Source organism: Panthera pardus, unplaced genomic scaffold, assembly GCF_024362965.1.
Source record: "Panthera pardus isolate Hobbes unplaced genomic scaffold, ASM2436296v1 HiC_scaffold_1, whole genome shotgun sequence".
NCBI lineage: Eukaryota > Metazoa > Chordata > Mammalia > Carnivora > Felidae > Panthera > Panthera pardus.
The window spans coordinates 31,841,312-31,985,490 of record NW_026526654.1 but is presented as its reverse complement, the minus strand read 5'-3'; positions in this window follow the sequence as shown (position 1 = coordinate 31,985,490).

Sequence of the window (144,179 nt, the reverse complement as noted above, 5' to 3'; positions counted from 1 at the left end):
CTATTTTTAATTTTTTGAAGAACCTCCACACTGTTTTCCAGAGCAGCTGCACAACTTTGCATTCCCACCAACAGTGCAAGAGTGTCCCCGCTTGTCCACATCCTCTCCAGCATGTATAGTCTCCTGATTCGTTCATTTTAGCCACTCTGACTGGCATGAGGAGGTATCTGAGTGTGGTTTTGATTTGTATTTCCCTGATGAGGAGTGACGTTGAGCATCTTTGCATGTGCCTGTTGGCCATCTGGATGTCTTCTTTAGAAAACTGTCTATGCATGTCTTCTGCCCATTTCTTTACGGGATTATTTGTTTTTCGGGTGTGAAGTTTGGTGAGTTCTTTATAGTTTTGGATACTAGCCCTTTCTCCGATATGTCATTTGCAAATATCTTTTCCCATTCCATCAGTTGCCTTTTAGTTGTGTTGTTTCCTTTGCAGTGCAGAAGCTTTTTATCTTCATCAGGTCCCAATAGTTCATGTTTGCTTTTAATTCCCTTGCCTTTGGAGATCTGTCTAGTAAGAAATTGCTGTGGCTGAGGTCAGAGAGGTTTTTTCCTGCTTTCTCCTCTAGGGGTTTGATGGTTTCCTGTCTCACATTCAGGTCGTTTATCCATTTTGAGTTTATTTTTGTGAATGGTGTAAGAAAGCGGTCCAGTTTCATTCTTCTGCATGTTGCTGTCCAGTTCTCCCAGCACCATTTGTTAAAGAGACTGTCTTTTTTCCATTGGATATTCTTTCCTGCTTTGTCAAAGATTAGCGGGCCATACTTTTGTGGGTCCAATTCTGGAGTCTCTATTCTATTCCATTGGTCTATGTGTCTGTTTTTATGCCAATACCATGCTGTCTTGATGATGCCAGCTTTGTAGTAGAGGCTAAAGTCTGGGATTGTGATGCCTCCCGCTTTGTTCTTCTTCAAAATTACTTTGGCTATTCGGGGTCTTTTGTGGTTCCATACAAATTTTAGGATTGCTTGTTCTAGCTTCGAGAAGAATGCTGGTGCAATTTTGATTGGTATTGCATTGTATGTGTAGATTGCTTTGGGTAGTATTGACATTTTAACAATATTTATTCTTCCAATCCATGAGCATGGAATGTTTTTCCATTCTTTGTATCTTCTTCAATTTACTCCATAAGATTTCTATAGTTTTCAACCTACAGATCTTTTACATCTTTGGTTAGATGTATTCCTAGGTATTTTATGATTCTTGGTGCAGTTGTGAATGGGACCAGTTTCTTTATTTGTCTTTATGTTGCTTCATTATTAGTATATAAGAATGCAACTGATTTCTGTACATTAATTTTTGTATCCTGCAACTTTGCTGAATTCACGTATCAGTTCTAGCCGACTTTTGGTGGAGTCTGTCGGGTTTTCCATGTATAATACCATGTCATCTGCAAAAAGTGAAAGCGTGACTTTATCTTTGCCAAGTTTGAGGCCTTTGATTTCCTTTTGTTGTCTTATTGGTGCTGCTAGCACTTCCAACGCTATGTTAAACAACAGAGGTGAGAGTGGACATCCCTGTCGTGTTCCTGATCTCAGGGGGAAAGCTCTCAATTTTTTCCCATTGAGAATGATATTAGCTGTGGGCTTTTCATAAATGGCTTTTATGATGTTTAAGTATGTTCAATCTATCCTGACTTTCTTGAGGTTTTTATTAAGAAAGGATGCTGAATTTTGTCAAATGCTTTTTCTGCATCGATTGACAGGATCATAAGGTTCTTATCTTTTCTTTTATTAATGTGATGTATCACATTGATTGATTTGTGAATATTGACCAGCCCTGCAGCCCAGGGATGAATCCCACTTGATCATGGTGAATATTCTTTTTATATGCTGCTGGATTCGATTTGCTAGTATCTTGGTGAAAATTTTTGCATCCATATCCATTAGGGTATTGGCCTGTAGTTCTCTTTTTTTGCTGGGTCTCTGTTTGGTTTGGGAATCAAAGTATTTCTGGCTTCATAGAATGACTCTGGAAGTTTTCCTTCCCTTTCTATTTTTTGGAACAGCTTGAGAAGGATAGGTATTATCTCTGCTTTATGTCTGGTAGAATTCCCCAGGGATGACATCTGGTCCTAGACTCTTATTTGTTGGGAGATTTTTGATAACTAATTCAATTTCCTCACTGGTTATGGGTCTCTTCAGTTTTTCTATTTCTTCCTGTTTGAGTTTTGGAAGTGTGTGGGTGCTTAGTAATTTGTCCATTTCGTCCAGGTTGTCTAGTTTGTTGGCATATAATTTTTCATAGTATTCCCTGATAATTGCTTGTATTTCTGAGGGATTGGTTGTAATATTTCCATTTTCATTCATGATTTTATCTATTTGGGTCCTCTCCCTTTTCTTTTTTGAGAAGCCTGGCTAGAGGTTTATCAATTTTGTTTATCTTTTTTAAAAAAAAACAACTCTTGGTTTCATTGATCTGCTCTACAGTTTTTTTTAGATTCTATATTGTGTATTTCTGCTCCGATCTTTATTATTTCTCTTCTTCTGATGGGTTTGGGGTGTCTTTGCTGTTCTGTTTCTATTTCCTTTTAGGTGTGCTGTTAGATTTTGTATTTGGGATTTTTCTTGTTTCTTGAAATAGGCTTGGATTGCAATGTATTTTCCTCTCAGGACTGCCTTTGTTGCATCCCAAAGTGTTTGGATTGTTGTATTTTCATTTTCATTTGTTTCCATATATTTTTTAATTTCTTCTCTAATTGTCTGGTTGACCTATTCATTCTTTAGTAGGGTGTTCTTTATCCTCCATGCTTTTGGAGATTTTCCAGACTTTCCTGTGGTTGATTTCAAGTCATAGCATTGTGGTCTGAAAGTGTACATGGTACGATCTCAATTCTTATATACTTATGAAGGGCTGTTTTGTGACCTAGTATGTGATCTATCTTGGAGAATGTTCCATGTGCACTTGAGAAGAAAGTATGTTCTGTTGCTTTGGGATGCAGAGTTCTAAATATATCTGTCAAGTCCATCCGATCCAATGTATCATTCAGGGCCCTTGTTTCCTTATTGATCCTGTGTCTAGATGATCTATCTATTGTTGTTATTGGGTATTAAAGTCCCCTGCAATTACCACATTCTTGTCAATAAGGTTGCTTATGTTTGTGAGTAATTGTTTTATATATTTGGGGGCTCTCATATTCAGCGCATAGACATTTATAATTGTTAGCTCTTCCTGATGGATAGACCCTGTAATTATATAATGCCCTTCATTTCTTGTTATAGCCTTTAATTTAAAGTCTAGTTTTTCTGATTTAGGTATAGCTACTCCAGCCTTCTTTTGACTTCCAGTAGCATGATAGATAATTCTCCATCCCCTCACTTTCGTTTTTTCTTTCTTTCTTTCTTTCTTTCTTTCTTTCTTTCTTTCTTTTTTCTTTTATTTTTTTAATATATGAAATTTATTGTCAAATTGGTTTGCATACAACACCCAGTGCTCATCCCAAAAGATGCCCTCTTCAATACCCATCAACCACCCTCCCCTCCCTCCCACCCCCCATCAACCCTCAGTTTGTTCTCAGTTTTTAAGAGTCTCTAATGCTTTGGCTCTCTCCCACTCTAACTTTTTTTTCCTTCCCCTCCCCCATGGGTTTCTGTTAAGTTTCTCAGGATCCACCTAAGAGTGAACACATGTGGTATCTGTCTTTCTCTGTATGACTTATTTCACTTAGCATAACACTCTGCAGTTCCATCCATGTTGCTACAAAGGGCCATATTTCATTCTTTCTCATTGCCACGTAGTACTCCATTGTGTATATAAACCACAATTTCTTTATCCATTCTTCAGCTGATGGACATTTAGGCTCTTTCCATAATTTGGCTATTGTTGAGAGTGCTGCTATAAACATTGGGGTACAAGTGCCCCTATGCATCAGCACTCCTGTATCCCTTGGGTAAATTCCTAGCAGTGCTACTGCTGGGTCATAGGGTAGGTCTATTTTTAATTTTTTGAAGAACCTCCACACTGTTTTCCAGAGTGGCTGCACCAATTTGCATTCCCACCAACAGTGCAAGAGGGTTCCTGTTTCTCCACATCCTGTCCAGCATCTATAGTCTCCTGATTTGTTCATTTTGGCCACTCTGACTGGCATGAGGTGATATCTGAGTGTGGTTTTGATTTGTAGTTCCCTGATGAGGAGCGACATTGAGCATCTTTTCATATGCCTGTTGGCTGTCCGGATGTCTTCTTTAGAGAAGTGTCTATTCATGTTTTCTGCCCATTTCTTCACTGGATTATTTGTTTTTCAGGTGTCCATCCCCTCACTTTGAATCTCAAGGTGTCCTCTGGTCCAAAATGAGTTTCTGTAGACAGCAAATATATGGGTCTTGTTTTTTGATCCATTCTGATCCCCTATGTCTTTTGGTTGGAGCATTTTGTCCATGTACATTCAGTGTTATTATTGAAAGATACAGGTTTAGAGTCATTGTGATGTGTGTAGGCTTCATGCTTGTAGTGGTGTCTCTGGTACTTTGTGGTCCTTGCACCATTTCACTCAAAGAATCCCCCTTCGGATCTCTTGTAGGGCTGGTTTAGTGGTGATGAATTCCTTCAGTTTTCGTTTGTTTGGGAAAATCTTTATGTCTCCTTCTATTCTGAATGACAGACTTGCTGGATAAAGGATTCTTGGCTGCATATTTTTTCTGTTCATCACATTGAAGACTTTCTGCCATTCCTTTCTGGCCTGCCAAGTTTCAGTAGATAGGTCTGCCACTAGTCTTATGGGTCTCCCTTTGTAAGTTAGGGCCTGTTTATCCCTAGCTGCTTTCAGAATTCTCTTTATCCATGTATTTTGCCAGTTTCACTATGATATGTCTATGATATGTCACGATGATATCACATGCAGAAGTTTGATTCAAGTTACGTTTAAAGGGAGTTCTCTGTGCCTCTTGGATTTTAATGCCTATTTCCTTCCCCAGTTCGGGGATGTTCTCAGCTATGATTTGTTCAAGTACACCTTCAGCCTATTTCTCTCTCTCTTCTTCTTCTGCTGGAATTCCTGTGATACGGATATTTTTCTGTTTCATTGTATCACTTAGTTCTCTAATTCTCCCCTCATAGTCCTGGCTTTTTTTTTCTTTTTCTTTTTCTCAGCTTCCTCTTTTTCCATAATTTTACCTTCTAATTCATCTATTCTCTCCTCTGCCTCTTCAGTCCGTGCTATGGCCACCTCCTTTTTATTTTACACCCCATTTATAGCATTTTTACATCCTCATTACTATTTTTTAGTCCCTCGATCTCTGTAGTAGTAGATTCTCTGCTGTCCCCTATGCTTTTTTCAAGCCCAGCAATTAATTTTATGACTATTATTCTAAATTCTCGTTCCATAATATTGCTTATATCATTTTCAATCAATTTGTTAGCTTCACTACTTCCTGGAGTTTCTTTTCAGAATTCTTCCGTTTCGTTGTTTTGGTTATTCCCTGCGGTAGCTCCGAACTGCAGGGCACTCCCCTGTGCTTTCCGGAGAAACTTGTGTTGGAGGCAGGGCCACAGGCAGACCCAATGTCTGCCCTCAGCTCACCTCTGGGGCCACAGTCAGACTGGTGTGTACCTTATCTTCCCCTCTCCCAGGGGCAGGACTCACTGTGGAGTGGTGTGGCCCCTGTCTGGGCTGCTTGCACACTGCCAGAATTGTGGTGCTGCTTCGATTGGATCTGGCCAAGTGCGTATTAGACGGGGTGGATCTGCAAGGTGCATGGGCACAGGAGGTGCAGTCTTAGGTAGCTTTGCAATCTGCGGTTCCCTGACGTAGGGACCTTACAGCACCGGGAGGGAGGCAGGCCCATTCCAGGGATGGATCCACAGAAGCACAGCATTGGGCGTTTGCGTGGTACAAGGAAGTTCAGTGATGGGAACAGCTTCCCTTTGGAATTTCATCAGGGGGATGGGAAAGGGAAATGAAGATTGCCAGTGCCTTTGTTCCCCCACCGAAGTCTGTCCTTCTGGGGCTCAACAACTCTCCTTCCCACTGTCCTCTCTCTCTCTCTCTGCTGTCTGAGAGCAGAGGTGTTGACTTTTAACATTCCAGATATTAAGTCCCTCTGGCCGTCAGAACTCACACAGTCTGGCCCCTCAGCTTTTGCAATCCAGACTTCGGGGGCTCTGCCTTGCCGGGTGGGCTGCCCCTCCATGGCCCCGGCTCCCTCCCGCCAGTCCATATAGCATGCACTGCCTCTCCACGCTTCCTACCCTCTTCCGTGGGCCTCTTGTCTATGCTTGGCTCCAGAGAGTCTGTTCTGCTAGTCTTCTGGCAGTTTTCTGGGTTATTTAGGCAGATGTGGGTGGAATCTAAGTGATCAGCAGGACAAGGTGAGTCCAGCGTCCTCCTATGCCGCCATCTTCCTCCTATCTCCTGTTTCTATCATTGACTTCTTTAGTTTATCATTAGTTGTGTGGATTCATACACTACTGTGCTTTGTTTTTATGCTAAGAGACTTATTTGATGTTCTTTCCTATTACTAATTTGTTTCTTCATATTTTAATCCCCACCTTTATAATATTTCAATTAGTCCTCATTTTATGCTAGTATATATTAAAATGTAATAAATCATTTATACTCACATTGACAAACACCTTGGAAATCTTGATCAGAAAGTAGACATTAAACATTCAACATTCAGTAAATTGTAAAAAAAATCTTATTTCAGGTATAAATCTAATCATGGGATCACCATGGCTAAATAATTACTAAGTACTCTGTTAACTTTGGAAAACATCAAATGTGTTCTGGTTTCTATTTCTTTCCAATTTTATCATGGGCTATTTCATGATAGGGATCATTACTTCTTTTATATTTTTTATTCAGTTACGTTTTATCAGTACCAAGTACATGAGACATATAAAATAATCTATAACATTTAAAAAATACTTTATATTAGGGGCAGCTAGGTAGCTCAGTTGGTTGAGCATCTGACTTTTGATTTTGGCTCGGATCCCAGGATTGAGGATTGAGCCTTGTGTTGGGCTCTATGCTGAGTGTGGAGCCTGCTTAAGATTTTCTCTCTCTCTCTCTCCTTCTGCCCCTCTCCCCTGCTTGCTCTCTATCTCTCTCTCTCTCAAAATAATTAAAAATACTTTATATTATACATGGGTTTATGTAAGTGTATATATACATATGTCACATAAATACTTTTAGTTATATAATGTACAAACGTAAGAGGGAGTGTTCAGCATAAAGCAAAATCCATTGTTTACTTCTTTAATGAACAGTGATCACAGCATAAGATTGTTTTGTGAGATACATTCAATGAATTTGATTCATGAGGTGCGAAAAAATGTTGATTGTGAATCAAAATAAAATACAGATGATATATTTTCAAATGCCTTTATTAGATTTGAAATAACATATTGTCTCCTAATAGTCTAGCAGTTAAAGGAATAAATTGTTAATAATGCCTTATGAAACTTCTTATAATCCAGAATACAGCTATATGTTCAAATGCTTTATTTCAGTTATTATTAAAGCATAAGTAATGTAACATCTGTTGCATTTCTCAATGTAGTATTTTTGTAAATACTTTTTTTGAAAAAAGAGACATTCTTTACTGAATAGTTTTCTATTTTAGTGTCTTTTATTCTGTAGTATATTTATGATTTAATTAAGTGAAAAGCAATTGGTTGGCTAACAGGAAAAAAATGAATTTTTATGGCTGATTATGCTTGGAAAATTTTCATTAAAATAAATATCTTTCTATTAGAGGAAGCATTATTAAATGTACATATTAGAAAATTTCATATGCACTAATATGCTAGTCATGCACTATACTTTTTCATGATTTAAGACATCAATGTCAATTGGACTCTTCCTTTCTCAAGCCCAACATCTATTCCTTCTGTAAATACTTATTAACATCTATGAATGAAGGTCTGTTCTAGGTAAAGCCTTAGTGTTAGAAAACACCAGATTTGATGATTAGAAACCTAGATGCATATTGAAAAACAGTTTGTGTGTGGTGGGGGAGTTTGAGAAAATAGAAAGGCAAATTGAATTTTACGTGGTTATAATGTATTTTTGGAAGAACATGGTACTTATTGAAACCACTTTTTTATATTTCTCAGCTGTTTGAAGCATAAACCAGTCTACAAAACAGGAGGAAGTCCAGATAGGTAGATTTTGTTTATATGTGTGTGTGTGCGCATGCATGTGTTATTGTTACTATTGTTCTTTGGGGTTCCTTTCAATTATTTGGAAAGAACTCTTGGTACATTTGCAACCATTTTATCTTTATTATTTATTTTTAATTATTTTAATGTTTATTTTATTTTTGAGAGAGACAGAGTGTGAGCAGGGGAGGGACAGAGAGGAAGGGAGACACAGAATCTGAAGCAGGCTCCAGGCTCTGAGCTGTCAGCACAGAGCCTGAAGTGGAGCTGGAACCTCCTGAACCTCAATATCATGACCTGAGCCAAAGTCAGTCGCTTAATGACTGAACCATCCAACTGCCTCACAACCATTTTATCTTTAAAGTGTACAGTTTACAGAGGGTGAGTACAGTTCAGAAAAAATATATTCCCTCATTCTGAGACATTAAGATACAAAATTGTTTGATGTAAAAAGATCGTTGATTGTGGTTGGAGCAAGGAATTCAATTTTACTGGAGTCACTGGAACTACTAACTTACGAATTTCAAATGCATGCATATTTTATTCTCATTCAGTATTTCTGTTTTAAACACTCCCATACATTTTTATGAGTTATACTTTCATGTTGGCTTATTATACTTTTTGTAAATTTTTCTGATTGCTAGTGATATTTATGAAAATATAAGATTCTTGCAAAGGTAATTCACCTTTTAAGGAAATTAAAATTAATAGCAAAGGAGAGTGATGACAGTAGGTCCTATTTTAAGAAGTATTTCATTTAACATTGTTATTCTTGGCAGGCATCTACATTTAGCATAGACTATAGAAACTATTTTTAGTTCGTAGCCTATTTTCATTTTGTCAGGAAGTGATCTTAGGCATAGCCAAGAAATTAATTTAAATTCTGACATTCCCTCTCTCCTCACCTCAAATTCAAAACTGAGAATTAAACTTAACTACAAACTTATGCTTTAGTTTTTGTTTCATTTTTAATCATTGATTTTATATTTTCAGTCATTCTCAGGTGTTTTTAAATATTTTAATTGATTCACAAATCTGGTTTATGATAAAAGTGTATCTCATAGACAAAGGGTGGCAATTCATATGCTGGTAATAAAATATAATATTAATTGTATAATTATAATTATTATAATTATTATATTTTCCTATTAATAATAATTTCCATAATAATTTTCCTAAATACAGTCTTTATCTTTTTGCCCAATATGCAAGGTTGTTAGAAATAATATTGTGAATTTTAATTTTCATACTTTGTCCATCTATAAACATACATCTCCTCATTAGGTCATTCATTTCACTATTTTTTAAATTTTATTCATCATGGAATATATATTTGCTAGCTCCTTCACTCTCAATCAGAAATTATGTTGATGGTGGTGAGCATAACTTAAGATAAAGAGAAGTTGAATCACTGTTGTACACATGAAACTAATGTGACATTGTGGGTCAACTTATTTCAGTTAGCATAATAGACTCCATCTCCATCCATGTTGTTCCAAATGGCGAAGTTTTATTCTTTTTAACAGCTGAATAGTTTTCCATTGTATGTGTGTATGTATGTGTATGTATATATATATGTGTGTGTGTGTGTGTGTAGTGTGTATATGTGTGTATATATATATATATATATATATATATATATATATATATATATACATACCTCTTCATTATCCATTCATCAGTTGGTAGACATTTGGATTCTTTCCATAATTTGGCTATTGTTGATAGTGCTACTATAAACCTTGGGGTGCATGTGCCCTTTCAAATCAGTATTTTTGTATCCTTTGGATAAATACCTAGTAGTGCAATTGCTGGGTCATAAGGGAGTTTTACCTTTAACTTTCTGAGGAACCTCCACACTGTTTTCCAAAGTGGCTACACCAGTTTGTATTCCTGCCAATTGTGTAAGAGGGTTCCAATTTCTCTGCATCCAGCCAACATCTATCTGTTGCTTCCTGAGTTGCTAATTTTAGCCAAATACTTTTTTTAGAGTTGTTTTTAATTATGTCAGCCAAAAGTATATGAATATAAGATCACCAGGAAGTCATATGCTTTAGTGTCTAAACCACACATAAAAATTGCTTACTTTGTGATATTACTGTAAAAGTAAAAATAGAAATAACAATTATGAATAGAAACCTACTGTATCCCTAACTCTTTTGACAATACTTTTCAAATGTTAGCTCATTTAATTCTCATAGATATTATAAAGTAAATAATATTGTAATTTCTATTTTGAATATAGAGACATTCAGAAATAGAAGTCAAGTGTGTTTCCAAAAGTCACACAATCAATATCAGAATTAAAAGTGGAATCATGAAAATCTGACAAAAGAATTTCTGCCATCAAGCACTAAGCTATGGAGTTAGCCAGCCTCCATGGTGGTCCCAATAATGATTGCCTCATGATAATGCCATTGTGTGGTCTCCTACACTGCACCAGGGCTGGTTGTCCTGTGTGACTGATGTAATATGAAAGAGATTTGGTTGCTGGAATCCCTTGCTCTGGTGGGGGCTTGCTTCCATGCTTAGGTGACACTCAAGTAGCCCATAAAGACGTTCACACTGAGAGGAAATAAATCTCCTGGCAAACTGCCAGCACCACCTTGCCAAGTAGGTGAAGTTATTTCTGGGTGACTTCTGTGAATTAATTCTTCAGATGCATATATTCCTTAAAAAGAATGCAATCCAACCGATATCTACTGTAATTCCATGGAGACCTCTAACCAGAACTTTCTAGTCAACCAACACTAAAGTACTCAACCCACAGAAACTATATAAGACAATCAGCAATTCTTGGTATTTCAAGCCAGCGTGGTTTTTTTTTTTTTTTTAAATGTTTTTATTTATCTTTGAGACAGAGAGAGACAGAGCATGAGCAGAGAAGGGCAGAGAGAGGGGGAGACACAGAATCCGAAGCAGGCTCCAAGCTCTGAGCTGTCAGCACAGAGCCCGACATGGGGCTCGAACTCACACACTGCGAGATCATGACCTGAGCCGAAGTCGGACGCTCAACCGACTGAGCCACCCAGGCGCCCCAGCGTGGTTTTTTTAAATTAATGTTTATTTATTTTGTGGAAGAGAGTTGGGGAGGGGCAGAGAGAGAGGGAGAGAGAATCCCAAGCAGGCTTCATGCTGTCAGCACAGAGCCCAACACGGGGATTGATCTCAGAAACCATGAGATCATGATCTGAGCTGAAATCAAGAGTTGGATGTTTAACCAACTGAGCCACCCAAGCACCCCGCACCAAATGTGTTTAAAAAGTCATTTCATTATTCATCAGCAATACTTAATTACTAAGAATTATTGAGATAAATTTCATGAATCAATGAATGTTCAAACCCCTTCAATAATCTCCATGATTATTGAATCTATCAATATGTCCACGAAGAGTCTGAATGTCTTATCCAAATAAGATGGTTCTCCAACAGATTTTTTAAAAAGATTTGGCTCACATTATGGACTTCTTTTTTTCTTTTCTCCTTTTTTCTTTCTTGTTTTTTTAATATGAAATTTATTGTCAACTTGGTTTCCATACAACACCTAGTTCTCATCCCAACAGGTGCCCTCCTCAATGCCCATCACCCACTTTCCCCTTCCCCCCACTCCCCATCAACCCTCAGTTTGTTCTCAATATTTAGGAGTCTCTTATGGTTTGCCTCCTTCCCTCTCTGTAACTTCTTTTTTCCCCCTTCTGCTCCCCCATGGTCTTCTGTTAAGTTTCTCAGGATCCACATATGAGTGAAAACATATGGTATCTGTCTTTCTCTGCCTGACTTATTTCACTTAGCATAACACTCTCCAGTTCCATCCACATTGCTACAAATGGCCAGATTTCATTCTTTCTCATTGCCAAATAGTATTCCATCGTATATATAAACCACATCTTCTTTATCCATTCGTCTGTTGATTGACATTTAGGCTCTTTCCATAATTTGGCTATTGCTGAAAGTGCTATAACCATTGGGGTACAAGTGCCCCTATGCATCAGCCCTCCCATATCCCTTGGGTCAATTCCAAGCAGTGCTATTGCTGGGTCGTAGGGCAGATCTATTTTTAATTTTTTGAGGAACCTCCACACTATTTTCCAGAGCAGCTGCACCACTTTGCATTCCCACCAACAGTGCAAGAGGGTTCCCGCTTGTCCACATCCTCTCCAGCATCTATTGTCGCCTGTAAGCCAGCATGTTTTAAAGAGGTTTGTTATGCAGCAATAATATGTAATATATTTATATTCATTTCTTCTGAACCTTTCTTCTAAAACTCATTAAATTAAAAAAATCATTCTGTAAGTATATTTCTCTTCATAGAATATGGGTTAGAAGCCTAGAGATAAGTCTTCATATAATTTCATTTCCTCCTAATGACACATCTCACTCTAGTTAGCAGTGCACGCACGTTTGAATAATTGGAGCTGTAGAGATTTCAGTTTCAAAGTCACAGTTCTACCAATTTATCTAATGAGTTCTAATTAAGTTGTAAATTATAACAGGAGTGAAACATGTGCTAGATGAATGATATTACATTAGCTTCATAGAAATCACACAAAATATAATGAAAATCTATGATTTTTAGGAGTTTTGAATGTAAATGCAAATTAAAGTGTGGTATGGAAAGTCCAAAATAAGCAAAACAAAAAAAAAATATTAGGAAATGGAGTCTTACATATACTGCTTATAGCTTACTTGTAAGAGAGAAGAACTTTGCCATATTTGAACCATTTCTGACAAGTGTCATTTTTTCCTTTTACTGTTGCAAGATATTTATCATAAAAACATTGCATAACTACTTAAATGGAAATACATAGATAAAGGTATCTAGATCGATAATATATGGGTATGTAATAGATAATAGATGTGTATGTAATGGATAAAATGTTATTGAACTAGGACAGAAAAGTATATTTTTGGAGTAATCAGTCTATTCTACATAAAGCATGCTTAATTAGGGAGTCCTTTTAATTGGGACTTTCCCATCTTATCAAATTGAACCTGATAACACTCAACTGTAAAGACAGGTGCCTAATTGGGATAGTAATTCTAGGTAATTGGTGTGCCTGCGGGTGATCAAGAGTAGCTGACATCAGTCTGATTTCAAGATATTATGTCTTCGTAGGTATCTCCTGCTGTGCCTGTTTATTTGTTATCTAAGAATGACCTTGCCAGTGTTAAAAGAACAAATGTCGTTTTAGCACTAACCTCTCCAACTTTGGTTCCTATCTCAGTTTTTAATTACATTATAATTTTAAAATTTTCTTTCCACTACAAAATACTACATTTTATTTTATATAGGATGACTTTATCACTATTTAGCATTTCCAATTGAATATCAAGACAAATAACTAACTAACAAAACATGAAATTACTTATCATAAATCAAATATGCTCTAACACAGTGAACTATATTGTAATAATTCATCATGTGTAAATAAATTAATTACCTTGAAAACTTTTCTTTCTTTTTTCTTTTTTTCTTAAAGAAACACTTAGAGGGGTTCCTGGGTAGCTCAGTTGGTTCAGCGCTCTGACTTAGGTCATGATTTCTCAGTTTGTGAGTTCGAGCCCTGTGTCGGGCTCTGTGTTGACAGCCCGGGGTCTGGAGCCTGATTCTGATTCTGTGTCTCCCTATCTCTATACTCCTCCCTTGTTCATGCTCTCTCTCTCTCTCTCTCTCTCTCTCTCTCTCAAAAATAAATAAACATTAAAAAAAGAGGAAGTTGTCTAAATTTGAAAATATACATTTTTATTATATTTAATTATTTGAGCAATGAAACATGTAGAATTGCATTTTGTTCAGACATAGTGTAGAAGCCTGCAAAGTTACAGGATGAGAGAGAATTTTCTATAAGTGAATTGCTACTTAGAGAAAATTTATTCCCTTACATCTTAGATTTTGAAATATAGCTTTTCAGTGTGAGTAATTGTGATATCCATGCTTTTCCTGTTAATCAAGAAATATATTTTACAACTAAACTTAAAAAAATTAAGTCATAGAAAATATATATTAATTAATAGTAAATAAAAATTCTGCACAGTTAAAGTCCCTGGAATATTTGTAGGTAAATCTTTATTATTTGGCAATGTTTAAAGTAGAAATGAAAAAAAAAATTTCCAAAGGAAAGTCTTAGCCCATTTTACTAAGCAAGAACCAAAATTGAAATAATAATAATTCCAGCAGCAGGCTGTAGAACATGGCACCAAGCCTGTGTACCAGGAGACCCAGAACCATGTCATCTGTCAGCAGACCCAGGAAACAAACTTCTCCAGAGTCTCTAACCAGATTGGTGAAAAGCTTTCTTTGATGAAGTCAGTCTGTAAAGACTAGAAGAGGCAACTACTTCAAGTCCAGGATCACAATGCAGGACCACGAGGAACATGAAGAATCAGGGAAACATGAAATCATGACAGCAACAAAATAAGCTCCAGTAACTATTCATAAAGAAATGGAGAGCTATGAACTTCTCAGCAAATACTTCAAAATAATCACATGAAATCCAGTGAGGTACCAAAAAAAAACCACATTTAGGCATCTAAACAAAATCAGGAGAACAATACATAGATAAAATGAAAAGTTTAACAAAGAGAACTAAACAAATTCTAGAGCTGAAATACAAGGACTGAAATTTTTTTAAAAAATCACTAAAAAGTTTCAACAGCAAACTTTTGATAAAGCTGAGGGATCAGCAAACTCAAAGAGTAGTTGTCTGAAATTATCCAGTTGGAGAAACAGAAAAAGAAAAAAAAAACTTGAAAAAAGAGGGAAGAAGGCTACAGAACTTTTAGGTAGTCATTGAATGGACCAACGCATTCATTACAAGAGTCCAAGAAGGAAAAGAGGAAGAGATAGGCACAGAAAGCTTATTTAAAGAAAATGACCAAAAACTTCACAAATTAGGGGACAGAAATGGACAACCAGATTCATGAGCCCAAATTAATAAAAATATGATAAATCTGGAGCACCTTGGCTGCTCAGTCGGTTAAATGTCCGAATCTTGGTTTCAGCTCAGGTCATGATCTCACAGTTCGTGAGTTCAAGCCCTGCATTGGGCTCTGCGCTGACAGCACAGACCTGCTTGGGATTCTGTCTCCCTCTATCTCTGCCCCTCCCCTGCTTGCTCTCTCTTCCTCTCAAAAATAAATAAATAAACATTACAAAAATAAAAATAAATATATTATAAATAAGTGAAGTCTACACTAAGACACATTATAATCAAATTGGTTATTTCAAAATATAATCAAAATTAATAAACATTTAGCTAGACTAAGACAAATACTCAGAATAAAATTTAAAAATGGAAGAAGAGACATTACAAACAATGTTACAAAAAATTTAAAAATTATAAAAGATTATTATGAACAGTTGTATGCCAGTAACTTGAACAGCCTAGAATAAATAAGTTCCTAAAAATGTTCAACTAACCAACACTGATTGAAGAGAAAGTAGAACACTGGAACAGACCAATAATGAGTGATGATATTGAATCAGTCATCAAATAATTCCCAAAAAAGAAAAATTCATGGATTAGATGGATTTAGAAGTAAATTTCACTGAGCATTGAATGAGAAATTAATACCAATTCTTTTTAAACTCTTCTAAACATAGAAAGAACACTTCTTAACTTATTTTATAAGGCCAGCATCACCTTGATATCAAAGCCATACTGTGCCAACAAATTAAAACTATAAATCAATATCCCTGGTTAACATGGATAAAAGTCAATAAAATATTAGCAAAATGAATTCCTTAGCACATTAAAAGTTTCATGACCAATCATCCCTTGGATGCAATGATGGTTGAATACATGCAAATCAAACAATATGACATACTACATTAATAGAGCTAAGTATAAAAATCACATGCTCATCTCAATGGATATAAAAATGCATTTGAAATCAGCATCCTTTCATAATAAAATTATTTACAAACTAGGTATAGAAAGAATCTATCTCAACATAATAAAGGCCAGGTTCACTCATGCTTAGTTAACCTCATGCTTAGTGGTGAAAATCTAAAAGCTTTATGTTTAAGATTAGGAACAAGCGAAAGATACCCACTCTTATGGCTTCTATTCAAGGTAATAGTGGAAGTGCTAAGTAGAGCAATTATGTAAGAAAGATAAATAAAAGGCATCTAAGCCAGTAAGGAGGAAGTACAATTATCTCTGTTTGCAGATGGTATGATCTTATATGCAGAAAATCCTAAAAACTCCACACTCATGTGCATGTGCACACATGCACACACACACCTATTATAATTAATAAACTAATTCAATAAAGTTGTAGGACATATAAATATATAAAGATCAGGTGTATTTCTATGCACTAACGACAAACCATCCTAAAAGGAAATTAAGAAAAAAAAAAAACAGTTTAAAAATAGCATCAAAAACAATAAAATACTTAGGAATAAATTTAACCAAGGAGGTGAAAGACTTATACATTGAAAACTATGAAACACTGATAAAGGAAACTGAAGCAGATGCAAATAAATGGAAAAAGTCCCACGTTCATGTATTGGGAAATTAATATTGTTACAATGTCCACACCATGCAAAGTGATCTACAGATTCACTACAGTCTCTACTATCCCAGTGGTACTTTTGTTTTTTTACAGAAATAGGAAAAAAAATCCTAAAATTCATACAGAAATGCAAGAAACCCAGAATAGCCAAAGCAACTTTTTAATTTTTATTTTTTAAATGTTTATTTATTTATTTTGAGAGAGAGAGGGAGAGCATACATGTATGTGAGTGGGAGAGGGGCAGAAAGAGAATCCCAAGCAGGCTCTGCACTGTCAGCACAGAGCCCGACATGGGACCCAGTTTCACAAACCCTAAGATCATGACCTGAGCTCAAATCAAGAGTCAGATACTTAACCAACTGAGCCACCCGGGCTCCCGGTCAAAGAAATTTTAAGCAAGAAAAGCAAAGCTGGAATCCTCATAGCTCTTGATTTTAAAATATATTACAAAGCTAGAGAAACCAGAAGAGTATGGGATTGTCATAAAAAACAGATATATTGACCAGTGGAACAAAATAAAGATCCCAGAAATAAACCCATAATAAATTGATTTTTGAAAGGGGTGTCAATAATACACAATGGGATTGTCTCTTTAATAAATAGAAGCTGGGAAAACTGAGTATTTATAGGCAGAAGAATGGAGTTAGGCTTTATCTTACACCATTCACAAGACAACCAAGATATTAATCCATAAAAATCCTAGACAAAAATCTAGGGAAAAATTTCTTGACATTGTCTTGGACTATGTTTTCGTTGATATGACATCAAAATCACAAGTAACATAGGTAAAAATAGACAAGTAGAATTACATCAAACCAAAAAGCTTTTGCACAGCAAAAGAAACAATCAAGAAATTAGAAAGGCAACCTATGGAATAGTAGAAAACACTTGAAATCTGTATATCTGATAAGGGTTTAATATTAAAAATATAAAAAGAATTCCTACAACTCAATAAAAAAGTTGAAAATGGGTATAGGAACTAAATAAACATTCCTCCATAGAAGACATAAAAATGGTCAACAAGTTTATGTAAAGGTGCTTAAAATAACTAATTATTAGGGAAAAGTAAAAACCACAATGAGATATCACCTCACACATATTAGGATGGCTATCAAAAAATAACACAATGATGGTGAGGATGTAGAAAAGTATCTTTGTGCATACCTTGTTGGTGCAAATATAAATTAGTACAGCCATTATAGAAAACAGTATGGAGGATTCTCAAAAAATTAGAACTTCCATGTTATCCAGCAATCCAACTTCTGAGTGTATCTGAAGGAACAAAATCACTATCTGGAAGAGACATCTGCACCCCATGTTCATCGCAGCATTATAAACAATAGCCAAGAAATGGAAGCAACATAAATGTCCATTGACAGATGATAGAGTGTGGTATATACATACAATGGAATATTACAGTCTTTAAAAAGAAGAAAATCCTGCCATTTATAATGACATGGATAAACTTGAAAGACATTATACTAACTGAAACAGGCCAGACATAGAAGGACAAACACTACATGGTACCACTCATAGGAAGAATCTAAATAATCAGAAGCAAACAGTGGGATTGTGTTTGCTAGGGACTGGAGAAAGAGAGAAACAAGGGAGGTATTAGCAAAGGGTCTAAAGTTCTGGTTACAAAATTAATAAATCTTAAAAATCTACTGTCCAACATAGTGCCTATAATTAAAAATACTATATCCTATCCTGAAATATTTTCCAAGAAGGTGGATTTTGTATTAAATGTTCTTATCACAGAGGTGCCTGGTGGCTCAGTCTTGCTTAAGTGTCTTACTCTTGATTTCTGCTCATGTCATGATTTCATAGTTCATGAGTTTGAGCCCTGCATTGGGCTCCGTGCTGACAGTGCAGAGCCTGCTTGGGATTCTCTCTCTCCCTCTGTCTTCCCTTCCTCCACTTGTGCTCTCTGTTTCTCAAAATAAATAAACTTTAAAAAATGTTCTTGTCACAAAAGTAATAATGAAGAGTGATGGAGGAAACTTTTGGAAATGATGGATATTTTTATGACATGGATTGTAGTGATGGTTTCACAGGTGCACACTTAATCTTCCAATCCATCAACTTGTACACGTTAAATATGAACAGCTTTTTATATGCCAATAATAGCTGAATAAAGTGTTTTCAAAATTATGCCTTATATATTGATGAAAGTCATTTAATAATACAGCATTCTAGATGAAAACAATCCTCTACTGAGCCTAACTTATAATTTAAATATTATTCCAGGAGCCACTGCGTGGCCCAGTTGGTTAAGCATCTGACTCTTGATTTTGGTTCAGGTCATGGTCTCGTGGTTTGTGAGATCAAGCCCTGTGTTGGGCTCTATGCTGACAGCATGCAGTCTGCTTGGGTTTCTCTCTCTCCCTCTCTCTATGCCTCTCCCCTGCTTGTGCTCTCTCTCTCTCTCTCTCTCAAAATAAACTTAAAAAATTCCAATTTTAATATTTGGGGATTTTGCTTTTTGTTTTTAAATTTCAAAACTGAAGGTATGATTCCAGTGATCATGAATTGGACAACAATATCAAATTCTGGCAAGGATGTGAAGAAATTGGAACCTTCATTTATTGCTGGTAGAAGTGCAAAATGGTACAATCCACATTGAAAGACAGTTTGGCAGTTTCTTAGAAAGTTAGTCTTAAGATTCATCTATCATATACAAAGTGTATACCCCAATTGAATTGAAACCTTATGTTTATAGAAAACACACACATAAATGTTCATAGCCATTTTAATTGCAAAATACATGGGAGGAGCTAAAATGCTATTCTTACAAGTACATGTATAAACAAATAGTTTATAATTTTACAATAAAAAGGTATTCAGTAATAAAAGAGATATTAAGTAATGAAGATACATATTAAAGAAATCTCTGTTGCAGAAATCTTTAAGCCACTTAAATAAATCCACTTCTTGTGTCATTACATTAGCAAGGACTTTGCAGTACAATGTGGAAAATGAGTGGTGAGAGGGACATCCTTCCTTTGTACCAGATATTAAAGGGAAAGCTTTGAATGTTTCAACACATATTTAGTTTTTTTTTTTTTAATTTTTTTTTCAACGTTTTTTTAATTTATTTTTGGGACAGAGAGAGACAGAGCATGAACGGGGAGGGGCAAAGAGAGAGGGAGGCACAGAATCGGAAACAGGCTCCAGGCTCTGAGCCATCAGCCCAGAGCCTGACGCGGGGCTCGAACTCACGGACTGCGAGATCGTGACCTGGCTGAAGTCGGACGGTTAACCGACTATGCCACCCAGGCGCCCAGAACTCACTAATAAAAATATTGACTAAGATTTTTTAAAATTCCAATATAATAAAGTGGCTTTTTTTTTTTAATTTTCAGGTGTACATGAGTGATTCAATATTCTATGCATTACTCAGTGCTCATGATCATAGGTGTACTTTCAATCCCTTTTCCTATTTCATCTATTCCCAAACTCACTTGCCTTCTGGTAGCCATCAGTTTGTTCTCTATAGTTAAACCTGTATTCTTTTTTTGTATGTCTCTTTTTTCTTTCTTTGTTTTGTTTCTAAATTCCACAGATGAATGGTATTTGTCTTTCTCTGACCTGACTTATTTCACTTTAGATCCATCCTTGTTGTTGCAAACGGCAAAACTTTATTCTAAATAATGGTTGAGTAATATTCCACACACACACATATTTATCACATCTTCCTTATCCATTCAGTCTGCTGATGGACACTTCAGCTTCTTCCATAATTTGCCTGTTGTAATTAATGCTACAGTAAACATAGAGGTGAATATATTTTTTTGGATTAGTATTTGCATATTCTTTGGGAAACTACTCAGTAGTGAAAATACTAGATCATATGGTAATTCTATTTTTAATTTTTTGAGGAATCTGCATTCTATTTTCCACAGTGGCTACACCAGTTTGCATTCCCAGCAACAGTGCCAGGGAGTTCCTTTTTCTCCACATCCTTAACAACACTTGCTATTTCTTGTTTTTATTTTAGCCATTCTGACAGGTGTGAGGTATCTCAGTGTGGTTTTGATTCACATTTCTTTGATGATGATGAATGATGTTGAGCATCTTTTCATGTGTCTATTGGTCATCAGTATGTCTTCTTTGGAGAAATGTCTGTTCATGTCTTCTTCCCATTTTTTAATTGGGCTATTTGTGTGTGTGTGTGTGTGTGTGTGTGTGTGTGCGTGTGTGTAGTTGTATCAGCTTTTTTGTATATTTTGGATATTGACTCTATATTGAATATGCCATTTGCAAATGTCTTCTCCCATTCAGGAAGTTGTCTTTTACTTTTGTTGATTGTTTCCTTTGGCTATGCAGAAGATTGCTATTTTTATGTAGTCCCAATAGTTTGTTTTTGTTTTTGTTTTTGTTTCCCTTGCCTCAGGAGAAATATCTAGAAGAATGTTGTTATGGCCAATTTCAGAGAAATTTCTGCTTGTGCTGTCTTCTTGGATTTTATGATTTCAGGTCTCATATTTAGGTTTTTAATCCATTGTGTGTGTGTGTGTGTGTGTGTGTGTGTGTGTACGTGCGTGTGTGTGTGTGTGTGTATGGTATGGGAAAGTAGTCCAGTTTTATTCTTTTGCATGTAGTTGTCTAGGTTTTTCCAAAATCATTTGTTGAAGAGACTTTTTTCCATTGCATATTTTTTCCTCCTTTGTCATAGATTTACTGAGTGTATAATCATGGGTTTATTTCTGGGTTCTCTTTTTCTGTTCCATTGATCTGTGTCTGTTTTTTTGCCAGTACCATACTGTTTTGAATACCACAAATTTGTAGTATATCTTGAAATACAGGATTGTGATATCTCCAGTTTTATGTTTCTCTTTCAGTATTGCTTTATTTTGGGTATTGTGTGGTACCATACAAATTTTAGGATTATTTATTCTAAGTCTTAAATTGTTGGTATTTTGAGAGGGATTGCATTAAATCTGTAGAATGTTTTGCATAGTATGGTCATTTTGTGAAAGTTTGTTCTCCCACTCTATGGTCATGGACTATCTTGCTATTTGTTTATGTCATCTTCAGTTTCTTTCGTCAGTGTATAATAGTGTTCAGAGTACAGGTCTTTTATGTCTTTGGTTAATTAAGTGTATTCCTAGGTATTTTATTATTTTGGTGAGATTGAAATGGACTTGTTGATTTCTCTTTCTGCTGTTGCATTATTAGTGCATAGAAATGCAACAAATTTCTGTATATTGATTTTGTATCCTAAAACTTTACTGAATTTATTTATGAACTTTGGTACATTTTTGGTGGAGTCTATAGGGTTTTCTATATATAGTATCATGTCATCTGCAAATAGTGAAAGTTTTACTTATTCCTTACCAATTTAGATGACTTATTTCTTTTTCTTGTCTGGTTACTGTGGCTAGGACTTCTGGTACTATAGTAAATGAAAGTGGTAAGAGTGGATATTCTTGTCTTGGTCCTCATCTTAGGGAAAAAGCTCTCAGTTTTTCACCATGGAGTATGATGCTAGCTGTAGGTTTTTTCATATAGGGCCTTTCTTATGTTGAGGTATGTTCCCTCTAACCTACCGTGTTTAGGTTTTCAACATGAATGGATATTATACTTTGTGAAATGCTTCTTATGCATCTATTGAAATGATCATGTGTTTTTTATCCTTTCCTTATTGATGTAATATATCACATTGATTTGTTAATATTAAAAAAAATTAACATTTATTCATCTTTGACAGACAGAGAGAGAGAGAGAGAGAATCTGAAGCAGGCTCCAGGCTCTGAGTTGTCAGCACAGAGCCTGATGTGGGACCCGAACCCCCCACTGGCTGCCAGATCATGGCCTGAGCCTAAGTTGGATGCTCAACCAACTGAGCCACCCAGTCGCCCCTGATTTGTGAATATTTAACCACCTTTGCATTCTCGATAAATCCCAGTTGATCATAGTGAATGATTTTTTTAAATGTATTGTTGATTTGGTTTGCTAAATTTTGTTGAGGATTTTGCATCTATGTCCATCAAAGATACTGGCCTCTATCTCTTTTTGTTGTGTCTTTATCTAGTTTTAGTATCTGAGTACTGCTGGTCTCATAGAATGACTTTTCTATTTTTTGGAATAGTTTGGGAAGAATCAGTATTAAAGCTTCAGATGTTTGGTAGAATTCACCTGTGAGGCCATGTGGTCCTAGACTTTTGTGAGTCAGGAATTTTTTTATTACTTATTCAGTTTCACCACTGGTAATCAGTCTATTTTAATTTTATGTTTTTTCTTGGTTCAGTTTGGGGAGGTTATATGTTTCTAGGAATTGTCCTATTTCTTCTAGGTTGTCCAGTTTCTCGAAATGTAATTTTTCATAATATTCTCTATAACCCTTTTATTTCTGTGTTGTTGGTTCTTATTTCTTCTCATTAAAAAAATTGTTTATTTTTATTTATTTTTAGAGACAGAGCAGAGGAGAGGCAGAGCAAGAAGAGAGAGAATCCCAAGAAGGCTCTATGCTGTCAGCATGGATTTCGATGTGGGGTTTGAACTCACAAACCATGAGCTTATCACCTAAGCCAAAACCAAGAGTCAGACGCTTAACTGACTGACCCACTCAGGTGCCCCTATTTCTTTTCTTTTATCTCTGATTTTCTGTATTCAGCTCTCTCCTCTCTCTCTCTCCACACTCCTGTTCCTCCCACCCCATTCCTCTCTCTTGATGAGTCTTCCTAAAATTTATCAATTTTGTTGATCTTTCAAAGGACAAGCTCCTTGTTTCATTGTCCTATTCAATTGATTTTTTAGTTTCTATTTTGTTTATTTCTACTCTAACATTTGTTATTTCCTTCCTTCTACTGTTTTTGAGTTTTGTTTGTTGTTCATTTTGTAGCTCCTTTAGATGCTGTTAGATTTATTTGTTTGTTTGTTTGTTTGTTTGTTTATGCTTCTGGAGTAAACCTCTATTGCCATCAACTTCCCTCTTCAAAAAACTTTTGTTGCATCCCAAAGATGTTGGACTATTGTGCTTTCATTTCACTTTGTCTCTGTGTGTTTTCTGATTACTTTGATTTCTTGGGTGACCCATTTATTGCTTAATAGTATTTTATTTAACCTCCATGTATTTGTATTCTTTCTAGATTTGTCTCTTATGGTTGATTTCTAGTTTCAGAGCATTGTGGTCAGAAAAGTTGCATGGTATGACTTTGATAATTTTTAATTTGTTAAGACTTGTTTGTCTAACATGTGATTTATTCTGGAGAATATTCCATGTGCACTTGGAAGGAATGTGTATTCTGCTGTTTTAGGATGGAATGTTCTCAATATACCTGTTAGATCCATCTGGTCCAATGTGTCTTTCAAGCCACTCTTTTCTTGTTTATTTTCTGTTTGGATGATTTATCCATTGTGATAAGTGGGTGTTACTGCTATTACTAGTGGGGTGCTCTTACTACTATTACCATATTACAATAAATTATTTCCTTTATGTTTTTAGTTGCTTTTGTATTTGGGTACTTATGTGCTATGTGCATAAATATTTACAATTACTGTATCTTCTTGTTGGATTGTTCCCTTTATGATTATATAGTGCCTTGTTTTTCTCTTGTTATAATCTTTGTTTTAAACTGTATTTTATCTGATATATGTATTAGTACCTCAGCTTTCTTTTCACTTCCATTTGCATGAATAGGTGCCTTTCATTCCTTTGTATTCAATCTGCATGTGAAATGAGTCTTTTGTAGGCAGCATATAGATGGGTCTTGTTTTTTTATCCATTGCATCACCCTATGAGTTTTGATTATAGCATTTAGCCCAATTACATTCAGTGTAATTATTGATAGATACGTACTTATTGTCATTTTGTTACTTGTTTTATGGTTGTTTTTGTAGTTCTTCTCTGTTTCTTTTTTCTCATGCTCTCTTCTGTACTGGTTTGCTGGGCTTTGTTTAGTGATATACTTGGATTCCTTTTTCTTTGTATTTTTGTGTATCTATCACTGGTTTTGATTTGTGGTTACCATTAAGTTTATATATAACATTCTATGCCTACAGCAGTTTATTTTATGTTGATGGTTGCTTAAGTTAGAACCCATTCAATTTATTCGTCCCTGGCTCCTCCACGTTTTAGGGGTATGGTATTATACATTCTTTTATTTTGTAAGTCTCTTGACTGATTTTTTATAGATATACCTAATTTTACTCCTTTTTTGTTTTCTACTTTTCTTCCTTGTATGGTCTTTCTAATCAAAGAACCCCCTTTAACAATTCTTGTAGGGCTTTTTTAGTGGTCGTGAATTCCTTTAACTTTTGTTTGTCTGGGAAGCTCTTTATCTCTCATTCTATTGTGAATGATAACCTTTTTGGATAGAGTATTCTTGGTTGCAGAGTTGTGTGTGTGTATGTGTGTGTGAATGTGTGTGTGTGTGTGTTTTCAGCATTTTGAATATATCATGCCACTTTCTTATGGCCTGCAAAGTTTTTACTGAAAATCGGTTATGGGTTTTCTTAACTGCCTTACGGGTTTCTCCCTATATGTAATAATTTTCTTTTCTCTTGCTGCTTTTAAAATTCTCTCTTTATCACTACCTTTTGCCGTTTTACTTACAATGTGTCTTGGTGTAGACCTCCTTGGGTTGATTTTGATGAGGGCTCTCTGTGCCTCCTGGATCTGGATTTCTGTTTCCTTCCCCAGAATTAGGAAGTTTTCATCTATTATTTCTTCAAATAAATTTTCTGCCCCCCCTTTCTCTTTCTTCTTCTTTTGGGATCACTATATGTAAATGTTATTATGCTTAATGGTTTTCTTGAGCTCCATAAATGTATTCTCATTTTTTATTAGTCTTTTTTTCTTTCTCCTCTTCAGCTTGATACCTTTCCAGTACTCTGTCCTGCCAGTCACCAATCTGTTTTTCTGCTTCTTCTAGTCTACTATTTACTCTCTCTAATGTACCTTTAATTTTACTTATTGAGTTCTTCATCTCTGATTGGTTCTTTTTTTATGTTTTCTATCTCTTCATCAACGGTCTCACTGAGCTCCTCCACTCTGTTCTCAAGTCCATTTAGTTCTTTATGGTCATTCCTTTAAATTCTCTATCCAACATATTATTTATTTCCATTGCATTTAGGTCTCTGACTGTGATTTATCCTGTTCTTTCATTTTGGAAAATTCCACTGTCTCCTCATTTTGTCTGTCTATTTTTATATGTTAGGAAAGTTAGTTATGTCTCCTGTTCATGAAAGTAGTGGCTTTATGTGGAAGAGTTGCTATAGTGCCCTGCAGTGCAATTTCCCCTGTTTAACGCTTCAGAGCTATCTCCTATGTGTATTGCATGGGCCCTATTTTTGTGAATGAGTCACATTTACCTTCAATCCAGTTGTCTACAATGCATCTCTTTTCCTGTTGTGTTCCGAATCTGTTCCTGTGTTGTTAACGGGCCCATCTGTGGCTGCCTTGGGTTTCAGTTGGGTCAGCTTTTGCTAGAGCTGTGGCTATACTCAACTACAGTTTGCTCTCCCTGTGCTGTTCTCTGGGAAGCTTTTGTGGATGTGCAGGACCTACAGTGAGAACAAATGTCTGCCCCCAGCCCACTGCTTTGACTGCAGTCAAACTGGTGTGTGTGGTTTTCTTCTTTTCTCCCTGGGGCAGGAGTCGCTTTAGAGCCTTGTTGGGGCTGCTTACCCACTGCTAAGCTATGGAGCTGCTTTGGTTGAACTCCTGCTAAAACCCCGTTTCATGGGGAACATCCACAGGAGAACATGGGTAGTTGGGCATGCTGTTAGCAAGCAAATGGAGTGTTCAAGCTTTGCTCGTTCCTGTGTATTTAGGCTGTGCATCTGGGGAGAAAAATGGTGCCTGCCAGCCCTTTTGTTCTTGAATAAGTCTCCTAAAGATCCTTCCCCTTCCAGTACATGTTCTCAGATTAGTAAATAAATCTCCTTTCCATATATCCCAGGCATTTTTCAAACTTCTGCTTCTGTGCTGTATCTCAGAGGGACTATTTGTTATGATGCTTCTTTAGGCACAGGCACTCAGTCCTATTATCCTCCAGCTCTCCCAGAGCTGAGCTCACTGATTTTGAAAGTTCCAAATGTTAACTCTCACTGATGGTAACAACTCATGAAGTTAAGCCCGTCTTGTTTTCAAAGCCAAGGTTTTTGGGGATCTGTCTTCCCAGTGCAGAGCTCCCATTCCCTAGGTGCCTGGTGTGCTGTGTGTTCCTCTTGCTTTCCTGTGCCAGTGGTGTCCTTTTCCTATAGACAGCCTTGTGGATCATTTTGGCTCCTGACTATATCTCCACCCTTTCTTTCCTTTTCAGTATGTCCTCTTTTCTCCATTTAGTTGTGGAGAGTCTGTTCTGCCAGTCTTTTGGTAATTTTCTCAGTTATTGACATGGATATGGGTGTTACCTAGGTATATCTGTGGGACAGGGTGTGCTCAGGATCCCCCTATTCTGACATCTTCCTGGGAAACCTTAATTAAGATTGTCTTTTTTGAAAAGGATTTTTCTGCATATATAAGTAATCCATTTTAGTAAAAATTAAGTCAAAAACACATTCCTTCATTCAATTAAAAGTTATACAAACTAAGGGTACCTGGGTGGCTCAGTCAGTTAAGTGTCCAACTTCAGCTCAGGTCATGATTTCATGGTTCGTGGGTTCAAGCCCCACATTGGACTGTCAGCACAGAGCCTGCTTCCAATCCTCTGTCTCCCTCTGTCTCTGCTCCTACCCTGCTGGTTCTCTCTCTCTCTCTCTCTCTCTCTCTCTCTCATAAATAAATAAATAAATAAATAAATAAATAATTTTTTAGAAATAGAAAGAAAAAAAGTTGGGACCCCTGGGGTGGCTCAGTCAGTTAAACGTCTGACTTTGGATCAAGTCGTGATCTCATGGTCCGTGAGTTCAAGCCCCGCAACGGGCTCTGTGTTGACAGCTCAGAGCCTGGAGCCTAATTCAGATTCTGTGTCTCCCTCTGTCTCTGCCCCTACCCTCTCTCAAAAATGAATAAACATTAAAAAATTAAAAATAGAAAGAAAAGTTATACAAAATGTTAGTAATCCACAGTCAGTAAACATTAGAAATGGCTGAATGGAACTGAAATAATGAAGGTAATGCTATTTTGAAGTATCTGACATAACATATGGCATAAGAAAGTTTTAAATACTGTTAAAAAATCTAATTAAAAATATAAGTAAGGAAGCAGTGTTGTCCTCAGTGTCCATGCAGAAATATAAATTTTAGAAATGATGAATATAATGCTTGAAACAAAATCCATTGGACATTTTACTGATATATTTCATAATTACAATTAGTAATGTAAATAAAGTTCTTGGGAAATTATAATAGTATAGGAGAGACAGAGAGAAGAGTAAGAGGGAGTAAGGGAGACAGAGAGAGAATGATAGTGTTTTTGGACAGTTGCCATGGTTCCAGGCACCAGACAGGTCAATGAAATAGGCATCTTGCATATCAGACTGAATTGGACCTTCAAGTGACTTTATCCTGCAGTATGTGTGAGAGATCCCAAGAGAGAACTGTCCATCTGTGATAGTAAATCATTTAAGCTACTATGTTCTGTAGCGTTTGCTATGACATTAGACATCCAGAATAATCTGTGAAGGGATAACTGAGATTAGGAAACTATAATTAATAGTGAGATCTGTCAGCTAGTATTTGTGATTTTCTTTAGTAATGATGAGTAACCAAGGACAAAGAAAGCAGGAAGTATGACATACACTCCATGTGAGATACACAAAAGAAAAAAATCCTAAGAAAAATGCTTCAAAAATAAATTTTAAAAATGGCTAATATACTAAAATATTTCAATGAGATTTATTAATTTTGCTCCTATAACAAGCAACCAGAAATCAAATAAACTATTTGAAGTATATAATTATGAATTGAAAATAAAGCTAGATATTTTTAACACTATTCACTTGAAATATTCTAGTATTTTTAATATTACTTAAAAACTTTAAATGTTTGATTATGTATTCAAATTATATTCACATTGTATTGCTAATATCACAAAGCCTGCAGGGCTTATATATTTTAATACTCAATTTAAAATAATTGGGAATCACAAAATATTTTATTTATAATTAAATAATTTAACTTCACATTAAATATATGGACATTAGAAATAACCTTTTGAGATACATTTTTACATATTCTTGAATTTTAAAAATTGGATTCGAAATAATAAATTTTGAATATTTTATACTAATTGTACTATAATATTTAAACAATGTAATATAATATGTTTGAAATCAAAGTGAAAAGCTAGATGGAAATAAAATTGTCAACATTATGAAATATTTTAAGTGGATTTTTAATATTGTAAAATGTCTTTTTATTGACAACTTTCAGGATATTTTAAGTCTTTGAAATCTTGGAAATATATTTGGCATTTCAACATGCATATTCATATCTCTTTTAATAATCTACTAATTTGGGTATTAGTGACTCATTTTTATGCCTCAGTTAGCCTTATTAGGTTGGATCATGTGACTTGCAATATGTCAAATTTTATTCTCACAGTTTCTTCAAATAAAAGAAGTAGCAGCTGCTAAGGATGCATTAATAATCCCTTGGGTAGGAGTTTAACAGCTGCATATGCAAAATCTGTTTCAATATGTTTGTGCGTATTGACTTGAAAAACTACTTGACACTTGAATTTTTCTATTTACGCTGTTACATGCATATAAAATGATTACATACAACAGTAGCAATTTTGATTTAAAAAAAAGTACATCCAACCAATAGAAGAAAGCCTGATGTATCATTTTATATTCCCTAAGTATCTCATTCTAAAGCTTTATATACCAAGTACATTTAATAATGGCAAAGGTATTAAAATATTGTGAATTAATGCATGAGTGGCTGAATTAGAATAGTCTTGGTCGTCTTTTCCATCACATTTCTACATTATTGTGAAAACAAATGATTTGGTCTGTATAACATTGTTAAATAAATGTTAAGGAAATTCTCTGTTAATTAGTAATTAATTCTTATTTTTCCTACCTTTTATTAGCAAAAAAGCACATTTTACTTTCTTCGCATACAGAGTTGTTTCTCTTATTATTTCCAGTAGCTTGAATTATGTATATTAATTAGAATTCTTAAACCCTAGAAATCTTAATTTCTAATGAAAACTAAGTAAGCAATTGTGAACTGTTATACTAGCATTCTTTAGATTGGCAAATTTATGAATACATTTTATAACTTCTTAATTCTTAAGATAAATTTATATGTTACTGATATCAAGATAATCCTAACAAACCGTTCTCTTACTCATTTTTGCTCGTAGTTTTCCAAAAGAAGATGTGCAAACATTGAACTTTCTTTTGTAACTAATAATTCTGATTAGTCACATTACTTTCATAATGCTTTTCGAGTCAGATAATCTGCTGGTCCAAATTAGACTGAAAAATAAAAACTTTCATGAAAAATCTTGAGATATTTTCCTGTTACAAGATCTTCTAATTCTACAAAGCTCCCATTAACATTAAATGCACATAAGCAAAAAGCAAGAAAAAGTTGATTCATATAATTATTGGTAGGTATTCTAAGTACTGTCAAATTATTTTGAATGTTAAATATACTTGTAATTCGTATTTGTCATCTGTAGACTCAAGATGCTGAAATGTAAATATTTTTCTCAGTTCTAAGAATCATTTGAAAACGAGAAATCTTTTTTTTTTTTTTTTTTTTTTGAGAGCCAAAGAGAGAGAGAGAGAGAGAGAAAGTGCAGGAGAGGGGTAGGGAGCATGGTAAAGACAGAGTGTTGTGTAGGCTGCATGCTCAGCACAAGGCCCGATGAGGGACTCCATCCCATGACCTTGGGACCATGACCTTAGCAGAACTCCAGAGTTGGACACTCAACTGACTGAGCCACCCAGGTGTCCTTGTTTTTAGTTTCTAAACTTCACTGTGTTCCCAGCATTGCAATTAAAAAAACAAAACCAGAAAACATATAGCCATGTTGTTGGCTGACATTACGTTAAATATATATATGCTTTGGGTACAAAGACAAAACAATGTGCAAATTGACCAGCCAAAAAATAAAATATAAAAGAAAAAGCCAGCTAGTTTATGATGTAACAAATATCAAATAATAGCTATACAAGGGATGTTTATATAGGTAGAAAAGTATATTTTATAAAACATTGCATATTACAAAATGTAATTGAAGTAGTCGTCATAGTTATTCATTTGAGGTAGGAAGCATATGGATTGAAAAAAAGTGTAACTTTTGATACATGACCCACTTCTAATCAGTGACAAAGTAGGAAATCCTAAGTGAATTTTGTGACATAGACATTCACATGTTTCTTTTGACTAAACTTAGAAATAATTAGTTAAATAATACTGATGATGCCTATTACACACTGTTAATCATTTTAATTTTGTTAAGTTATATAGCATACAGTAGTCCCTCCTTTATTCACGGGTTTGCTTTCCACAGTTCCACTTACCTGCGGTCAACCACTGACCAGAAGCAGATGGTCCTACTTCTGATTTATCATCAAAAGGTTAGTAATAGCCTGAGGTTTCATCACAACGCCTGTTTATTCACTTCACTTCATCTCATCAGGTAAGCATTTTTCATCTCACGTCATCACGAGAAGAAGGGTGAGTACAGTATAATAAAATATTTTGAGAGAGAAACCACATTCACATAACTTTAATTATACTATATTGTTATAATTGTTCTATTTTATTTATTGTTGCTAATATATTACTGTGCCTAATTTGTAAATTACATTTTTTCATGTATAGAAAGAAACATAGTATACATAGGGTTTGGAACTATCCATGATTATAGGATTTGGAGGATAACGCCCATGGGTAAGTGCTGAGTATTGTATATGGCACAAGAAGTATCTGGAATACATATTGATTCTAAAGGTGGCTGTAAAAATAATTTATTCAGTTAATAACACATTGAGCTTAGGTTATATGATCTGCTTTTGTGAATTTATTGTTAATGAGGACTTGAATTGGTTTTAAAATGTGAAATTCCAGGGGTGCCTGGGTGGCTCAGTTGGTTAAGCATGGGACTTCTGTTCAGGTCATAATGTTGGAGTTCGTGGGCTTGAGCCCTGCATCAGGCTCTGTGCTGACAACGGAGAGCCTGAAGCCTACTTTGGATTCTGTTTCCCTCTCTTTCTTCCCCCCTCCTCTGCTCATGCTTTGTCTCTCTTTCTCTGTCTCAATCTCTCTCTCTCAAAAATATAAATAAACATTAAAAAATTATAAAATGTTAAACTCCAGAGACAGAAGTAATCTAGGTTATTGAGAGTGTTATGTGCAAATAACAATGGGCAAGAACAATTCTCATTTGAATAAGTGTAATTATGATACTGGAAAGTACAGAAAAGAGAAATCATAGTTTTTTATTGGGGAAATTAAGAGATGGTTTAATAAACTGCGCTTTCTTTGAACTTTGGTGGAATAGGCAGCTTTGCTTTATTTTTTTTCTTAATTTGTGCAAGAAGGGTTTCCTATAACTGCCTTTATTATATTATTTCACTTGAATACTCAACATAATTTAATTATTTTAATAACTATATGTATAAGTCCACAGATATGTATTAAGATATTACCTTGGACCTACCATAAGTTATTCACTGGGCATGCATTGAAAATCAAATCTTCAAATGGTAAGAACTGGCTTGCAAATATCTATATATTCAAATAGTAAGTGAATCATTAAATTTTCCTGTATGAACCCGTGACACTTCATCCTTTCATTTTGCAAGTCAAATCAAAGTCACAATGAATGACCTGAGTGCATGAATCTGTCTCTCAAAATACATATGCATACATGCACATCCACACACAGAGCATATATATTAGTGTCATCTTCCCAGTTTCCTCTGTATTGCACTTGTCAGAGTAAAATTAATCACTGCTTAACAAAATATGCAGTATGTTTTCCCCCAAATCGCTATTCTATGTTTATTTTCAGACCTCATAATGATGGCTGTATTAGTTTCCTAGGGCTGCCAAAAAAAAAAAATACAACAAACATGGTGGCTAAAAATAACAGAAACTTATTGTCTCACATTTCTGGAGGCTAGATTTCAGAAGTCAAGTTGTTAGCAGGGTCATGCTCCTCCTAAAGACTTTAAGGAAGGATCCTTCCTTGCCTCTTCTAGGCTTCTGATGCTTGCTGGCAATCCTTGGTGCTCTTTGGTTTGTAACTATATCCTAATTCAGCCGCAGAAGTTGTCAAAAATGATATGAACACACATGATTCAAAGTTATCATAAATTATTTAAAGTCATATAAAAAAGCCAAAAGTCTCACTACAAATTTTACATACCAGATTCCTACAACATATGTGTATTTATATTGATCTAATTAGTATCTTTTATTGACAGTTATTTTCCTTAAGTACCAAATTTCACAGCAAATAAAAAGGTGTATTCAATTGTATTTCCTTTCTTCTGTTTTATTTATTTATTTATTTATTTATTTATTTATTTATTTGTCTGTCTGTCTCTCTGGGGGTGCTTGTTTGGATGCTGTATTTTTGTTGTGTATATTGGATACTTCAGTGTTATTTATTAATCATTCATATGGAAAATGTAATTAACTTTTTAAATAAGCTGCTTTGAAATTAAATGTTACGCAATTCTTTTAACAATATTCTGTGTGTGAGATGAGTACTTGACTTTGTAAAAGCTACAATGCATTGGCACTCAGTGATTATAAAAAGAGCATAGCTTTCTGATTATCTAAAAAAAAAAAACCAAAAACAAACAAACAAACAAAAAACAGAGCAACACTATGGTATCCTGGTTTATCCCACATGAAAGCTGTTACCGGAACTGACAGGGAATGTTAAGAAACAATGAGTACATAAAGTCATGGTTTTTTAAATATAAAGATTTTAGTGAAATGAAATAGATCATCTCTTGACTGAGCATTTTGCTACAAACTGAGGAGTTTACAGAATTAAATGAATCAGAACCATAATTTAACTGGTTTACTGAACCATACTTATGGTTGCATCATATACACAATTCTCTCCTTTCCCCCTTGAAATCCTAGAAGTTATTATAAAGTAAAATCATAGATAAGTGAGTGGGGTAGTTTCATCATCAAGTCTCAATTCTCAGAAGAAAATGGCATAACCTTTTTCAGACATCAGCAGGACCTACAAATGTATCAGAGGAAGGTTTTAAACAAAATACTTTCACTCTGAGTATATTCTGACACTGGTAAAGCAAAGGGAAAACATGCTTCTGTAAAGCAGTTTTTTCAGTTTTCAGTCTATTTTTTGATATGACAATTAGTTTTCCTAGTGGATTTATGAATTGCACACACATACTGCACCTGATCATTGCATCCATCTTTACTCTGTCCACTCTTCTCACAAAAAATATAAAATTATATATACTGTGAAGACACCTATTAGATAATAATTGAAACAGTGCCTTTAAATGTCTACGTGTGCAAACCACCAGTTTGCTTGGAATTATATTGTGTAGAGAGAGTAATTTCTCTATATTTAAGACATTTTATTTTGGGGGGCGCCTGGGTGGCTCAGTCGGTTGAGAGTCCGACCTTGGCTTAGGTCATGATCTCACAGTCTGTGAGTTCGAGCCCCGCGTCGGGCTCTGTGCTGAGTGTGGAGCCTGCTTGCTTGATATCCTCTCTCTCTCTCTCTCTCTCTCTCTTTCCCCCTCTCCCCCTCTGCCCTTTTCCCCAGTTCATGCTCTCTCTCTCTCTCAAAAACAAAACAAAACAAACAAACAAACAAACAAACAAAAAAACCAAAACTACTCATGGCTATGTTCAAACCACACAGAAATAGCTTGTCTAAAAGAAGTAAAGCAAACACCGAAAGAAAAGTGGAATTGAAAGGAAGATTATTGTCGACCTTCAACTACTGGTTCTAATTGTTTCAGAAGTCCAGATACATATGTCCTAATAATATGTGAGCCTTATATTTTACTCTTTTCCCAAGCTTTTCAGCATGAATTTTTTGTATTTCTGTCATTTTCTTACTACATTACTTCTATTTTTCTTACAAGAAAAGCAGAGGAATTTATCAGGAAAGTAATGAAAGGTAAACTTTGCCCTATTAGAGCAAAGGTTTAAGGCATTCTTAAAATATTGTTTAGAAGAGAATGCATCAGGTGACAAGCATAATAAGGATTTGTGGGTAATTAATTTTATTGGGAGTAGTATCCTGACTGTTATTATCTTTTTCCACAAGGAAATCAATGATAAACTAGTGCTTCTCACTTCATAGTGCATTTGGCATATTTTGATACATTGTAACATTAATATGAAAATAAATTATGAATCATACATAGATGATTGGCTATTTATAAATGGTGCTTTTTTAAAGAACATACTCTTTATTTTTTAACTAAAAGATTTGTAGATAAGAACTCTTGATGTAAGAACATTTTATAATTTGCCTACATTTTATTTGCTTCATTAATCAATACATAAAGTAATTATTTAACACTTATTATGGAAGGAAGCAAAGAAAATCAATGCACTGATCTCTCTCTCTTTCCTCTCTTTTCTAATGCTTCCCTATGTTTATTCGTTAACACCAAAGTGAAGTCAAAAAGCATGGGACACATCAATATGTTTCAAACAAATCGGTTTTCCACAGAAGAGAGCAGGAATGAGGACAGAAAAGAGTGGGTATAGAAAAATCAAGTGGAAAATATCTGACAAAATCACTCTCTTTTTCCTTTATCACTCTCTCTTTTTTTAGTTCAGGTAAACATAATATGCTTCCAGTGATAAAAATTCACAAAAATCCATCATCATCATTCTTCTTATTGACAGGTGGATAGCTGTCAAGTCTTATTCCAACTAAAGCCTAACATATTAGCCATCACTGTGTTCTTCAAATAGGGATACAAAAATAAACAAATAAATAAGGGGATAAGGATAATTAGTAATGGTGTAAACATAAATATTATGTACATCTTACAGCTTGTCACAAGTCTATGTTGGTAATCATAATAGACTTCTTCTACCACCCATTAGATATTCTCCTGCCCTTGGTTTGCAAATTATTTACAAGGGCAGAAATCCAACCATTTATTGCTGCAGTATCTGAAGGCATAGCAATGTTGTTTTTATCATATTACCCTGCTTCTCATTGCTGTGAATTATTGTAGTACTTAAGAGAAAAACTAAAGGAAATTTCAGTTTTAAATGTAGTCCTCCCTGCTCTAATTGTATTTCAGCAAAACAACATTGGTAAAGAGAATTAATTATTCCATCTACTCCAGTCACCCCCTTTACTGCTCAACATCTCAGTTGCATCAGAAACCCAAGAGCTTCATGGAGTAGTCTTGGCTTCTAGTTCATCAGAGCTATAATTATGTTTTCTTTCTTTCTTTTTTTAGTGGATGCATTTGTCTTAAAATATCCAAATTTATTGAGCCCAAAATATTTGGTATACATACAAGATAAAAATGTTTTGTTTGGGTTATTACTTTGACAGTCAAAAAGGAAGTGGTCAGCCAAGAAACAGTAGTGTTGTTAGAAACATTAAACAGAGAAGGCAAATCTAAGAGTGTAAACCTGCCACTAACAAGGTAACTTTATCACCTGGGAGATGGTGTTATATCAACAGCACAGGTTTGTCTTCTGTTGTTGGTAGGTTAAACATACAGCTATGACAAAAGCTCAATTTTCTTTGTTGAAGGAAAGAGAAGGTTTATGAATTTATGGCTTACACTATGGCCATTTTTGGTCTGGGTGCAATAATCAAGAATGGAGTGGCCAGGGAAGAAGTCTCATATTTATCCACAGGGTGGTAAATAATGAGTTATAGTTTTTCTAGGTGTAGTAATTCCATATTTCCATTATATTTCCTTTTAAAAACATGGATATTTACATTAATCTACCCATATTACTCCATATTGTTTTTCAATGTGAATTTAAATAATTTTCTTTTTTTAATGTTTATTTTATTTTTGAGAGAGAGAGAGAGAGAGAGAGAGAGAGAGAGACAGCAGAGGAGGGGCAGAGAGAGAGGGACGCACAGGGTCCAAAGTGGGCTCTGTGTTGATAGCAGAAAGCTCAATGCAGGACTCAAACTCACGAGCTGTAAGATCGTGATATGAGCCTCAGTCAGATGCTTAACCAACTGAGCCACGCATGCACCCCTTAAATAAGTTTCTAAAGTAATTTTTTCATGTGTATTTGTTTTCAATATACTTACTTACTGGTATACTGATTAAAGATTTAATAGATACTGTGACACTAAACTTTGTATTCAGAAACTTACCCTTCTGTTTTATAGAATACCATGATTTTAAAGCATTGTTACATTTGTTTTGTGTATAGCTAATGCTAGAATAAAATATTATTGTACTACTTTTTCTAGACTATAATTTCAATACTAGACAGTTCATTTCTTAAAATATGTAGTGTGAAGTTTTTATCTTCTGGTTTGTGTGACTATCTGTAACTTGATTGTTTTGGAATTACAGAATCATCTGTATTGGCCTTTATTTCTGACAATTTTATAAACTTATTATTTTCCTTTATTTATTTGTTTATTCTTACACTCACTTGTCTACATGTTACTGGACTATATTGGTATTTTTCCCAGTAAATTATTACCTTATAATTTTACTTAATAATTTGCCTTGTAATTTTCCTTAATTCTTTCTTATAAATGTTAGTAACCCCTTTACTATCCATGCTTACATTCACATTAGAACAATTGAGACTGAGTCTAATGCTCCTAAAATTTGGTAATTCAGAAAATATATTTTAATGAAACATTTTAGGCCATATGTTCATGAAAGTATATTTCAGAGTACATTTATTTCCTACTTGGAAAACAGCGTAAGTAAGGTCGTTGGATAAATATTAGGGCTGAGTAGGGAAGTGTCTATTCTAGACTACACTTAGCCCATATCCTTAAGATTTATAATTAATCAAATAATTTTGTGGATTATTGTTAGTGTTATAGTAATAATATTAAACAGAAGCATAATAAAATAAGTATAAATTTTATTTTTAATCCAACTTCAACCTGGACGATTGTAACACTAAATGTTTGTTCTCTGAGTATGAGAGATACTTTGAGACAAATAAAATATAAAATATATTTATACACTATAACTATATTAAATGTATATAAATATATATTAAATATATTTATACACTATATTTCTCTATTAGCCCTACTAGTTAAATCTTTAAAGATAGTTCCTTTTTTGTGTTCATTGACATGGAAAATTCTTAATGAAAATATTTCCAATATCAATACTATTATATTTTCAACTTTCCTTATAAAACATGCCTAGCAAGTAAATTTATTTTCAACACATGAGAAAGCACAGATTGTGTACTCTGCATGTAACAAGTCCTCTTTTTGAATGAATATATGTATGAATTTTCCACTGTTAAAGATTGAAATTTTTCTTTCAAATTATTGCTGGAAACTAGCAGACTGTGTAAGAATTAAGAAATAAATGTGTTTTTTAAATTCATTTCCATATAAGCTATGTGTTTACGCTGTCTTCTCAAGTGTGCTCATTTCCTACTTTGTCTCTCATTTTTCTTTGCATGTATTTTTGTTTGCTTTTAATGCGAAGAAATAATTATATAGGTAATGAGAAAAAGTGAGAGATCACATAGTAGTTATGAAAAAAAGTACTATTGAGAAGGATTAACAATTTTTTCACAATAGGTAAGTTTTTTTTTTCATTTCTTTTAATGTTTGCTTTTGAAAGAGAGAGAGAAAGACATAGCATGAGTGCCAGAGGGGCAGAGAGAGAGTGAGACACAGAATTCAAAGCAGGCTTCAGGCTCTGAGCTGTCAGCACAGAACCCTATGTAGGCTTGAACTCATGAACTGAGAGATTATGACCTGAGCTGAAGTCGGAAGCTTAACTGACTGAGCCACCCAGGCGCCCCACAATAGATAAGCTTTAATGTTGTACTAGAAATGAAAATTAGTATTTTTTTAACTTTAACATTATTAAGCTTTATATTGGAAAACTATTTCTCGATGAGAGGCACCTGGGTGGCTCAGTCAGTTAAATGTCTGACTCTTGAGTTTGGCTCAGGTCATGATTTCACTTTTCATGAAATGCAGCCCTGAGTTGGGCTCTGTGCTGACAGCACAGAGCCTGCTTGGGATTCTGCCTCTCCTTCTCTCTCTGCCCCTCCCCCAGTCTCTCTCAAAATAAATAAATAAAATTTAAAACAAACCAAAAAAAACTATTTCTGGAAAAAGATATTAGCTATTCCCTTTGCCTAGGTAGGATCTGTAATATTTTATTAATAACCATGTAAATTATGACAGCATTTTCCAAATTGTCCACGATGGGATTCTAACCCCCTTAAAAAATATCTGTGAACTAATATTTAAATTAAAAAAATAGAAATTTGGTCTGTAATCATTGCTTGCTTGAAATTAACTCTAGACATTCTGTGTAATGACTAACAGCGCCTTAATGTTCCCCTCAGTTTAATTATACTTAAGATAGGTTTCTTCCCAGGTCTAGGTCCCTGACATCTCTTTTCTTAGAACATTTACTTTAGAAAACTTGTAATTTACCATTGCCACTTCGGGTTATAAGTGTTTTCTCAGGCTCTTGCCAGTTTTATACCACAAAATGTCATTATCAAGAACCTTAGAGCCATCTCTTTGATATATATGCATCAAGAAAGAGAAGGACCCTATCTCCCAGTCTCTGTAAGAGAGTAGGAGCCTAAATTGATAAGTACCAAAAAGCAAAGATAGGAAGTTTAATAACATTGGCCAAGTCATCCCCACCCCCTCCCCACGTAATCTGTGTCCCCTGGTACTTTGATTGATTGACCATATTCAGTTTGGTTGTTCCTCATGAAGCAGAGAGAATTTAAAAAAAAAAATCAGAAAAGCCATAGTAGCTTGCTTATTCTAGTGATGCATAATTAGAATTTATCATCACAGTCATCTGTGGAGAACTATAAAATTATACTGATATTTACCCCATTAGTTAAAGATTCTTAGTGAAGAATTTTGGAATTCGGAAAACCACACCAAAATTCTGCAGATGTCTTTGTACCTGTCCTCAGTTTAAACAAACTGATACATATGATACAAATCACAGTACCTAATTTTTAAAATGTTTTTATTTATTTTTCTTGAGAGAAAAATGAGAGAGATAATGCATATATGTACACAGGTAAGTAGATGGAGGGGCAGAGAGGGAGAGGGAGAGAGTGAGAGAGAATCCTAAGCAGGCTCCATACCTGTCCTAGGGATTGAAGTTCTCAAACCGGTATTATGCAACTGTTATTATCCCCAAATAAATAATTCACTCCTGATGCATATGTGTGTGTATATTCTGTAACTTCAGGAAACAGAAAAAGAGAAGTAAAATACACCTTTGAAAATAGAGGAAAGTCTAATATAGTTCAGAACATCTACTTTTTAAGAAATACTCTTAACTCTTATTATCTTTTTCAAAGGTTGTATAAACTTGATTCTAGAAACAAAGACAGTATGTACAAGGAAAAAAATGAAGCAATTGCATTAATAGACATACATGTAAAAATACTAAACATGTCTTAAAACAAGTAAATCAGATACTATAGTAAGCTAAAATTAATCATGAAAAATTGATTAAATCATTCACATTTGAATGTGAATCTATGTTATAATAATTTGCTTAACAGGTACATACTTAGTATTGATTATATCCTCCATAGTGAAACAAGAAATGAAGATTAATAGGTTAACAGAGTTTAACAACCTACAGAAGAAATAAATGATCATCAACTATATGTAAGAATGATATTAAAAGACTTTACACCTGTTTATGAAAACTCAGCAAATAAGAATAGAAAAGAATAAGGGTGTCTGGGTGGCTCAGTGGGTTAAGGGTCTGACTCTTGATTTTAGCTCAGGTCATGATCTTAGGGTTCATGAGACTGATCCCTGCTTCAGGCTCTGTGCTGACAGTGTGGACCTACTTGGGATTCTCTCTCCCCCCCACCCCGCCCCTCTCACACAGCATTCTCTCTTTCTAAGATGAATAAACTTACAAAAAAGTAAAAAATAAATAAAATAGTAAAAGCCTATAAAAATAGAATCATACAATTCATTAAATGCAGCTAGCAGAATATATATTAATAATCAGAATAATCAAGCAGAATATTCCTATTCACGAAATTGTCACTATATTGAGAAGTTTAGTAAGAAGTAGTTTCATTAAGTTATTTAAAATCAAATAAAATAAGTAAGTGTGTCCTGCACATAAATGACAATATCAAGCAATGCTTCTATAGGAAAGTAAATGCATATACAAAATGGTGTCATATAATTGAGGCCGTGAAAAACCAAATTATAATCTTTTTGGCCACTTGTACATTCACCTGTTCTTTAAAACCACCATTTTTAACTGTAACATGTTTTATTAGTTGTAAATCTTGAAGTTATCACATTTGACATATACATTGCTTTTATTGTCATGTTTTATTTTTCTGTTAATATAATCAAAAGTTTGATTTTAAAATAGCATCTTATTAAAAAATTGATAAACTATGCTGTCCAATAATGCTACACTGCCAAGGCAATCAGATAAGAAACATAAATCACTACATTAGAGAGCTGATTACATGTTTTTGTTTGTTAAATATGTGACTCCAGGGATCTAAGCATTACCATTATTTGACATATTAGTCATCTAGAGTTGTCATGAATTAATAAAACAAATATTCCCAGAGTTAATTTTACAAGCCTCAGTAGTTCATTCAGTTAGTCTTACTTGTCATATTTTGTATGAAATTAACACTTGTCATAGAATACCCATTTAGGCCAAGTAAAATCCAAAGAAATACACAAGAGTTACAACCTGTACAATTAAGAAAGAAATAGTATTTTGAATACATAGACCTTACAGAGTCTCTAAAAGCTGTTGGTTCTTCTCTAATTTGCGCAGCGTACATCCGGGCCTGATGTGGTCCTTCATGCTTGAGTGTATTCTAGAAGAGTTGTTCTGGTATTTTAGCTGTGTCAGAATTGCCTGGAATACAATATAACACAGATTGCTGGGCCCGGTTATTAGTTACAGAACTTCTGATTGAATATGTCTGGGCAGATGTTTAAGAATTTGTGTTTCTACCAAATTACCAGGGAATGCTTCTATTTCTGGTCTTAGAACTGAATTTGAAAACCCACAGTCCTAGAGAGACCCATCACTTCCATTTCTACTAAATCTCAAACATGTATAATAATTAATGGATGTTTAACCAGTTCAGTAATTGATCTTGAGAGAGTAATCATTTTGACCAAATTAAAGACCTTCCATTTATTCTTCTGCAAGGACCCAAGCCAAAATGTATGGACAAAGCAAACAAACAAACAAGCACCTCTTGGTTCTTCTATTTCATATGTTCCTCTTAGGAAAATCATTATTTTAATTTCTTTTAATCCTAACATACTTTCATAAATAGAAAGAATTTGGAGTCAGTGTCATACTAAGTTTCTAACAGTATCATTTTGCTGTAAATTGATCCTTCAGTATCTTGCATTAAACTCCTGCTTTTCCAAAATTCATGTAGTGACATCCATTATGGCCTCTCAAAAAAAAATATCTTGAATTATAAAATATATATGTATGGAATTTTCCCTTTTATGTTATTTTTCCTCCAGGCTATAGGTCTGTTGTCAGAAAGGTTGACAGATATATTCTAACAGTTATGAATACTGTCAAGGATCTGTTCATATTCTGCCAGAGAAATGTGTACAATAATATCTTTAAGAGACATATAATAGCTAAATGATGACCTATAATCTTTTTTGTTATGTGTCAGTGAGTCTCACACTTTAAGGTACACACTCATATACCAGCTCAATTGCATGTGATATATATAAAGCTTGAATAGTTCTGCTTCAGTCCTGAGGATGTTCTGCCTTGGACGTAATAGTTTGTAACTCTGACCAGAAACTGCAGTGTCTGATTTGATTGCCAATTCCTTTATGACAAGCTAGAATCCAGAAAATTCTGTCTCAGAAAAGTTGCTTCATTTCTCTTTTTCTATTTGAGGATATGGCAGAGACTGGTAGTTTCCTCTCATATGAATAGAATTTTCCCCATGTTCATGGCTGTCAGCGTGAAGACCAAATTGGTAGAGTCATGTCACTAAATTTTTGCCGATAAGATCCTGTCAGATATGATGTATGCAACATCCAGGTCATGCCCTTGGAAGGAATGAAAGTAGCCTTCACTTCTTATTTCCCTGTTCTATTATGACATAGATGCTGGTCAGTCTTCTTAAACCACATCTGGAAGGGTGACTAACCAGTGGTGTCTGTTCTTTGAAGAACAGAGCCATTTATGTGTTACAATTTTTATATAGCAGAGAAACATTTTATTTGTTTAAGCTTCTGTGATTTTGGTTATCTGTTACAGAAGTAAAGCACATATTCTACTGAATATTCAGGAAAACCCCATGCAAACCTACATATATCAAAAATAGTTTAAAGAAAACTATTGAGGGCGCCTGGTTGACTCAGTCCGTTGAACATCTGACTCTTGATTTGTACTCAGGTCACGATTCCAGGGTTGTGGGATGGAGCACTGTATTGGGTGTTGTGCTGAAATTACATGTTGAATTGTGAATTCAAAAAGAATGGGTTAAGACTCAATGTCTAAATTATTTTTTTATAAATTTATGTAATAATGTTTTGTATTTTTATAGTAAATTTAGTAGGAGGAATATAATTGCGTATCAAATCTCTATAAGTACATCATGTAAGATTATGTAGGTAGTGGCAAATATCAGTTGCCAGAGCCCTACTTCCTGGATTGAAATCCTAGTCCCAATTACTTAAGAGCTGTATGACCTAGGAATCATTACGTAGTCTGTCTTGCCTTGGTTTCCTCATCTATAAAATTAAGATTATAGTGTCTTCTTTCTGTATTCATTTTGATAATTAAATAAGGTCAACACATATAATACATACATTAGTGTATGGCAGGTAATGACATATTAGTATCATCATTTCCATTAAACAAGTTCTCTGGTTATGTACTGACATTACATTTTTTTTTCAGAGTATTAGAAAATTATTGTCTCAAACATCCAATTGCATACCTATGATTCCCATGTCTTCCCTACAATTTCAGATAATTCTTAAGCTCAAGTTTCATGTTTTCAGTTCTGAAATATGTGTTTTAATGTTAATGCTAGCCAGTAAACCCATTTGAAAATAAGTATTCTTTTTCCCTAAAAAAATAAAGCCATACTTGTAGAAGTTAAGTTCAAGACACCTTACCAATATTTGAATAGTTTTGAGGAGATATTCTCCCCCTTTCCAAGTATTTCACTACCCAAAGAATTCTGAACCTTTCATTCTGTTTCTTTACCTAAGTGCATACTTCTGATCCATGACACTTTGAACCATTCATTCCTCACTAGGTTGGTAATCCACGGCCCACAGTGATTGGTTTTGGTTTTATAGCTGGTATCATTTAAAGAAGATCTCCTGAATTCTCCATCCACATCCTGCATATCCATACATGAAAATTTGAAACATCATCATCATATGTTTTGAGGGAGGCATTATTAATATTATAATCAAATAGGTGACCTTTAATCAGATATTTAACTTCATTTCTTTACTGTGTATTGGAAATAATGGTTGTAGAGAGAGTCATATAAGTCAAAATCTGTGACACATATAGTAAGAGTTATATAATGTTATTATCATCATTATGATGATCACTATTTTACAAAAAGAACATTGAAGCAGAAATGCATTTAATGATATGTTAATGAGTCTATATTTGAAAAAAGTCTGGCCTCAAGAAATACTTTTAAACATTGTGTTGTCTGATAAAAGTATCTTCTCATTAAATTAATATTCAGCTTTCATTTTTTATTTCAAGTTTTTATTTAAATCTATTTAGTTAATATATATATGGTAAAATGGTTTCAGGTATAGAATTTAGTTATTCATCACTTACATGCAACACCCAGTTATTATTCAGCTTTCATTTAAAAATAAAAACAAACTGAGGGGCGCCTGGGTGGCGCAGTCGGTTAAGCGTCCGACTTCAGCCAGGTCACGATCTCGCGGTCTGTGAGTTCGAGCCCCGCGTCAGGCTCTGGGCTGATGGCTCGGAGCCTGGAGCCTGTTTCCGATTCTGTGTCTCCCTCTCTCTCTGCCCCTCCCCCGTTCATGCTCTGTCTCTCTCTGTCCCAAAAATAAAAATAAAAAAACGTTGAAAAAAAAAATTAAAAAGAAAAAAATAAAAACAAACTGATTGCAATTTTTACCTTGTAAAGGCCAGTGAGTTCTTGGTTGTTGTTTATCTGGCAATGGTACTATTTAGTTTTACTGATTTGTCTCACACACTAGTTTGCTTGCTTCTTGCTTTACAAACCATGTTACCAATCCCAAATACCTTAATTATTGTATTATCATGCCCTTACTAAAAAATGTTATAAGAATCTAAAATAATATGCTTCCTATATCAACAGATGCATTTTTCTAAAATGTCACAAAAATAGTATTCTACTTAATGCAGACAAAGATTCTCTATGCATTGCTACAACATTTTTTCTTGCTATAATGAACTCTGTGTCAAAGGTGCATGCACTGTGTGTGACTTATGTTCTCTGTATATGTAGAAATAAGACTCAATTTTGAAATGTCAATGGTAAAGTCTGTAGGTAATCACTTATTTTGTAAATTATAGTGTACCAGCTTCTCAGCATTAGTAAGTTAGAATATTAATAATAACCTGCCAATACCGAATGTTTATATTTGTGTATAATTAAATAAATTTTCAAAAATAAAGACTAAATATCTTTATTTTCAATTTAGAAAGAAATGTTTCATTAACATTTGAAGGTAATTTTAATTAAAAAATATAAAAGAATAGTTTGCCAGAGTACATAATCATAAACACCATAACTAAAGTGAAAACTGGCAAAATAATAACTCATTTACTTGAGACAATATTTCTAATTTTATTCAACCTAATATAATGTATATTATATACTTGAAAACAAGGTCTAGTACTCATTTTCATATTTTTAACATTGAGATTTGCTTTCTTCATTTTACTTTAAATATTGCATTGGTATCCATTACTGTTTCCTATTTTTACATATATGAATGTATTGCATTTTTATGTTTCGGGATTTATTTCCTTCAATACCTTTTAAACAAAATTCAACTATAAACAAATTACAACTCACAAATAATCAGTACATATCAGGGTTTTGTTTTATTATTTTTAACATTTTTTTGGTCATGATTTTAACATGTGTTTGAAGGTCAAGTTTTTATTTTTACCATTGGTTTCTGATTCATCTTTTTATATTATTTTGTTTTCACGTACATTAAAATATTCTACAATAAATCAATATGTTTTCACTTTTCCCTATCAACTGGTGCTCTAAGGACTGATTACAAAATAGTTTCTTAGATTCTTGAGACCTAATCTGTTCTTACATTTAACTTACCATGTAAACATCTGAATGATGGTCTAGAACAGAAAACAGTTACATGCATTGACTAGGCCCTAAAAAGAGCAGTTTCTTCCTTTTTCTGTTTTTTTTTTTTTTTTTCAAAATTCTGGAAAATATTGGTGAGTTAATTATACACTGTTCTATCACATCATACTAAATACTCTTATGTTCATATAATACAAAGAGCTAACTACATGCATGCTCATGTATCTCTTTTCTTGGAAGAAAATGTGTTATATTTACTGAACAGATTCAGAAGTCACATGATAGTTTCAACAATAGAAACTTCCTCAGTAGTGCTAATTAATTAATGACATGATAGCCCATGACATGGGGTACTCAGTTCAGAAAAGTAATAAGACTTGTGCACTGTCTACATTGCATGCAATCTCAGTGAATTTTATTCTCTCCTTCTGATTTAAGTGCTTATAAGGAGTTCAAAGGCCGTGTAGTGCCATGGTTGGGAGATTGAGCACTAGAGTCTGGTTTTGTCCAGCTCTACTTTTTACAAGCTATTTCATTGTAGGGAAGTAAATTAATCATAACTGGACCTTATTTTTCTCATCTATGTAACAAAAGAAATTATCAACACCGTAGAGTTTGGTAGTGGGGGGTAAAATTATAAAAAAAAAAAAGCGCCTTTCAGGATGTGATCTTGCCTTTGTGACATGGGTGGACCTAGAGGGTATAAGTGAAATAAGTCAGACTAAGAAAGACAAATGCCATATAATTTTACTTATATATGGAATCTATAAAACAAAACAAATGAATAAACCAGCAAATAATAACCAGAAAAAGACCTATAAATACAGAGGACAAACTGATGGTTGCCAGAGGGGAGGGTGATGTGGCAAGGTTGGCAAAATGGGTGAATGGGAGTGGGAGATACAACCTTCCAGTTATGGAAAGAGTAAGTCATGGGGATAAAAATACAACATTAGGAATACAGTCAATGATATTGTAATAGTGTATGGTGGCAAAGGGAAGCTGCACTTGTGGTGAGCATAGCATAGCATGTTGAGTTGTTGAATCACTATGTTGCACACTTGAAACGAATGTAACATTGTGTGTCAGCTGCACTCAAACTTAAAAAGAGAAATAAGAAACCCTGTAAGAAATTCTTGGATTTTCTGAACTCCAGTTCCAAAGAGTTCAGAAGTCTTTACATACATTCTTACAAGAAAAAGCTGAATAAGCTGAAAATCAATGAATTTCTTAGACTTGTGATAGAATTGCGGTAACGAGGAAAACTACTGTCCCCAAATTTGTAGAAACAGGCATTTAGAAAGTCACAGATTAGAATTGTCTCACTGGAGAAGAATCCTTTGGAAGCACAGACTGGGAAGAAATGTACATGGTGATTTTGACAAAATGCTGTAAGGTAATTGTGGAATTAGTGGAGAGTGAAAATTTTGGAGGCTTTAGTCTTACAGGACCACTCCTAGACTTTTGTGGGTTTTACCTTCTGGTACCTTACCACATTCTCACAGTCAGTGAAAAGCCAATAAAAATTTCGTCATGGCCCTAGTAGGGAAAGAGAAAGAGGAACCACTAGGAAACACTACCAGAGCATTCTCCATAAAATGACACACTCTCCAGGGAAAAGGACTTTACCAGGGTATTATATGATTTGAAAGGTGGATATTCTCCCACTCCAGTGCCCTCAGGCTTTTTATGTATCATGTGAGAAGGAAAAAAAATATTAAAAAACACCGAAGGTCACTGAAGCTCAGTAAATATGGAAATTTTATCACAAGGGTATGGAATATTTTCCTTCCTTTCCCCCTTATAAACCTCACCGATAGAATTCTAGTATCAATGAATTACAGAGGTGAAAGAGCTGCCAAATGCAGATGTAAGAATACTTAAGGAAATCCTAAGTCAATAGAGGAGACAAAATCAGAATGGAGAGGAGTTCGAGGCCCCTGGCATCTATATCCACAGCAAACATTAAACATAGGCCAACTGCTAGCCAAATAAACATAAAACCTTTGACTAAAAGTCTATTTATCTCAGTTCCTATGATCTAATAATATCATGTCTAGCTTGCAACAACAACAAAAAAATAAAGGAAATGTAAAAGAGAAGATAAAAATAAGTTGAAGAAACAAAGCAAATGTGAGACATATTCTGATATGACATAGATGTTGAAACTGTGACAGAAAATTTTAAATAATTTAAAATGTAAAATGATTACTATGTTAAGAAACGTATTGGAAAACATATACAGCAAGTGTGTAATGGGAGCAAAAAAAGAAACCTGTGAGAAAGAATCAAAGGGAAATGCAAGAAACCAAAACCCATCATGACAGAAATACATAAAAACTACAATAAAATTCTCATGAGAAACCATGCAAACAAGAGGAGAGGGGAGTGAAATATATGAGCTGTATTGTATATCCAGTGAAATGATCCTAAAGATTGAAGGAGAGGTGTGCCTGGGTGACTCAATTGGTTAACCATTACCCTTGATTTCAGCTCAGGTCATGATCTCAGGGTCATGTGATTGAGCCCCACACTGGGCACCATGCTGGGCATGGAGCCTGCTTAAGAGTCTGTCTCTCTTCCTATGTCTCCCTCTCTCTCTCTCTCTCTCTCTCAAAAAAAAAAAAAAAAAGTGAAGGAGGAACAAAACTCCAGTGAAGAATTCATTATCGTCTAACCTGCCATGGTAGGAACAAAATGGTGGTACAGCCACCTTAGAAGACAGTTTGGCAGTTTCTTTTACTGATATATATATATATATATATATATATATATATATATATATATACTCTATATATTCTCTCATCATATGATGTATCTACTCTACTCCTGAATATTTAACCAAGTGATTTGAGAAGTTATGTTTACACAAAAACCTATCCACAAACCTAAGTGATTTGTAGCCACTTTAGTCATAAATGCCTAAAACTGGAAATAAACAAGATGTGCTTCAATAGGTAAATGGACTAACAAATTGTACATAAATACTATGGACTATTGTTCAACAATAAAGTTAATAATACATCAAACCACAAAAAGACATGGAGAAATCTTAAAAGCGCATTGTTAACTGAAAGAAGCAAGTCAGAAAAGAATTCAAGACTACATACTGTATGATTTCAATCTTAGGACATTCTGGAAAGGCAAAACTATAAAGATGTTAAGATCAAAGGTTGCCAGAGTTACGGGAGGAGTACAGAAGTTTGAACAGGTGAAGCACAGCAGAAGTGTTAATCCTGCCCGTAGTACTATTCTGTTATATATTCTGTAATGGTGGATAAATGACACTATGCATTTGTCAAAACCCATTGGACTTTTCAGCACAGAAAAATCTTAGTTTAAGGAAAATTAAAAAGAATAAAGAAGGTTGGGAGATCGCAGGGATGAATGAAACTAGGAGAAAAGAATTGATATTATAAATTCAAGAAATAGCATCACTGCAGGGGTTGGGTAATGGTGTGGGCATAAGTAACTTTGGCAACGAGTGGAACCAAACTAAAACCAAAAGAATTGTAATCTAGTTGATATAGAGATTTACTATAGGTGTATGAGCTGACAATTTTGATACTACTATACATGCATACTGAAATTGAACAATTTTATAAATGAATGGCTGGTGATAGGAGCCAGGTTTCTCACTATTGGTGTCAAGATTTACAAAAAAAAGGGGGGGGGAGAAGTAGAGGCTAAGATAATCCATGTAATCATGGATTCAAGTTTGATATGTCAGAATAAACTTATCTTTATGTTAATATACATACAGATGTTTAAAAATAGCAATATTGATATATATGTATATGTACAATTTAGATCAGACACATAATCCATTGCTGTCTTCTCAAAATCTAGAAGCAATGGCAATCAAAGAGCAAGGAACACACAATGCACACAGCACACCCACATTTTAGGTTTCAATACCATTCTCCATTCAGCCAATTGAAAGGGCTCCTAGAACAGAGGCCATTGGTAGAGCAACAAAGTAAAAAGTATTGGATTGTATTTCAAAATATAAAATAAATGTGTGGTATTATGCATACTGGTATATCAGGTACATGTCCTAAATTCCATTAGAGGTTATTTTCTTCTTTTATTTTAAATAAATGTATATTTGTGGAGGAAAATAATACAATTAAGATTAACATTGATTACAAATGTAAATAGCACTATGCATGGGAAAGTACAAGAATTAGTAAAAATAGCATCATGTATTCTAAGTAATTAGGACCATTTAAAAAATTTAAATTGCTACCAATAAGCTTTTAAAATGAAACACATTCTCACAATTTTGTTCATGTTAATTTGTAACACATCTGCTGAAACAAAATCCTCAAAGCTGTCACAGACAAGTTATGTTAATTTTAAAAAAGATATTTTCCAGATATCATAAGACATTAAGTATTTATATGAAAGTAACAATTGTTATGAATAAATATCCTTGATATTCAGTATAATTGATAGATTTTTAGAGTAATTTCTGGAATTTTATTTTTTTAAAAGCTGGACAAGGAAAATAGAAAATAGTAATTTTTAATTAATAAAGTGTAGCAATTTAGGCATCTAGCTGTGAGTATTTAAAAAGTTTAATTAAAATGCTTATGTAAATTTCAACTTTGTTTTTAGAAGCTGTGGAGTTTTTATTTGATAAGATTAAAATGTTGAAGTTACCAAAAAATAATATCCTTGAACAAGAATAAGAAAATGCTGTGTTTTGGAAAACTTTTCATTGCTGAATATCTACTTTACTACAACAGTAGGGCATGGTGAAAACTGTTAAGAAGTATTGAAAGCTTACAAACACTATGGTTTCAGGCAAGATCATCATAAAGAGAATAGAATTGGCACTTGTCTGGGATTTAATACATCAAGTAACATCAAAGAGTTAGACCTAAGAAAATAGCACAATATGACCAAAAACGATCTCTGTAAATATTTTAAAGTATAGAAATTGTGGCATCCAGCAAATTTGAACTCCTGTTTTCACTTTTGTAAAGGTTTTGTTTTTTATGAAGATATGTTGAAGTGTAGACAGTATTCGATCTTTCGATTTATCTTGATATTTTTCAAGTGTAAATGAAGTAAAGGAAGAGATTAAGCATGGTGAAATGAGACCAAGAAAAAAAAATTCATATTAGACTTAAACCATGGGCTCTCACAATAATGTAGATTCTAGTATATGAATAAAGTTGGTGCAGATTTAGACCATGAAACAAAATATTTGAGTACTGTGTGAGCTATAGTTTGGTTTTTACTTGCGGGTTTGAAATACCTGATCAGTACAGTTTCATTTCATTAACTAAAAGATATATGCATTGTACTATTAAAGATAACTGTTCAATAAAATATCGAAAGTGGTGCAGCAGGCTCGAACGCACTAAAAGAGACAGTGTGAAGTGTATAAAAATTATTACAATAACCTCTTACAAGGTTATTTTCCTTTCCCCCTCTTGCTGAATTTAATATCTCAAATACTTTAAAATGTCCACATCACATTATGCTATTAAATAAATAAGCAAGCTCCATTTCTATAATCTATTTCAGTTCAGCCAAATATGGTATTTCTTTGATAATAGGTTAATATAGCAAATAATTTTCAGTGAATTCTCAGAAATAATAGCTATTTTTGTTTTACCTTCTTTCTTTCCACTACCTACACTATAGCAATACTGAAAGTGTGAAAGTGAAAAGGACAGAGGAGAAAGATTCGTAGTGAGTATTTAGAAATACAAGTTATAATTTTAGCTGGATTTTAAAGTGTAAATGGAAAATAACAAAGATTGAGATGTGCTCAGAATACTAGATGAAAATGGTAAAAGAGTAAATACCTCTACCAGCTGTCTAAATGAAAATTTATTATAATCTCAAGCATCAAGTAAGTTAACTGGTCCTTCATTCTAGGAATATAACCATTTAAACAAGAGTGCTGGAGAGGCTAAAATGTTAGGAATTCACAAAAGGTATTTTAAAATCAGCCCAAATTTACATAAAATAAAACAAGAAGGATTTGAGAAAATAATAATGTTTCAAGAGAGTTATAAGTAAGAGTGCAGATTAAGTCACTTAAAGATCTATATACAAAGGTGTATTTGGGTAGGAGCATCTTGTTAGGACATACAACACGTGTTGTGCTTTATGGTATGGTATAGACAGTAGTTTAGATTTTTCCAAGCAAGCAGATGATTTTTTAAAGTGTGATCTCATTGTCAATGGAAAGCTGTAGAACAATGAATGTGGACAAACAACTTGAAACAAATAAAAATATGCATTTCCATACACTCTACCGAAAAAAGAAGCCATCCAGAAAAGATTACTTACCATACAATTTCATCTATAAGAAACAGAAATGTTTGCATTTTTGCAAGAAAAATATATGCAGAATTTTCATAGGAGCAATAGTGCTAGTAAATCTAAACTGTACAGATGCCAATGTCAATCAAACCAATTTCTCAGGAGAAATTTCTGTGGAAAATGGCAAGGCTAATCTAATATTTCTATGAAATGTAAAGGAACACCAATAGCCAGAAATATTGTTGAGGTGAAGAATGATTTAGAGTGTTTTACATCAACATAATTTTGGGGGGAAAACCCTTAATTATGACAATAAAGAAATTAAGACATTATGGTTTTATGCAGTAATTGGCAAATTAACCAGTGGAAATGATACATGCATAAAAGAACTGACCCAGTTGGCACTGGAAAACAGTAAGGAAATGAAAAGCTATCAAATAAATTGTGTTGGATTTGTTGGGTTATTAATATTAAGGAAGAAGGGAACATAATCATATCATTGTCCATAAACAAAATCAATTCCAGGTAAATTGTAGATTAAAATGTGAAAGGTTAAATCATATAGACTTGGAAATTAATGTAGGAAGATATCTCCCCTATTTTACCATTTTGTGATATTGCTTAATGGTCCTATAAAATAATAGATGTAAAAAAAAAAAGAATGTTCTTTAGGAAAAAAAAAGAGAATAACATACAACAATTTATAACATAGAATTATATCCCAAAAATATCAAGCCTTTGAAGTAGAAAAATAAGTACATATTCATACATTAAAAAAAACACATTGACTTCAAATATGTTATTTTTGGGAAAGATCTCATTTTAAGACACCCTCTAGCAAAATGAAAATATAACCTAAATAAGAAGTAGTCGTGGTTTCAAGGAGAGTGTAATTACACAAAGAGGACAATGACAGCCATCCCAGAATAAGTGTCCTCTCTGCTAAAAATATAAATCAGAATAGACTATGTATTTTTACATATAGTAGTAGTAATGGATTGGAATTTATAAACTATACGTTCATGCAGATTGAAAGATGGTGATGTAAACTTGGTTAAAGGAACTATATAAGAAATTGATGGCTCAGAGGTGAAGCAAACTAACTTACAGAATATTTCTCAGAATTCTTTTGACATATAAGAGAAGAGAAAGCTTTTGATTTGTATGCTTCAGTTTTCTCCTCTGAAAGTCATCTTTCATGATAATCACTTTATTTATGGATCCAGTAAAACCATGTACTGGTTGATAATTTCATAAACTGAAGCATGTAATCACTGTTATCAATTTTTGTAATTTACATAACAGTAAAGCACAGAAGAATTAATCAATTTTAGAAGAATAAATATAATAAAAATGAATAAGGAAAATTAATATCATAATTAATAATTTGGAAATATGGGAGATACAAAAAGTAAGGGGAGGGTAAAGAGCAAAACTTTTCTGATATATATCAGGATACTTAAATATGGTTCTCAAATGCAATTTTAAAAGGTATTATGGGGGCGCCTGGATGGCTCAGTCAGTTAGGCATTAGACTCTTGATTTTGGCTCAGGTCATGATCTCACAGGTTTGTGAGATTGAGCCCCACGGCGGCTCCACACTTCAGCATGGGGCCTGCTTGGGATTCTTTCCCTCCCCTTCTCTTTCTGCCTCTCTCCCTCTCTTACAAAATAATAGTTAAAAAAAAAGGTAATATGGAAATTGAGATATGAGTCTCTGTTCCCAGAGTAACAAATATATATATATATATATATATATATATATATATATATACACACACACACACACACATACGTATATATGTATATGTATACACATATACACATATGTGTATGTGTATACACATATGTATACACACATACGTATATACATATATATATATATACACACACACGTATATATACTTATATATATATTTTATATTTTAACAAATATATATATATGATAGCATGTAACTATTTCTTCACAAGTAACCTATAGTTTATGCTATGATCTATTATTTCAGTTCTCATTTCCAAGTGCAAGGATTTTAAAATATCAGTATATTTTCTACAAGAAAATATCTGAATATTTTCTCTTGTACTATTTTGCCTTAACAGTCTAGGTCCATAGCAATCCATCCAAATGAAAAGTTAGCCAGAATGCTTCATAGAGTAAGGGGGAGTTTGGGGTTATATTTCATTCTACTTCTGAGATTTTGTAACAATATTTACCTGAGATTACTACATTTAATATGATGCTTTTCTCTAACTTAATTTTTACTTTCAAAATTTTGCTGTTTACATGCATTGCTCTTTTTAATCCCCACTTTAGTTTCCACTCTTCTCCCCATGTTTCAGATGAGAAAAATGCTTTTTAGTGGTATTAGTGGTATTTAGTGGTATTAGTGGTATTGTCATAATCCTTCATCTCATTTTTCATTACCATTATTATATTCCTCATCCATCATTACCTATAGAAATATATTCTATGTTTGCATTAAACAAAAGCACGAAATATAATCTCTGAACTGTTTCAAAAATAGAATGTCTGCTTAATGAAATGAGGTTATATTTTCCAGGGTGAGCAATTTACAAGCAAAAAAAAAAAAAAGTCAAATTTCTAAACTTGAAGCCCTGGCTGTATTTATTCCAGACATTGGTGGTAATTCATTACAATTTAAGACTGTCAAATTGTTTTTGAGATGGAAGCAGACATTATACTTTTAATTTACGAGGAAGGTTCTGAGAATCCAAACTCAGAAATCAAGTTTATTCATTGGAAGGTGCCATTTCAGCAGGTGGCAAGGGATTCTCTCAGAGTCATTTGCTTTACTGGTAAAGCACATGCTGTTATATTAACAGTCAGCATCAACACATGAAAAATAATTTTTTTAAGAATCTCTATTAACATAAAGTATATGGTTTCAGTTTTATTTAAAACAAACAAAATTGTGATAAAAACCAAATGTTGCCACTACACTGTATGCTTTTGTTTCATCATGTTTGTTTTTCACTTTGATGGTTAGATTGAACAGTTTCCCAACACAACTAGTTGGCTCATATTTATCTATAAAGGGGAGAAAAGAACTCCCTCTGAATGGGACCACACAGGAAAATTCCCCTAGACAGCTCTGAATCTTGAAGCCCAGAATTGACTAAAGCCCAGAGTGATCCCTGTGCAGAAGTAGAAGAAATTGAAACCCACACTGGATGGAGTTTTCTCATCTACAATTTGTACATGCCACATTTGAATATGGTATGTTCCTACATCCAAACAATGTGTGTAGTCATGCTGCTGTAACTATCTACTGATTCTCTCTGCCTAAGGGATTAAACTCAATTACAGTCCAAAAGCTGTGTAATTTGGGAAGAATTTATCATATGAAACTAGAAGTTTCTTTTTTGTAAATATCTCATTAGTTTGTTATAGGACCATATAATATTATGTGTAAAGTGCCTTTATACATAATAGGTAATTAATATAATTTTATTACAGGATATTAAAAGTTACAGAATGCAGAACATGGTCTCTAATCAGAAAATGATATATTTCTGTATGTTCATAAGAAGAATAAAGTGTTAATTAATAAATAAAATTTTAAATATCTAATAGGCAATTATAATGGGTAATTTAAAATTACTTGTTACTTTGTTTTAGTCTTCTAGTATAAAGAAACAATTTCTACTCACTCAAAGACTTCTCCCATCAATATTATTCTTCATCCTCCCCAGATGACAGCAATAAGCTCATAACAATTCCTTCTATGGATTCCTCCCTGGAGTACCAGTCTCATGTTTTATTTTATTCTCCTGGTAAATTCTCTTTTCTTGGGGTCATTGCTTTATCCTGTAATTATGACTACATATTATAAAACCATTTGCAAGCACTTATAATATGGAAAGTCTAGTTGTTACTCTACTTACATAGTGGAATAGTAGGATCAAACTCAGTCTACATGCCTAATTATGTATATTTGAATTTAAAGGAAAAGATGGATAGACAGAGGAGAGGGGGTATGTGTTTGTGTGCCATGTATGGGTTCTAGGTGGTCCCTATAGTTTTCTTGTACAATTAAAAGGCAATATGTTAGAGACTCTACAGTTCAGTAATCATGTATAATTTACAGATTTGTATTCTAATAGAAGGGATAAAATGTTATATATGTAATTTAACATGAATTGTGAAAATTCTTTGTCTTATTGTATATTTTTTCTTCTAATAACATTAAATTTTTTATATACCCCAAATAACAATACTGAAAAATCATAACATATTCAAGGAATTTCTTCTCATATCTTGAGAAATATATAAGATGATTTGGTGACATCTAGAACTATGTTTGATTCAGTTGATTGAACATAAGGCTGGCATTCATAAACATTTTAGATAGAAAATCCATTTAGATGTAAAGTATATGTACTCTTAGTTTTTTTTAATTTTTTAAATTTTTATTTATTTATTTTGAAACAGAGCATGCAAGCAGAGGAGAGGCAGGGGGAGGGGGGGGAGAGAGAGAGAGAGAGAGAGAGAGAGAGAGAGAGAGAATCCTAAACAGGTTCTGTGCTAATATAAGCACAGAGCCTGATGGAGGGCTTGATCTCACGAGCCATGAGATCATGACCTGGGCTGAAATCAAGAGTTGTACACTTAACCACCTGAGTTACCGAGGTGTCCCTGCTCTTAGTTTTTTAAAAGCAAAACATTAAAAGTATGCTCATTCACATTTATCATTACTTACGTATATTTTAATATGCATTGAGTTTAAAAAATGTTTCATGAGTATTAATATATAGACATAAGTCAAAGATATCAGAACTACCAAGAGTACAGTTTTCTAAAGTTTAAAATTATATAGTTTAGAAGACTACTTCAACACTTATTCTCCATCAAGTTTAGTGACAAATTAAATGAAGAAAGTAGACTATAGCCATCTTATTCTTCTGTAATTATGGATGTCTGTGCATAAATTTACTCTGTATTTAGGTAAGCATTCAGTCACTAACTCAACAAATTCTGTTTGAAAATTTTTCTGGTAATCACTGCATATAAAGTGGTATAAGAAAAGTTTCTAAGTTCAAGGAGCATAACAGCCAAACAAGAAAAAAAGAGGAATATTAATAAAAAAAATTTTAGAGGATTTTAGTATCTTATTAGGCTGATTTATTTTGTTTTCAAATTAACTGAAAATGAACTTGATTGAAAGTTGCTATTATTTTTTTCTTTTCCACATTTACTGCTACAGTCTTTTACTCAGTTATTTCTTAGGTATCTACATTTTACCATTCTGTACAACAGACAGTGCAGTGTGGAAGAGGAATAAAAGGACACACCTTATGAGTTCATCACCTATTAAGGAGATAAAATCAATAATTGGGTTGAGAATTAACTGTGTGCAAGGATAGAGTTGTAAGAAAAAGGAGCATGAAGGTTGATTACTACAACTTTTTGGTTTTTTTGTTTGTTAAAATGGACAGGGATGCCAATTATCATCGGAGGACATTGGTGATGAGTGGGCCTGCGTAGGAAGAACAGAACTCATAGGAATGGCATAGATTAAAGGAAATAACTGGTGTCAGAAACTGCAGCACTGTACCCAAAAGTCTTTTCGAGCGCATTTCAGACATCAAAATCAGCTTGTGTTTTCCAATTACTGTTTGAGCTCCCACAGAGATAAACTGTGAACTTCTCTTACCAGGGATTCAAATACAAGGGAAGTGGGTGCACTTTTAAAAGTGGAGCAGGTGTTTGTCAACCAAAGTAACTTGCTGGACACCAGTGGAAGAGAGATGAGTTCAGCGCTTCAGAAAATGGGAGTGCTGATGGCTGGAGGGCCATAGTTACCCACAAAATAGAGTATTCTAAGGGTTTTGTGAGAATCAAAGAACACACAAAATGAAACCAATGAGTAAGTGTTGTTTCTTTCACAGTTCTTATTTTGCAGTGTTTGCATTTCTTTCTCATTTAACATACCTGAATTTTATTCCATTGTTCTTTTCAACCATTGTCTACACCATCCTAGATTAATGAATTTTTATTTCCCTATTTCCCAAATTTTATCGTATTTGTTTAAGGACCACTGCCTTTCGCATTGTTTTCCTCCTAGTTGAACAGATATAGTTAAATTGGCATTTCTATATGGAAATTCTAATATGTACAGGAAGTATGCCTCCCAAATCAAAACATTTCAAAATATCAGTACAATATTATAATCTACACCTTGCTCATAATTAAGATGATGTATGTTTTCTCCTGATGAACCCAATTCCCATCTACTTGCTTATCCCAGGGACAGGTAGAAACAATTTAAAATACTATTATTATGATTTCCCTTATGAGAACTGTTTTACTTGAGAAGTTTTTTTTTTTTATAGCAGTTATATTACAGTGCACACTCTTATTGTCTTAATTTTTGTTTGTTTTTAGATTTAGGCCATAGTATTAGAAATACTAATCTTCTTTATGTATTTTGTCTTCAATTAACTTCTTTTTCTGATTTGATCTTCATTTGATTATAGTATATCAAATAATTATGTAGCTATCTCATATTTGCATGTATGGAAGTTTCTTACCTCTGTTCTGGCAGGTGAAAAATACTTTGGCTGGGTATATTTCTTGATAATATATCAGATTTTACATTTCATCCTTACCGCTCTCCCTTTGTCTCTCCCTCCTTCCCTCCATCCCTTCCATTCATGCTGACTTCCTTGCTTCTCTTTTTCTATAAAGATTAGTGAGACAGTTACCAAAACTTGAATGGGGTGTGTAGATAAGAATATATACATGGATCAAATCCAATTTCATAATTTTTATTTATTCTGATTATGTAAAATTCTCTTTATTTGTTGAAAATGCATACTAAAGAGTTATGAAATGGTAGGGCTTAATGTCAGTGACTTATTTTTATATTGCTCAAGCAAAAAAGGTTCTCTGTACAAGTATTGCAACAATTTTACACATTGGTAATTATTTTGAAATAAAACCAAATGTTGTGACATTAAGTTCTAGTTTTTATTTTTAAAGATGTAATTCTAGGAGTACCTGGGTGGCTCAGTTGGTTAAGCATCCTACTTGGGCTCAGGTCTTGATTTCACGGTTTGTGGGTTCAAGCCCTATATCTAGTTCTTTGCTGTCAGCCCCGAGCCCACTTCAGATCCTGTGTCTCCTTCTCTCTCTGCTATCAGAGAGATAGCTCATGCTATCTTTCTCCCTCTTTCAAAAATAAACAAGCATTTAAAAAAATTAAGATGTAATTCTATAGAGGTTTGGTTGTTTTGTAAGTACCACTGTCCATGGATACATGCTATAAGAATTCCTTTTTATACATGGAATTCAGAAATGCCATCCACATAGCTCTAGAACTTTGTCATTTTTAAGTAATTTTGCCTGGGTGTCTGTGCAGCATTGTTGAAAAGGAAAAGGAAAGCCTTTATTAAGTTTTTTGGTATTTTCTATTTTCTTATCTCCCATGGATATCACAATATGTGTCTATTAGAATCTGGTTATCTGTTTTCTCCATCTCTACTAATACTAACGTTGATGATTTTTCTTCAGTCTGTCACTCTACACATACTACTCCTCTATAATTTAAGCACTAAAACAATTCATTATATACAGCATCAAATGCACAGTAAAGCAGTATTTTCAAAAGAATGATGCATTCTGTTTGAGAGGATACTATTTTGCAGACATTTAGCTCTTTCTTGCTGTCATGTGTATGTATGTATTATAAAGGCCTCTGGTTAGGACATGAAACATGAATAAAATGAAAACTATAATTTTTCAGCACAAAAGATTTAAGAAATATAGCTGAAATTTTATTTTAATTATTACTCTCTTTTTTACATTTACAGAGCTTTGAAATATTCTCTCTTATTAACCTTCAATGATGACAGGAACCATGTACTGATTTATCTTTCAGAGGTTTGCACAGATTGTCAACAACACAATAATTCAAAATGCTATTATAATGAACTATGTATCATGAAAAGATTATGTAAACTATCAAAATATAATAACTATCTTATACTCCACATAATCAGTTTAGTAATTTGACCTTTTATTGAATATTTGTGGCTTTTATTCAGTGTAAAAATTTGATACAAATGCTTAAAAAATAAATTATTTAATCAGAGTTTTTAATGCAATTGCTATTTTTCTTTAGTTTTTTCCCCCTTTTTTATGATTTTCTTTCTAAAACCTACTCCAAACAATTCTTGGTTTACTGTTATATATTAAAGGCAGTTGTAGAAATAAAACTGTTATTAAATGAGGAACAGATAACAGTGTTAATGCTAATAGTAAAGGTCCAGGAAACAACATAATGATTTTATATGCTTTAATTCACTTAACTGTCTAATAGTTATTTGTTACAGGCACTGTTGTAAATTATGATGATGTTGCAGACACATAACAAAACACACCTCTACTTTTCTTAGCTTACATAATAATAATGAACAAAGTATAATGTTAAAAATAAAGGCAGCTTTAACTTGATGCTGTTCATTCAGTAATAATAAGAAAAATATTGAAATAAAGTATGGAAGTTTTACATATAATTTAAATGCCGAACAAGACAATAATAAATTTCTTACATTTTCTGAATTAACTTAAAATATTATTTATAAAATTTCAGGCATTATGTATTTAATTTTATATAAATAGTATTTCATATAACATAGTTATAATATTCCTTTTTTTAAAAAATATAACATCAAGGACTTTTTAGGTCAATACATGACCAAAAACACACTCACACTTTCCTTCATCCCAATTCTTTTCCTTTTTCCCTTTCCTTCAATCTCTTGCTTCTGAGAAGGCCCATAGACCTTCATGAAGTCAGGGAAGACCTTTGAAAATGTTTTTGTTGCATTATAAAAGAGATGGGCTAGAAAAGAAAATGTGTTCTTGCCGTAATCACCTTCTTCTTCCTGTCTTTAATATGCATGAGATATTTAGAACACGGGAAGGTATCTTAAGACCAAAAGCTTTGTGAAAAAATGCAGTCAATATTCAAAGGATGAGAAAAAGGAAAAGGCCCCCAATGTTTTTTAATAAACAATAAATGTTCTTTAAAAAATCACTATAGAAACTCACTATCAGATTTTTCTAATATGTATTAGAAAATTGTATATAATTAAGATATAAATAATATATCATATAATTAATTATATATAATTGATATATAATAGTTAACATATAATTATGACTAAATAATCATATATATGATACATTTATATCATATATATATAAAACTCATTTGCACCAAAGTTTAAATATACATGATCAAATGTATTCCCTGGAAAGAACAAATAAGAAATTAGGTCAGATTTGTTATTTTAGGGGCACCTGGGTGCTTCAGTGGGTTAAGTACTGACTCTTAATTTCAGTACAGGTCATGATCTCTTGGTTCATGGGTGGAGCCCCACATCCGGCTCTGCACTGGCAGTGTGGAACCTGCTTGGGATTCTTTCTCTCTCTGACCCTCCCGTGCTTGTTTTTTCTCTCTTTCAAAATAAATACACATTAAAAAATTGTTTTGCGAGGTGAATTATGTTTATTTTAGAAACATTACGATTACTTACATATTGATGTGTTTGCAATAGTAAAACAAATCCCCAAAATATTTGAAATAAACATTGGAATATATCTAATTTATGTCTTTCTTCAGAGTTGTGTGTCAACATATCTTCATTTCTCTGTTCAGTTATTTGATCACTAAATTTATTTTATCTCATAAAAATAGCATTATTTTAATTTTCAACTAATCAAAATGAAGAAACATGCAACAATAACATAAAATGGAAGTTACTAAATACTTGAGTAAAGTGATAAAATTTGGCTACAAATCCTCTTATGAGAGTCCAGAAAAATATCAAAAAGGAGATATTTCTTCCACCAAAATTTGTAATATATAATCATGCTTTTTTTCTAGTTTCCATTATATAAATATAATTGTGGTTATTTTCCACTATGCAAATTAACACACACTATTTAAGGACTGGATATAATTCTGTTGTATCATATTTAATTAACTGTATTTTATTTTTAGATACAGAATTTGTGTTAAATTTTGATCTTACAAAAATTAAAACAATCATTGAATGATAGTTTCCCCAAAACTTCTACAATTATTATTAATTGAATATGATAATTCCTATGCATCTATGATAGCATAGAAATTTCTTCTATCTTTATTTAAATAATGTGTTTTCTCATCATTGCTTCCTTGTAGTTGAATTTTTTGATTTTTGTTTGGTTTTGCAATGTGGAGACTTAGAGCATACTAAGCAGATATCTCATGGCATGACATTTATGAATATTAATCTTTATGTGGGACAGTGAATATTAGAAGAAAGTGTGTGTGTATTTGTGTAGGGGTGTGTTTATGAATACTTAACATAGTAGAATATGAATGATGTCATATATCTTCTAATTACACATTAGGCTTGAGAGTTCTAATGTCTCTTATGGAGGTGAGATAAAATGGGGTCTGCATGTAATAAAAATCAAGCAACCTTAGAAGAGAACAGAGGAACACAAAGACAAAAGAAACTTGCTGATGATGTTCATTAATTGGGGAAACTCTGTGACCTGGAAAATGAATCAATAGAAATGTTCAAGAAATGTTTTGCAACATATAGACTCTGTATTCGACCCTGATGGCCAGTGTCTCCCATCCACTTTCCATCATGTAGAAAGACCATCTGGGAAGGATATGGCTAGCTTTTTACTTGGCTGTAACCACCGAGGTTGTTAATACGAAATTCTTAACATGTAACTACTAGCCAGTTATCCATGTAATTGTATCACCTATCTCAGGAACGATATTTAGAGTTGCATTAGTAGTAGAAAAGATATCCAAGATATGAGTAAAAGTAACAAATCAAAAATCACAGCAATAGTAGCACAACAGGCATTTCTGTTATACATGTGAGCTTTCTCCAAAGGTATATTAGTTTTTTCAACAATGGCATAAAAAATCACAAATTAATGGGGTAACATATATGGTCTCATAGTGTTTAATAAATTGATGTAATAGTTTTCCTCAGAAACATCTTTTCCAGGTTTTGAAAGTGGTTATAGGACATTCCAGGGCCAACTAAGTTCTTATAGGGATCCAAGATATCTGTGGATACTCAGGAAGAAAAAGTGACACAAACTTGCTCATTGCTCATTGATCTATTTCAAAATGATTCAGTGTAGCAAAACCTGGAATTAGTATATTTAATATGTTTTCAAAAGAAAGCAGAATGGACAAAATTCTACTAATACAAGTTATTTCATTTATTTCACCCAGGTAAGAGCCAGCTGATCAGAGAGTATCAAATATAGCATGGCTCATCAGAAAAGCTCATTTGTCATGTCTCTCATGCTAAGTTCCATTATAAAGAATAGAAAGATTTTGAAGGTCTTTTTGAAAGCAAAAATGTTTTAAGTTTCAGGAAGCAGAGTGTCTACAGATAACCCCTTCATTCCCAAAGGGATTTCCACCCTGAGAAAGATAAAAGAACTCCATTAAACATGCTGGTAACCTTCTGCTTGGAACAGAAAGACTGTGACACTCTATGTGACTTCCTGGCCCATGCATACAGATAAGTTTATTGAATGAACTGAATGAACTACATAGGGTGCCAGCATAAAGCGACTCTATTTTTTTTTTACATCTTCTTGCCATTTACTCTCCCAAGTTGTTTTTCTCACCCAGAATGGAATATCTGTTTTGTCATCAATAGAAGACAATAAATAGTCTATGGTTCAAATAATAAAATACAGTCCAGAAAACTTTGAAAACTACAAACTTGTTTAACTTAAGTGTAGTTCAAGGCTGTCCTCAGCCAGAAAAATCACAGTGCAAGGGGGGACACGTTTGGTCTTTTTTCTTCACCTAGGTTCATTCTCTGTTCTAGCTGTTGTTGTGGGATTCATCACATTTGGAACAAGAGGCAGACAGAGGTAGGGGATATAATTGGCAGGGTTACTTGACTCTTCACTGGTGGTTTCTACTTAGGGCATGTTTCAAATAATGATTTGTGTGTGTACGTGTGTGTGTCGTATTTTCTATATGTTGTTCAGAGAACGCTCACCAGTAAGACCTCTCTTTTATGGTCTCCTTGATGTTTGCAATGACTCTCACAAATGGGATGACTCTTATTTAAGAGGCATGTACTCCATCTTTCTACCTCAGTTCCTCAAATGGTTCACAGGAAATATATCTTCATTCTGTTGCAATCTAGAAGCAACCACCTTTCTCAAGACAGTCCCCTGTCCTCTCTAGGCTGAGTAAGAGGGCAATGATCAACTTTTATTTTAATATCCTGCATTTCTCCTCCATAAATATGTTACACAAAACAAAACAAAACAAAAAAATTAAAGAACAGGGGTGCCTGGATGGCTCAATCGGTTAAGTGCCCGACTCTTGATTTCAGCTCAGGTCATGATCTCTCAGTTCATGGGTTTGAGCCCTGCATCGGGCTCCATGCTGATAGTGTGGAGTCTACTTAAGATTCTCTCTTTATTTCTCTGCCTCTCCTCTGATCTCTATCTCTCTCTCAAAAATAAACATTAAAAAAATAACAGATGCTTTGATGTGCTTTTGCTAGTAATATCTATTCAACAAATGTATCATAGATAAAGTTAGAAAAAATGTGTTGAGTGAGGGATGATCATTGAAACTCATATAAACACAAAGCATAAGTATCCAGAATCGCTCTCTCTTATTCCGTCTTTCTCTCCATCTCGATCTCTGTATCTATCTTTATCTTAATTTCTACCTCTCTATCAATAAAGTGGGGTAACTCATTATAAAGAATGAAAGAATGAATGGAAGTTGTAAATTGACAATGTGTAGAAGATAAATAGCAATGAATGTAATCTACCTCAGTTCATTTCAGATAAATGAAAATTCTGCTGATATATAATTTCAAACACACAAAACATTAAGGTAAATGGTAAAATTAAATGATGACACATATTGGATAAATTAGAATTGTCATACTTGCTGGTAAAGGTGTAAATAATAAAAAAAATGGAAAAACAATATGCCAAGATCTCATAAATTGTGAAGACATGCATATCACTCAGTACTCAGTTCTACTCCTTTATTTATACATATGTGCCAAAAGGGGGAAAACCAAGTGTGTGAATGTTCACTGCAGCATTGTTTACAATAGCCAAATGTATTGAGACAATAGAAATGTTTTATCAGTATAAGATGGTATGGCCATATTACTAACCATGGATTGACATAAATGGAAGCATATCTACTAATGTGTATGTTATCAGATGATATAGTGACAGGTAAAGAGAGAAGGTCTTGCTACATATGTAGTTAAGTGTTAAAATATGCATGAGGATAGTAAATACCATATATAAAACGTATTGCAAGGAATTATAGGAGTGAAATTAGTTTCAAGACTTCAAATATATCTGGAAAACCTTCCTACATAAATTATAGTATAAGAAATATTACCATATTTAAGATATATCAAAGCAAGGTGGTGGATATAAAACCATTCTTACTTTATTTGCTAATGTACAATATGCTTAAAAATATGTCAGGATAAAGTGAAAAAATGCCTACAAAATGCCTAATAAAAATTTTCATTTATATATCTTAAGTGCTTTTCTTATCTGACTTGTCTTTCTCCTTGAGAGCCTGTATTTTTTAAAAAATGAAATATTTTATTAAATATATCATTTAATATTAATAGTATTAGTATTAATATTTATATAGCTTATTAAATATATCAAAGATGTATTAAATATATCAAAGAATATTATTAGCATGTTTTCTTATTAAGCACCTTGTACAAATTACCATGTTTTATTTGGTCATGGGTATATGCATTAGTTGTATATGGTTACCATAAATAATTACCTGAAAGAGTACCAGCATATTTTTTTATTAAACATCTTGTACAACTTACCACATTTGATCTTCTCTGTGGATATATGCATTAGTTTTCAATGCCCACCATGAAACATTACCCTAAACTTAGTGGTTTGAATCAGCACAAATGTATTATCTCACCATTATCCAGGTTTTTCTGGGTATTCTGATACACTTTTAAAAAGAAAATTAATAATCTACAGTGTTGCATGGAACTTAGAAGTTCCACTTACCCCTAGATACCACAGAACATATCTATACTTTGAATGAATTAGTATGAAAATATTCATGGTCTCTTATTTTTTCCTATAAAGTATAAAAACATATTTTGACATGAAGGAATACTATAAATGGATTATTTCCATAATATTATTAATATAATTATAAATGTTAAATTTCATATTATATTTTTTCATAAATTATAAATGCATTGAAGCTTAGGTTTTGGAGACCAGGATGTGATGTTTTGGATTTAAACACAAAAACAGGGGTGCCTGGCTAGCTCAGTTGGTTGAGCGGCCAACTCTTGATTTCAGCTCAGGTCATGATCTCACTGTTCATGGATTGGAGTCCTGCATTGGGCTCTGTGATGATACAGAGCCTGTTTGGGATTCTGTCCCTCTCTCTCTGCCCCTCCTCCACTCTTGCACGCGTGCTCTCACTCTCTCTCTCTCAAAATAAGTAAACTTCAAAAAAAAAAATTTAAATAAACACAAAAAGAAAACACAGAAGCAAAAATCAAAGAAGTACACCTAGATATGAAGGTGAATTGTTTTTACAATTATACTATATAATGATATTTTTAGATATTCAATTAAAAATGAATTAAAATTAATTCTTCCAAATATAATGACAAAGATTTGTAAAATTTGGTTTTGGGTAATCTTTATTGTTCAGTTTTGAGAACTTTATATTTTATAGTTTGTAAAGTAATTTGGGCAGTTTTTATATGTCCTCACCAACACAAATAAAAATTTATATTTGAGGCAATGTAAAGAGAGATTTCTCTTTTTATATGTCAATGAAGGAGACCCCTAACTGACTTTTTGACCTAATCTCGCAAACAGAAGTAGGTAAACCATATGGCTGTGGCCAAATCCAATATTCCACTTGTTTTGTGAGCAAAGAATATTTTGTTTTAATGTAACATTTTAAAATGGCTCATTTTAAATGCCTATATAAGAACTTATATAATATTCTCAATTTTGTTTCTTGGTCTATAAGCCTGATTTTTTTAAAGTGTGATCTATTTAGTATCTGGCTCATTTTAGAAAATGTTTTTTAAACCCTTGGAACACTGAGCATAAAGTGATGCAATGTATAGAGATTGAAAACCCTATGTTAACATGTTGACGATACAACTTTCCTATATTTTAGTTCTTATAAAACAATTGCAAACAAGCATTTGCATCTCTTTTGTTGTTTTTGTTACTTTTTTCTATTATCATTATCAGACAGTGATATTTATTATATCTGAAAGTGATATATATTATATTACCTATTAGTTATAAAACTGCTAAAAGAGTAACAATAAAATATAATTCATAAAAGTGATTAAAATATAGAATCATGACAATACAAATAAGGCCAATTTCATTTTACTTTTAAGGATTATTGTAAAATAATGCAAATTAAGTATTTTGCTGTTTTAAGCTTTAGTCCATAATTTACTTCTTTTTATTCTAGAAGATGTACTAACCCCCTTTTCTGTGCCTCTGTACCACTTTGTACATTGATATGCTTGTATGCAGTTTTAGTTATTGGGCTTAGAAAGGAATAGAGATGATCTTTTGAGATTGTAATATTGGATTCAAATCCAGGATCTAAAATTTCTTACCTATATAAGCTTGGAAAAGCTATTTAGCCTCTCAGTGCCTTATTTTTCTCATATGTAAAGTAGGATTGTTTACTAATATACACCTGAAACAGTTGGTATATAGGTTGAAGAATTGATACACACTAATCACAACATGACCCTGCTCAGATCATTAACCAAAAATCACAACTTTTATGTCAACAGGTATGCATCTTTAATTATTGTAAAACGATTGTAATCTTGATGAATTCCTCTTCTTTTCATGTGGAATTCCTATCAAATAGTAACAACCATGCTACTAATAATATAGCCATTTCATTTATGATATCTTGAGGGAAAGAAAACTATTGAAAATCAATGATAATCATTAATTAAATTAAATGTGATAAACAAATGTTGATTCCTTTGGCAAACAAATGTTTAGCAATGTGAGAGCTTTTTAAAAATGAATTCAAAGTTGAATTTCACTTTCAATTTCTTGGTTTCATAAGCAACTTGAGCCTTTAGCAAAATAATTGCATCCAGGAATAGAACATACCTGTAAATGTTAATTTTTTCTCCACTAATGCTATATCTTTAGGTCAAAAGCATCAGTAAGAAATTTTAAATATAAAAGTATCAGACACTTTTTCTGAAATTATCTGATATATTTTATTCCTGGAAAAATAATTTTATGTCCATAAAATTAGCATTTTTCCACAGTACATTTCAGTTACCCCAATGAAGTCAAAATGATAACTTTCTTTGTAAATATGAGTTCAGTGGTAAAAGTCTAAAATTATTAGATATATCCAGACATCTGCTTCAGTAAAGACAATATACTTTTAATAGTTGGAGGAACATGTGTAATTAGAGTATTTAGAGTTAGTAAATTAGAATCTTAGTTATACTTTCTTTCTCATATTTCATATTGATGCTTCTGTGCCTACACAAGTTGGAATGCAGTATTTGTTAAAGTGAAGACTGAATGAGTAAAATAATGACCTAATTATAGTGTTTGGAATTCAGTTTCCTGTGTTTTTAAAGTAAAATACAGGGGTGCCTGGGTGGCACAGTTGGTTAAACATCCAACTCTTGATTGGCTCAGGTTAAGATCTCACTGTTCGTGGGACTGAGCCCCTCATCGGGCTCTGGGCTGACAGCGTGGAGCCTGCTTGGGATTCTCTCTCGCCCTCTTCCTCTGCTGCTTTTCTATTTGCTTGCTCGGGCGTGTACACACACACTCTCTCCCTCTTTCAAAATAAATAAATAAACATTAAAAAAATAAAGTAAAATACAAAATAGAAGCCAATTTGAAAATTCCCTGAGCAGATAAAACCTTTTAAAATGCGTAAGCAAGGCTTAATCTGGCTTATGCTGCAAAACAAGTGAAATTTAGACTGCTTCTTATTAATGCCTCTGAAAATCATAATCGAAACTTAATCTGTTTCCCAAAATTAGCATGAGGTAACCACTCTTAACCAATCTTCAATGACTATAAAAATTGTAATGCTATAACCAATCATTGCAAAGAAAGACTGAGCTCTGCATTCTCACTGTATAAACTGTGCTGTAACAATATACCTTTGAGCCTCATTCTGTTGTCAGTTTCAGAGCTGTTTGCCAACTTCTTATATGCACAACAAACCCTCTCTAAATACTGCTTTACATACCTGTTGGTTTTAATGTTGCTATTTCTGCACAGTGTTATTTTAATCATAGTTTCTGTTTTAAATTTTCTTACATTTCACTTTCAGGTCAAACCAAAGATAAGAAATTAAAGCTATCATACTTGTTATAACCACATTCACTTCTTAATTAGAAGAGGTTTTTAGTCAACTGGTGGTTATTTAGGCCAGCACAATTTCAGTGCACCACCACAAAATCATACACTTGATCTACACATAAGAAACACAAAATAAAATATTTTTAATTTTAATATAATAATATATGCTACTCATGTATTTGTATTTCCCATGAATGTGGCTAGTGTGTCTTCAGATTATTTTTCTATTTCTATGGTAAACTTATTTTTGAATATGTATTAATATTTATGTTAATATTACATATTATTGGTCAAGAAAATATGTTTTCTTCTTTGTGTTCATAATCAAACCCCTAATGATTGCATTTGTGTTCAATCCACATCCTTCTATCCTTTAAGTCATGCATTTTCAATTCTATTGTCCCTGCTTCCACCTGCTTTTTTTAATTCAAGTATAATTAATATACAGTGTTATAGTAGTTTCAGATGTACAATATAATGATTCAAGAATTGTATACATTTTACAGTGCTCATGGAGATAAGTGTACTCTTATTCCCCTTTATTTCACCCTTCTCCCCACCCACGTCCCTTCTGGCAACCACCAGTTTGTTCTCTATATTTAAGTCTTTTTCTGTCTTTTGTTTTCTTTGTTTGATTTATTTTTAAATTCTACCTGCTTTTAAACCTGCTATTTTCAATTCCCTAGTGGCCAGTATCCCCAGATCTGTTCTCAAATGTTACCATTCAGGAGTCTCTCTATTTGTATCTAAACCTTTGCTCTTTTCTCTTTTTATGCACAATCTTCACCTGATCGCAAATCAGGCTTGTTCTCAGTAGTTTGGTCTTTTGGTTTCAGATATTTACTTTCCTAGTTATATCCAAAATAGTGTTTGTTGTATTACTCTCTCTATAAAGAAGGAAGGTAATACAACAAATACTGAATGATGACTGTTTTTCTTCCTGTCTTATAAATATGTATGTTTTAAGTATTTGTGAAACGGTTCAAATTAGGCAGCCACTGCTCTCCTGTGGAGTTGGCAGGTTAGCTAATAATGATAGTTCCACCAAGACTGTCCAAGGTGTGGAGTAGCTAATTCAACAAATGAAAGTCAATTTTTGTTGTCAAAAAACAGGAAAGAATAGATATTTTTTTTCTGAAAATACATAATTAACCCCTACCTGTATTACTTTACCACCAGCGGTTTTTGACTAAAATATTTTTTAAGTAGATGACTTAAACTAGGGACTCTGCCATTTGACTGCCATTATTACTTACTGTCTGACACACTTCACTGACTTCTTTGGAATGCAAGGTTCAATTTCATGAATACTCTCCACTGTTAGTAGGATACGGATTAAGAATAATGAATCACTGGCTAAACCAATGACCATCCTTATGATGTTGAAGCTGCTTTGCTAGTCATTTGCTTTTTTGTCAGGTGATTTTGATTCTTCCCTTGGGCCTCTATGAAAGTGGTTTCAGTATATCACATGGAGAAGCCATTAAAAATCATTCTTTTAGTGTCAAAAGTGTCTATTCTTTTAGATAATCATAATCATGAATCACTTATTACTTATACTATATAATACAAATAAATCTGGAAGTTGGAGTGAACTAATTCCCTAACTGCCACTCAGACTTTTAAAGGTGAGTGCTAATTCTCATTCATCTATTTTACTACAATCCACAAAATTCACTTTAAGGGTATTTGTTAAATTTAGAGTCAAGTTAAGTGTGAAATGGCTTTTCTGCTCTTCATGCAGTATGAAACAGAATGGAGCACCATTAAATTCTGTGTGCCTTGATTGAAGCATTTCAAGAGAGAAGATGATATAAACCAGTTCTTTCACTTTGGCATTTATTTTTGTTTAAACTCTCCTATTTTACCTATATCGAACATGATTAATATTTTTTGGAACCTCTGATCCAAGTGGACAATATGTCTCAACAATTAATAGGATAATTTTCTGCAACTTGCTGTTTTTCTTTTCTAAGGATTTCATGCTACTATCCACTTTATTCATGAAAATGAAAAGTATAAATTCAAAGAAGACTTACAGAATTAGCCTTTGAGAGAATGTAGGAAAGGGGAGATCCTGGAAAGGAGAAAAACCACAGGGTAAAAATAGTGAATATCAAAAGGATAGGCCATAAAAAAGAAAGACATGTAGAAGACATCTCTGTGTCTTCTTTGAGAATAACAGGTGCAGATCAGAGTTGACCAACCATTGGGGGGATTTTATGTGTGTCAGAAGATAATTGAATAAAGGAAGAATACGCAGGATCTATTAATTTTGAATACATATATGCTTCCTCAGTACCAGATTTTAGAAACAGTATAGGGTATCTCGATGGCTTTAAGGCATTTGTTTTTTATTTGTAGATAACAATGAATCAATGGATGGCAAATTGAAAGTAAGAGTTACAAGATTTAAAACTGTATGCACCAAAAATTAAAGCTTCTCTCTATCTTTGTCTCTGTCCCTGACTGTCTGTATATTTTTTTCTGGTTTTAATTTGATTTTGATTTTATTTCCATATATGAATCTGTTGTTTTCTCTTCTAGGTGAAAGAAGGATGTACTTGAATTGCTGGTACAGGTTTTAAAATCATTCAAATCCTTAGAACATCAGTGATCCTCAAAGATGGAAAGATTAGAGTTAGGGAGGAAGGTAAAATTGTTGGTTTTGAAAATTTTAAAAGCTAAATCTGAAGCTGCAAAGTGTAGAATTATAAAGAAGCATCGTAGTAATCATAAAACAAAATGCAGTCTCAATTATTTGTGTTACAGCACTAATGAACTTGGGTAATTTATTTTATATTAATTTATCTTAGATGATTAACAACTAGGAAAATTCTTATTCACTCACTTTTCAACACACAGATATTTTTTTCCACATAGACCCTGCTCTCCCTAAATTCACAGCACAAAAAATAGTAACATCCAATCAACTTAATTTATGGGAATATTGTGAATTTTTAATGACATAATATATAGAAAAATGGTTTAAAACCAACAAAGGGTACAATACAATTTTAAAGATTCTTATATTTTAAGAATTATCTTTTCTTCACAATAACTGTACTAGCTGCTATATAGTGTGTACGACTCAGTGCAAAATGAAAGTATGGGAGACATTATATTTTTCTTTATTCTTCAGTCTCTCTTTTCACTTGTCATTCTGATTTTTTAACTTAGTATTTAATGTCATGCAGCCTTGCATACGAGGACACTCAGGGTGAATGTACACCCTTCACCACTGCACTTTGGCCCCAACCTATAATTCCACAGGTGCCACACTAGGTGTGTTAGTCACTCTCCCTAACTCTTCCTGGATAGGTGACCCTACAGAGCTTGCAACCTCCCTGCTGGGCTGCATTCTACCTGAATCAGAGGCGGATGAGGGGCTTACCTCACCGAATTGTCTCCTGAAAGCCTTTGGCACTTCCAGTTGGGGTTAGAACAGCCCCTGGAATGCCCCACTGATAGCATCCCTGGCCCTTCCCAACACTTCCTGGGCCTACCAGCATGCCCAACGGATGGCAGAACATGAGCTAACTCACTACCCTCTTCCTTCTTCAACCTCTTCCTTCTGTTCCTCTTCCTTCTCAACTCAGGGATCACTCAAGTGCAGGGCAGCAGAGATGATGGAGCAGGAGGGAGGGTGGGATGAGGGTGGGGGAAGCTGGGAGGGTCCCCTGGCACCAAGATACTGGGAACAGTCCCCAACCTTTTCAGGGAAACAGGGAGGTGTAGGAAGTAGGACTGTGCAGGACAAAGCCACCTGTGCATGCAGTATCTTCCCATCAGACTTCACTTAATTCATTTATTTTACTTTATTATGGTACATTGTTATTTCTTTTTAAAAGTTTTTAAATTGTTTTATTTATTTTTGAGAGAGAGAAATAGAGCATGAGTGGGGGTGGAGCAGAGAAAGAGGAAGACACAGAATCTGAAGCAGGCTCCAGGCTCTGAGCTGTCAGCACAGAGCTGGCTGCAGGGCTGGAACCCCATACACTAGGAGATCATGATCTGAGCCAAAGTCCTACACTCAACTGACTGAGCCACCCAGGAGCCTTATTGTTATTTCTTATATATGTTTTCAAAAATGGATAGCCAGTAAATGGCATAAAATAATTACAATAACTAGGATATATCAGATAATCGGAGTGCACTGGTGTTTCAGTCAGTTAAGCTTCCAACTTCAGCTCAGGTCATGATCTCCCAGTTTGAGTTCCATCCACCTGGGGCTCTGTGCTGACAGCTCAGAGCCTGGAGCCTGCTTCTGATTCTGCTGTGTCTCCCTCTTTCTCTGCCCCTCTCCCACTCGTGGTCTCTCTCACTCTTTCTCCCCCTCTCTCTCTCTCAAAAAATTAATAAACATTAAAAATATATTAGAATATATCAGGTAAGTATTATTTGATATGTGCCTAATTTGAGGTGAGTTTTGAAATACATTTAACAAATGAATTTAATATGAAGAAATTATCAAAACCTAGTATGTGTCACAGTGACTAGAAAGTAAAAGGCATTCCAGAAATATTTGATGAATAAAATAAACAGGAAAATGTTAATCTGCAGAGAAATTAAGTCCAAGCAAATAACAAAATGTATACATGTAGGTCACTATGCATTAAAAAAAAGTGGATTTTCTTTGCAAAATATTTAGAAAAAAATTCAGAATAACATCAACTACAAGAATATTTTCTATTAAGAAATTTCATATCTATCCGGGGGTGCCTGGCTGGCTCAGTCAGTTGGTTGAGTGTCCAACTTCGGCTCAGATCATGATCTCGTGGTCTGTGAGTTCAAGCCCCTTGTCGGGCTCTGTGCTGACAGCTCAGAGCCTGGAGCCTGCTTCGGATTCTGTGTCTCCCTTTCTCTCTGCCCCTCCCCCGCTTATGCTCTGTCTCTCTCTCTCTCTCTCTCTCTCTCTCTCTGTCAAAAATAAATAAACATTAAAAAAAAATTAAAGAAATTTCAAATCTATCCAAATCCCAAAAAAGAGCTTGGAAGTAATTAATGTTGTTGTTACTGTTTCTATTAACATTATTTTAATTATGAAACCTAAATGAGTAATGGAAAGAACATGAGATTCCAAACCTGAGAATTAGTTCTGAATCCTTATCCTGTCATGGACCTTTTTTTATGATATTGAACAAGCTGCATACTTCATCAGAGGTGCCTAGGTGGCTCAGTTGGTTAACTGTCCAACTCTTGATTTTTGGCTCAGGTCATGATCTCAGGTTCATGGGTTTGAGCCCTGCATGGGGGCTGTGCTGACAGTGCAGAGGCTGCTTGGGATTCTCTCTCTCCCTCTCCATCTGCACCTCCCCTGCTCGTGTTCTGTCTCTCTCTCTCTCTCAAAATAAATAAAACTAAACATGAAAAAAAATTAAAGAAATACTTTAAATACATCATCAGTCAAAAAATATTAAGTGACAATAACTTTCAAGTTTGTTATGAATATGCAATGATATGTTTTCAGGTTTTCCTACCTACATTATTTAATTATTATGCAGTTTTCCCCAGTTAGAAGGAGTACCCATAAACATGGTACCCATAGGAATAAAAATCAGTAGTTTGATAAGCTTATATGAAAATAAAACCTTACTCTTTCACCTAAACTTTTTTTTCTCCCACAAAGCTATTTGACAGATATCTCAAAGATGAACATTTTATTATAAGTACACATTTTCATGGGACAGAAAAAGGATAGTCAACAAATGATTTAGTATATTTTCTTCACTTAGTATCATGGCCTATGCTACAAGGGAGACTTGGATAGAAACTATTAAATCACACCTTGACTTTGTCCTTGTCCATGCCTCAAAACAAAAAGCATTCCATTTACTGTTTGACATGAATTCTCAAAATGGACATTCTAGAAGTTTTCAGAATTTCAGTGGTCAACCCCAGTAAACAAAGAAATTAATAGTTGATAAATGAAGAGTCAGCATGACCCTTACTATTTTCAGTTCATTGCTATAAGCAGGCATAAAATTTCTTAATTTATAAATGGAATAAACTAAGTAGTGATTTGGTCTATGCCAGTTAAGATATGTCTAAACTATTAAATACTTTTATATATGTTTAAATATTTCTTTCTAACTCAGTATTTACTACAGGGATGTTTTCCAAAATTGTCGATTTCCCTTACCTTTTTGATTCCTAGATCATTCTTCTACATGTCCAAAATAAAGCATTTCTTTTTCTCCAAATTTGTTTTAGTTTTGTTGTTCCAGAGCTAGTAAAAATAATAATAATAGAAAATCTCTATACTCTCTGTTAATTATGCCGTGATATCAGAAGTCATTCCTGTTTTGTCCCTTACTTTCAAATGCCCCCAAATTAAGAATATAAATTGTGATTCAGAACATATTGCTTGAATTAGCCAACCCCCTCCCATCTAAGAAACTAGCAGGTCTTCTCAAGTACTGCAAAATAAACTTACTTTGCCATCCTACTTCCAGTTTTGCCTTGAAGCCAGTATAATATACTTTCCACAAGCAGTCGGTGTAACTTTGTAAAATGACCAATGTAAGTATGTAACCTTTCAGCTTAAAAGCCATCTGTGAATTTCCATTGTCCTTGGAATACTTTGCAAACATCTTGATCCTTAAAGTGAATAGCATCTGCACCCTGGCTACTGCCCTTGTAACTTCCCTCTTTCTTAGTTCCACTTGATTGATAGTCTCCAGCATTGCTCGCATTCTTTTATTTCATTCAGTAACCACTTTCCCTGTGTTTGCTTCTGCTTCTGCCTCCTCCTTCTCCCCCTCCTCCTCTTCTCCTCCTACTTCCTCCTTCTTCTTCTTCCTCCTTCTCCTCCTTCTTCTCCAATCCCCCTCTCCTCCTTCACAGGCCAACTACAGAGACTTTACCTAACAGTCTTCCCAGGAAAGCTGCCTGCCTCACACCAGATTTGGCACACAGCCAGTACACTACATACAGTCTCTGAAGGGAACTAAAGTTGAGTGTTCAGACCTCTTGGCAGGTCATGTATTTGCATTTCTAGCCCATTCCTAGGTCTCTTTATCTGAGGCCTGAAGCATAGGTCTTCTTCAGGCACCTCAACTGAAGTTTCCTAATGGAGGGATGGGGGAAACCTTGATGACATGTTGCCCTGCTCTGACTTAGCAGACAGTATTTTTTCCACTCCTGCCACATTCTCTCTACTGTTCCTGCAACTCCAAGGTCCACAAGACTGCTGCGCCCTTAAGTCCTAGGTTCCCCTGAAAGTGAAAAAGCTCCCAGGTTTTCACTGACCAACTGACCCTCAACCTGTGCACCACTCCATGAACAAAAATGGAACAAGGTGAATCAATGAGTCCCCTGGTTTTAGCTTCTTGCTTATACCATCAGAAAGAACACTTTCACTTTGGTCTTTACTTTAATCGACTCCTCTGACACCCAGCATCTCAGTGCTGTCTCTTTTGAAGAAATGTCTGCTCCTGACTTTCCTAATTTTTTCTTTCTTTCTTTCTTTCTTTCTTTCTTTCTTTCTTTCTTTCTTTCTTTCTTTCAATTTACATCCAGATTAGTTAGCATATAGTGCAACAATGATTTCAGGAGTAGATTCCTTAATGCCCCTTACCCATTCAGCCCATCCCCCCTCCCACAACCCCTCCAGTAACCCTCTGTTTGTTCTCCATTTTATGAGTCTCTTCTGTTTTGTCCCCTTCCCTGTTTTTATATTATTTTTGGTTCCCTTCCCTTATGTTCTTCTGTTCTGACTTTCCTAATTTCTAATTGAATTGTTTTTTTTCTTTACTGATGAGTGTGGAGAACTTTTTATATATTTATTGAAGTCTTTTTCAGATACATCGTTTGTAAGTATTTTTTCGCAGTCAGTAGCTTTCCTTTTTATCCTCATAAAAGGTTTCTTCACAGAACATTTTTTAAAAATAAGGTCTAACTTCTCAAAATTTCCTTTTATAAATGTACTTTTGGCATCAATTTGAATAATTATTTGCCTAGACTTAGATCCAGTTTTTTCTCTTAATTACAGAAACATTGTTTTAAGTTTTCATTATTGTGGGTAATGCATTTTAAACTATTTTATGTAACATGTGGGACTTAGATTGAGGTTCTTTTTCTCCCCCTATGAATGTCCTATTGCTTCAGAACCATTTGTTGGAAAATTTATCTTCCATCTATTGAATTGCTTGAAAAAAAATAGATATAAAGTTAGAAAGAGATAAATCTTTCTCTCCTAAATTTGGGGGAGAGTAGAAAGAAAGTGTCTCGGTGCCTTGCCTTTGGTCCATGCAGAATTGAACCTTCATTTGAACACTTGAGTGTCCATGAGACTACTCTGTGCAGTAAGGTGAAGGGCAGCCCCTCATACTAGTCTGTAGGCAGACTGCTTGTTGGGGGTGATTATGCACCTGGTAGTGAATAAGTGCATGCAGAGAAGCTCACTCTTGGTGTCAGATTAGAAAATAGACAGCAAAAACTGCATAAAAAACAAGCACTCCAATCCCTCTTTCACCCAGAGTACTTAATTGTGCTACAACATAGATTATAATTTTAAGAATTATATTTTCAAAGCAAAGTTATAGCAGAAATGTGTACATGTGTAAGTGTGCATGAGTGTGTGTTTCTTCTTTAGGACAAATAAGTATACCCAAGAACTATAGCAGCATACTTAAACCCCCCTGTCCCTAAACTATATACATTATGAGGATAGGGACAGAGACTGGTTTTCATTGGGTCCCTAATACCTAGTTCAGTGGTATATATTCAATATTTAATGAAGATATCTCATCAAAAGAATGAAAGTAAATTATACATTTAGGAAGAAAAGTAGTTCTTCTGCCCTTCTCTTTTTTTTTTAAATTTTTTTTGAGTGTGGTTAACACTGATGTTACATTAGTTTCAGGTGTACGACACAGTGTTTCAACTTCTCTATGCTATGCTCACCATAAGTGTAACTACCATCTATCACCACAGAACACTATTACAATGTCATTGTCTATATCCTCTATGATGTGCCTTTTATTCCCATGACTTATTTATTACATGACTGGAAGTCTGTATCTCCCACTTCCCTTCACCCATTTTGCCCCCCCCCCACCCCCTTCTTATAACATGCTTTGTAGCAATGTAAATAAAGCATTCTGTTTGACAGATGTTTGACACATAGATGCATTTTCTTAAAGATATTCCAGAGTCCTACTTTGAATTTTTCTGTTTCCTTATATTTTGACAGTCTATTTGCATAAACTCTCAAGAAGACTTATATAGTGCTTTTTTTTTAATTTCAAGATTGAATGCATAGACTTTATCATCATAAAACTCTATTTTACATGACCATAATTAACCATAAGCAATATAAGAAAAGTATATTTTTCCTTAGATTTCAAAGCATCCTCAATTCTGTTACCTAAAGCGGCACTTTCAGAATTATAATTTATTGAAAACTTGTAGCCTAGGTGTGGAGGAAATTTTGTCAGTTAATTTTTCCTTCTTTTTTCTTCTTTTTCTTTCTTGTTTTGGTTATGGAACAAGTGCAATACCTAACTTAGCACCCTCAATTACATTCCATTATTTTGGGACACATAATGTGTGCTTGTACTTTTCTTCATGATAGTCCAATAAATGATATCTGTTAATTTTTTGCTGAATGTACATTTTTAATACGACAAGGTGAATATATTCCCCAATAGCAGTGAGTGTAACTCCAAGTATTTGAGTGTGTATATATGCATGCTCACATGCACGTACATGTATGTATGTTTATGTGCACAGAGAGAGTTACCAGGCAAGCAGGGGCACAAGAAAGAATTAAGAAAAGTTTGGTCTTGTCAGTTGATATCACAGGGTAATTGAGTGAATCTTCTTGTCTTACATCTTCTATCAAAGGCCTCATTAGCTTTTAAGAGCTCTCCACAGATTTTAGAAGATAATTTGAAGATAGATGTGATTTAAGACATAGTGAACAGAATTTACAAAATAAGGTCATTGCTTCAAATTGTTTTCATAGTTTGTACAAAAAAAGTGCACTTTATTTTTAGTTATATTGAGTCTTAATAGAATAATTTTTTTAATATTTTTAATGTTTTAATATTTTAAAATATTTTAAATATTTTAACAGCTATTTGGTAGTTCTCAAGTGAAAGAATTTCAGGAAGGGTAAATTAATTGGGATTGAAACTTTCAAATCTCAAATACATGGGTAAGTTTTAATAGATAAAACATTGAGCAATTTTGAATGTGTTTTCTAAGCAATGAAGTGGTAATCAAGGGAGTTATAAACTCCCTTAAATTTTTAATAACTTACAGTTTAAAATACCTAGGGCTACTAGAATGTTCATCAGTTACCCCAATATGCCTCAAATATATATATTTGTGTATACACAAATACACAAATGGGATACAAACCCACACAGACAGGTAAATAGATCTACAATGTGGTGGCAAACAGTTAAATCTTGCTGATTAGGATAAAGGCTGTTGTTGTCCCTAGAGTCCTACTGATTTAACAGGATCCATGCTTTATCATCCCCTGGTTTTTAGTTTTCAGAGTTGTCCAAGCCTTCTCCATTGCTTTCCTGTGAAATGAGTGTGTGTTGTTGATGTGAGGCTGGGATCTCAAAACCATATGGAGTATCATGTAGCAATTTGCCTTTGCATTCTGAGCTCCTGCACACCCTAATCAAAGCCTCAGCACCCAGCCTGCATTTGACTGATTTAAAATCCTTGTGACTATAAGAAATATTTTCTCATTACACGTTCTATCATTTATTATTGGCATAAAAGAATAGCGGTTACTTCTGTTATGTTTATCATTTATCTTGCCAACTTCCCCAGCATTTATAACTAGCTTAATTATTGTTTTAGTTGATCTCCCTAGATGTTTGAGATAGAAAAATGATCAACATTGTGAGATTGTGATATTTTATACTGGTATATTACAATTTTTTGTGTGTGTGATTTTGTTGCAGTGAATAGGACCTCCAAAGGAAGCTGTATATTAGTTGTGATTATAAGCATTCTTGTCTTTTTTCTGACTGTAATGATACCATTAGTATTTAATCTCTGATGTATACTTACAGTAGAAATCTAGTGTATACATTTTGAATAATTGTGGAATTCATTCATATTTAATTTTTACATATTGCATGGATGAAATGCTTGTTTTTTTTTTTTCCTTTACCTGCTTAATTTAAGGAAATACAACATTATAATTTATACCACTAGTCCATCCTTGCATTTCTGGAATATAACCTACTTGTGAATTTATTAATCAGAAATCTTAATAACAGGCAACTCTATCAGTTAATTTGGACATTAGTGAACTTAATGTGCTGTATTATGCAGCTACTGAAATTTCAGTGAGAGCAAGAAAACCAAACTGTGTGTTTCTCATCCAGTAACAATGCAGCGGGAGGAAACACTTAATTAGCCCACTGTCCTCTTTAGGAGAAAGGCATTCCTACTGTTATTTCTTTCTTTCTGACATGATACTAGGGACTGGATAGTAGTCCTTTACCCTAGGTGGCCAAAGATCACAAAACACTATTTTTGCAAGAAACAGTCTCCCCAGATGTGGCCGCCAATTCATATTGCTCAATTCTATCTTTTAAATCTTTCTCTTGTATTTCTGCTTGGCAAAACCGAGGTCATGTGAATTCAAGCTGCAAGGGATTTATTGAATAAAGTTAGTTGGAATCAATACTAAGTGAGCCAATATGCAGTAATCAGCAGTAAAGCCAAACATTTGCCTTTGAAACGTCTGTAGGTAGACAACTTCCTACTTACAGTTTCTCGCTACAGATGTATAAGCAACAGTATGCTCCCACAGGTATAACAGCTCATTCCTTCAAGTAACTAGAAGCATATTAGCTCCTTAGCAGTGAAAATCAAAGTGTTACCGGTCACCACATCCATCTTTAGGCAATATTCATACGTATCTATTAAAATCACAAACTAACTTGCTGTAATCTGTGAACTAAATTACAATCTTACCCAACAAGCCTTATATTAAAGAGTAAGTGAAATGGAGCAGGAGTTACAGAATTGAACATAGTTATGTTGCCAGCAAAGCTCAAAGACCATCAAGCTCTTTCTTACTTTTGAGGATACAAGTGGATTTAGTTGACTTTTATTCTTTCATGAGACATCCTGATATGCTCTACACAACTAGACCTCCCACAGACGTGGGTCATGGTGGCAGCAAGACCCTACATTTAATGGGTATATATCCCACCCAAGACAAAGACTTTGCGCAGAGGCACCCTGGGTAGCTTATTCTTTCTGCCTAGCAGGTTCCGCAAACGTCATTTTACCACTTAGTGGACCAGCATGATTTCTCAAAATCCCTGTGAATAAATTACAACACATGCTGGAATTGTTGTGGCACTGAGACAAAACAATTAACGTATACTTCCTGCACTGTTAGGTAAAATTAACCTTATTTTACTTTTCACTGAGAAAGCATTTGGCACTCACAACTGTGAAGCAGAGTCCAGGGGACTGTTTTGATGTTCTCCAGCAAAGAGAACATAACTAATTATGGGAACTTCTACAGTTGGATATGCCATCTGATTAAGATTGTGATACTCATTGCCAGAATCTAAGGACCATCTGATAATCAGAACAGGCCAAGTTGGGGCAAAGTGGGGAAGAGATAGAAACTGCCATTTCTCAAACCTTCATGTTTTTAATAGTGAGGCTTACATTGGAGGTTTCTTCAGGGATGTTGTGATGTTGCTTCCATAGTAGCAAAGATTTGGACTTAATTTTGCTTAAGCTAATATCTTGAAAACAGAGTATAAGTTTACACATACTCATACATTGAAGAATGGCCTAAATTTAGTTCCCGATCTAGTTTTCTTAAAAGAAATTATACAGATATTGAAATTTTTTTTAGAACATAAGACTTTTAGTTCTGAGTTTGCTTGGCCACTTGTTGTCTGTTAGGCTGAGATTTATTTATCTGAATGGGTCTGCAGGAATGAGGATGGTGAGGTTCTAAATGAGGAGTTAAGTTAAGTTAAGTTAAGTTAAGTTAAGTTAAGTTAAGCATCTCCGGTGAGGTAGCTGATGATTCTTTAAGGAAGATAGCAAGAGCATTGTAAGAGAGAGAGAGAGAGAAAGAGAGAGAGAGAACACTCCATTAGTTCTCAATTGAATCTTAGTATAAAGGGAGGTCTGGCTAATCAAAGCCACCTGAATCTTAATAAATTTCTCCATTTCAGGGGCACCTAGGTAGCTCAGTGTTAACTGTCCAGTTTCAGCTTAGGTAATGATCTCATGGTTCCTGGGTTCGAGCCCTACGCCAGGCTCTGTGCTGAGAGATTGGAGCCTGGAGTTTCTTCAGATTCTATTTCCCCCTCTCTCTCTGCCCCCACTTACACACCACACACTCTATCTCAAAAATAAATAAAAATCAAAAATAAATAAGTAATTTTCTCCATTTCAAATTTTGGAATTCCAAATTCCCTCAAATACTGTTTCAGATGTCACTTACCAATTTTGTGACGCTTTCAATACAGCTAGTTTAATTCAGTACTTTTAAGAATAGACTCTCCAGAATCAGATTCTTAATTATGGAAACTCAGTGATTTTAAATAATATATTTTGAAGAAGCCATTGATATAGCCAAGTTCTCTGGCCAGGCCTTAAGCAGAAGTTACAAATATTGAACATACAGTTTTCTTTCTTTTTTTAAAAAGTGCTATTTTAAATATTATAAATTATAACATACCTAAGTAAATTGCATAAAATGTAATAAGTAAAACAAGAGTGTCCAAAGGAAAAATTTTGCCTCTTTTAGAACTTGTGTTTTTGGAAAGTGATTAATCCATACCCTCACTGAAGATAATAGTTTTTTCATCTTGTGCATATGTATTTTATTCCTAGGAAGCATAGAACTTTTATTCTGGTGCTCAAGTGACAAGATAGTTTCACTATCCTTATAACAGAAATAATCGAAAGCTCTAAGAGAGAATGTCTAAGATATTCTGTGTGTGTACCTGAATAATACATATGTGAGTAATGTACATGTGTGAATAATAATATATGCATGTATGCACATAATACGTATATCTAGTTTGTTAAATGCAAATACTCATTTGATAATTTATAGCAAATTGTTTTCAAAGAGTTAATTTTTTTCAATCTAAAATGATAGTCTTTCATAATGTCCTACTTTTTTTCACAAATTGTTACATGCATATAGGCTTTCAAATTGATTGATTGTGAGATATAATTGACATATAAAGGTATATTAGTCTCAGGTGTACAACACAATTATTCAATATTTGAATGTATTGCAGAATGATTACCATAAGTCTAATTAACAACATACATTACCACACTTAGTTATATATTTTTTTCTTGCGATGAGGACTTTTTTTTTTTAGTTTTTATTTAAATTCCAGTTAGTTAACAGTATAATATTAGTTTCAGGTAAATAATATAGTGATTCAGCACTTACATGCAACACCTGGTAGTCATCACAAGTGCACTCCTTAGTCTCCATCACCTATTTAACTCATCCCCCCCTGACCCACCTCCCTTCTAGTAACCATCATTTTGTTCTGTACAGTTAAGATTCAGTTTCTTGGTTTGCCTTTCTCTCTTTTGCTCATTTGTTTTGTTTCTTAAACTTCACATAAGAGTGAAAGCATATGGTATTTGTCTTTCTCTGAATTATTTCTCTTGGGATAATACACTCTAGCTCCATCCTTGTCCTTATAAATGGCAAGATGTCATTCTTTTTATGGCTGAGTACTATTCCATTGTACATATATACCGCATCTTCTTTATCTATTCATCAGTGGTGGACACGTGGGCTATCCCCATGAATTGGCTACTGTAGATAATGCTGTGATAAACATCAGGGTGCATGTATCCCCTTGAATTAATATTTTTGTATTCTTTGGGGAAATATTTACTAGTGTGATTGCTGGATCATTGGATAATTTTACTTTTAACTTTTTGAGAATCTTCCATACTGTTTTCCAGAGTGGCTGCACCAGCTTGCATTCCCAAACTGGTAGAATTTTCTTGTGAAGCTGTCTGGCCCTGGACTTTTTCTTTGTTGGAAGATTTTGATTACTGATCCAGCGTCTTTGCTGATTATCAGTCTGTTCATACTCTATTTCAGGTTTTGTAATTTATATGCTTCTAGGAATTTGTCCATTTCTTCCAGGCATCCAATTTATTGGCATATGTTTTTTTATAATGTTCTCATAATTATTTGTATTTATCTGGTACTGGTTGTTATTTCTTCTCTCTCATTTGTGATTGTATTTATTTGGGTCCTTTCTCTTTAATTTTTGATATAAATGGGTAGAGGTTTATCAATTGTATTAATTTCTTTCAAAGAACCAGCTTCTGAAAGTTTATTTTTCTGTTCTATTGTTTTTTTTCTTTTTCTTTCTTTCTTCTTTTTTTTTTTTTTTTTTTTTAGTTTCTATGTCATTTATTTCTGCTGTAGTCTTTATTACTTCTTCTTCTGCTGACTTTAGTCTTATTTTGTTGTTTCATTTTTAGGTCCATTAGGTGTAGGGTTAGATTTTTTATTTGAGATTTTTCTTGCTTCTTGAGGTAGGCCTGTCTTGCTATATATTTCCATCTTAGGACCACTTTTAATTGCTGCACCCCCAAAAACTTCAGACCATCTTGTTTTCATTTTCATTAGTTCTCATGTATTTTTAAAATTTCTTCTTTGATTTCCTGGTTGATCCATTCACTGTTTCGTAGTATGCTGTTTAATGTCCATATATTTGTGGTCTTTTTAGATTTTTTCTTGTGGTTGACTTCTAGTTTCAAAATGTTGTGTTCAAAACAGGTGCATGGTATGACTTTAAACTCTTTGTATTTGTTGAAGCCTGTTTTGTGACCTAATATGTGTTCTGTTCTGGAAAATGTTCCATGTGCACTTGAAAGAATTGTATTCTACTCTTCTCGGATGAGATGTTCTGAATATTTCACTTAAGTCCATGTGGTCCAGTGTGTCATTTACAGCAATTGTTTTCTTGTTTATTTTCTATTTAGATGATCTGTCCATGGATGTAAGTTGGATGTTAAAGTATCCTACTATTTTTGTGTTATTATCAACTAGTTCCTTTATGTTTGTATTTAATTGTTTTATAAATTTGGGTGCTTCAAAGTTGGGTGCATGAATATTTACAGTTGTTATACCTTCTTGTTGGACCGTTCCCTTTGTTATTATATTATGACTTTCTTTGTATTTTGCCTTTACAGCTTTTGTTTTAAAGTATTGCTACTCAAGCTTTCTTTTAATATCTTGCATGATACGTGTTTCTCCATCCCTTCCTTCCAATCTTCAGGTATCTTTAGGTCTAAAGTGTGTCTCTTAAAGGCAGCATATAGATGGGTCTTATTTTTTTATCCATTATGACACCTGTGTCTTTTGATTGGAATGTTTAATACATTTATATTCTAAGTAATTATTGATAGATATGTGTTTATTGCCATCTTATTACCTGTTTTGTGGTTAATTTCTGGAGTTTTTTTTCTGATTCTTGTCTTTCTCTCTTTCACGGTTTGTTGATTTGCTGTAGTGATATATTTGAATTTCTTCCTCTTTATTCTTTGCATGTTTATTGGTGGTTTTTGATATATGATTACCATTAGGCTCGTATATAACTTCTGCAAATAGCAGTCTGTATGAAGTTGATGGTCATTCAAGTTAAATCCATTCTATTTTCCTCTCCTCCTGGTGTTTTAGGTATAAATTATTATATTTCACATCCTCTTTTCTGTGTGAGTTCCTTATTTTTGCATAATTATTTATTTTTATTTCTTTTGTGTTTCCTGCATTTGTCTTGTCACTTTTGATTTATCCTTTCCACTCAGAGTCCCTTTTAATATTTTTTGCAGGGATAGTTTAATAGTCATGAGCTCTTTTAGTTTTTGTTTGTTTTTGAAGCTCTTTTTTTAAAAAAAATTAACATTTATTTATCTTTGAGAGAGAGAGACAGAGACACAGAGAGAGAGACAGAGAACAAGTGGAGGAAGGGAAGAGACAGAGGAAGATACAGAATCTGAAGGAGGCTCCAGGCTCTGAGCTGTCAGCACAGAGCCTGACATCAGGCTCCAACTCACGAACCATGAGATAGATCATGACCTGAGCCAAAGTCAAGCACTTAACTGACTGAGCCACCCAGGTGCCCCTGTTTGTGAAACTCCTTATATCTCCTATTCTTCCCGACAGCCTTGCTGGATACAGTGTTCTTGGATTCAGATTTTTCCCATTCAGCACTTTGAATGTATCATTGGACTCCCTTCCATTGTTAAGTTTCTGTTGATAAATTTCCTAGTAGCTTCATGGGTTTTCCCTTATAAGTTAATGACTTCTTTTTTCTTGCTGCTTTTAAGACTTTTTCTTTTATAACTATATTTTACAAAGTTAATTACTATGTCTTGATGTTGGCCTGGTTTTGTTGATTTTGATGGGAGCTCTCTGTGCCTCCTTGATCTGGATATCTGTTTCCTTCCCTAGATTCAGGAAATTTTCAGATATTTTTTCTTTAAATAAATTTTCTGCTCCTTTTCTCTTTAATTCTTCTTCAAAGACTCTTACAATGTGAACGTTATTACATTTGATTGAGTCACTGAGTTCCCTAAGTCTATTCTTGTTTTGCATAATTCTTTTTTTCTCAGCATAGGGCTGTGTTGCATGTTATAAGCAAGTTAGGCAGCCAGTGTCAGTGCTGCTCTACTTTCTGCAGGTGGCTCTGTGTTTATGCTGAGGGATAGGGGCAGGAAACGGTGCTGGAGAAGTGTATCCATAAACATTGCCTCTCAGGGAAACATTCTGAGAAGAGCTAATAATCTCCCCACTGTGTGCCCCAGGCACTCCCTTCCAAACTCCAGATTTTAAGACCTGCTGGCTGCAAGAAGCTACAAAATTCAGCCTCTCTCATCTTCCAAGCCAATGGCTTTGAAGAAACTTTCTTCTTGTTTTCCCCCTGTGTACTCCTCCCTCTTGCCCTTCTCCTTAACCACAGCTTCCTCCCCTCTCCAGTAGCCACAATCCATTTCTCCCTAAACCACATCTGCAGACTTCCTAACTTCTTCAACGTAGATTCTTCTCTCCCTTTTGTTGTAGAGTTTGTTCTGTCAGTCTTCAGGTCAATTTCTGGGGTATTTAGGGTGATTTTATAATTATCTAGTTATATTCATGGTAGGAGGCAAACCTAGCATCCTCCTACTCAGCTACCATCTTCCTGCTCCTGTAGCAAATTTAGTTGTAATCATTTTTTACTGATATAAAAAGAACTTTGATCCCTGGTAATCCATTTTATAAATGGGTGCTCTAATAATTTTATTTAAAATGTATAAATGTATGTGTACCAAATAATAGTTATAAATAACGTTGTATAAGTTCACATCAAGGTTTCACATATTTCAGAATTAGTTTTTACTATTTATGTTAAAAGCATTCTGACCTTATTTTAATTTAATCATTTAAGTGATTTTTTATTATTTAATAAGAATGATATGTGTGACTTATTTTTTCTAGGAGAAAGTCAGGTCCCTCTTGATCAGTTACATTCATTGAAGCAAACACTGTAATATGAAAAGAAAGGAAAGTTCATATCTAAGAGATGCAGTCCTGTTATCTTTGGGGCAAAGGACTTAGATTCTTTCACACGAAACAGATACAATGCCTTTAATATTTCTTTGAGTTGATATATGCTGAGTGAGAAATGCACTTGTTTAATAAACCCCCTTATATTTATGTCAGCCACTGCTAAGTAAATTTAATGTTAACTACAATATTCTATTTATCCAAGATATACTGCTACTGTATGTAATGTTTTGAGATATGTAGCTTGAAGTTTTGTTTCTGGGAATGTACAAAAATAAAGACAGAGTAAAGGAATTAGGTAGGCATCCCTGCTTTAAATCCCAGGTTCCCACTTAATAATAGCACACTTTCAGGGCATGCTTGAATAAAATGAAAGACTGAATTGGGATGGGAAAGAAGGGAAGCAGGGGTTTTTCAAGAAATATTCAAGAAATCAATAGAATGAATAAGTCATGGCAATAAAACGCACTATAGAGGGAATATAGTCAACGATGTTGTAATAGTGATGTATGGCACAGATGGTAGCTACATGTGTGGTGAATGTGGCCTGTAGAGAAGTTGAAGCAATTTGTTGTACATCAGAAAATAACGTAACATTGTGTGTCATATACTCAAATAAAAAAACATGAGAAAGAAATCAGTAGAAATGTCAAAGGTTGATGAGAATATATAAAATACAAGTAGCTTTATAAGTTACACAACAGATACACTTTTTATTTTGTTGTATTTTAATCTCTTTTGATTTGAGAGATTAAAGACTTGGAGATACTCTAGATCCCATGTTATTGAAAGAAAACTTTCTGTTCTAGTACAATTCACCCCCTGTTCTCCTTCCACCACACGCTGTAAACTCAATGTGCCTTACAATTCACACCCTTTACCATCTGGAAGGCTTTCTCCATTTTTCCAAAGTGTAAATAACAATTACATGACCACAGCTACTTCATTAAAAATTCCTCAATATTTACGCTTTGAATCATTGCCTTTTTTGTTGTTAAATAAAATGTTGGGATTGAAGAGATGTATCAGTGCTTAATGTATTCCTGCACCTTATCTGAAACTTGCCACTTCTGCCCTCTGGAATTTCCACTGAATGTCAAGAGTGCTATAACACTGACATTTTGTGGGAAAAGAATAACTTCTATTCAGACATAGGCAAAACACTCCTGAATTCTAGTCCCCTGCATATAAGTTATTGATTCAGGTAATGCATAATTCTTGTCAGTCTATTAAACAATTTTCTTTTTGCAGCTACCTGGGGTTTATCTTATTGGCATTGTGCACACGTGTGTATGTTTGTGTGTGTGTGTGTGTGTGTGTGTGTGTGTGTGTGTGTGTGTGTATGTGTGGTGTGGTGTGTGTGTGTGTGTGTGTTTGTAATCTCGCCAGGTGAGGCAATGGGATAAACAGCTCAACATCATAAGTATGTAAGTAAATAATATTAAAAGGAAAACAGTGGCACCTGGGTGGCTCAGTCGGATAAGTGCCTGGTGTCGGCTTGGGTCATGATCTTGCGGTTCATGAATTTGAGTCCCACATCGGGTTCTGTGCTGACAGCTCGGAGCTTGGAGCCTACTTCTGTGGGTTCTGTGTCTCCCTCTCTGCACCTCCCACACTTGTGCTCTGTGTCTCTCTCTCTCAAAAATAAACATTAAAAACAGAAAACAAAAAAAGAAGAGACCTTTATTAAAAAAGTAAAAAGAAAGGAAAGGAAAACTAGACTCTCTCAAGAGAAATGGTATGTCTTGAGAACCCTGTTTCTGAAATCAAACTGACTGGTGTTAAATTCTGGCTATAGAAATTTATTGGGTACCCAATTTGGGCAAATTACTCAAGGTTGTTTTTTTTTCCTTTGTCTAAAATGAAAGTAATAATAACAGTTTCTTTATTTGCATGTTATTAGGATTTAATGACATAATCTGAATACAGCACTCATTAGCTGGCACAAGGTAAATGATAGAAACATGGTAAGACACGCACATACATATGCTATTTTTATATTAGTTATTATAGATATTAGCTACTTTATCACTATATCACTATATGCGTGATCTTGTTTATAAAGCAATTGAATACGACTGTGTTTGTGGCTGATGTCTGGGACACATGAACACTCAAAGTATCTGAAGGCCACCTTCTGCTTCCTGCCTTACTCAGCCCCAGGCTTTCATCCTGAGACCTGCTCCCCACTCAGAGTTCCCAGAGAGCCCAGCTGGCCCTGAGGGGCCTGTCTCACTCACCTTAGCCTCTTAGATGCCTCTTTTGCAGGCCTTGATCTCTTCAGCTTCTCTCTGAAACCCATTTACTGCAGCTTCAGCTTCTCTTCATTCTCTCTTCTACATGTTTTACAATGTGACTTTCCTGACTTTTGGAGTAAAACATTTTCATGATATCTTTTATATAAATTTGGCAAAGTCTGTTTAAACATTTGCAGAGAATTTTCCATTACATAACCTCAGCATATGATCCGTTCTTATTTCCCCCTCCTTCTGGGGCTCCCTGGTTCATATTTGCATCTAACAGAGGATTCTGTAAATTCTTGTTAATAACTCTACTAAAGATCTTTACATTTTTATATTACCTTGTAGGGTGTGAAGTACTTTCACACAAAATCACCGATTTCTCATGAAAGTTTGTGAGATTATTGATACGCAGTTTTACCAATTAGGCCACATTAAGACTCAGATTTATTGGATTTTCTGAGTTCCCACTACAGAAATAAAAAGAATCCACAATTCTAATTCCTAATTGAATTCCTTTATCATGGGTAGACAAGAAAATTCATGCTAAGTAGTGACATGGTTTCTAACACATATAGCTCTTATGATGACTATGATTATATATGCATTACCATTTCTTTTACTATTTTCTCATTCTTGTCAAATGAAACATTTTTCTTGGATAATGATTATGTATGATAAACTATTACACTACCATTTCTCCTTTTCTGCCTCACAATATCAACTATTTATGCATAGGAAGTGTATCTTATTCATATGCATATTTCTAATGTATTATTTTGTTATATTTTATTATATCACAGCATAATCACATCATATGATCTGTATATCATGAGTAATAATAAATAATAACTGAGTCAAGTACTTAATATGTACTGGGGATTCTAATTACTATGGTTTTCTAACTAGACCTTAATGAGCATGTTAAATTTCAAAAGCAAGAAGATATTATAACCAGGCAGAGAGTAGCAAATCTATGCCTCTGTGCCTTCCTGGGGTACAATTGTATAATCAAAAGAAAAGTTGAACCTTATGATTTTTTTTCTTCCCCAGTACTTGAATGTTGTGTATAGAAAGGTTGAAATAGTCTTAATAAACATCTCAGGCCAGAGAACAATAAGAATGGCCCCAAGGAAGGGCGCCTGGGTGGCTCAGTTGGTTAAGCGTCCGACTTAGACTCAGATCATGATCTCACGAAGGTTCGTTCAAGCCCCACATCAGATTCTCTGCTGTGACCCCGCTTCAGATCCTCTGCACCCTCTATCTGTGCCCCTCACCAGCTCATGCTCGCTCTTTCTCACAAATAAACATTAAAAAAAAATTAAGAAGAATGGCTCCAAGGACATTTGGAGATTGTATTAAGATACCAATATAAATGATAATGATTAGAAAGACCTATGGAAAATAATAAAAGATCCCTAAGAAAAAGAATAAAGAAATGATCACAGTCTTACATTTAACTCTGTGCTTGATTATTGGAAGTTTTAAAAATCATGCTACAAAGGTAATTTTTTTTTTCCTTTAGATAGGTTCCTAACCAGCTGGGGCAGTAAAACTGTTGGGACAGTAACTGCTGAGCAATTGAGTGCTTTGTTTTTAGAATAACAGGTCAGCAGTTTGGCCCCACAGTAGTAAAGCTAAGTGTTCATTCAAATAGGGGAACGCAGTTTCACAGAAGTGAGTCGAGATTGGACTCATTGTGAGCCTCTGGCAAATCATGAAAAGATGTGAAATTTTCTTAGATCCTCAGATGAAAGGCAGTGTGAAGGGAAGATGGATGCTTTGAAAATGAATCTTAATTTGTATTATAATTTTATAGTTGAAAAACACTTCAGGGGAAACAAGTGAAAACTGGAATAAGTAGATATTTTTCAAGCAAATTTTCACTTGTTTGTTTTTACTAATTAAAGTGAAAATGACATCAGATCATTTTTAGAAGTCCTTTAATATTAGTTCTCCCTTTTATATACATTTATATAAGACATTTTAGAAATGATTTACATAATTCCAGGGCATGGTTTAATTTTGTGGCGCTAAATGAGACAGCCACTGGTGAAGTGTGGCTGAATTTAAAGGGTGTTACGGGTAGTCTAGCTTATTTCTCACATTATAGATGAGGAAAGCAGTACTTAAAATGTTTCTCATATTCATTTAGTTATTAGTTTCATAACTGATCATCTTTTAGTCAGCTCAGTACATTTCCCTATACCTTGGATATTTCCATGAATGAGTCTGCATGCAATGGTGATTTTAATGATTTGAAGCCATAATATTTGTCCTCACATATTCTGGCATATTTTTATTATAGGGTATATTAACCCAAATGAGTAAGGACAGAGATCCCTTATATTCATGACTTGAGCAGATTTCTGCATTTTTTTAGAGTTTCACCTACATCTCATCTCCTTCGTTAACTCCACTTAACACAAGTTTAAGTGAAATGTTTTTGTTTTCCATCAAGGAAAATCAAAGAAATGTGGAATAGCCCCAAAGCATCTAATATGGATTTATGACCCTTTGTACATTTAATGCATGCCAATTTTAAATAAGATATTGAATTACTATTAGTTTAAACTATACAGTTCTTAAGCTATTTTGATTAAAGTGTTAGTCCTTTGTCTCTGTATTGAATCTGCATCAATCCAAATGTTCAAGTCAGTTGCTTAGGAATTATCCTTGATACTTCACTCTCTCACAACACTTTCTTTTAATTGTTGTTAGATAACAGGACTTGGGAAGACTATCTAAAATTCTCTTAATCATCCTAACACTGTATCTAAGTATGTAACAATTATATATACTTCTCTCTATTTCCACAACTGTAGCAGAAATCATTAGTACTGGAGTACTTTATACATACAACTCAAATGATTCACATAATACATGCATATGAACACATACACACACATACACACACTACAGCTTAATTAAAATGCTTAAATGTAAGTTTTATTTACCATGATTTTGTAGACGTTGAGCTTCATAGATTGGATTTGAAGACTGTAGCCTGCATGTAGGAGCATATATTGGTTTCCTTTTGCTTCTGCAATGTATTACTGCAAAATTAGTGTCCTAAAACAACATGTGTATATTATTTTACAGTTGTGAAAAGTCAGACATCTAAAATAAACTTTACTGGGCTATAACCAAAATATTGGCAGGGTTTTGCTCCTTTCGGAAGGCTCTAGAGGTGGATCTGCCTTCTTCCCTTTCCCAGCTTTTTCCCAGCTGCCCACATCCATGCCCTCTTCCATCTTCAAAGTCAGCAATGGCCAGTCAATCAAGTCTTTTGCCCATTGAATTTTTCGCCCACCCTCCTCCACATTTATGAACTCTTTTTATTCCATTGGATCAACAAGGATAATCCAGGATATTTTACTTGTTTTAAGGTCAGTTGACAGCAGGCTAAATTCCATCTGCTACTTTCATTCTCTTATGCCAGGGACTGTAACATATTCACAGGTTCCAGTGATTTGCAGTGATCTTTGGGAGGCCGTGATTCTACTTATTATACAGCACATATGATTAAAACCCACAAGCCACAAAATATGAAAATATGAAATTCTTATTCTCACTGTTCCCTTCTAGCTACGTATGTGACTTCATTTCATACTTCTTTAAAGTTTTCCTATTTATTAAAATATAGAAAGAAATGAAGTAAAATCTTTACTTGGTGATAGCAATGTAGAGGTTAGCTGATAAGAACAGAGTGGCAATAATACATGAAGTTAACAAAAAAAAAAAAAAACACTTTTTATTCCTAAATTAAGACTCCTTTTTAATGTACCCTTTACCTAGAAAAAGGGATAAGAGAACTGTCAAAAACAGTAAGTGTCTGAGACACATTGAGGTGTTGAAGCAACAACATTACATTCAATTAGCCAAAAGGAAACAATTCACAAGCCATATTAACCTCCCTTTTCAACTGTGAGCCCTGTTAGTTAAATTTGAGTGCTTTGGACATTAGACTGTAGGGTCACATGCTAAATTATGTTCCACCCAGAATACTATGTTGGAGATCTTGCCATGTAAATGCAAACTGATCTTCATCTTCTGTTACCTGTGATGTGACAAAGATGTTGGCAGTGTCCAAAAAAACCAAGTACTTTCCATTGTTCTTAATGGTTTAGTTATAGTCACAGTGTCCAGAACAATCAGAATTATAATAGAAACAAATTAAGTCAGAAAGAGATAATCCACTCTAATCCTCCAGCTCCTATTAGGCTTTCTCACTACCTTAGGGGCCTGTGATATTAACATATGGAATCTCTTATACCCCTACATATTTTAAGTCCCAGCCAAGCCTGTGAGTTTCCTTTCTTCTTATGAGGTTCTATATTAATTTTGCTCGACCACCTGGGTAGGGACAGGGAGGAAGTTGGAAAGTAATTTGTGTCTCACTAGTATTTGTTTACATAGGACTCTTCCCAATCAGAATTCCCTCTGACAGTTATGGGACTGAAAATTCATACATTAACATAAATTCCAACTATACATTAAGATGTAGAAGAAACAAAAACAATACATGGAATTGGCCCAAGGCCCCCACAGTCAAGTTCTCCCAAATTTCCCCTCCTCGCTGTGAATCCCACACAAACCCTATTAGCTAAATTCAGTTACCTCTTCCTCCCATAGTCCTGATTTTTGTGCTCATATGCAATGGAGTCATATGTTTGAGTCTCTCCCTCCTTGAAATTCCCCAACATACTCAGGTAAGTCTGTGTGATAATTTTCTTTTAATGTTTGTTTATTTTTGAGAGAGAGAGAAAGACAGCATGAGTAGGGGAGGGGCAGAGAGAGGGAGACACTGAATCTGAAGCAGGCTCCAGGCCCTGAGCTGCCAGCACAGAGCCTGACACAGGGATAAAAACCCACAAACTGCGAGATCTTGACCTGAGATGAAGTTGGATGCTTAACTGATGGAACTACCCAGGCACCCCAGTCTGTGTGATCTTTAATCTTCCTTGAGCACAGAGAGATCTCAGTCTCACTTCTAATTATCTTTGTCCTTAAGGTGACTATTGAAATCAGGAAAAAGAGCAAAGGAGGGATCAGGAGTGAAGAAAGAGCATAGCTCCATGCCCTTAAAGAAGGCTTTCAAATACACTTCTGGTTGCAAGTATTGTGATGGAGCTTTGTAATAACCAAACAAACCTCCAAATACTTTTGACTCTCCATCCACTCTTCATCAGGTGTTCAGATACTCATGACTGTCACCATCTCTTTTAGTTTTGGGGGTATTTGTGAAATAGCAGCCATGGATACATTCCTTTCTGGCTGAAGCCCCATGTCTTATAACTTACATAACTTAACTTACATGAATTTGATTCACACTGCAGAAACTTTCTTAATGGCTACTAAATCCAGGTAATTTGCAGTCGCATTACCAAAGGGATCTCTCTTAAGTTCTTGCCTGATAACAAAATAATGACTGACATAATGTTTCAGGGCAGGGGGACTGACCGTAAGATTTTATCTAGATGTCTTTGTGTCAGTTTCTCATTATTCAGTGGGTCAATTTAATCAGCATAGTAAACCTGATCTGGGGCAGTAGGAACATAGTTACTAGGCAATGCTTCATCTGTATTTTCCCACAGAAGTTCATTTGTCTCAGGGAAATCTCCGGGAAGACAAGACCTCCCTTGTATTGACTAGATCTCACTGAAAAATAAAGCAAACTAATAACAATAACAACAACAACAAAACATAGAAAAACTCCTAAAGAAAAAAAAGAAAAGAAAAGAAAAATCCCAGTGAGATGTTCATTTTTGCCTTTCAGTTGGTAGACAGTTGGTGTGAAAAACTCCCGGAGAGATGAAGCAGTAAGACTCCCCACTTGTTACATTTTCTTTTAACACAAATTACATACTCTGGCTCCTCACTTCCCAAACATCAAAAGTACTGATAACTGGCCTGGTTTCTGCCCACAGCAATCACGGACTTCCTTCCTTTTGCATGCAGTATAGGTATATGTCTGTAATTTGATTTGAAAATGGGTCAGAAACTTCTTACTTAGGAGCAGTCTTTGCCTTGTTTGATAAAGTGGGGTGGACCTAAGAGTGACCACCAGACTATTAAGAAAGACCTCAGACCCCAAGGAGAGTGAACAGAGCCAGGGTAACATTTTGTAATATTTTTTTAAAGTTTTTTAAAATTAAAAAAAATCTTAATGTTTATTTATTTTAGAGAGAGAAAAAGAAAGAGAGCAGGGGAGGGGCAGAGAGAGAAGGAGACAGGGAATCCAAGGCAGGCTCAAGTGCTGATAGCAGAGAGCCTGACATGGGACTCGAACTCACGAACTGTGAGATCATAACCGGAGCATAAATCAAGAGTCAGATGCTCAACCTACTGAACCACGTTCCCCAATAGTTTGCAACATTTGTATTGAACCTTTTTCCAGTAATCTGCCACATCCACCTCCCCAGTTCCTGCTCATCAGAAAACAATAAATTCAAGGACAATGAGTTGCCTGGTTGAGTATACAGTTTGATCAACATGTTCACTGCCTATTCCCATGACCTTCTCTCAAAGCCCAGCTATTGGTCTATAAGGCCCTCAAACTTGCTTTTCTGGAAAGCCATATTTCTTCCAGCATCCCATCATTATCACCAAAACTGTCAAAAACTGAATGATTTGAGATGTTATCTACCTACAAGCTAAAAATTGAGCCTGCCAAAGTCTCATGAATACTGGTAGAAGAAATAAGTCTCCAGGATCAGAGATGAAGTTCAGGTTATTACTCACCACACTCACATAGTGGTAGGCAGAGTATCAGCACTTTAGCCTCATGTTTCCTGAGCCTAAATGCTCATGTGACTGTAAGAGATAGGTCAGATGACACCTGCAGACACTTGTTTGTGTTACAGGAGAGGGAACTGGAATCTTTTATAATGGGCAGTATACATGACTGTCCTTTCCCCTGGTGGAACGCATTATCTTTATTATACTGGACAGTAAACTGCCTGCCATTTACTCTGGAGAGAGATACTCTTTCTTTGCCCCAAGGCTGTTTTGTTTTGTTTTGTTTTGTTTTGTTTTGTTTTGTTTTGTTTTGTTTTGTTTTATAAATAGACTTCATGCCCAACATAGAACCCAATCAGGGCTTGAACTCATGACCCTGAGATCAAGATCTGAGCTGAGATCAAGAGTCACATGACACCCACTGAGAATAAACTGAGGGTTGATGGGAGGTGGGAGGGAGGGGAAAGTGGGTGATGGGCATTGAGGAGGGCACCTGTTGGATGAGCACTGGGTGTTGTATGGAAACCAATTTGACAATAAATTTCATATTAAAAAAAAGTCACATGACACTGAAATCAATATGCTTAACTAACTGAGCCAGCCAGGCACCCCCAAGGCTGTTTGCTCTAAAAACTTCTTTGAGAATTTAATCTGGAACAAAGAACAGTCAATATCCCACTTGCGTGATATGACGAAATATGAGTCCCATGGAGAATTGCCTCACATGGATTCATAAAATCACAGAGCAGGAGGGAAGCCCCACTGGTGATGAATATTTGTATACTGTGAATTCAGTAGTGTTTACCTAAGTGTGCATACTTTTTAAAAATTATAAAATAGTGCTCTTAAAAAGGATGCATTTTACTATAGACAGATTATACCTTGGGAGTTAATAGTAAAAAATTGTAAGTAGGTGAGCTTAAGAATTTTTGTAATAAAGCTTTCAAGATGGAATCTCAGAACAACAGAGTTCAGTTATCACTGTATCAAAGTTGCACTATATTGACTTAAGTGTTAATAAAAGTGTAAATAGATTATGCCTAAAGTTAGAAGTCTCCAATAATTCATTTATTTAATTTAAATCTAGGTGGTCTGGTACTTCCAATAACTTCTGTGAATTTTTTTAGGCACTGCTTTATGACTTGCACAAAGGCACTCATCCCATCGTTTATCTCCACATGCATAGCTTATATTCACATATGTAAAATGCAAGTTGCAATAGTACTTTATAATAGAAGAGTTTCTTTACAAACTTGTTGCATCTTCCCTAAGGCTATCTTAGGTAAGTTATCAGAGAACATTCCATTTCTCCTTTGGATCACTTATTTATTTATTTATTTATTTGATCACTTATTCTAATGGTAACTAATTATTATTATTTTTTATTATTATCGGCTTTATAAAAAAATCTTCTGCACATAAAATCATTCCTGAATCATACTAAATTGGTGCTACATTATATGCACACTCTTAAAGCTTTTCCTGATTGATACTTCTGTCCGTTAAGATTATTTTCTCCTGGGAAAGTGTTGGCCTCTATGGCAGTGGTGTCTAGAGCCCCTACTTTGCAGGATTGCTTATGAATGACCTACTAAAAGTTCATGTTTTAGTAAGAAATGTCATTTATATCAGAACATAGAAACTTGAAGACATTTATGAGGTCATTTTCTAAAACGGGAAACAAAAATTCTCTCAGTGATGACCTTATTCAATGTAGAATTCTAAATGACACATTTATGGTATGACATTTCCTTGTCAAAAGAACATTATAGTCATTATCATTGCCTGAATAATATCTGAGATTCTTCAGGGAATATTACCTTTACCTAATGCATGAGTACCTTACACTTGAAAGTGGATGTTAATGAAACTTAGTATGTATACAAATAAGATATCCTGAACATTTGACACTATAACTGAAATATAGAAAATGTAATATATAAACTACTTGAAGACAACAAATTAAGCAGCCATTATAAGCATAATAAAAAACTATATAGTAGATAAAAATTTAGGCTGACTTTTTCATTTTTTTCTAATAATTTAAAAAATATTTCTAAAAGTTACATTCTCTTGACACCTTCAGACAACAGTTTACTTACCCCAGTATTTAAGGTATAAAAATAGTCATGTTCTTTAAAACAATTAGGTTAATTTTATGACTTTCCAATTCCATAATTCCCTTGGTGATGAGTCACTAGAGATTAAAAATTAATGTCTACATTGAACAACAAAGAAGTTTATAGTGGTATGAACCACAAAGAAGTTTATATCCATTTGAACCAGCAGATTGATAACTTATTATAATTTGATGCTATATAATAATGTATTACACCAACAAATGACACAAATTATGTCAAATTATTTTTCAGCCATTTTTTATTAGCCTTAAAGTATAAGCTTTTTACAACTTTAATTGGAAATGTTTCCAGTTTGCATATATTTTAATTAATTCAGAGATTTAATTAATATCAGAGAGTAGATATTTGGGGGAGTTGGGGGAAGCAAAGGTAAAGAAGAAGAAACATAATTACAACTTTTAAATTTACATTTGGCTTACAGTTTGTATTTGTTTTTTTTGTTTATTTATTTATTTTAAATATTGATTGAAAGCCTAGTTGCCTGGTGCTTGTTACATAGTGGTAAGGACAAAGGTATCACTTTTGCCCAGAACATGCTTATTACTTTGCAGAGATAAGTTATAAATAGAATAGCTTAAAAAACAAAGCAGAGTGGAGAATAATTAAAATAATAGGTATATTTTCCTTATATCAATGCATACTTTTTAAAAATTTATCTTTTTATTGATTAACTCAACAAATATATTTTGAAAAGTGTATGGCAGGTAAGGTGTTAGGCACTGAACATGTATTGCCAAGAAAATTGTGGAAACAGTGTTTTGACTCACTCAGCTTGCTATGAAGTACACTGGACTTAAGGTTAATAAGTTGTAATTACAATCCATGATATATATAAAGAAGGAGTCAAAGAATGAAGGTGATGATTTTAAAAATAAGCATTTTTTCTATGTATTTGGCTCTCTAAGAAAGGAGACCTAGTGATGAGGTGACATCACTTATTTCAAATAAATGAAATCATGTTTATTATTGAATGTTGTAGGTATGGAGAAAGCTGATGAAAAATAAAATATTTTTTAAAAGGATTGAGACAAGGCACTGAATACTTTTAAAGCATGAATTAAGATGGTTTAATTTATATTACTTTATTTTTGCCATGTGGAGAGGGATTTGGAGAGTGAAATAACAAAAATAGAGAAACCCCTAAATATAATGTGCATGAACTATAGCATATATATTTTAGTTGTACAGATTGAGGAGTTGAAAGTATTGATTTACCCATAACACGAGAACCACAATCGAGATTTGGAATATTTTTACCATCTCAAAGTATTTCCTTACACCCATTTGCAGTCAAACTCACTCCCTTCCCCAACCCTGGAAACGTATGAACGACTTTTTATCAACCGCAGGTGTGAATTGTGCACATTCTAGAATTTCTTATAAATGGAATTACACAGTATGCACTTTTGTTTCTGCCTCTTTCACTCAAGCATAACACTGTTAAGATTAACTATTTCTGTTGTCTGCATCAGCAGATGGTTCCTTTTTATTGTTGAGTATTACTCTATTTGATGGCTATACTCCTATTAAGTATGCTTCCATTTATGTATTTTATTTCAATTTATTTTTATTTTAAGATTGATGTTATTCCTTAGACCTTGGAAGTTTAAAATAATACAGATTTACTGTTTTTTTTTTATAGTTCTGTTGGTCAGAAGTCCAGTTTAGCCTGATTAATTTTTCTTTTTGATAATTCACAGCACCAAAAAAATCAAGGCATTATCTGGCTGAATTGGTGGGCTGAGGCTCTGGGAAAAATTTACTTCAAAGGTCAGTTCAAAGGTTGTTGGCAGAATCTGATTCCTTGAAGCAGTAAAAATAAGCTCCCTGCTTCTTTGGTGTCTGTCAGCTGATGGCTTCCATTAACTCTAGAATCATTCTCTCTGGTCCTTACACATTGATCCCTATTTCGGATTCAGCAATGATGCATCAAATCCTTTCAACACAGGGAACCTTTCTGACTTCACTTTTTGCCATGTTCTACGCCTACGGGCTGAGAAAGTTTCTGCATTTTTTTCAAAGTTTATTTATTTTGAGAGAGAGAGAGGGAGAGAGTGTGCACATGTATGGGTGCTTGTGACTGGGGGAGGGGCAGAGAGAGAGGGAGAGAGAGAATCCCAAGCAGCCTCCATTTTGTCAGAGCAGAGCCTGATGTGCTCAATCTCACGAACCTTGAGATCATGACCTGAGCAAAAACCAAGAGTCAGACACTTAACCACCCAGGCGCCCTGAAAGTTCTCTGCTTTGAAGAGCTCACCTGGATAGGCCCCCAGGTAGCTCAGCCGGTTAAGTGTTCCACTTTGGTTCAGGTCATGATCTCCCAGTTTGTGGGTTCCAGCCCCTGCATCAGGCTGTCTGCTGACAGCGCAGAGACTGGAGTTTGTTTTGGATTCTGTGTCCCCTTCTCTCTCTCTTCCCCTTTCCACCTCTCAAAAATAAGCAAACATTTAAAAAATTTAGAAAAGAAAAAAAACAGCTCACCTGGATAATCCAGGGTTGTCTCTATTATTAAAAGTCTATAATTTTATGGCTGTAAAATTCCTTTATCCAGGTAACAGGCATCAGGGATCAGGGCGTGGACATTTCTGTGGACCATTTATTGGGTCTACTATTCCTTCCTTCTTTATGCCATTTAGTGTATGGTGGAGCCTAAGAGGTTTTCCCTGGAACATACATCATTTTCTATCATAGATACAGTGTACAAGAAATTACAGTGAGTGCCTTGCAATGGTCAGAATGGCAAATAACTGCCATATATTTCCTTTCATGAAAGGCTAGGGACTTCGAGCTGTGGCTGTTATTTTCAAGAATTAAAATGTCTTCTTTATGTGATTTCACATATTTATTTTAACTGAGTAGTATGATTTCTATAAACTAGTAAATTTCTTGAAGCAAATTTTTATAACTTACTTATCTTTTACCACAGTACTTAGCTTAAAAAAGTAGATATCCACTAATAAATAATTTGACAGTTAATTATGTAATTAGGTGATGGATAATTAATGTTTATTTATTACTGAATAGAAAATAAAAATGTTTTATTTGGGATAATTGCTGATATTTGATCTGACTGTCTAAATATAGATAAGAGATATCTAAGGAATTAGATTATATGCTTTGCAAGAATAAGCCCTGCATCTCTATCCTTAATTTCATCTCATTCAATTAACTGTTCATTAAAATATATATATATGTATATATATGTATATATATATGTGTGTATATATATGTATATATATATGTGTATATATATGTATATATATATATGTGTGTATATATATATATATATATATATATATATTCAGCTTCTCCATTTCCACTACATTTTTTTTCCTCAAATAGAAACATATTTAACATATTCGTTTTACCTATCCTAATATTTGTACTAGGCAGTATAATGCCGCCACTTACTGCCCCCTCCACCCAAAGATGCCCATGTCCTACTCCCTAGAATTTATGAATATTTTATGCTACATGGAAAGGGAGAATTAATATTGCAGACATAGGGGCTCCTGGTGGCTCAGCCTGTTGAGCATCTGACTCTTGATTTCAGATCAGGTCATGATCCCAGGGTCATGGGATCCACCCCTGAGTCCAGCTGAGCATGGGGCCTGCTTCAAATTCTCTCTCTTTCTCTCTCTTTCTAAGAAAAAAGTACAAAAAAATTGCATATGGAATTAATAATGCTAATCCTGAAAATAATGCCATCATCCTGGATTATTATGGCAGACCTAATGTCATCACAGAGTTCTTACATGTAGAAGTAACTGGACACAAGTAAAGATCAGCTGTTCCAGTTTTTCAGTGCTTTCCCATTATAGTCCCTTCTTGTAAATGCATATTTATGCATATCTTGTTAGTTTGCACTTAAGTTTCATTGTTTTTTTAATTATTTTGCTTTATTATTTGCCTTATTGATTTATTTTTTTTTTAATATTTACTTATTTTCATCTTTCCTCCTGAGGTCTCTATTGAAGTACACATTATGTTTCATTACTTATTGGAAATGTATGGATTGTGTTTAATATTGTTTGATTTTGTCTTTAAAATAATCACTTAGTGTTTAACAAAATATGTGGCCTTAATTTCCATTCTTAGCAAAGATGTATTGACTTCTTGAAATGTTTTTTGTGTGTGTCAATTACCCTCCCTTTTTAATTCTCCATATTTCCTGTTCCAAGCCTCTAATTTCTTGCTTAGTGAAATAGCCTCCTATTTTTCTCCCTACCAATCCAAGCATCCTCCATATTTGGAGTAAAATTCTAGGAAGAGAAAGTCATTGTTATATGCTATTTTCTTAAAATAAACTTAAAGTCTTTACATAACAAACCTTATCTCCAACCTCACTTTGCAGCAGCCTCATGTTAATTTCATATACTCTTTTCTTTCTTGCAGGCTTTAAACAAACTAAATCCCCAGCACAAATGATTTTGCATATTTTCTAAAATTTTATAAAACAGAAAACAGCAAACTTTTATATCCCATTAATTACTTACAAAATAAACCATTGTTTCTTAGAGTAGAATCTGACTTTTCAAAACATTATACCTACACTGGGGAAAATAAATTACCTATTACCTAATAACTTTTTTTTTTTTTTTAGTTAAAATCTCAGGATCTCTAAGATTAAAGTTTTTACCTACCACCACAAATATTCATGTCTGAGTAAATATTTACTAAGTATGAAATATATTCCCCCTTGGGGGCTGGATTTACTGACCCTGGATGATGGATGAACATTTATGAACTGCTTTGGTTGACCCGTGATTTTCCCAGATTGAAGTCAAATGACCTTGGCTTCTTCCTCTGATGCTGGCCATCAGTGTCGTTAGGAATGAGAATTATTGGGTAGTTTATGATGTCTACCAATATTTCTTCTTTTATGGCTCAACATTCTAAACTGTAATTTATTGTTTGAGTTTAAATTTCACCAAGCTTCTAGCTAAGTTTTATAATTCTGGGTTAGTTTCCCAGTAGTTATTCCTTGAGGAGTCTCTCGCTCTTCACTTGATTGCCACATAAGCACTCCACACTGAAAGACCTGTGTCTGCTTTTGAAAGGTTAAAAAAAAAAATACCATTATACTGAATTTCTCCTGACAGTTCAGGGTCTCCTCGGATGATAACTAATCTGTCCTCTAGTACATGAAGATTATTATAGAACTCACTTATGCTTCAATGTACAATGGGACAATGAGTCACTTCATCTTCGTACTGTCTTCTGCATTGCAACTCACTTATTCAAAAATCACGTCACTCTAAGGTATTCTTCACACTTTGCTTCTTTCTGGCCCATATTTATTTTTGTCTTTTCCAACAGTAAATAAACTTTAATGATTATCCTTTCTGTGTTTCCTATACAAAAAATATAGTTATTTCCATTTTATGCCTATTTTTGTCTATCTAATAAAATGTTATATTTTTTATTGGTCTCAAACATTTCTGAACTTGCATATTTTTTTAAAATTTTTTTTAACGTTTATTTATTTTTGAGACAGAGAGAGACAGAGCATGAATGGGGGAGGGTCAGAGAGAGGGAGTGAAACAGGCTCCAGGCTCTGAGCGGTCAGCACAGAGCCCGATGCGGGGCTTGAACTCACTGACCGCGAGATCATGACCTGAGCCGAAGTCGGCCGCTTAACCGACTGAGCCACCCAGGCGCCCCAGAACTTGCATATTTTTAAAAAATATCTTGCACCTTGAATTCAGAATACTTTTCAAAATCACTTCAAAAATTATTTTATATGTCGGGACACCTCAGTCTGTAGAGCATCGGACTTTCGCTCAGGTCATGGTCTTGCAGTTCATGAGTTTGAGCCCCACGTTGTGCTCTGTGCTAATAAACAGCTCAGAGCCTGGAACCTGCTTCAGATTCTGTATCTCTTGGTCTCTCTCTCCCCCTCCCCTGCTCATGCTCTGCCTCTCTCTGTCTCTCAAAAATAAATAAATCTCAAAAATTTTTTTAAATTATTTTATATGTCAATATTTTATAATCATTAAAATTTGAAATATGCTATGTGTACTAAGTTATACTTGTGAATATCCAATAACAATACATAATAATTATTGTGATTTTTCCTCCAATTTTGAAATCAAATCATTGAATATTTCAAAATTAAGTAATCTAAACAAATTTATAGGTCATAGCCAAATAAAAGATTTTTCTATAAACTATTGTGTTAGTTTTCCAGAAGAAAACAGAGAAAATTTAAAATATATAGACAGACAAATTCATTTTCAAACTGTGTTTCCAAATCTCATATGGAGCATAGTTTACTGATATCTAGTTTCAGAGATGATATTTAAAATTTCTTTTTTGCTTTTATGTCTTTTTTAGCTCCAGAGACTGAAGATTAGGGTAGATTTATAAGTGACAATATAATAGCATGGGGAATGCTTTACCAAAAACGTAAGGATGCAGTGAATAACTAAACAAAAACTTAAACTAGTAATACAATATTAATAAATTCATGACTAATAATCATACTAAAATATAGAATTTGCAACTACTTACTCCGTTGGTGTTTACAGCCAGTCATCCTGTAGCCAATGATTTGATCCAGGAGAACTCACTGTATGCTCCTGTGTTCAATGTAAGGATACATGTCAGTGGTGCTCAGACATGCCCGCAGCTTTCAGTATTTCAGACCCCACAGGGGAGAGGGTCAGCTGCAGAAGATGTGTCCAGGCAAATCGGCAAATTGCCTTGTATCAGCTGCTAGGAGAGACCTGATGGACGTTGGAAACCAATGCCCAGTAGTTGGGCAGTAGATGGACGTTGGAAACCAATGCCTCAGGAGTGTTTGGAGTCCACCCCTCGGGTTAGTAAACAGTACAGACTTTCCTGCTCCCTGGGAAGCATGGTACTCTGTTAATGCATAGCTGGCCTTAAAAAGTGGGTTATTGTATAGCAATCTTGAAGACTCCTGGAAGAAAAGATATCTAATATTTGAATGTTTCCATTTGGGTGTTCAACATTAGTAATAGCACCTCTGCACTCACCTTGTCTCAAGTCAGGTACACTGGAATTGAACAACACTCCAAAGAAGTGCTTACTTGACAGATAAGGAAGTCTTATCTGGCAATTCAGCATGAATTCCAGGGCCTAAATACATTGGGCTAACTCTAATTCTTGAGAACTACAAGATGCATCTGGGACACCCTTTAGTGATTCAATGAGAGTTCAAAGTTTTTGCTTTTAAGCAAAAGGCTGAAATTGTGAATTTATTGTTGAGTTTTTAAGTGTGGAACATATTTTGTTGAGCTTGACATTACTTGAGCAGTCTCCCCTTCTTAAGAACTATTGTTCTTGATTCTTATGCAGAAAAATATAATGACAATGGGACTGGGATAGAAGCCTATAGGTATGCAATCAATGATGGTAGGCCTGGTTTCTTCTGAAGCACCATGCACTGACAAAATAATCATAGTGCCTCTAAAACCATGCCTCCTACAGAACTCACTGGAGCCTCTGATTCTCTTTCCATGAAACATTTGAATAAGGAATGGATCCCACTGGAATAAGTTAGCATCTGGAAATCAGAAAACACCTCTCTTCCACAATGAGCGTGCAATACAAATGAGCAATAAACCTTTGTCTTTTTGTTTAATTCACTGAGAATTTAGTTCACACTTAGAGCATCAAGCCTGAGTCAATTCACTTTGTATGAACCACAGACATTACAAACTCAGCATGTCCCAAACCAAACCTGCTTCTCTCCCGTTTACCTTATTTCAGTGAATTATATTACCCTCCAGTTAGTTGACCAATTCAGAAACCAAGATGTCATTTGACTCTCCTTTTACCTAGTCCTATACCTAACCACTCACTAAATTCTATGATACTCATATTTTCATTTCTATCTCCACTGACATTGTACTATTTTTGTTATTGTTTTGTTGTTGTTGACACACAACTCCACCATTTTCTACGTTTTCTGTAGTACAGGTTCATTCAGGTCAATTTCCTGATTTAAAATTTTAATGATTCCATGTTATTCTCTTATTTTTTTTTACTTGACAGAGAGAGTGCACACACACATTGGGGGAGGGGGGAAGTGAGCAGGGGAAGAAAGCGAGAGAGAGAGAGAGAGAGAGAGAGAGAGAGAGATGTCTAAGCAGTCTCCATGCTAAGCACAGAGCCCCAAGCAGAACTCAGTCCCACAACTCTTAGATCATGACCCCACCAAAATCAAGAGTTGGATGCTCAACCAGTTGAACCACCCAGGTACCCTCTTTTACTTTCTTTTACACAGCATACAAGGCCTTTCATGGTGGCCTCTTATTTTCAACATCTCCTTTCCAGTTTTCCCATTCCTAACAGACACCCTATGCTTTAGCCATGCAGAGCAGCTTTTGTCTCTCTGGACTCATCATTCTGTCCTTCTCAATCCTAAACTCTTCAGACAAACACAGACCAGACCTTCACCCCAGGGCCTTTGAAGCTTATGGTAGTATTTTCTGCATACTGTTGTTATTTTGCTGTATTATAACCGTTTCATGAGGTTTAAGTCTCTGAGCAGCAGCTTTTTCTGTTTGTCTGGCTTGTTATTGTGGCCTTAATACCAAAACAGAGGCAGGCTTTGGATAACCACATGTAATGTGGTACGAAAATAGCTAACTCTAATTACTGAGTCAAATCTAATGATTTAAACTCAAAATTTCAGTGCTCTACTTTGCATTTTTCAAAATGGTGGCTTTTATTCATTTTACCTGCAGGAACCATCGGTATCATTCTAGTTCTCTAGTGTGATTCTAGCTAATGCTTTTTCTTTGGTGCCTGGATTTGCTAAGCAGCATCAGCATTCTTTCAGTTGTTATGGGAATGAGAGGGGAATGTTAAGTACCCTCTGAAAGAACTTGCTACTTTCTGATCAGTGTACATGTCAGAATTATGTTCCCTGGTTTTGTACTGCCGTGGTATTTCAATTTACCCTTCCTAGGAAGAATAGCTCATGGCCATTACTTGTTTAAAAACTCAATGCTGTGTACCACATGAGATCTACTGGAATTTAACTAGGACGTATGCAGTCTTTATTATTATGAAAAGACATAGCATATCTTGATTTCCCAAATAGGGAACATTTTATTGCAATGTTCAGAAAGGTTGTGTAAATCAGTATTGTGAATCTTACTACTTTGCTTTTGATTATTACTGTATTAACACTAAATTCTTAATTTAAACTCATTGTTTGAATGAAAAAACCTGTATTCTGAAAAATATATCGTGCATGAGAGAAAGAGAAACCTTGATTGCTGTATTAAAGACACATGACTTCTGTGTGTAAATATAGGACAAACATTTGGCTACTCTTCTGACATTGAAATCAAGTTTACAGAGATTATGAGAAATAAGAAATAAAAATAGTGTCCTTTGGTGCTCACAAGTTTTTAATTTTGATGAGGCCTAACTTACTATTTCTTCAGTTACTCAAGCTTACAGAGATTATGAGAAGTAGGAATGCAAAATAAATAAGTTATCTTACTGAAATTATGCCCATTATAGAGGATCCATAAAATTCAAATTTGAACTCCACTGCTTTCAGGAATTATTTTCACAATATTTTTTTAGAAGTCTTCCTGAAGTCAAAGGACCCAGAGGATTTGATCCCTCTGACTTGCTGAGCTCATCTCTTTCTCGTTTTAAATCCACAGTTGGCACTCTTTGAATGCCATGGTTTCCACTAAGCCTGTGCTCACTTTCAGCTAGCCCTGCTTCCACAGTGGGCAGAGAGTGCTTGATCCATGCTGCCCTCCTATTAGTGGGATCATCTTGCAGGGAAAATTCACTAAGCCTCACTTCAAATCATGTTTTAAGATGCTTGTCATGTAACCCCAGCCCGCCATCTAATAAACATCCCAGTGCTTCAAGCTTAGCTTATGTGCACAGACATTTCTTCTAGGCTCTGTTTTGTTCTATTGTAAAGAGATTGTAAAAATCACAGCTATTTTTTTTTTATTCTGTTAGAAAAAAGAAACTATCAGTAAGGTCACTTCTATTAAATTAAAAGAAGAGGAAAATAAATACTTCAGTCTTATGTTTGTCTTGCTTTCACTCTTTCTCTGAGTTGTCTTATGGCATTGTGTTATATACCCCAAGAAGCAATAGATATGAGAAACACAGGTGTTGTGGCTGGAGAAAATCATGTGAAATTAAAACCAAAGTTTAAAACAATCAGTATATATATTATTAATTTGATGCTGCCTTTGGGAATAAAAATAAGATATGAAGCCTAGGAATACAGGGAGGGGAATAAGAATAGTGATTTATAAATAATAGAAAAATCAAGAAGAGAGCAGTGACTTTTATACAGAATTTTTTTTTATCATTTCTATGTAAACACAGGGATCTTTAACCTCTGCTCTTTGTAGCTGCATAAATTTCTGGGAAACAAAAATGACTATTATGTGCCAGTAGAATCATTGTCTTATTTCCAGTGACTGAAAAGAGTAACTGGCAACAATAAGCTATTTGCTATTTTAAAAAATAATTCACTAAATTCCTATTTTTATGTCATTTCAATAAGTGATACAGATAATATGATATAGATAGATTGCCAGATAAAATGCAGGATATTCAATCAAATTTGAATTTCAAATAAATCGCATATAGTTTTTTGTTTCTTATTGGGGTGAAATCCACAGAACATAAAATTAACCATTTTAAACTGTACATTTCTATAACATTTATATATCAGGAGTGTTCTGCAACTACCACCTAAATCAAGTTCTAAAACATTTTCATCATCTTACAAGGTAATCTCATGCCTATTAAGCCATCACTCCTTACTCCTCCCTCCTCCCAGCCCCTGGCAACTACCAATTTGCTTTCTATCTCTATGGATTTATCTATTCTTGGTATGTCATATATATGGAATTACATAACCTGAGACACTTTGTGTTTGGATCTTTTCATGTAGCATAATGTTTTCAAGATTCACCTATTATGTATCATCCTTTCGTAGCTGAGAAATATTCCATCGTATACATATACCATCATTTACTTATTTATTTACCCATTGATGGACATTTGGATTGTTTATGCTTTTTGGCTATTGTGAATAGTGTACCTATGAACATGCATGTACATGTACTTATCCGAGTCCTTATTTTCAGTTCTTTTCAATATACGCTTAAGAGTAGAATTATAGGCTTCTACTATCATTCTGTGATTAACTCTTTGAATAGGCACAAAACTGTTTTCCACAAGTGTTGTGACATTTTACATTTCTTCCAACAATATCGAAGTGTTCCAATTTCTCCACATCTTTGCCAACACTTATTTTCCTTTGTTGTTGCTGTTTTAAATCTGTCTTAATAGGTGTGAAGTTGTATTTCATTGTGGTTGTGATTTGCATTGATGATGTTGAGCATCTTTATAAGCCCTTATTCTTTATTTTTATTTGTATGTCTTCTTTGGAGAAATGTCTATTCTTGTCTTTGCCCTTTTTAAAATTGGATTTTTGTTGTTGTTGTTCTTAAATTGTAGCTGTTCTTTATAGACTCTGGATACTAGACCCTTCTCAGACATGTGACCTGCAAATAGGTTCTTTTCTGTAAATTGTTTTGTATTTTCTTAAAAATGTGCTTTGGTGCTCACAAGTTTTTAATTTTGATGAAGCCTAACTTACTATTTCTTCAGTTACTCATGGTTTTACTGTTTGTATCTAAGAACCCATTTCAAAATTCAATGTCATGAAGATTTATTTCTATGGTTTCTTCTTTTATACTTCAGCTCTTATGTTTAGGTGGCTGATCCATTTTGAGTTAATTTCTTTATATTGTATGAACCAGGGAAGGATTCAGCTTCATTCTTTTGCATGTGGCTACTCAGTTGGTCAATCACCAATTGTTGAAAAGACTACTCTTTGTCACATTGAAGTGTCTTGATACCCTTGTGGAAAATCAGTTGAGTAGATATTTTAGAATACTTCTCGATTCCCAATTTTATCTACTGGTTTATAGGTTTATCAGATGTCATTACCACCACACTGATGCACCCTGCTCCCTGCCCCTAGCATACAGACAGCTTGGCCTACAGGAGCAACAGTCAACCTTCTGGAACTGAGTAGGTGACTCTACCCTCTAGAGCCATGAAGGTGTTGACTTCACCTACTGGGACAACACCTTCTGGGACATTGGTGGATGTGGCAGTTCTACTGACCTTTGAGCCAACCTAGGGGTCATTAGTCTCTTTTTCTGAGGGATATAATGTATGTTTTAAGCCAAGCAAATGTGGCTAACAGCCCAGATAAGCATGAGAGCTTTTCTTAAAGGTAGTGTTAAGACATCTTGGAGAAATAATTTCGAGGAAGGGATTTAGGCACTAACACAAAAATCTAGGCCGGAGTTGGCAAGGTATGGTCTAAGAAATAGCAATTGGAATGCTTAGATTTTAGAAACATAGCACCTGGAAATTGTAAAACTCTTAAGAAATGACTAGAAATTTTAGAATTATTTTTATAAAGTTCTTCTTTTATTATATATCAAATGGTTTGTGCCCAAATACTTTCTGTTGTTCTCTCTAACACATGAAACTGCTCAAAAGATGCTAATTTTATAATTGCCCAAAGCCATGCTAGATTTTTTAAAAATCTGCATATTCATGTAGAACTCAAACCATGGGTAATATGGATAATTATTATCATTTGACATCAATTTTTCCATTAAGTCATCAATTTATTTTGGCAAATTGCCTTTTGTATCTACCTATATAGTTACCTTTACCAATATTACTATATTTTGCTTTAACTTCTCTTTTTTCCCCCAGTATGAATAAATGAATAAAACACTATTGTAACTTCAGATTAATGGGCACATAAGATATAAAACTATGATTTTTGATAACAACATAAAGATAGAGAGATGGTGATTTATAAGAGAAGAGTTTTTTGTTTGTTTGTTTTTGTTTTTGTTTTTGTTTTCCAGTGGGGAAAAAAAAAGCTTTACTTCTAATGCGGCAGGTTTGGTTTGGAATTATCATAGAGATCTACCAAAAACATTTAACATTTACCAACAGTATTTGCCATATTCCCATTTCAGATCTCAAATAAGAGCAGAGTTTTTTAATACTTGAATCTAATGTAGTATTAATTAAAATAGATTGTTATAAGTTTATGGCGTTAATTGTAACCACTAGGTAAATTACCTCGCTTCATTTTTCTAACAAAAAACAATGTGAGACAGTTAAAATGTTCTACCAGAGAAGTCTAAAATAAGAAAAATTGAAAAAAAAAAAACCAGAGAATTCAGAATGTACAAAAAAAGTCATAAGCCAGTTAAAAATTAAACTAGCACTGAGTATAGTTATAGTTTTCAAAAATAATATGTTTTTATTTATAAGATCATTCTTCTCTGTGACATAGTACTCTTGGAAGGAAATAGTACTGTATAAAATAATTTAAAATCTTAAATCATTTCATAGTTTCAGGGGAGCTTTTGGTTTTTCAAAACACACTCAAACACGATAGAAGCTCATTGACTGCTGAAAGCAAAAAGCTAAATTATGTGATAATTTCACTAAATTGTCGTGTTCAGAGAATACTATATTATTATTAAGACATTAGATTTTCATTAAAGGTTAAGAAATTGAATGTTTCAGAAAGTGGCTTGCATTAAGTAAATTATGTATATTAATAACTAAATTAGCCTACATTGAAGAAGTATGCTAATTTTTAACCTGCTGACTCACACTTAGAAAATTGCTAAATGCTAAAAATGTCTAAACATTTCAATTTGAGTACATCATTAAAAATGTAATGATAGATTTCTTCGCTCAATTTGTACTTCACAACTGAAAGGGTTATTTTATGTAAGTGTAATTAGCTCCCTAAAGCTTTATTTGATAAGCAGTTCCTCTGTAGTTACTACCTTATTAAAGCCAAATAACAAATTACATGATACTTGAAGCACTTTCATGTGTAAATGTTTCTATTTATTATCCACGGATTTTGGAACTCTCCATTCACTCTCCCTACTTTTTTCTTGTTTTGATTGCTTATTACATCTAGGAATCATATTTCTTCACAAAATTAGTTATATTTTAACTTATCAAATGTTATTATCTCCATTAAATTGTTACATTTTCACTTCATCACAGGCTAGAAACTCACAGGAATTGAATTACAAGGGGTTGCATCTAATCCTAGAAGCATGTTGCCAAGTGTGTTAATATGGGACTGCCTTCTCAATTGTTAATTATACCAAGTTGATACTACTTTTCAAAGCAAGTGACATATTATTTCGATTCTTAAATATGGTATTTATTTATAAATAAGCTAATTTTTTTAAAAATACCCTGTCAAAACTACTAAACCATAATAAACTTATTTTATATCTTGTATAGCATAATTTGTCAAAACATTTATATTCCTGACATAAACATTAAGAACTTTTATGATTTTTAAAAGAAAAGATCAAAGTGCATATTTGCATAAATTAACTTCAGAGCAGAGTTGTTATGTATTTCCCAAACAGGAAAAATAATGATATATAACTAATCAAAGAGAAGCACATTAAAGGATTCAAACTTGCATGGCACCCTAGATTTAAAAAATGCGTTAAAATTAATTGAATATTACCATCTTATAATTATTCCATACCAATTCATTTGTAGATACATTTGATCATCATGGAACCATTACAGAATACAATGGAAAAGTTCTTTTATAATTTTCTTTTTGCTATTTATATTCAGTTCATGGTATGGATGTTAATTCCTTTAAGGCAAAACCGTAATTCCCTGAGTTAATGGTTTATTAAAGTAATTCAACCCTTCCATTTCAAAATGGTAGACTTTTCTCAGTCTGAGACTATTTTAAAATAAAAATTATGAGTGTATGAAATAGTATACATTAATAATTAAAAAGGGTAAAGGGAAAAAGAAAATTTTCTAATAATTCATTTTTGAATAGAAAATTAAAAATAAAAAAAATACATGGTATGAAAAAGAAGAACAAAGAAAAACTTTACAGTGGACTATGCAAACAAAACCTCAGCCAGGTGATCATGTTCATCATCAACAGTGCCTAGCCATGCTGATGGTATGAGGTGATGAAAATGGCACTTTATCTTTATAGTCTTCCTCTAAAAATTCATAACCCCAGCCCAATCATAACAAGAGCATCACACAAATCCCAGTTGAGGGATATTGTGTAAATACCTGATCCGTACTCCTCAAAACTCTTCATGTTATTAAAAACAAGGAAAGCTCTAGAAACTGTCACAGCCAAGAGACACCTAAGGAGATATAACAATTAAATGTAATGTGTTATCCTGTATTAGATCCTGGAACAGGAAAAGAACATTAGGCATAGTTAAGGAAATTAATAATCATATATCAATACTGGTTCATTAATTATACAAAAATAATAAGATAAGATGTTAATAAATCGGGAAACTACATTTGTGCTGAGAACTCTATACTTTGCTGTATTTTTTCATAAACTTACAACTATTATAAGAAATAAGCTTCATTTAAATATATTAATTGTAAGGCATGTGAATCACAAAGACAATATCATTAATTTGGCAGTAGTTTACATCAATCACACTTTTAGAGAAAATTTAAGAGGAAATTATTTTCTTTTTTTTTTACATTTATTTATTTTTGAGAGACAGAGCACAAGTGGGGAGGGGCAGAGAGAGAAGGAGACAGAATCCGAAGCAGGCTCCAGGCTCAGCCATCAGCACAGAGTTGACGTGGGGCTCGAACTCACAAACTGCGAGATCATGACTTGAGCCAAAGTCAGATGACTAACCGACTGAGCCACCCAGGCGCTCCAAAGGAAATTATTTTCAACATAGGGATGATTTCTTGGTGTATTCATTTATATCTTATGTTTTTGTACCTCCCATTCACCGTTAAAATTAATGTAAAAAAGAATATATTCAAGCCACATAATGGAGGAAAATAGAGACAAAATCACTCTAAAAAAATACAGAATATATAGAAATGTATTCTAACTAAGAATTGCCATGAACAGAAGTCCCAGAATGATACTTTTACAGCAGACCGTAACTAAGCCTTGACTGGTTGAAGAAGAAGATAGGAGTACTCTCTAAATAAGAGATTCATGTGCAACAGACAGTATCACTCAATGAAAGATAAATCCAAAGACCTGGTGACTACATATTTTTCAATAATATAAAAGTAAATTTTGTAGGGGTGCCTGGATGGCTCAGTTGGTTAAACTTCCGACTTCAGCTCAGATCATGATCTCATGATTCGTGGGTTCAAGCCCCGCATTGGGCTCTGTGCTGACAACTCAGAGCCTTGAGCCTGCTTGGGATTCTGTGTCTCCCTTTCTCTCTGCCCCTCCCCTGCTCATGCTCTCTCTCTTTCAAAAGTAAGTAAACATTAAAAAAATTTTTTTAAGTAAAATTATAAAATTAAATACTAGGAAATAAAAAAAAATAGTGCCCAAGTTATGGTTGCATTATGACCAAATATTTTCAGTATTAATGAGTTACTGCTATAAACCTTTTCCTTCTGCAAGTGTTATGACATTGGCCCTTGGAAGAAGGAATTATATTACTAATATTCTACTTTCTATAGTAAAATATGTTTAAGAAATAGCACATCATGTTTATTTTTGTAAATTGGCCTCAATCATCGTGTAAAACAGGGAAGAGTACTTTGAAAATACTATAAAAATCATAATAAAAAGTTACCAAATCCTAAACCATACAATGTTTCACATATAGAGAATATTGTCTTTTTATAGCTGTAAGTTTGATTAACCACATAGTACACACTGTTGAGAATTCCAAAAAATAATCATTATTTTTTAAATTTGGAGGGGAAGATACACATGCACAGATCTGTAGAGGAAAGCTTAAAATTCATTATATATCACCAGTTCATTAGAAAGAAATCTATATCCCAATTCCTATGAAATTTTCTTTTCTATATTGCATTTCCAAAATACATTTATAGTAGGCTTAACTTTATTGTATGTAAAGGTAAAGGTTCCCTATTACTTTATTTTATGTCTCCGGTTTTAAAATTGATGCCATCAATACATAGGGAGTAAAACCCCAAACAAATCTTCTTATGTATTAGCAATCTTTTCTAGATAAATAAGTTTCGGCAGCATCAAAAGTCAGCAATGAGTTTATGAGAAGAATCAGCAATGGATGAAAACTAGTAATGAGACTGAGGACATATCCTTTTTCCTGACTTTGCCAATGTGTAGGATTGAATTCAAAGCACATATTTGTGAGTGACCACTTGTGCCACATGCTGCAATCGTTAAAAAGATGCTCAGACCCTTTCTTCAAAATCAGATCATTCATTACACAGTGAAGACAGACATGCAAAGCATTTGTATAGTCCATTATGGTGGATGTAAGCATTCTCCAGACTTTAGCCAGGACCCCTGACAATTGAGATATAGATATGATTTAAATTAACCCTATTCACGTTCTTTGTAAGGTTTCTCCAAATGCCTGAATGCTTCCGTAGTTTCTCATGGTGATCACTACCTTATGCTTGCTCCCTTGTCTGAGTGTATATCCTCCAAAGCTACAACTTGTCTTTTTTTTTTTTTTTTTTTTTTTCTGATTTGGCATAGAGTAAAATTTGGATCTCAGCCCCTTTATATAGTTCATATAGACAAGTCTCCCCCAAATTAACATGCAACAAAGACAAAATCAACTACCAGTCTCTGCATGTGCCACACATTCTTAAGTTTATTTTTGGGGTGGGACAGGGGATTTAGACAACTATAAGCCAAATTGTTTAAATTTGAGTTTCAGACATCTCAGTTCTCAAAAGAACTGCAGCCAGTTTGCCAAGAGGCTCTGCCAATCCACTGCTCTGTTTTGTTTTGTTTTGTTTTTTCCACAACCCAAAGCCACTTCTAAATCCCTTCTCCTTTTTAATGCAAAAGGAATTATATATCTCTTTATTGACTATTTCCTTGGAGTATTACTTCATATCCATGATACTTCTTATTTCAATTGATTTATAAAAGAGTTTTTCTGAGTAGCAATTATTCCCTCCTTGTAAGAATTTCTCTTAAAAGCATTACTGGAACTTTCTCATACAGTTGCAAGTTAATATAAATAAATACATGAACATACACATTAACAATGACACAATAATATTAACCTACATTGCACTGTTAAAAATTTGCTAGGCAATTGTACAAGCACATAATATGAATTATGTATGATCCATGATGTAACTATTCCTATGATACTTCCATTTAATACATGATTTTCTTAATGCATTGAAATTAGAGAAGCTTATAAAATCTACTCCAGCTCAGCAAAGTTATATGGAATTTGAGGGCATGGTGTCCTTATAAATGTGGCACATCTGCCTTTAATTTTAAACACAATGGGATTGGGCAAAGGATGCAGAACGGAGGTGGGAATTTGTGAAGACGGAAAAAGTAATTTTTACAAAGATACTAAAACATGAAATAGCATGGCTAGTATGGAGAGGGATGAAGACCTAAAAATTGCTACAGTATTACTTGCAGTGGTAAATGAGGACCAGGTGGTGAGGGGTAGAGATTAGAGAAGCAGCCAGAGGCCAGTACATCATATACTTAGAAGGTACATCAAGGGTATTGAAATCTATCTTGTAAACTCTTCAAAGACTGAGCAACAGATTTATGCCACATAGAAAAAACTTAACAGAATATTTTCATGAAACACATCTACTACTTAAGTGTGGGAAGAACTCGCAGAAAAGCAGGATGGCATTCAAAAATACCATCCAAGAAGGTGACATCAAACAAGAATATGTGAGACTATTATAGTTTAAGTGAGTGATGGTAAAGGCCAGAATATAGATAATGATGATATGGGAAACTGATAGATTTAAGAGATTTAATTTGCTCTTTGCCTGCTAACAATTGATTATCTGATGCTTAAAGCAATATCCTCACTGCCGTAAGGAAAACAAAACTAAACAACAACAAAAAATGAAAACAAAAGCAAAACAAAACCAATCCCCAGAACTATTGCTCAGGGCCTGCTGACAAGGAAAAATATAGGAAAGTGAATAGTAGAGTACAGTAACCAACTTGGAAGCTGTTACTTTAGTGCATAAAGAAATGTGAATGCAGCGCCAGCTGAGGAAGCAGTGGGAACAGTGCAGTGTCTGAATATATTTAATAGGTAGAGCCAGAAGGAAGGTAGATTGCATGCGGGTGTCAGAAAACAAGACTTGAGGCTGCCAAGCTTTCGAGACCAAGGAACTGAGTGATATACGTTGATGGGAAAAACAGGCTGGGGGAGCAGCAGTCTTTATGAGCTTGGGCTGGAAACAAGGGCAGTTTTGGACATGATAAGTTTGAGACACATTTGATAATTAAGAGAAGATGCCATGAATACAGCTTGAGGTAGGAGGCTGGAGTTCAATGAAGGAGTTGCTGGATTGATAAATCTTTGTTATATAATTTAATTAAAACCATATGCCTCTAATTTAATATAAAATAAAGCCGTATGACTATAAGATTATTTAAGGGATCAGAATAGAGAGGGGAAAAGAGATTAGAAAAGTTGAGTTACATATTTGAGATTGGGAAATTGAAGTTAAGTAGCAAAGGTGACCAAGAAATAGTGGCCTGTATGATGTCTCAGAAGCCAAGTAAAGAAAATGCTTCAACATGGAAGTGGAAATATTTTTATACAGAATCAATACAAATCTTGCAATGGATATATCTAATAATTTGGAAAAATATTTTATGATTTTGTCGTAGTGTTATGGTGAGAATACCTAATTGGAATGCATTCAATAGGTCAGGGACATGAAGAAATGGAGACAGTTAAGTGTAGAAATCATTCTAAGAGTTGGTTGTGAAGGTGAGCAAAGAAATGAAGTAATAGCTGGAGATAAAGGTGGGGTCAGGGAGAGTTTCTGCCTGTGCACGTTTGCATACATGCACACTATTGGTAATTATTCAAATATAATACATAAGTATATATTCAAATATTACATATAAAATATATCCAAGTATGTGTTTTCTACATAACTAATGTCCTTCTGATCATTCACTAGCAATATACAAAAGCCAACGTATGTATTTAACATCGGTTATGCTGTTAAAGTGCTATTGCAGTGCATAAATATTTACATTATTTTCTAACTTAAAGAAATTCCACATTCCAAAATAGGTCCAGGATTTACAAAGGCATTTACACCTTTTTCCATATTGGATATTGCAGGTAGTAATAATTTGGATTTTGAAATATACATTAAGTAAAATATTCCTGTTTTATTTCTATGAGCTTCTATGAAACTCTGTAGGAAATATTACTCCCACTTCGCAAGTAGTACAATGAAAATGTTAGTGTTTCATTTAAAGTGTGAAAATGTTAAGACACTTGTTTGTAGTTTGTAGGGAATATTAAATTATTGACAAATTGAGAGCATGAATTTCACAGCCACAACATTTTTGTGCAAAGTTCTAAGTTGTGGCGCTTAGTTTTAGTCATCCGTAATTGTTGCTTCTTAGATAAGAATTTAAATCAGACATACATAATCAGCGTATCATTTTTTATTGATTCAAATTTTCAATAAAATCTGAGTCCATATACCATGTAATTTCTTGAACAGTTTTAAAACTATTTGAATAGTGTTATTTTTTCATAGGAGTTTTTGGTAATGTGTTATAAACAAACTTTTATGTTTCAAATAATATAAAATATATTTAATAAAATTGAAATGGCATTAGAAATCTATATCCATATTCATATAGAAATACTTTCAGAATTTGTGTGGTTGACAGTTGGAACACTAATGTACTGAATTGTCATGTAATTGTTGTTTTTCTAAAGCAGTGATCCATATCTAGGGTCTTATTCCTCCCCAGGGAAGTACAGCTGCCATTCCGCGTGTCATAAACTTGCGTAGGATCAAAGTAAAATTAGAAATCATGTAAATAGTGACTACAAACTAGACATATTAATAGAGGAGACTTTCAAATTTAATTTGGGCATAAAACAAATTGCACACGATATTATCCATGGCACTAGCTCAACACGCAGACTCCATTAGTGATGCTATGTACATTTTAAGAGATTAACATATCTATATTGTTTTAAGGAATAGTGAATTTGAGAAATTATTGACAAATGTGTAGACTGACTCTTTTGTATAACAGTTTCCTCAGTCTGGTAGCTGTTTTTTAGCTACAATCTGACTCTTATTAATAATTTTTTTAAGTTCAGAGAACCAGTAAATATTGATGAAAGGTGGGACTACAGCAGGGCAGAGATTTGGAAAAAATGTTTCAGAAACTGATATGATGTGAACAGATTGTCCAGCCTGGGCTCAAACAGAGAGCACATCTGAATGTCATAGTTTCTCATGGTGAATTTTGATTAATTAATCTTAATTTTGGGTTTAGAGTCTTTGAATACTTAATGCTGGACCTGATTCAGGAGTGTTGAAACCCAATAAGCTATCATCGACTAGAGTGTAATTTGATAGGTATATTGTAGCCTGTCATTCATTTTCAATTTGTACTCACATATATGCAACAGAGATATGTGATCTGCTAACATTTACTCCAAAATAGAGAATTGAGAAAAAATGCATTACAATTCAGAAGCGAATTAGTACTTGGCTGTTAAAAGAGTTAATGAAAAACAATTTTAATGATACAAATTAAACACACTACTGGATTGTTTATTTTTATTGATTATTAATTAATCCTTGTTTTTTTTCTACCAAGCCTAATTTATAAAATTACTTACACATTACTGAATAATTACTTCCCAAGGTTAATGTGCTATTCCAAGTGTGTTATATTATATTTTCTCACTTCGGCTGTGTAATAGGTATCATTACTACCCTCGGTTTATACATGAAAAAAGTGCAAAACATGTTATATAAATTGTCATATGGCACACAAATAAGAAGTGGTGAGGCTGAAGTTCAAATTCAAGCAGTCGATTACTAGAATGCTGTGAATGGGGTTGAACACACACACACACACACACACACACACACACACACACAACATAACAACATAGCATATAGCAACAATTTGGGTTACTTTTTTCCCTTTTCCCAACATGTCAGAGCTTAGTTTAGTACTAATTAATTTCTTCCACAGAAATAGCTTTCAGTACTGGTCACCATTTAAAATATTCTGAACCACCAAACATATGCATGCTCTCTTGTATTTTCATGATTTATTCAGATAAAGTATGTATAAATATACACAATAGGGTTCCAGCTAGTATTTTATACCTACAGAAGAATGGAACTATACAAATTTTTTCTGTCTAGAGAATTTTAAGTAAACTTTGTAAAACCAATGCCTGAATTGTATTATGTTTTCATATAAAAGAATTTCAATATTTTATATAGAGCTATAGAAATTTCATTTTAGAGTTTTATCAGTTTCATTCAGTGAATTGCTTGTATTTTTGCATACATCATCAAAATAAAAATTTTTTAAGGCCAAGTTTCTAAGACTTAACTATATTATGACCTTGGAAAAATTATAATACTTTGAATGGTGTGAATTGCAATTATAAACTAAATGTGTAATTGGATTTAAATAAATAACAAGAATTTGGCAGATAAATTTACTTATTATAAGAATTGGTAAATGTATTTACAATATGTACATTTTTAATTTTGTGCTAGAGAAAAACATTACAACAAAATTGTTTTAACTTACAACAGTTACCAAATCATTACAGTAAAGCTGAGCACTTTAATATTTTTATTATAAAATATGATATACACAGGCCACCATTTTTCATAAAAACAGTTTTTGTTCTTTATCACTGATCTACTTAATATTATGAAGGATGAGAAGATGCAGGATCATCATATCAGTTGCAGCATCAGTTATTTTCCAAAGCTCGGCTTTCATCCCATCATGAAACGAAAAGCCAATTTTGAACATGCACCTTGAAGCCAGTTTTTCTTCTGTATGAATTGTGTACTTTTAATTTTTGTGTTGCAAGAAACTTAATCCTGAGCAGTTATCTCTCACATTGTTTTTGAATAAAAGGTGCATATTTTAATGTACAAGTTAACACATTTTTATGTATGAATAAAGAATTAATAGTTTTCTTGAATTCATACATATTTCATCTGTCAATCCATGGGGAACAATTACAAAATAAATGTTTTGACATGAAGGGCAAATTACAGTCTTTTATTAGAATGGATATATATATATGTGTGTGTGTATATATAAAATTACATATATAATTACATATATATAATTACATACATGTATAAAACTTAGGTATATATAATTACATATATATAACTTATAAATATATAAATAAAAATATAAACATGCATTTATATACATATCTATCTCCCTAATTTAAAAGTAAGGGTGGAATTATGAACTCCTAATTTGGGGGAATTTGGGGGGAATAACCAGAAAATAATGTAATACATAGGTAGGGTTGTGGTATATATTATATTTATTTGTGCATTATATTGAGATAATCCAAAGCAATTGCCTTATTAGGGAAGACTGGAAGTCACATCCACAGCATTCCTGGTTGCCGTAGCAATGGTGATCTGTCCTATGTTATTGACATTATAATGAACATGAAATTGACATAAATCATAATTAAAATGGAGATTAATTAGTTATCTTGACCTTGGGGGACAGTTTGCGAATGCTCTTGAAAAGGTTTTTGGTGAAGAGCAAGAATGAGGTCATGGTGTAAGTAATGCAGGTACTTTTTACAGGTTTAATCTGTGATTGCTTGCTCAACAGAGATTGAGATTCTATTGTAGCACATGGATTTCTTTCTATTTCTAGCTCTGTTAAAAGACATTGTACATAATAAAATACATCGTTACTTAACCTGTCCTTCTGTCACTCATTTCTCCCAGAAGGATGGAAAGACCAGTGGTCTAGAAAATAATTGATTTTGAACCTATGAATATTGTCCTAGGATTGGACTAGTTATAACAGCCATCATTGTGAATTGTACATTTTATACTAAAAGTATGGTTTGGGTCTGACCATATGAGATATTTATCACTTCATTAATTTGATTCATGTTTAATGATGAAAATTAAAATTTTTGTTACATGTATGGCTTATAAAAAAAGACTTTTAACAGCTCATGAGTATCAGTAGTGCAAAACAAGGATTTAAAAACAATAACAAAAAAATGACTCAAATAATCAAGTAATGTATCAACCAGTGAATGTATGTGATAAGAATGTGTATTAGTTGAAAGGAGCAATGCATATAAATAGTATTAGCATTGTAATTACAGAGTTTAATTGTTTTAATGCCAAGTATATTCCAATAACATATTATTGTTTACGTCACTACAAATTTTAATAGCCTGAAGGAGCCATTGTATTTTGCTCTTGATTTTGTGGATCAATATTTTTTAAAAGGTGCAACTAGGGCATTCATCTACACATATACTCAGCTGGAGACTGGTCTGGAATGGGGGAGTCAGGATGGCTCATACCTATGCTGTAATGGCTACGACACCTGGAAACTGGACAGAATTAGTGTCTCTCCATAGTACTTTGTGTGTCTACCTTGAGCTTTCTGACAGATTAGATCTCTTCAGGATATTTGTACTTCTTACATGGCAGTTTAAAAGTTTCCAAGAATTCAACAACATTAGGAGGTGTGGTTAACTGGAGACCATTGGAACGTAGCTATCTCGGTTTTCTTTCTGGCTTCTAATAATTTGCATCGCTCCCAGATGCTGGATATACTTACCGCCTACAGAAGTCCCCGAAAGTCTCATGCTATTATGAAATCAGCTCAAGTGTTGCTGAGCTCAGGGTCTTATTAGTGTGCAAATGACTTTCTTTGGATATATCTTCTAAAAGAGAGTTTCTGTTACGCTACAGTCCTGTGAACTAAAAAAGACAGGTTATTTTTAACCCAAAGATCCAATATATAAGCTTTAGATAGAGATGAGATAACACAAGAGACAGTCTCAATCAAAAAGTGGGGATGATGGGTAGTGAATGGAGGTACATAGAAGTCAAGTGATTCTTGGCTATTGGATCTGTGTTTTGTTTTCTTGTATCTTTTCACTAAAGTATCCTTACATTTTCATTTAAAATGACCATATTTTCTGGGGTGCTGGGTGGCTCAGTCAGTTAAGCAGCCAACTCTTGATTTCAGCTCAGGTCATGATCTCACGGTTCGTGAGTTCAAGGCACATCAGGCTCTGTGCTCACAGCACAGAGACTGCTTTGGATCCTCTGTCTCCCTCTCTCTGCTTCTCTCTCTCTCTCTCTCTGTCAAAAATAAATAAATGTTTAAACAGTGACCATATTTTCAAATGAGTAGCTTTCAACTTACCTCTTGGTTGCAGACATTTGAATGTCTAAAGGCCTCTTTTCATTTTGTATTTTCAGTTGAACAAGTATAATTACTTTACAAATAGTTTGTGCTTCCTGTGTACCTAATTATAATCCATTTTATTATTTTTTTTTTGACATGTTTAAAGACCAGCTCATCTTTACCTTGGGCTGAGAGTCAGGGTTCTGTTTTACAATACCCTTAAGAATATTAAGAACCTATTAGATAAGGATTAAGGGGTGCACTTGTTGTAATTAAAAAAAAAGTCTTGGGGTGCCTGGGAGGCTCAGTCGGTTAAGTCCCAGACTTCGGCTCAGGTCATGATCTCGTGGTTCATGAGTTCAAGCCCTGTGACAGCTCAGAGCCTGGAGCCTGCTTCAGATTCTGTGTCTCCCTGTCTCTCTGCCCCTCCTCTGCTCACACTGGGTCTCTCTCTCTCTCTCTCTCTCTCTCTCTCTCTCAAAAATAAATACATGTTAAAAACCGTCTTAAAAGCCCTATTAGATATGCCCATGTATTTTACAGGCACTCACCTGACATCTTAGTTCTCAGGTCATGTTTTGTCAGCATCTTGGACTTACTCTTTACTTTGATACCATTCCTTAGTTTGAAAATCTTTTACTACAAGGAATTGGGGATCATAACATGTTATATCTTGGGGGACACCTGGGTGGCTCAGTCGGTTAAGCATCCAAATTCAGCTCAGGTCATGATCTCATGGTTCATGAGTTCAACCCTGTATCGGGCTCTGTGCTGTCAGCTCAGAGCCTGGAGCCTGCTTTGGATTCTGTATCTCCTTCTCTCTCTCCCCGCCTCCCCGCTCACACTCTGTTTCTCTCTCTCAAACATAAATAAATGCTAAAAAAACAAAAAAGAACCTGTTATATTTTCAAAACCTGAAAGTCATGCTTTCATAAATCCTCTAGTATTTTTCTCAGGAACTAAACCAGTACCTACTCATTGTTTTCCTTCTCATATTTTATTATTGTCAGAAGTCAATTGTCATTTTCTTATCCTGCACGAAATCTCCTGTCATGTACAGGAGTTCATGAGATTTGCTTTCCATTTCCCATGTTACTATAGCAAATAGTGTTGCCAAATTTCCACTACTACATAAAAAATATTCCTGTTTTTTCCACACTGCAAAGGCATTCACCTTCACTCTTCAAGCTCTCAGCAGCCTTACTGAGGCTTCCACTTTTCATGAACAGTCTTCCAGGCACTGTTGGTTTCTGCCTACCACCATTACAAATAATGCTACATAGCTTACATGTTTTTACAATACCATTCTGCTATTGAATTATCGAAATCTGAGCCACTTACCTATTGTGGCATAGCAAAGCAATGCCAAATATAATGGTTTTAAAAAATAATTACTTTTGACACTTGATTTTGTATGTTAGGAGCTTGGGCAAAACTCAGGTAGGCAATTATTTTGATTCATAGGTTAGCAACGCAATCACTTGGTAATATTCATTCAATGGCTGTACTGATATAGAGGGTCTGAGGTAGCTTAAATTCTATGTCTGGTACCTGAGTTGGAATGGCTGGAAAAGCCAGGACTTGGCTAGAATTGGTATATCTCAATGTAGCCTTTTTATGTAGTAAGCTTGGGCTTCCAGGGAGGAGGGGTATGTGGGGTATAGTCAGAAGGATCACAAGTACTGCAGATGGTATAGCAAAACAGCACAGAGGGAGAAACATGGAAATACCTGGTTTCACCCTCCTTCTCATTTTTATTTTTTTCTGATGTATGTCTTTGGTCCAACACAAAATGAAGCCAAACAGTAAGCATGCCCATTAAAACAGCCTACATGGGTCTGAAGAGTAAAGAGTTGATGTAAAGAAGAAACCAGAAAAGCCCACCGTTTTTGCTGCTCAGCAACTATTCATTCCCTTTCTTCAGTTGAAGGAAACCTTACCACAGAGAGAAATTATCACTAGGCACCATAACATTGGGCTGATGTTGATTCAATTGGCACCTCTAATTCACAGTTTGTGGTGCTGGCAAAAAGTGTTGTGAGGAGGCACATGTTTATTCGGATTATGTAAACACCCCTTTGAGGACAGATTACAGCCTCTTGCATTAAAAAAAATAATAATAATCAACCCCCAGGTAGGCAGGGGCTTCACATTGGTTTCTGCTGTGGACAGGCTGGATTCAAAGCAGAGGCAGCAAGCTTTTCCTTGATCAGCACAAACCCATATTGCTTCCGAATTTTTGCTTCCATTACCATAATTTTTGAGACTGGGTGTATAGAATGTTTTCCCAAAAAATAACAGCCCAGTGAGCAAAGCTAGGGTTCCCTTAAATTGACTGAGCCCCACAAAAAAATGGTTATTCAAGTTGTTCGAGTCAATCTGAAAGCTTACAAATGAGGTTATTACTAGCTGGGGTGAGTGATTCTGATAAACAAGATAAATATGCAGTTGCTTACTGTGCTGCAGTGGCAGATAAGACTATGTTGATTGCATTTTGTTGAGTTCATCCAAGCTTTCCAGTTGTGTCACTGTGGCCATGTTGAACTAGTGCCTATTGAACAACATGGGTAACTAAATAAAGATGACACTCACAGGACGGTATGTCTTATCGACCTGATTACTTGACACATTTGGGCAGAGAATGTCCTCAAATGGGAATCTCTATGGAAAAAAAAAAGTCATATTTTGTGTGTATTCCGAGATGTATATCCAAATGACTCTTTTTCAGATTGCCTGGTCATTGATGTTTTAATCTTGACTTCTTAAGATCATAACTAGCCAGTCAACCCATTAACACTGTCCATGAATCATTGCCCAAGACCTCTGGCCCTGCCCAGCTTTCCTTCCTAACAAAGTGCAAACCATATATTTTGCTTAAAGTTCTGACATTTTATTTTCAACATTATTTTTCATAATTGACCCAGCATAGGACTGTTTTTCAGCAGGCATTCACTTCTAGATAATGCCATTTCCAGATATGGACTTCGCTGCAAACCAAGCCTGCATTTTTCCCTTCTTCCATTAATAGTCATAGTGGACACCCCAGGAGGTCATACCAGTGTTGTAAGGGAGATGTGGCAGAACAGCAGGAGTAGGTATTATGGGAGTCTGAGCCACCTGCTCATGTAATTTATTTGCATCTTTTCAAACCTTTTTGGGTCCAATTTGTATATACCATTTCTATTTAAAGGTGGATTGCTGCTGTGCACGCATCGGATAACACTCAGTTTATGATTAGTAGCTAAGTTAAAAGAGACTAGTTGTTCCATGGTCAGGGATTCATGATTCCTAAAATAGTTACTTATGCATCTTGAGAGATTTCTAGTCAATAGTATGAAGCCTAAATAATCACTAAAGACACCAGCAATTAAATGTGTATATTGTTTTCACATCCAAACTGTCTCATGTAATCATATGGCTTCTGGTTGTATTTCTTTTTTTTTTTTTATTTTTTTTTTACATTTATTACTTTTGAGAGACAGAGACAAAGCACGAGCAGGGGAGTGGCAGAGAGAGAGGGAGACACAGAATCCGAAGCAGGCTCCAGGCTCTGAGCTGTCAGCACAGAGTCTGATGCGGGGCTCGAACCCACGAACCGTGAGATCATGTTCTGAGCTGAAGTCAGACACTCAGCCGAGTAAGCCACCCAGGCACCCCCCGGTTGTATTTCTTAAACTCTCATTTTTGTTCCTGTGTAGAATTTACTACCAGGATCCTGGAAGTTTTAAAAACAAAACAAAACAAAAGAAAACCAGGAGACAAAAGCATTATCATCCAGATTTTATAAAGGTTTTGTGTGATGGGACACCTTCAGCTTCAAGTCAACCTCTTAAGGTCTCCTGTCATGTTTTTTCAGCCTTACTTAGTGATGGAACATCGAGGTCAGGGGTGAAAAAGGAAAACAAAAAAATTTGCATGGTTGACAGAATTTGACTTACTATAAAGACGGATGGATGGATAGATAGATAGATGGATAAACTATGTCAGTACTTACACACAGAGCATGAAGTTACGTAGTTATTTTTCATGAAGCAAAGTTATCCAATACATAACTTTCTGGCTAGATAATCAGAGATTTCTAATAAATCCTTCACCAGAAGATCACAAAGATGTCAAAACAAGAGGTATTTGGATATAAATTAGATAATTTCTTGGGATATTTTCTATATAGTTATGGTTCTTACTTCATGTTAGTGGAAAATAACCAACAAGATGTCAATGCAAGAATTTATACCAAAGGGATATTCTTTTCTTGACTGAAAGTTTGAATTATTTCATTTGTCAAAGAATCCTGTGCTACGGAGATGCTGAGCAAAGAAGAAGATCATGTATGTAGGGGAGGATGGAAGTCACTTACATCAACTACTGCTTTGTCATCATATAATGAATGTCACTGGGTTTGCCTTTATCAAGGATTGCATTTATTTTTGTTTATTATTGTTATTTTATACTCCTCTAGCTCTTTATTTAGCTCTTTCACTAAATTTTCTTGAATCAAATTTATTGTATAGCACTCTGAACTTTTTTCAAAATTATTTCTGCAATTGAAATTTTGGGCACTTTCCTGATTTTCATCTTCCTAAATTCCTGGTTGATTTTTCTACTAACTCATTTCTGTGAGTCACCCAGGACCATTTTAATAAGTTTTTGCTTTGTTTTGTTGTTCTTTCACTTTAATTATGTGATTTTAATTTAGTTAGTGAGTCTCCATATCTGCTACAAGAAAAGAAATCCTTAGGATAGATCTACAAATTATCATAAACTCCTACTCTTCTCATTTGTCATACATTTAGAATTTGATTTAAATACTCAGCCAGGAAATAAGAACTGAGGTGGGATTGAGCTTTACTGATCAGAAGAAAACCACACACACACACACACACACACACACACCACAAAAAAACCACACAGACACACAAAAACCTTAGATTTTTCCTTTTAACAACAAAGCATATGAGAAGGTCTCTCAAAAGTTCAATAGTATCTATGTCTGAGTCTAGAGCTTTGTCTACTTTGAAAAGCCTCATTGTGATATAGTTTACATATCACTTTTATTTTTTTTAATTTTTTTAACGTTTATTCATTTTTTTTGAGACAGAGAGAGACAGAGCATGAATGGGGGAAGGTCAGAGAGCGAGGGAGACACAGAATCTGAAACAGGCTCCAGGCTCTGAGCTGTCAGCACAGAGCCCGACGCGGGGCTTGAACTCATGGACCGCGAGATCATGACCTGAGCCGAAGTCGGACGCCCAACCGACTGAGCCACCCAGGCGCCCCTACATATCACTTTTAAATAACATGCAGAGCAAGCACATTTACTAATAGAACTGAACCATTTCTCATGTTCTTATATGTTTTCTATACAAATTTTGAATTTTTCAGTTCTATTATTCAACACCATAATGGGAAAAGTGTTAACCCACTATGGCACTATATTTTTCATTCATACAATATTTATTGAGTACCTGCAGTGTGCCAGACACAATGCTGAGTGGACTATGTAGTAAAAGTATAACCATGTTTATAGGAACATTATTTTTCCAAAATATAGTTTATACTGTCTCATATATAACTTTAAGATGTTATACATGATCATCACAACCAGTTCAATAGAAGTCACAAGACATAAATTATAATTCCACTACTTAGAAACAATGGTATATTTTGGCAAACATTTTAAGAAAATTATACCCATAAGCAAACATTCATTTTCACTACGGAATGATTAATTCATTCCATATGCCTTGGTTGTGTGCTGAATTTATTACTTAAAACCTAGTACTTAATATCTATTTCTTGTGAATCCACAGATGATTATCACAAGAATGGTTATAAAACTAAACTTAGCATAAAACACTTTCAAGTGGCAGGTAATCAGTAAAGAATCATTACCGCTATTATTAGAATTTCAATGCCTACTTTGTATTCCATTTTATGAATTTACTATAATTTATTTTACCTGGCCACTCTAATCAGGTATTTAGAATATTTGTACAATTGTTAAAGACCTTGGTCTTTCAGATCATCTGTATGTGATCCTATACTTAATCTCTTTGAGCCACAGTGTCCTCATCATCAAATATGGATAATTATACAACTAATAATATAGCGTCCTTGGGAAAAATAAATGAAACAATGGAAGAAAGTATTTATTATGGGAAATCATACATAATTACTACTAAGCAATTTAAGTTTTTACTATTACATTTTCATTACATTTAATTTATACCCATGTTTTGTTGTATATCTAGTACACAAAATTCTGTGTTATCTTTTTCTAATATTTATTTTAACCAGTCTTTTATTTTGTTCTACTGAATGGCATGGAAAATAAATCCCAAAGAAAGCTGACAGATGTGCTGATATTTGGATAATAGATTGTGTGGGTAGAGTGGGACAATAGTGCTTACTTACAGAGAACAAAACAAAACAAAACAAAAAACTGTATATCATTCTCCCTGTCAGGTGTTTTAATCATATAATATTGTGTATTTTCAAAATATCCCCATGGAGAAAATGTAACTGATTATATTTTGCAGAAGAGTAAAATAGGGCCCACATGTGGTTTATTTAAAAATTGAAGACTTGAACTCAATTTCGAGTTCAGTTCCTGCACATCCTCTACAATATGTAGTATGGTCAGTCGTTTTAATTTAAGCCATTCTAATAAATATGCAATATCATCTCAAGGAGATTTTAATTTGCATTTTCCTGATGATTAATAATGATGGATTTCTTTTCATGCATTTATTTGCATCTTTGGCAAAGAATCTATTCAAATATGTTTCCATTTTCTTTTTTTCTGACTATTGAGTTTTGAGATTTTTATATTCTATATACAAATAATTCATGAAACTCTTTTTTTACAAATAAAATCAGTTTTAATTCCTTTACAATCTAGATGTCTTAATTTTCCCTTCCTTAAGTTGAAGATATGATGGACTGCATTGATTGATTTTTGAAAGATGAACTAAACTTACATTTCTAACATAACCTTAAGTGGCCATAATATAAAATAATTTGTATGTATTGTTGATGCTTATTTGCTAAAATTATTTTGATTTTTTTGCATTGTAAGACATACTGGTCTGTGGAATTTTTTCCTTGTAATATAGTTGCTTCATGGTGTGAGTTGTAAAATATTGCCATCTTTTCAATTTTCTGGAAGACATGTTGATGAACTGATATAATTTATTCCTGAAAATGTGGTAGTTGCCATAAATATAGCCATCTGAGACTGGGGTTTCCATTATGGGAAAGTTTAAGTCAAATATATCAGTTGGTTATAACATTATCAATTTCTTCTTTTGTAATTCTTTGGAATTTGATACTATGTTTCTTTTAAGGAATTTGTCTATTTCATGTAAGTTGTTGAATTTATTGGCGTAAAGATATTTTTAAATGATCTTAATACTCTGTTATACCTGTAGAAACTCCAGTGACCCTTCTTTCTTTCCTGTTATTGGCACCTAAATAAACTCTTTTGTCCAGATTAATCTGATTAGAAGATAACCATTATTAATATTTTCAAGATACCATATTTGACATCATTTATTTTCTCTATTTCTTCTATTTCAGTGATTTATGCCATTATCTTTATTATTTTATTTTGTTAGTTTATTTTATATATTATTCCAGATTTACTTTATTTTCTTTTTAACATAGAAACTAAGGTCATAAATTATAGGCTAATCTTATAGGTGTTTGGTACCATGAAATTCATAAGTATTGTCTTAGCTGTATCCTCAAAATTTTTAGTTGATGTGTTTTTATTTTCATTCAGCTTTAAAATACTTTCATTTTTAGGTAACCTACAGGTGTACTCTTTAGTTGTCATACATTTTTGTATTTAGCCAAAATGTTATTGGTTTCTAAGAAAATTCTCCTGTAGGCAGAGGCCATATTTGTATGACTGCAATCATTTTATATTTGTTGAGACTGTTTCAGTCCTGATTATCTTCTGTCTTGGTAAATGGTCCATATCTGCTTGAAAAAAAAGCATATTCTTCTCTCGTTGGGTAGGTTGCTCCATAAGTAGTCAATGATGGAAGTGTTACTGGAGTCGTGTATGACATTACTGATTCTCGGTTTATCTGCTCTATCAGTTATTGGGGATATATTGAAATCCTCAAAAATAATTGTAATTGTTTAGTGTTTTAAAGGTGTTATACTTCTGCCCTTTCACCTGCATAATTCCAACAAATAATCCTTCCCTCAACCTTCTGTCTATTCATCTACATAAAACAAATCTTTGTTTCCCTGGTTGCTTTTAACATTTGTTTTATCACTGGTTTGGAGCAAGTTACTTGGAATGTGCTTTAGTATAGTTTTCTTCACATTTCTTTTATTAAAGTTTAATTAACACTTTAAATATGTAGGTTTACAGTTCTCACCAAGTGTAGAAACATCTGGCCCATGATTTTCCAGATATTTTCACTGTCATCCACCATCCCTTTTCTCTTTCAGAAATTTAAACTTAAACTTCAGTTACATTGAACTTCTTAAAGTTGTCCTACAACTCAGCAATGTTCCTGCCATCCTTTTTTTTTTTTTTTTTTTGTTACTTTTTACTGTTTCAGTTTTTATAGTTTCTATTTTTCACTTTAAATCCACTAATAATTTCTTCTCTGATGTCTAATCCGCTGTTAATCTCACCTGGTGCTTTTTAAAAATTTCACACAGTCTAATTTTCACATCTAGATATATGATTAACTTTTTTCTTTCAGGACTCCTGGGTGACTCAATTGGTTAATAAGCATCCTACTTCAGCTCTGGTCATGATGTTGTGGTTCCTGATTCAAGTCCTGCACCAGGCTGTCTGCTGACAACACGGAGCCTGCTTCAGATCCTCTGCCCCCCTCTCTCTCTGCCCTTACCCTGCTATCTCTCTTTCTTTCTCTCTCTCTCTCAAAAATAAGCATTAAAAAAAGACATATCTTTCATGATTCTACTTACTTTTTGAACATTTGAAATGCAGTTGATTGTATGTCTTTTTCTTCTAATTTAAATATTTGTATCAATTCTGTCAGTTTCCAATAGTTAAATTTTCTTGCCATAATGGCTTATATTTCTTGCTTTTTTTCACACCTGATAATTTATGTGTCCTATGAATGTTCTTGACCCTTATTCTGTGAAATGATTTAGTTATTTGCAAAAGTTGTATCTTTTGGCATCTTGTTTTTTTATGATTGGCTAGGGAGGAATAAGTTCATTTTCAGAAAAGGGCTAATTGTATCTCAATATTTAGTCAACATTTTTAATGGTCTTTCCAATATCTTGAGGCTTTCTCATGTCTAGTGGAAACATGCACTACTCCTGGCCACATGCAAACATTGGGCACTCTCACCTCTAATCCTTTCAAAATGGATGTTTTAGCAGTCCTAACTAATTTTCTTACATATATATACTTATCAGTACACAGCTGAATATGCAGAAGAACCCACTGAGGAACTTCAGAGTTCTCCATGTGTGTTTCTTTTTTCTGAAGTTCTCAGTTTTCAGAACTTAGTCATCTTGGTCTTCCTGGAGTCTTAGATTTTCTCCTAAATCCAGTGTCTGATTTCTTTTGCGTACTTCCTTTTTCCACCATGACCTGAAAACCATATCAGGTACTATTCTGGGACAGTGATATGACTCACCTCATTTTTTTCCTTTCTCTGCAGGATCATTTTTAATCATCTGAGGTCTAGCATCTTAAGAAACTTTTTTTTCCAATATTTTGCCTACTGATTTAATGTTTCTATGGGGAGAATAAATCTTGTCTTTGATTTTTCATTTTGGTCCAAACCTAAGTGTCATGTTTCCAGTCATTCACCTACCTTGGATCTCTACAGAGGAAAAGCAAACTATGACAATCCAGGGCAACATAATCACAAGATATCTCCCTTATTTCATTTTAATCACTTTGTATCACTTATCATTTTGTGGTCTATGCATTTAAAAAATAATACAGCACAGTTTCCATCCTTTATTTTATTTTTTTTGTTTTTAGAAAATCCACATAGCACTTTAATACTACCTCTGAGGATTTTCATAGATGTAAGCACATAATGCATAGAGAGTGTTATTGGCATTCAAGGCAGGTTTAATTGGGAACTTGGCAGATATTCAGCAAATGCTACCTAGAAGAGTTGATTACAGAATTACATTTGAATTGATGATGTGGAGTTCTCAATGGAAGAAGACACAGCATGAAAACATTTCAGACATGGGTAATATGAAAAAATGTGCAGAGGTGTGAATAGAATATAATGTGTTTGCAAAATCTCAAATAGACTGCTATTTCTGGATTATGAAGTGGAGTTCTGGAATGTTAAGTCTGCTTTGAAAGATGAGGTTGAGCTAGCTGACTGTTGCCAGATCAAAAAAGAACTTGTATAATAGCCAACATAGCTGACCATGATCCATTTTGGAACCATTGATGGGAGTAATATAAAAAACTAAATAAGGAAAATAAAGTCTTTCAGAAGTCATATTCGTTTCCAGCAAACACATAATTTGTAGAGGCAATTATTCATATGATTATGAGATTTTTGGCTAATATCGTTAAGTGATCATGAAAACACTATAGCAAAATACAGACAATAGATTGATTCTAGGTGTGGGTTTTTTAAGGCTATATAACTGATGAAGCAGTCTGGGTTTTTGTGGGTGATGCTATGAAGCTATGAAATGATCAGTCATGAATTTCAGGGTAAACAAAAAATGAAAATAATGATTGTAGTTGAAGTAGGGTACAACTGGAAAAAATAAGAAGTTGTTTTCTGAAAGTTGAATAGAAGAACGTAAGATTTTGGAATTCAGCAGTTCTATTACAATGACGTTAAACAAGATAAAAAGGATATCAACCAGTTTCTCTCCTAATGAGTTTGTGTCCTGGAAAAAAGCATTATCCATTGCCAATGCTATAGCAATTTATGACAGGTATCAAGGGAGGAAAGCATGATTTCTATAAATTTTCATGCCAAAAATAAACCTTTATGTTGTGGCCTTCTTCAGTCTTCTACCCCTAGGTATAACCGCCTACAGTTCAAAATGGGTAGAAATGTCTGTTCCTCCCTGTGTTCTGCACTCTCTACTCAGAGTCTTAAAGCACATAACCATGCATATTGGGACACTCCTCACAATCGCCACCTCTTTTCTCATCCTTCAAGTTACAGCTTTAATGTTCCATTTTCAAAGAAGCTGCCTTTGCACCTTTCTCTGCCACCCTCTTTGGCAAGGTTAGTGTGCCCTCTGTATAACCAGAAGACACCTATAATTACACAATTATTTTGATATGAGATTGCCAAATTTCATATTTATATGTTCAAAACCAATATTTAGTGGGGCACCTGGGTACCTCAGTCGGTAAATCATCCCACTTCGGCTCAGGTCTGATCTCACCATTCGTGAGTTCAAGCCCTCGTTGGGCTCTGTGCTGACAGCTCAGAGTCTGGAGCCTGTGTCTGATTCTGTGTCTCTCTCTCTCTCTGACCCTTCCTCACTCACACTCTGTCTCTCTCTCTCTCTCAAAAATAAATATTAAAAAAATTAAAAATTAAAAAAACAATATTTAGAGCAAGCGTTAGCATTATTTCTGAGAATCTTCAACGCTCTTATTAATAGGCTGTGCACAGATCCTCTGTAAACAATAATTGCTCATGACCTCATTTATGGAATTTTTTTTTCAAGGAGGAGCTCTTCCATTGAATATCTGTACTTTTGTTTTCAACTAGTCCTTAAAAGGCACTGAAAGAATCACCAAGGATTGCATGTTATGCACCCTAGACTCCGTGAACATAACTGTCTTCTGATATATCTATGTCACTTGTGTTTGCTCTGCTATTAGTAGCCTAGGGAGAAAAAATTACACTCTCACTGCACAGTGGCAAATGTTATTTCTCCGTTTTTGTCAATGTCTGAGATTGGAGACTTACAGGGCTCCTTGAACATTCCTAGCCAACATTATTGCCTGAGGGTGTCTTTTATATGCTCACAATCGCCATTGTCAGCACCAACTTTCTGGATCTGCTATTTTCCTATTTTTATTTCTCTTTCGGTTCTGGCTGCTATTCCCTGTGGTTATATTACTGCAGAGCATACATCTTTACTGCTGGCAGCGGCTGCAGCACGTTGCTACGTTAATGCCTACAGATTTGCCAACAGTGCCTGTGCAGATATGTGCAGAAGTTGTTCCCTTGTGCCTCCGTGTCTTTGTGGTACACGGCCATTCACAACGGTTTAATTCATCCCCCAGCAGTGACCCTGGGAGTCTAATGATTCACAGGAACTCTTTAGTGAAACACATCTTTCTGGGTTTCACTTGCTGTTATCTCTCCCAGGAATTCTGATCTGAGTCTGTAGGCGTTAGAAAGGGGAATTTAATGTAGCCATTTGTGTAGTCATTTGCTCATTCTGTCAACATACTTTTATCGAGTTCCTATTAAGTGCCAGGTGCACGGCTAAGCAGTGAGAAAGCAACAAAGGGATTGTTCGCTGCCAAATCCAGCGGACGGTCTAGTCTGGTGGAAGAGACAAAGATTCAGGTTTTTGTTGTTGTTGCTGTTTTTGTTTTTTATCCCACATATTTAAAGAATATTTATATGTCTCACATTCAGAACAGAGTAATAAATAAAATTGACCAAGACCGTGCTCTCTTGGAAGTGAAGACTTTCTTCTCTGGAAAAGAGCTAATGAGCAAATAAAACATAAACAAGTAGTGACAGTTGTTATGAAGAAAAACAGCAGAAAAATAAAACTATGTTATATATGATGAATTACAATAGAGTATGTTTTAGACAGTACATCCTTTCTAAGAATGTGTCATGAAAGCAGAGTTCTAAATAGACCAGAGGGACAAAAGGCAATTACAATAAAAAATGCAAAGCCACTGTTATTATTACGTGTTAAATAATTTCTTCTATTACTAAATTTTATTTTGAGTTTTGTCACAGTTTACTAAGGCATTGTGTTCCTCTTTCCACGTTGAACATATTTATTAAAATTATTGGGGCGCCTGGGTGGCTCGGTCGGTTGAGCGGCCGACTTCGGCTCGGGTCATGATCTCGTGGTCCGTGAGTTCGAGCCCCGCGTCGGGCTCTATGCTGACAGCTCAGAGCCTGGAGCCTGTTTCAGATTCTGTGTCTCCCTCTCTCTCTGACCCTCCCCCGTTCATGCTCTGTCTCTCTCTGTCTCAAAAATAAATAAACATTAAAAAAATTTGAAAAAATAAAATAAAATTATTGTTGGGGCAACTGGGTGGTTCAGTCGGTTGAGCGTCTCACTCTTGATTTTGGCTTAGGTCACAATTCCAGGGTTTGGGAATTGAGCCCTGTGTCAGACTCTGCACTGATACCTTGGAGCCTGTTGGGATTCTCTCTCCCCCACACTCTCTGCCCCTCCCCAGTGCACTCTCTCTCTCTCTCTCTCTCAAAATAAATAATGAAACATTTAAAAAATTTAATATCTAAAAAAGGAAAAAAAAATCTCTCTCTCTGCCCTTCTCTCTCTCTCTCAAATTAAAAAAAAAAATCTCGAACAGCTTTTGCTTTTTCTTCGTCCCCCTACAGTTAAAACTACATCACAAATGAACTTAACAAAAAACAAGTGAATTTAATCAAGCAGTTTTTCAATTTAAACACCCAGTAGTTACTAGTTACTAAACATGGATTTAAATGTAGTCAATCTATTTTTCTAAAATCATTAATTCTTTGATTGAAGTCAATAGGTAGAGGCAATCTAAACATGGACATTGATTTATCATCAACTAACAGGAGTGATTCAATCAATGAAGTTACAGATAATCATTCCAACCATTTGTAAAAGGTAATTAGATTCGTTTAATGCCAGAGGGGGAAAACAGTTCAGATCTGGTGCTTTATGAATAGTTTACTCTGAGAGATCGATCATGGTTACATGTCTTTTTTACTCTAAAGGGACACTACACGGATTGATACATATTTGTTACTATAAGTTATATATACACATATATCATACCTTTCATAAGATATATATATTTCATAAGATATGTATATTTGTATATGTATCTTAGCATTCACTGTGAGAAATATATACATACATATATTTCTCATAGTGTAAAGTAAGATGAACATTTTTAGTTTATCTAGAATCAGAAAACTTATTCTTACTTTGATAATGCAAAGCAATATATAAGATCTCTGAGTATACAAAACTAATACTAGGTTTTTTAAATCCATGATAATGGGTATATATATTACATTTTATTACCTTATGAAACTTAGCATATATGTAATTTTTGTCCCAGTAGTAACTTTTTTTCCAATTGTTAGATAATTGAGTCATAAATTAAATTTAAGAAACACTTCTATGTATTTGCAGCTACCTATATTTTTAATGAATAAGATAAACACCGTTTTTAGCTATGGTTTGTCATACCTCTTTGTTCTTCATATTTAATAATGTATGTTTAGAAAGCCTGTCCAAACACTGCGTGGTGTATCTAAAAGTTTGAAGTGCCATTCCTAAAGCACTGAGTTCTAGACCTTTTTATGGTCTAGATACAAAAGTGTATGCAAAGCCCTGTAATCTATCTCAGAGGTATTTAATGACTAAACATGAGGTCAGCATATAAATTCTCAAAGAATTTTGAATAGCATAATCCTGTAGTTAATTTCCAATTTTGGTTCTTTTAATTGATGTATATGTCCATCTTTATACCAAGATGGGGTGAGGAGCTTCTGATTTCCCAGGTCCAGATCAAGGGCCAGCCAGCAGTCACATACTTTCTATTACGTCTTCCAATATAAACCAATAAAAATATAAAGTTTGTAGAATTTTTTCATGGGTTAAATTTGACTTGCAAAATCAAATTTTAATCATGAATCTTAAATATATATTTCCTAAGCTGTGTCACTGAGAAAACCTAGAAAAAATGACTCAGAGGGAAGTCTGGGTGGCTCCATCAGTTGAGTATCTGCTGTTGATTTTGGCCCAAATCGGATCCCCATGTCAGGCTCTGTGCTGAGCGTGGAGCATGCTTAAGATTTTCTCTCTCTCCCTCTGCCCCATCCCCCGCTTGTGCACGGGCTCCCTCTCTCTCTCTCTCTCTCCCCCAAAATAATAAACAAACAAACCAACCAACAAGACCCAGAAACAATGAGCCATATTTCACCTAGATTTTCATGTGAATAAAGGATCAGAGACTTCGAAGATTTGGGAAAGAACTCTGATTTTAGGACATCTTGTTCCAGAGGTCAAGGAAGTACATGATAAATAATCATTTTTTTTAATCTGACACCAAAACCAGTTTAAGGACAGGCATCCCACTACCTGAATTTTGAAGAATATGTGCACAGAACAAAAAATTGATTGTCCACTGGAATATTCAAGAGAGAAAAATATTTCCACCATTGTAGATATTATGATGTCCACTTCTTATAAGAAACAAGTCATAGGTGAAAAAGATACTTGATTCAACATTTTAAAGAAAAACTGTTGTTCATTCACATTTAATGGCATTTCTAGTATGATTTTGTCAATTACTGAAGAAAAACTATAGTACTAAAAATCACCATTTTGGTATCTTTAACGAAATAATAGATCAGGGCAAAATCATCAATAAATGTTAGCATTTGTTGAAAGCTAATGCTTTATTAATCCATATATTACTTTGTAATTGAAAAAGGGACCTGTTTTTCCAGTGGAGAAAGCTGACAGTCATCACTTTAACTAAATGATTAAAATTAACGTCACTAAAAGTTAGACTACCTATAATGGGTGCTGCCTAATGGAATGTAACATTAAGTTAGACTCTGAAGGATTCTTGCCAAAAGTATTTAAACTGACTCTAGTTACAATTTAGAGTTATCTTCCTCTTTGGACACAAAATTAAATGATACCACAAGGAAATAGATAAATCCAGAATGTTTAACTTCTATGGAAACTTGCCAGATTGTGTTTAAAAAAATACAAGTCATTGAAACAAAAAAAGAAAGAAAAGAAAGAAAGAAAAGAAAAGAAAGAAAGAAAAGAAAGAAAAAAGAAAGAAAAGAGTGATGGGTGCCATTTTAATTTAAAAGAATTGTAGAATCCTAACAAGAATGTACAATGGAAGAATCTGGATCCTGGATCCTGACTTGATAAAAAAAGAGCCATTGTAAAAGCCAAATCCAGAAACTCTGTTTTAATAAATGGTATTAGGAAAGTTCATTTCTGTTGGTATGGAAATGATATAGAGTTGTTGATGTAGAACAAGGTTTAGCAAACTACTGTGGCCCTGAGCAAAGGGCAGGTATGTTTGCTACCCATTATAAAAATCTGATTTCCTAAATTCAAAGTTCAGTAATGCAACCCATTGCATGTTCATCTGCGCACATCTGCATTGCTCCCATGTAGCATTGAGAGTAGAACCTGATTAGAATAGTTCCATCATTTAATGGAAAGTAAGAAATGAAGGCAAGCTATATTGAATTATTTATTCATTTTGAGAGAGTGAGAGAGAGAGAGAGAGAGAGGGAGAGAGAGACTGAGAAAGAGGGTGCAGGGGAGGGGCAGAGAGAGAGGGAGAGAAAACCCCAAGCAGGCCCCTTGCTATCAGTACAGAATCAGATGTGGGGCTTGAATTCATGAACCATGAGGTCATGACCTGTGCTGAAATCAAGAGCTGAATGCTTAACCGACTGAACCACCCGGGCGCCCCTGTATCAATTATTTGAGGCATATGAGCAGTACAGAAAACAAAATGGTTTTTGTATTGTTTTGTTTTGTTTTGTTTTGTTTTGTTTTGTTTTACTTAAAAGAACAATTCCTTAGTAAAATATTATCACAGACTTCCTGGCAATGGTGTGATTCCTTCAATATATTTCAAGAGTAATATACTTTGGCCTATTATATTTTATTTCAGAAATTCCACAATGGTCTTCTTTACAGAGACTATATTATAAATTTTTATACCAATAGATAAGTGATTAAAAAGAAGGCAGTTATTTTGATGAATTAATATTATTAAACAAAAACAAATAAAACTTCCCATTTTTTTTTTATATAAACACAACCAAAAGTGCGTCTCAAATTGTCTTCTCATCAAAGGAATTCAAGAGATACCCTGTTGTTCAAGAACAAGAAAATATGCCCACTTTTAATATTGCTTCATATTCTTTTGGAACTGTACTTAATGTAGTATATAAATACTAAAAGGGGGACTGTTTCACCACTATTTTTTTTCTTTTGTTTCACCATTTTTTCTATATATTACTACTATTTGCTGATGAACAATACACAAAAATAAGAACATAAGAACAATATACAAAAATAAGAACATTGGAACAAATATTGTATTATTGGTGCAAAGCTTATGTAGAGCGATGTAGCAATAGCTATCAAAACTTTAAATACATATTACTTTTACCTCAACAGTTCCAATTTTAGGATAAACATATCTATATCTAGATACCTAGATATCTATATCTATAGATATATCCAAATCTTGCAGATATAAATATATATCTGTATTGTTTGGGTATGAAGTTACTTAAATAACCTGAATATAAAATAATGAAAACCATAACTCAGGCAACATACAATGAATATAAAGAATTTAATGCACTTATGAAATATTTTGGAGTCGGAATAAAAAATACTTCTTGTCTGCTTTAATGTGAATAACAAGTAGAAAATGTAACCTTAGATTTCTTCCAGGCTTTTTCTTATGGTCACTGGTAATGGGTAATGCTAATGGTAGAATATACAATATATACAATAGGACCTATTTGTCAAAGATTGTCGTAAGTTTAGATTTGGACTAGTTGACTGTTTGAAACCCAGGACACATCCAGGTTACAAATATCCAGGGCACAATCAAGGAAAAAATATTATAAAACAAATAAGTAAATTATTTAAAAATGTTCCAAGTTAGAGGTCAGGGTGAAGATTTATGCTAAGGATATAGATTTGGCATCAACATCATATAAATGGTTGTTTAAGCCATGACTATAAATGAGGACACCAATCTGCATAGCTTTGCCTTTTTTTGCAGTAACGTTGAGAAGCAAATGTGTAGGAGTAGAGAAATCAAATATTTATACGTGTGATTTATGGCTTCAGCCTGACTTAATATAGCATGTAAATCCTAAAAGCACAGTCTTTTTTTATACATTAAACATATATTTCACCAAACTTGGTTGATGACTTTTCAGTGCATTAGTATATATCCTGCCTAAATTTAAATACATGCACGCGCACACACACACACGCGCGCGCACACACACACACACACACACAGCATGTAGAATATAGGACATGCTATTCTCATTTCCTCCATAGAATATAATGATCTTGGAAATGACTAGCATTTTATTATTTCTAAAGCAATGTCACTTTTAACATTATAAATCTCCACAATTTAAGTATAAAAATTATTTTTGGTTAAAATTATTAAAATCTATTCTTCTATTGACAAAGCAAAATAGTGGGCTCTTATAGTCCACCAGATGTTTATGGAGTCTGACATGTCATTAAATGTTCCATTCAGACCATTTGGTTCATTCTATACTTGGATATTAGAAATATTCCACTTTCTAACACTCATATTAACATTTAGAAGCATGCGTTGAATTTGTATATTTCTCAGTAGATAATATTTTATGGCCCTCGGTGGTTTACAGTTATACCCAATATATCAGAAGCAGAGAAAACTATGTAAATATTATGAAGAATCCTTTAAACCAGGGATAATTCAAATGTCTGTGGCTAGATTGGTAATTGAAATATAAGAAGTGGCAAGTGTAATACGATTGTGACCTTTGGTCACTGTTCTACCAGAAAAAATAGAATCCCACCTCTGAGGCATCAAAATTTCTTTTATTTACAGGGAGCCATGGACAGATAGGGGGGCATGTCTTACTAAAGAAGGATCTCATGAGTGTAAAATACCATCGGGACCAGTGCTGTGTAGAGAAACCTGAATTGTAATTGATAAATATTTGGAGCCATACTGTGAATAAGTCTAATAGTTAAAACCTTAGAACCCAGTCATGGGGTTGGGAGGGGACACACTTTTGTGATCTTACCTCTAGGAGCTTAACCATCTTCAGTAGTAAATATTAGAGAAAACTCCCCTCATGTTTCCAGCACGGGGAGGAGAAAAGGATTTATCTTGAAATTGTCCAGGCACTCTGTTCTTAACAAGGCCTGCCCTCAGGAGAAACTAGTTAACCAGAGCCTTACCTGTTGGGGTTCTTTCAGAGAAAAACTGACCCGAATCCAGCCCACTCTAGCCACTGTCTTCCACCAAAGTGGGAGGGAAGAAAAAAAAAAAAAAACTTGGCTCCACCTATTTATTCCTCCCTCTATTGCAACCTCTGGCAACCAGTGATCTTTTTACTGTATCCTCAGTTTTGCCTTTTCCAAAATGCGTAGAGCTGGAATCATACAATATGTTGCCTTTTCAGATTTGATTTTTTTTTCACCTAGCAATATGCATTTATGGTTCCTCTGTGTC